At 35.8% G+C, this 137,045-nt stretch overlaps 4 protein-coding genes across 13 annotated transcripts in view; 3 read left to right on the forward strand and 1 right to left on the reverse strand.

Annotated features, from left to right (window-relative positions):
- The window catches only part of LOC106872666 (armadillo repeat-containing protein 3), a 28,327-nt gene extending 14,943 nt beyond the window's left edge, over positions 1 to 13,384 (forward strand). For both annotated transcript variants that reach the window (XM_014919729.3, XM_014919731.3), the window contains exons 14-22: positions 664 to 739; positions 2,269 to 2,405; positions 3,623 to 3,747; positions 4,453 to 4,591; positions 6,698 to 6,769; positions 8,954 to 9,172; positions 10,071 to 10,233; positions 11,272 to 11,382; positions 13,241 to 13,384. In XM_014919729.3, the coding sequence (XP_014775215.1) occupies positions 664 to 739; positions 2,269 to 2,405; positions 3,623 to 3,747; positions 4,453 to 4,591; positions 6,698 to 6,769; positions 8,954 to 9,172; positions 10,071 to 10,233; positions 11,272 to 11,382; positions 13,241 to 13,348 (1,150 nt within the window). In that variant the 3' untranslated portion in view covers positions 13,349 to 13,384. The remainder of the gene's footprint in view (positions 1 to 663; positions 740 to 2,268; positions 2,406 to 3,622; positions 3,748 to 4,452; positions 4,592 to 6,697; positions 6,770 to 8,953; positions 9,173 to 10,070; positions 10,234 to 11,271; positions 11,383 to 13,240) is intronic.
- Positions 13,385 to 24,212: 10,828 nt separating this feature from the next.
- Positions 24,213 to 103,987, forward strand: LOC106872664 (uncharacterized). Of its 8 annotated transcripts, none has more exons than XM_089361781.1 (40): positions 24,213 to 24,350; positions 24,598 to 24,716; positions 29,164 to 29,228; positions 30,303 to 30,451; positions 32,299 to 32,445; positions 33,144 to 33,293; positions 35,402 to 35,548; positions 38,220 to 38,366; positions 40,102 to 40,251; positions 43,158 to 43,235; positions 44,721 to 44,765; positions 47,215 to 47,277; positions 49,193 to 49,258; positions 50,256 to 50,339; positions 53,552 to 53,617; positions 58,305 to 58,370; positions 60,606 to 60,689; positions 62,818 to 62,937; positions 63,611 to 63,676; positions 65,926 to 66,009; positions 68,138 to 68,257; positions 68,931 to 69,014; positions 71,144 to 71,263; positions 71,937 to 72,020; positions 74,149 to 74,268; positions 74,910 to 74,993; positions 77,123 to 77,242; positions 77,936 to 78,019; positions 79,574 to 79,693; positions 80,884 to 81,003; positions 83,007 to 83,033; positions 83,669 to 83,692; positions 85,635 to 85,655; positions 87,005 to 87,022; positions 89,898 to 89,924; positions 90,554 to 90,574; positions 92,478 to 92,495; positions 95,440 to 95,502; positions 99,624 to 99,704; positions 102,078 to 103,987. In XM_089361781.1, exons 2-39 carry the CDS (start codon positions 24,708 to 24,710, stop codon positions 99,689 to 99,691), a joined length of 3,129 nt encoding a protein of 1,042 aa, XP_089217907.1. In that variant the 5' UTR covers positions 24,213 to 24,350; positions 24,598 to 24,707; the 3' UTR covers positions 99,692 to 99,704; positions 102,078 to 103,987. The 8 variants fall into 8 exon arrangements, with proteins under 8 accessions (XP_089217907.1, XP_089217906.1, XP_089217909.1 ...); XM_089361780.1 differs by having other exon boundaries at positions 35,402 to 35,544; positions 38,213 to 38,366; XM_089361783.1 differs by having other exon boundaries at positions 33,144 to 33,285; positions 35,397 to 35,544; positions 38,213 to 38,366.
- Positions 103,988 to 110,475: 6,488 nt separating this feature from the next.
- On the reverse strand, positions 110,476 to 116,793 carry LOC106881064 (small ribosomal subunit protein uS3B). 2 transcript variants are annotated; one of them, XM_089361789.1, is made up of 6 exons: positions 116,366 to 116,793; positions 112,157 to 112,381; positions 111,234 to 111,328; positions 110,949 to 111,136; positions 110,626 to 110,811; positions 110,476 to 110,530 (listed from the first exon to the last, which is right to left on the reverse strand). In XM_089361789.1, exons 2-5 carry the CDS (start codon positions 112,334 to 112,336, stop codon positions 110,627 to 110,629), a joined length of 648 nt encoding a protein of 215 aa, XP_089217915.1. In that variant the 5' UTR covers positions 112,337 to 112,381; positions 116,366 to 116,793; the 3' UTR covers positions 110,476 to 110,530; position 110,626. The 2 variants fall into 2 exon arrangements, with proteins under 2 accessions (XP_089217915.1, XP_089217914.1); XM_089361788.1 differs by lacking the exon at positions 116,366 to 116,793 and adding an exon at positions 115,539 to 115,791.
- On the forward strand, positions 115,862 to 135,230 carry LOC106881063 (cathepsin O). The gene is made up of 9 exons (XM_014931275.3): positions 115,862 to 116,050; positions 121,129 to 121,225; positions 122,960 to 123,080; positions 124,541 to 124,597; positions 125,955 to 126,111; positions 126,743 to 126,858; positions 129,309 to 129,475; positions 131,525 to 131,617; positions 134,571 to 135,230. Exons 1-9 carry the CDS (start codon positions 115,862 to 115,864, stop codon positions 134,612 to 134,614), a joined length of 1,041 nt encoding a protein of 346 aa, XP_014786761.1. The 3' UTR covers positions 134,615 to 135,230.
- The last annotated feature ends 1,815 nt before the right edge of the window (positions 135,231 to 137,045 follow it).

A 137,045-nucleotide genomic window follows, 5' to 3' on the forward strand; every position in this document is an offset into this window, starting at 1 on the left:
GTAAACTAAAAGTAGATATATTGGGGTTGTTGTTTTTTTCTCATTGGAAGATTTTTAAGCCAGTTGTTGGTAGAATATTTTGTTAAGCAAAAATGTTACCCTCTGCTTGCAATGGTTCAAAATCCCATCTCTTTTAGCAGGCATGATTTTTGGGTTAGGATGAAATAGTTTTCCAAGAAGCACAACATGTATCAAAGATGAATACTTGACTGATTTTATGATTTTTAGTGTTATATTACTTATATTATTTTGCAAATAATAAAAACAAAAACAACCTACACATATGGTGTAGTGGTTAAGAGTGTGGGTTACTAACCCCAAGATTCCGAGTTCAATTACAGGCAGTGGCCTGAATAATAATAATAATAATAATAATAATAATAATATTTTAAAAAGGATTGACGTAACTTCGCAAAGGTAAACAGTCAAGACGAAGAGCGCGATTTGATTGTAAGATATTTTATTAATAATAATAATAATAATAATAATAATAATAACAACAACATCGAAAATTACCTTAGGAATGAGAACCCAGGTTTGAAATTTCCTCAGGACAAAGGCTGGAGAGTATATCAGCTGAAACGTAGTGTTAACAACAAACAAGATGAGGACAAATATCCGTCAGATGTAAATAATGAATATTTTTAAATTGAAATATTTCAGAAACAATAAGTCAACTCAGAGCCAGGTGTTGTTGGCACTTGCCAATTATGCAAGCAGTCCTTTATCAAGAGATGAAGTAAGTATAATGATTAGAGAACAATTGTTTTTCTGTTTTTCTATTATTTCTTGTATTTGTAATACTGAAAACATGTTGTGAATATCCTCTGTTTTAGATGTATCACCAAGAGTGATACAAAAGCAGACATAGAGCCTTGCGGAGCTGTCTGACTTGTCTGTTCTTGTCAAACTATCTGACTCATGCCAACATGGAAAAAAAGAATGTTAAATGGTCATGATGATGGTCACATCCACACACACACACACACAAACTTACACACATGCACACACACACATACATTCATATGCATGCACACTCACACATATTAACACATGTATATGTCTGTATGTTTTTGTGTTTGTCCCCCAACTCCACTTGACAACCAGAGTGGGTTTGTTTATGGTCCCCATAACTTGGAAGTTTGGCAAAAGAAACTAATACAATAGGTATCAGACTTAAAATAGGATAAGTACTGGCATCAATTTCTTCAGCTAAACCCTTCAAGGCAGTGCCTCAGCATGGCTACAGTTCAATGAAGGAAACAAGTAAAAAGAAAATAATAATAATAATAAAAAATAATATAGCATCCAAGTTTCAGACACTTATTTAAATATGTCCATGTATAATAATAATCCATTCTACTATAGGCACAAGGCCTGAAATTTTTGGGGAAGGGGCTAAGTCGATTACATCAACCCCAGTGTACTTGTACTTAATTTATCGATCCTGAAAGGACGAAAGGCAAAGTCAACCTCGGCGGAAGGTAGTGATGGATGAAATACCGCTAAGCATTTCATCCAGCGTTCTAATGATTCTGCCAGCTTGCTGCCTTCCATGTATACTCTTTTACTTGTTTCAGTCATTTGACTGCAGCCATGCTGGAGCACTGCCTTTTTAGTCGAGCTAATCGACCCCAGTACTTATTCTTTGTAAGCCTAGTACTTATTTTATCGGTCTCTTTTGCCGAACCGCTAAGTTACGGGGACGTAAACACACCAGCATTGGTTGTCAAGCGATGTTGGTGGGGACAAACACAGACACACACATATATCATCATCATCATCATCATCGTTTAATGTCCGCTTTCCATGCTAGCATGGGTTGGACGATTTGACTGAGGACTGGTGAAACCGGATGGCAACATCAGGCTCCAATCTAATTTGGCAGAGTTTCTACAGCTGGATGCCCTTCCTAACGCCAACCACTCAGAGAGTGTATATATATATATATATATATATATATACACACACATATATACGACGGGCTTCTTTCAGTTTCCGTCTACCAAATCCACTCACAAGGCTTTGGTCGGCTTGAGGCTATAGTAGAAGACACTTGCCCAAGGTGCACACCATGGGACTGAACCCGGAACCATGTGGATCATAAGCATGCTACCTACCACACAGCCACTCCAATAATAAAGTAAATGTGATTTTGAAAAATTACTTTTGCTGTTTGAAATATTTGAAAAGGTCCGGTTCAGTTTTTATTCACGTTTCTCTAATATTTTTTTTTGCTCTCTCACATCTAACATCTCACTGAATCAGTTGAGATATGCAAATGGCATTGAACCAGTGGTAAAACTACTGAAATCAGAAGATAAAGATGTTGTGAAAAATGCAGCATGGGCTATCTACGTAAGTGCTGCAGATGAAGCAACAGCTCATGAGATATGTATTTGTGGGTAAGTAATTCACACATCTTGCACATTTATGAATTTCTTCTACTAAAATACCTTAGCAAGCCCCTGGAAACTTCTCAGGGGTCAAAGTAGTTGGTAGTTAGTATTGTAAGTTTATGATGTACCTCCATGTATTTCATAAAGTCAATGTTATTATCACTGGATATTTAGTGGTACAAACACATCTGGAAACTTATTCAATCTTTTGGAAGCTACAGAAAAGTCTCACATTCACTAATTCAAATAAGACATGTTCTGCTTACATGCAATCTTGTTTTTTTTGCAACTTATTTTTCATTGTCATATATATATATATATATATATATATATATATATATATATATATATATATATATATATATATATATACATAGTAAATGAGTATATGCATATATACGTACAGGTATGTGCATACCGACATCCACATATATATATATAAGATAAAACTTACTTGGAAGAGGATGCGTGGCATTCAATCATATAATGATATAAATAATATATATATATATATATATATATATATATATATATATATATATATATATATGCATATATACATACGTATATGTACATACATCTATACGTATATTCTCCTAACAGCTCTTTAACTGCAAATTGGTCGATTACTTGTCTTTCAAAGAATGATATTAAGAATGTAATTACAAACAGAAGATAGAGAGAAGCTCTATTATTATTTATTTATCTATTTCATAATAGCACTCATTGGCAGGTTTCTACTGGCCCAATTACTAGTTCACTGGACTCCTGATGGCAAGAGTGACCAGGGAGTATCTGTAACTCAATGCAGAATAAATTCTCCAAGAGTCTTCATTTGTAAAGCACTGGGTATAGCATCATAATATCCACACATCATAATCACTCTCCACCATCACATGCCGCCATTTAATTTTTGGTCCCTTGTCCCCTTTGAGAGTAATTTCCATTAGTTAATGACACGTTGTCATTAATTAATAATTCAAATAGATTACAGATTATTTTCAGCTCACCAAATTATGTTAGCCTGTAATTATCTTAATGATAATAGTTTTGCATAATTATAGGTTAGCTTTATTTTAAAGTAAGTGTAGAAAGTTGATTAAAATCTGAAAAAGTTTTATTATCTATTATTTTTTTATAATATTGATAGATATTTCTGAAATATTAAAATTGTCTATATATTCTGTCAAAATAAATGTCTTATGATTTTATTTCTTTCAAAGTGGCCTAAATACACTCCAGGAGATTAATTTGAACCCGACACGTCGGAATCAATTCACCGCAATAGCTCTTGAACGTCTATTTGACAACAATCTTTCTGCAAAGTTCTCGTTTTGTGGCTACCTTGGTGAGAAAACATTTTTTCTTCTGATAACATCCTTCTAGACCAGTAGTCACAGACTCTTACAATTACTGTCCCCTTAGATTTTATCAAATATTTCAAAAGTAAAATTTAAAAGATTTTGGTTTTGTGACCCTTTCAGAAAAATACCATAACTCAAATTGTGTTGTGATTCAAAGTTTGGGAACTGCTGATCTAGAACAACAACAGTGATCTGCTACATATTTCAGTGTTGCAGTTGCTATTTATAGTTCCAAACATTTGCTTTCATTCTATAGTTTTTTGTTTTAGTTTTTGTATGCAAAGAACATATTTAGATGTAAATTCAGCACCTTATTTTTGACAAAATAATTGTATAAATATTCTAGGATAGCTATTTAAATTAAAAGTCTTTGTTTTTCTTTTCATGTTGCACTTTCATTCATACATCACCTTGTTTCTCTGTACAACAGTTTCTGGAATATTGCAATTGTCTTTCTCTATTAAAAAAAGGACAAAGATACATCGCTACACAAATGAAATATATTTTTTATGAAATTATCTACTCAGGGTGAAGAAGATGGCTGCAAATTAGTTAAGAAAATGGTGGTTAATATAATGTAACAAGGCTGTATTGTGTTCATAATCCAGACACTTAATTCACACTGCTAATTCCACTGTCTGGAAACAGTGAAAATATTTTTATTTTACTATTTAAATTTTAATCCACAGCTCCTACAAATATAATTACGGATGGCTTTTTTTATGCTGGTCGTCTGAAACTGGATGCAGAATTCAAATCCTTAGAGGAATTAAGCACTCAAAAGATGAAGGACCGCAAGTCTATCATAGTGATTAATGCGAAATTTGAGTGAGTATAAAAGAAAAAAACTATATTAATCTAACTTGAGCTAGAACAACTAACAATGATATCATTGCATAGACATCATTCTGTACCCATGGATGTTCTTTAGATATTTAGTATTATAATGTAATGTTCCATGTCTGAGATAGTTGGTGTCACTGCCACCATCATCATTACTGCCATGTTGGTGTGTTTCCATCCCCGTAACTTACTGGTTCAGCAAAAGAGTTCAATAGAATAAGTACTAGGCTTACAAAGAATAAGTCCTGGGATCAATTTTTGATTAAAGGTGGTGCTCCAGCATGGTCGCAGTCAAATGACTGAAACAAGTAAAAGAGTAAAAGAATAAAAGAATATATGCATGTGTTAAGTAGAAATCACTGAAGCATGTTTTTTACAATTGGGTTCCCTTCCAGTTACTAACCCTCAACTATTTCCAAGGAAGATAATATTTCCCCATGGTTGGACATGTTTTCAAGAAAGACTGGAAGTGAAGGTCATCATTTGTATGAATGCGATGCTTATTGTTAGCTATCATGTGATGTTGAGACAAGAAGATACAACCTCTCCACCCCACCCACATCTACCTGCTCATCTGTCTACTCATTAGTTCACTCATCTCTGTTCATTCATCTATCCATATATACATCCATATATACATGATTGGCTTATAGTAGAAGATACTTGCCCAAGGTGCCATGCAATGAGGACTGAACCTAGATCCATGTGGTTGGGAAGCAAACTTTTACCACACAGCCATACCTACACCTATATATATATATATATATATAGGCGTTAGGAAGGGCATCTAGCTGTAGAAACTCTGCCAAATCAGATTGGAGCCTGGTGTAGCCACCTGGCTCACCAGTCCCCAGTCAAATCGTCCAACCCATGCTAGCATGGAAAGTGGACATTAAACGATGATGATGATGATGATAATGATGATATATATATATATATATATGTGTGTATGTATATATATATATGTATATATATATATATGTATGTATACGTGTATATATATATGTGTATATATATATATATATATATATGTATTTATGTATGTATGTATGTATGTATATATATATATATATATATATATATATATATATATATATATATATATATAGTTAATTCGAGGAAGTTAAGTCCTCATTAGGGATTATATAATCGAAGGTATTCCACAGGTTCAATCCATATCATATAATGGTAAAGTCATTTGTATATGTTTAGGATTATTGAAATTATTAATATACAGGGAAAAACAAGGAGAAGAAAATCAAGAATAAATGGATGTAATTACTGATTTATTTGCATGTTGTAGAAAGATGATGTTTTTTAAAAAGCATTACAAATAAATTGGAGGTTGAAAGCTCAAAAAAGGTAAGAAAGAACTTAAGAAGAACCTATATATATGTTTCTGTCAAAACCAATAGGCAGATAGGAGTTTCGAAACATGTTGTTTTTCCCTCTCTCTCTATATATATATAGATACACACACATAAATATACACATGTATGATGGCTTTTCTGTTCATTTTCCTCTTGAAATGTATTGGTCAACTCAAAGCTATAATAGAAAACACTTGCCCAAGATGCCAAGCAGTGGGATTCAACCCCAAAACTTCTTAATCCTGTAGTCATTTTTTGTTTCCTTTTTTTTCATGAGTGTGTGTATTGGGAGTTGGCTCTTGAACAAAATAATTGTGAAACCACAGCCAGTCATAAGTTGTTAGTGAGAATAGCTTAGTAGCATGTATCATACTTTCACTAATTGTTTTAGGTGCCTGTGTAATCATGAGAAGACATGGACACTTGGCCTCTTTACTCGTGATCCAGCAGAACATCCAGGATGTGACAGATGGAGAGAGGTAGGGAATGTGCTGGCACTCAGCTAGTACTCATTTACAGTTGAGTAGACTGGAGCTACATAAAACCAAGTACTTTGCTCAAGGACACAATGCATCATCTGGTCCCTGAATTGAACTCACAATGTCATAACCATGAGCCAAACACCCTGATCACTAGGCCACACACCTTCACAGTGTTATTTTTTTTATTGTTATGGCTTGTTTAAAATATTATCATGGATTTTTTGTTTTCCTCTCCACAGAGCTCCAGCAAAAGACGATGAAAAACAAGAAGACCTTAACAGCAGGGTCTTATTTAAATTTAAAAGAGACGGGTAAGTTGATTTTTGCATTATGACTTTTTAATGTGTTTTTCCTGTATTTGTAATAGTAGCAACATTTGGCTGCTTTTTCTTTGAGCAGATTGATTGACCAGGCTGAGGCTTCTTATTTTTTGTTACTGCTTTTGTTGTCATCAATAACAGCAACAACAATAACAATATTTAACATCTACTTTTTCATGCTTGCATGGGTCAGGCAGAATTTGTCGAGGCAGATTTTCTACAGTTAGATGCCTTTCCTATCACCAACCCTCACCTGTTTCCAAGCAAGCTAATATTTCCTCATGACCAGACATATTTTCCACACGACTGGAAATGAACAACATTGGTTGTATGATGGTGAAGCTTGTTTAAAAACCAATGTGTGTGTGTGTGTGTGTGTGTGTGCATGCATAATGGACTTCTTTCAATCTCTGCCTACCAAATTCACTCACAAGGTTTTGGTTGTCTGGGGCTGTAGCAGAAGACTCTCACCCAGTAGCTCAAAGTGCTGTGCAATGAGACTGAATCTGAAACCATATGGTTGGGAAGCAAGTTTCTTAACCACATAGCCATACCTGCATCTGTTTGGTTTAAGACTTTGTTGCTTTCATTCAATGGCTGTGAATACTGGGTGTAGAAGAGGGGCCTCTGGATGAAGATATGCAGTGTGCATGGAGATGCCTTCTCTTCCACCTTTTTTGTCACTCATTATATCCACCCCTGCATACCTCTGATCTCCATCTCTGTTGCTGTGCATCTTCTCTCTCCCTGACACTTCACATCATCTCCCTATTTTTCATCTGTCTGTGGTTTAATTATATTGTAGCTGTCCACCACACTCCTTTTATGCATTGCCAACTATCACCACCTCCTCCCTGACTGACTCTTGCTTCCCTGTTCCTTTCCTCAGACTAAGATTTACCGTTGATTACTCCTCCACCTGTGTTCACCATTCACTGATTTCACCTCTGTCCAGATTGCTAGCTGTCTATCACTCTCCTTTCACACTTTCATGAACCTACCCAACCATCTTTGATTCTCTGTCTCTATTTACTCTTGATCAACCGTCTTGCACTGTGAGGATATGTCCTGACACCTCATCTCTACCATTCTTGCTTCCTTTAATCCTGGGGTGGCAATGTATCTCCCCTACAACGAAATACCTGTTCTTGTGTGTCTATCGTACTTGAGCCTCTCAACACTTGGCACAAAGCCACATTCCCACTCTGTCAAAGGTTCTTGTCTTGCAAGTTGACCAATGATATTACAAATGCTGGTACCATGGAAAAGTACCCAGTATATTCTGTGAAGTGGTTGGTGTTAGGAAGAGCATCCAACTATAGAACTCCTGACAAGGAAAACACTGGAGCTCAATGTAATCCTTTGACTCTTCAAAGTGTGTTTAACCATCCAACCCATGCTAATATGGAATACAGATACCAAATGAATATACTGCTGCTGATGATGATAATGAACTTCATCATTATTGATAATGAACTTCATCATTATTGATAATGAACTTCATCATTATTGATAATGAACTTCATCATTATTGATAATGAACTTCATCATTATTGATAATGAACTTCATCATTATTGATAATGAACTTCATCATTATTGATAATGAACTTCATCATTATTGATAATGAACTTCATCATTATTGATAATGAACTTCATCATTATTGATAATGAACTTCATCATTATTGATAATGAACTTCATCATTATTGATAATGAACTTCATCATTATTGATAATGAACTTCATCATTATTGATAATGAACTTCATCATTATTGATAATGAACTTCATCATTATTGTTTTCGGGTTCACGTTTTCATGCTTGCATAGGTTAGGCAGAATTTCTTGAAGCAGATTTTCTATGATCAGATGCTCTTTCTGGTACCAGTTTCATCTATTTCCAAGCAGGGTATCATTTTCCAGTGGCCAGATATATTTTCCATGGAAGATTGGAAACAAACAACATTACTTATTTGCGAGTATTACATTCTGTGAAGATGAGACAGTAGCACCACCACTTGCATGCGCACTCACACAAACATGATCAAATCTACTCACAAAGCCTTGTATCTTCTGTTTTCCTAGAGTGCCTTTATTTTTGAAATATCTCTCTTCTTATTTAATAATAGACACTGAAATTCTTTTGGCTTTTCTTTCTTTCTTTTTTTGTTTTTAGGCGGTCTCGGAATCCAAAAGAGCGAATTGAGAAGGGCAAGGAAGAGGAAGAATTCACCAGTACTACTGGTGAAGACAAACCTACAGTGACAGTAATAGAATGTGAAGAAAAGAACTTTGTCCTACCAGAAGATCCTGAACTTGGTGGCTACGTGGATGAAATAACTAAAGAACTAACAAACATGAACAATTTTCTTGAGCAAATCATTACATTAGCAAAGTAAGTGATGCAAACAACCTTGAGACTGACTTATTGATACGTTTATATGTATGTAAATTAATACTTATCATTCACACTTTCATTATCATCATTTTAACATCCACTTTTCTATGCTTGCACAGGTCAAAACAATTGCCCCTGAGGTTCTCCAGAATTCACAGGGAGCAAGATCTGGACTGTAGGGAGTGGGTGAGGGACAGTTTTGATGCCCATCTCTGTCAAGTAGGTGGTTACCTGGATGCTTGTCACTGAATACTCTGGAACAAACTTTGCACAAATTTTGTGCATGTTCAAATGTTCAGGAATAATTCTGTGTAAAGTTGTCACATCAGCTCCAAACCTGATGCTTATTGTCTTCATCTAGAAAACTGTGAATTTTCTCAACCAGCTCTGATGTTCTGACTCTCTATTACACCTCTCATTGTCGCTCACCTTCTCTCTACCCTCGTTGAGTTACTTCTGCTCGTAAAAAAGTTAATCTATAAGTAGTCTAGAGCAATTTATAAGTTTATGTAGTGTTTATGCACAGCTTAACATAAAACTTTATTGCATAAAAAGCTTCCAGACATCCTGACTGCATTCTGAAAACTAGTCAGCTGCAACAAGCAGTGTTTAGTAGGGTGTGTTCAAAGTGCTGTTACAGCTGTCCATTTCAATCTGGAATAGCAAAAGTTGTCAGGTCAGCTCATTAGATGTATAGTAATGATATATTGAAATTACAGTAATCTAGGACAGGCATAACTGCTTCTCATACATTTGTATGTAGTTGGGGATGTTAATTGATTGACAAATGAAAAGAGAAAATGACAGGGAAAATGTATAGGGAGATGATTGACATTATTTATTTGAAAGTTAATGTGGTTATGCCTTGCTATCTTTAAATTGAATTATTTTTCAGATTTGTTTCAAACAAGATGGGCGGAGCTGTTTCTAGAGAAGAGTATGGAAACTTCAGCTGGGAACTACCACTTTCTCAGATTCAGCATGAACGTGCTTCAAATATTGTTTCAATCGGCTCAATCAAATATGGTAACCAATTCCACAGAGCTTTGCTATTTAAGGTATTTGATGGCATACAATGAATATAACTATTATTAGAGTTGAAACTGCAGTACCCTTTATAGTTTGCATTGCGGTACAGACATGGCCAAGGTGCAGGCACACACACACATGTATGTATTTGTGTGAGTGTCTCCTTGTCGTGACATTATGTGATGGTTGCAAATGAGTGTTACCATCATACACGCAATGTCCAGTTATCATTTTCAATCTTCCATTAAGTGATGTTGAGCCATAGAGAAAAAAAATGTCTTCCTGTTTTCAAGTTTTGGTTCAAGAGTAATGTGCAAGAAATATTCAAATGTATTTCTTGCATATTTTAAAGTCTGCCTTGGACTTTAAGTCACGTTTTTGGACGAAGACTTATTGGGGCAAGTGAAAGCGAAATCGGGATAGCACCTGTGCCCAGCGTCGCCTTTCTGGCACTTGTGCCCATGACATGTGTAAGGATTTTCGAGCGAGATCGTTGCCAGTACCCCTGGACTGGCTCTTGTGCGGGTGGCACATAAAATACACCATTTTGAGTGTGGCCGTTGCCAGTACCGCCTGACTGGCCTTCGTGCGGGTGACACGTAAAAGCACCCACTACACTCTCTGAGTGGTTGGCGTTAGGAAGGGCATCCAGCTGTAGAAACTCTGCCAAATCAGATTGGAGCCTGGTGTTGCCATCCGGTTTCACCAGTCCTCAGTTAAATCGTCCAACCCATGCCAGCATGGAAAGCGGACGTTAAACGATGATGATGATGATGATGATGATACTGGAAGAACAAGACTTCTCCCATCCTAATTGAGAGACCAGTTCATTGTTGGGTTAAACATTTGGTACCAGTGGTACTTACTTTCAGCTGGGTGAACTGGAATAACATGAGATGAAGTGTCTTACTGAAGGCACAACATATTACCCAGTCCAAGACTTGAACCCGCAACTTAATGATCATGATCCCAACAACCTGGCCACTAGGTCACTCACCTTCATCTCCATATTTCAAGAAAGTGAAAAAAAAAAAATGGTGATAACATATATTTTCTTTTGTGACTAGGTGTTGGCTGACCGTGTTATTATACGTTGTTCTCTCGTGCATGGAGATTTCTTCAAAGCATGGAATATTGTTTTGCTTGGAAATGAAGATTCAGAAACTGTAGGTCAAAAGGTTGGTTGAAAAATATTTTTGTTTTAATTGTCAATTCTGGAGGCATCTTAAATATAGATGTTTTCGATCTAGTTTGGATTCTTTGCCATCAAATTTGAATTCTTCGCAATCAAATTTGATTGCAAAAAATCCAAACTAGATTGAAAACATCTATAATATTTGAGAAAAACTCTGCACTCCACGACACTAGAAATAAAACACTGAAATGAATGAGGGTATACCCGCTTGCTAGAAATAACAGACAAAACTCCCTCAAACCATTACCTTCATATCTTAAAAAAAGAATTAATTGGATAATTTATCCTGAGGTATAATATTGCTAGGAAAAATTATAAGAATGGTCATGGCTGGAAGACTTTTGATCATAAGTTTGTTTAATCAAGGTTGGCCTGGAGTTAAATAATCCTTTCTACTATAGTCATAAGGCCTGAAATCTTTGGAGTAGGGCTAGTCGGTTACATTGCCCCCTGTGCTCAACTGATACTTATTTTATTGATCCAAATGGGATGAAAGGTAAAGCTGAGCTCAGTGAAATTAGAACAAAGAACATAAATCAGAAGAAATGCTGCCATGCATTTTGTCCAGCATGCTAACAATTCTTCTAGTTTACCATCTTGAACTGGAGCGGAATAACAAGCAACACACATTTGTTTCTGTTGCAGTTTAACCCCATGCCAATCCTGACTGATTGGCATGGATTACAGATACTCCAGTTGTGACCATCTGGTCTTTTTTTTAGAGATATAGATTTCATTGTCCAATGATTCTTTTCTGATTTTGAAGATGGTGAGGTGAGATTTGAAGTAGATTTAGTTGCTTTTTTTGACTTTTGGTCAAGTGGCCACTTACAAGTACCATCACTGGAAGATAGTATATTATATTTACTTTGGTGTTGAGTCTGATACCAACCTGCTTAAGATTACTCTTGGTTATATGATACAAGCTTTCTGTTGATCTTGATTGAAAGATTAGCTCAGAATGTAATGTAGTAGAACAAATATTGTTAGACATTTTGTCTGATACTGTAATGATTCTGCCAATGTACTACCATTAAGGTGTTAATGATAACAGAAATATTACACAATATCAGGGAAATGATCATAGTTCAGTTTTATGGAAATTAAATGTAAGAACTTATTGCTCAAATTAGTTGCAACGGAATCAGTAGCATATAATATTTGGGAAAATTTCCTCAGGAATGGTATTACGTGAAGAAAATATAGTCAAGAGCAGGCTAATATGCTAAATGTAGCAAACCAAAAATAATTTTTAATCAACTGAAATTATATTCAAGCCATATACTATTTGTAAGAAATCAAAAGTTGAAATCTAGAATCTATTTTGGAAGGTTCACAAGTGGTAGTAGATAAGTTGACCATAAATATTTAATGAAGATTAATTGGATATATAAGTATAGGGGTAGTGGGAGAGAAAGTGGAAGAGGGGAAGAGAGCAAGAAATGTTAATTGATGTTTTCTTATTATCGACAGCTAATTGCTTTTATTTACTAAAGGCTTAGTAAATAAACTATTACACTTGTTTTCTTCTGTGAAAGAACTTTTTGTCTAAAACATAATTTTTATATTTTTGCTCTCCAATTCTGTGCCCTTTTCCAGTATATTTTTACTGGTTCTTTTCCCCATGAAGTAGTGATAGCAAGTCTGAAAGCTCATGAATCAAATATTACAAGTGTAATAGTTTATTTATTGATCCTTTAGTAAATAGGAAAATAACCATTATTTGACAGATTTGCTAATATATTTTCAATGCTAAACTGAATATAAAAATACTGAGGGCTTTCCATAGAAATCTCCTAAAGATACAGAATGTCTAAAAGCACTGCCAATCTCATTTTCAGGATGATGTAAACTCACCTCTCAAAGCTTACATTGTGGATGTCATTCATGAGCCTGGACGACTTATTTTAGTAGACACTCCAGAGGCCATACGCTATTGTACAATGTAATCATTTTGTTTTGGAAATAAAAAAATTGTAACTAAATATCGTAACTTCATTTACGTTGTTATTTCAATGCATATGATCTTATCTTTTAGTTTTGGTGTTTAAATAAAAGCATTCTTGACAGAAGTAGTGGTGGATGATGATGATGATGACAAGGAGAAACAGCTTGAAGGTTAAAAAAGCAACTAAATACATAAATCATAAATACTGTATATGAAATATATCCTTGGTAAAAACAGCTCAGCAGGTTAATGAAACTATCCCTTTAGGCAGGTCCCTTAACATCTCCACACAACAAAATATCAATGTCCTAAATACTCTAAGTGGTTTACTCATCGCTGCACTGCAGCTGTTTGGACAGAAAAACAAGACTTACAATGCCTGGAGAATTTCATTTGCCCACCAAAGCTGCTGGTGGGGTTCACACAATGGTGCCTTTTGCATAAAATCACTATCTGGTGTGCATATTATGCCATCATGCATCACACAGCCCTCAAGCTTACAAGTCTTCCAAACTGCAACTGATCCTTTTTTTTTTGTTCCATGCCAAAAGAATATCCAATATTGAGGTGTTATCTTTCTCTTCCATACAATAATGGCATTATAAGCTGTACACTCATGGAGAGAGCTTCCACTTTCATTGTCAGATTTGATTCTATTTTCACACCCCAGACTTTGACCAATCACCTCCAAATCTTTCTCCTTCCACCCCAATCAGCTGCCCACCTTAGCCTCTCATTCAATAGGGATATATATACCCTGATATTTGGAAACAGAATTTCGTATGTCCCCTAAAGACAGGCAATCCGGCTATCTTTCGTTTTGATGTGAATAACTAACTGTTAACTGAAGCAGATGGTTTTGTTTACATCTAATCGGCATTTTCTGTGTGCCGACTAAAACCTTGTAGGAGGGAAACAAAGAAAAAAAACCCGTCGTATGTGTGTGTGATTGTCCTTCAACGCTTGACAACCGGCGTTGGTCTGTTTACGTTGTCGCAAATTAGCAGTTCGGCACGAGAGATCAAAAGAATAAGCACCAAGCTTTAAAAAAAGTACTGGGGTAGATTCATTAGACTAAAAATTACTGAAGGTGGTGCACCAGCATAGCGACAATCTATTGATTGAAACAAGTAACAAGATAAAAGATAAAATGTGGGCACTGTCATGGTATTAGCTGTCAGAAGTGAAAGTAGAAAAATCTGACAAGGAACGTTACTGCTGGTTTGAGTTGATTCTTTGGCTACTGACAGCTAATACTATGACTGGCCGGAGCGAGCTATCTGTCTGTCTGTCTCTCTCTATCTATCTATCACTCGAAAATTATTGGAACAAATTTGACACCTATATCCATGAGTTTGAAAACACACAGAGTATAAGGGTACTACTAAAGCAGAGTGGTCCCGAACGCGCAGTCGCGTGTCCGCGCTAGCTAGTCGTGAGTGGTCGATCCTATTATTTTTAAACTTCAAACTTCATTTGTTTTCTATTTTGATAAATTCTCTCTGTTGAAAATCGTACGAAATATATGAGAAAGCAATAAAGCAAACATCAGCACTTCAAGAGTGAAAAAATGTTGGTACTATTCAAGAAGAGTGGTCCCGGTGCGCGCACTCGCGCTAGCTAGTCGATCCTAGCATCAGTTCATGAGGGACATTACAAGTAATTACCTTTTGCGTAACCCCTACCAAATTGGTAGACTTGGGCACATCGTAGAAACAGATGAATCTATGATGTGCAAATACAACGGAGGATGGGATAGAGAGGATAAAAATAGGATTTTACTCTTTAGACCGTTCTTCTGAAACTTCTACCACTTATTAAAGAATTTATCAAACCAGGGACGACTATATATTCTGAGTGTTGGAGTGCGTACAATGGGATTACTGAAATAGATAAGACACCAAAATACACCCTGGAAGAACGTAAAACGACGTTTTAAGAGTAAGATGGGGAAGATTCAACAAAAAAAAAAAAAATTATTTACTGTGTTTTATTTACTTTGTTTACATGTTTTGCGCATTCGCGCTAGATAGTCGTTGTAGGATCGACTAGTCACGACTAGCTAGCGCGCACCGGGAACACTCTTCTTGAAAAGTACCAAAAAGTTGATTTTTTTTTGCTTTTCGCTTTAACTGCTTTCTCTTTTTTGACGCTCATATCTCGAAAATAATACAGGGTGTCCACAAAGTCTGGGTACATGGAGTAAATAAAATCATAACATAAACAATTAAATGTAAGAAATAATTTCTTAAAGTATGTGTTAATACCCATGTACCCAGACTTTGTGGACACCCTGTAGAATACAAAGAAAATAACATCACTGTTCTTACTATGACTGAAAGTAAGCAGTAAAAAATTTGCTTCACTTTCCTTTTCTTTCTGTTGACCAATTTATACTAAGAAATGAAGAAATGCGAAATAAAAGTAAATATGACAACAACGAATCTTGTGAAAATTATCAAGAATCAATTATATATTACACAATATAAATAAATATATATATATATATATATATTTCGTTTTTGGATTTGGTTTGCAAGATTTTTTTATGTGATTTCGTGTGTTGAAGCATATTCTGTTGTGTCTGGGGAGAGTCACGACTATTGAAAAGGTTGCAAGACGCAACGAAAATTTTAGGAAAATAAAAATAATAAGTGGAAATTTTAACGGGTAGTGTGTTAAATTTCAAGGCACGATAAGAAAATGACTCTCCCCAGACACAACGGTATATATATATATATATATATATATATATATATATATATATATATATATATATATATATACACACACACACACAGGGTGTTCAAAAAGTCTCTTCGCGGTGAATTTTTTCCATCCTGCGCGTCTTTTTTACTGCCGTGTGAGCACTTCCTAGGCTGATTTTTGTTTCCTGTGACAATTTGCGTAAGGACTTTGAAGGGCTTGCCAACAGTTTATCAGAAATATTGGAGAGTGTTTCGTTCGAAAGAACAGAAGGCCGACCGCTTCTTGCTGCGTCTACCACTGAGCCCGTGTTTCTAAATTTTCTTATCAAATCCCGCACAGTGTCACGATGTGGAACAACAGTGTTTGGAAAAGTCTCTCTGAACTTCTGTTTCACAGTATCTGTGTATTTGTTTCCAGCTCGAAACACCCATTCAACTAAAAACGTACGTTCTTCTATGGTTAGCATATCGATACGCGATGACTGAGAGACAAAGGCTGACACTCGGCCGCCCACGCAGTAATAACCAACTTGCGCATGCGCAGGATGAAAAATTCACCGTATAGAGACTTTTTGAACACCCTGTGTATGTGTGTATATATATATGTAGTGTCTGTATACACACACACACGTGTCTAAACTAGTATATGTATTAGATTTGTATGAAGTAAGAATCGAAACTGCGTTTGTGTCATGATATCGAAATATTCTTCAATGTGGAGGCGCAGTGGCGCAGTGGTTAGGGCAGCGGACTCGCGGTCATAGGATCGCGGTTTCGATTCCCAGACCGGGCGTTGTGAGTATTTATTGAGCGAAAACACCTAAAGTTCCACGAGGCTCCGGCAGGGGATGGTGGCGAACCCTGCTGTACTCTTTCACTACAACTTTCTCTCACTCTTACTTCCTGTTTCTGTTGTGCCTGTGATTCAAAGGGTCAGCCTTGTCACACTCTGTGTCACACTGAATATCCCCGAGAACTACGTTAAGGGTACATGTGTCTGTGGAGTGCTCATTCACATGCACGTTAATTTCACGAGCAGGCTGTTCCGTTGATTGGATCAACTGGAACCCTCGACATCGTAAGCGACGGAATGCCAACAACAACAATTAGATTTGTATGAAATAAGAATCGAAACTGCGTTTGTGTAATGATATTAAAATATTATTCTTTAATGCAAGGCGGCGATCTCGCAGAATCGTTAGCGCGCTTGACGAAATGCTTGCCGGTGTTTCGCTCGTTGCTCCGTTCTGAGTTCAAATTCCGCTGAGGTCGACTTTGCCTTTTCATCCTTTCGGAGTCGATAGATGTAATCGACTAGTTCTCTCCCCCAAATTCCGAGCCTTGTTCCTATTATTGTTTAATGCGAAACATTGTGAAAAAGAATAATTGTGCTTGAGAAAGCCACAACCATGTAGTTTGGGAAATGAGTGAGTTTGATTTTAAAATACAGATATCTATTACTCGTTCCAGAGATACAATTGACTGAATTTTTATACAATGGATAATTCTTATACAGAAATTTGCTCAAGATGCTACGCTTTAGGATCGAACGCAGGACTTCATCCACCACAACAATATTTACTAAAAGAATATTTACAAAAAGAAATAAAGAAAAATCAAACGGCATTGCAAGGGAAACAGCTCCCTTGAGTCTTCGCTATACTCCGAGAGTTACTTCCCTTAGACCGTCAACTCTTATTTAGCTAACATTATTTTTTTGTTGTTGCTTTCAAAACTTGTCCTCAAGCAGCAACGGTGTTTTGAAAGGTACTACATCCATACACTTTATGGAGTATGCACCCGGCGATGCTTTTTACCTTCTGGAAAAATGAGAAAATGAAACGCCTTATAAAATGTTGGTGTATGCCAGAGAGGTCAATGTTTCCATAAGTGCATCTTTCTTGGAGGAACCCAAGAAAGCTAATCTCAAGTTGTCAAGCAATATAGGGACAACAAATGCACACACATACATGGGCAAATAACACGCGCGTGTGTGTGTGTTTGTGTATGCCATTTCCCTTTGGTAATCCATCGTTTTTGATCTCGGAAAAGTGAAATTATTCGGCAAATTCCGTAAAACATTTTTATTGTTTTACTTCCTTTTTCAGCTCTAACATTTTCTCTCTCTCTCTCTCTCTCTGTCTGTCTCTCTCTCTCTCCCCCCACACACTCAGAAATATACATACATGCACATATATACACAAAAATACTTAAATATAAGCGATTCGTGAAAGCATAAAACATGTATATGTATGTGTGTCACTGATCAAGTCGCTCTTGCAAATGAAAGACAAGGAATGTGTGTGTGTGCGACCGTGTTTTTCACTGTTCAGCTGCAAAATATAAACATTAAAGAAATAAGTTTTATACGGAACTTGCCGAACAAATACACTTTTCCGAGACCTAAAATGATGCATTGCTAGTCTTTTTTTCTTGTTAGGAATTTCAGTGTTTGTATATATAATATAGGAATAATAATGCAGTATATGGGGATCGGACAATAAGTGTAAGCCAGTGTCAATGGTGGTTCCAGTAATTCCAAGCCAGAAATTACAGCCTAGAAGACGAGTCTCATCCTGGAAAATTTGTAAAGCCTGGCGAGGACGTTCTGCAAACTCTGGTAGAACAAAATCCCATCGTAACTGTTGATGAACTTACAGAGAAGCTTGGATTTGGTTATTCAACCACTCATTCAAGTCAGTGCTATAAGAAAAATGAACAACTTTGGTTTCAAGATGAAAAGTGTTCTTCCGAGGATGACAGTTTGAATGGGAAACGATACCCCAACCACCATATTCGCCAGACATTAACCCATTTGCTTCTCATTTATTGTGCAATCATCAAAGTCATTTGGACAGAAAAAATATGAATATGTAGACGAGGTCAGAACAGTACTGGAGGAGTATACATAAATATAAGTGAATTTTGGAAGAGGAGCCTCGCAAGTCTACCAGATGGCTGGAAGAGCGTTGTAGAAAATAGTGTATATTTTAGATTAAAAAGGAACTTTGTTTATCTTAATTTTGAAAAATAAAAGAAATATAAAAAAACCTCATTATTTAGAGAATGATCCAATATTTATTCTTTTATTTGTTTCAGTCATTTGACTGTGGCCATGTTGGAGCACCATCTTTGGTCGAATAAATCAACCCCAGGACTTATTATTTGTAAGCCTAGCACTTATTCTAGTAGTTTCTTTTGCCGAACCGATAAGTTACGGGGACGTAAACACACCAGCATCAGTTCTCAAGCGATGGTGGGGGACAAACACAGACACATAAACATATACGCACACACACACACACACATATATGTATGTCGGGCTTCTTTCAGTTTCCGTCTACCAAATCCACTCGCAAGGCTTTGGTCGGCCCGAGGCTATAGTAGAAGACACTTGCCCAAGGTATCATGCAGTGGGATTGAACCCAGAGCCATGTGGTTGGTAAGCATGCTTCTTACCGCACAGCCACTCCTGCACCTCTTTCTGTCACTCCTGCACCTCTTTCTGTCTCTCCTTAGATATATATTTATAGATTCAAGGTGAATATGGTACTTAAGTTTAGGCACCAGAATTAAGTATGGTATTATCCAAACAATTCCAAAATAAGGTGATTAAAATCAAAATAAGCAATAAGGATATTCAAAGTTAACGCAGTATGCGACTCCATTTATTTAAGCAATGTGAACATTACATTAAATGTAAAATGCAGAGCAATCCTCAGCTGCACAAAAATATAGAAATTTACTGAAATTTCATTTCAACAGGACATATTTTTGTAACTACATTTAAACTCTCTAAGTGGAAAGGATTATTATTAGTGTTATTAAAGCAGTAACCTGTGGGTTTATGTCAACTGCCTGCTGTCACATGTGGGACAGATCCAGCTATCAGTGGCATGATCCTCCTAAGCCAACCACTTTACAGAGTGTAATGGGTGTTTTTAATATGGCACCAGCACTGGTGGGGTCACCAAATAACTTTCAAGACCAAGACCCTTGAGCGGGGAAAGGTTAAAGTATAAAAGAGGAATAAAGGTGTCTTGTTGTGGAGGGCATATACACATGGTAACCCATTTAGGGAAGAAAAGCAAGAAAGGGAAAAAGAGAAAGCCAGATAGGAAGATAGGGAGACATGGCAACCCCTGTTGGGAAAGAAAGGTAAGAAAGAGAGAATGGAGGATAAAGTGAAGTTTATATACCCAACATGTTTGAATAGTTTATATTGGGTTGAATAAAAAGTAAGCAATGTTTTGAACCATGAAGAATTTATACTGGATTTTTGCAGAGAAAATAAATTTTTTAAAGCATTTTTTTTTTTGCTATTGTCTGATAATACAGACATAGACTTACCCAAATGCATCAATAAATTAACATTGATATTTTTTTCACTGTTGTTACAACCATCTGAAATGGAACTATCAAAGTGCAATATTTGAGCAATTTCGCTATTCAACTTCAATAAAGGATGTAAAACAGCTGAAACTGCTCGCAATATCAATGAAACGTTTGGTGAGAAAATGACCAGTGAGTGGTCGGCTCGAAAATGGTTTAAATGATTTTACAGTGGAAACCTGAGCCCTTGAAGATCATGAGCATAGTGGACTCCCATCTGTCATTGATGATGGTCATTTAAAGACCGTCATTGAGAAAGATCCATGTAAAACCACTCGAGAACTGGTAAAAGAACTTCCAGTTAGCCAGAAAACTGCCTGCAATCATTTACTTGTGATCGGAAAATCAAAAAAGCCCGACAAATGGGTACCACACTATTTGCATGAAAATCAGAAAATGTGCAGATATGAAATTTTTCTCATCACTTCTCTGTAATGAGACTGATCCATTTTTCAGCTGTATTGTAACTTGTGAAGAAAAGTGGATTCTGTACAATAATAAAAAATGTTCTTTGCAGTGATTGGACCAAAATGAAGCACTGAAAACCTTCCTTAAACCCGAGCTCTTCAAAAAGATTATGGCAACTGTTTGGTGATTACTGCGGGATTCATTCACTATAACTTCTGAAAACCCAGAAAAACCATTACTGCAGAAACATATTGCCATGAAATTGCCAAAATGAACAAAAAACTGCTACTCCTTCATCCTAGATTAGTCAACAGAAGAGGGCCAGTCATTCTTCATGACAATTCTCAACGCCATGTTCCACTAATGATGCTCTAGAAGTTGAGGGAACTTGGCTACGAAGTTCTTCCCCACCCAGCTTATTTCCCAAACCTTTCTCCTATTGACTACCACTTTTTCAAGCACCTTGATGGCTTCCTGCAAGAGGAGTTCAAAAATCAAACTGATGCTGAAAGTATGTTCAAAGACTTCATCAACTGGAATAAACAAACTTGTAATTCTACAAAAATGTATTGATTGTAATGGTACTTACTTCGATGAATAAAATTTTCACTTTGTTGAAATATATTGTGATGAATTTCATGTTTCAAAACGTTGCTTACTTTTTACTCAGCCTGGTAGTTCACCTTGCATTATATCAGCTAACAATAAGCTAAACTACTTTCAAACTTCAAATTCACTACATGCTTTTTAAATGATTGTTCTATTGTTTCCATATTTTGTAATTTATATGTAAATGGTGCCAAGCCTGATGTGTAGATAAATACTGTTTGCTGTTCTGTGTGATTGAAATCTGTATCGCTGGCTTCATTGTCAGTTCTTCTGAACGAGAACTTCTTGTAAACAGCATTCTTTGTGGAATGTTTCTTGTTTGATATATATATATGTTCAATCTTAGAAACTCTGTGTCCACTATAGAGAAGGCAACATATTGTTGTCCTTGTGTGAATACAGACTTTGATAAATATAAAGGAAGTTTAAAAAATGTTTGTCCTTGTCTTTTATTAATTGCCATTGCCATTGCTAATTTAATAAGAAACTCTTGTCTAATTGATATAAATGGTATCTCTTCTGCTATTGAAGAAAGGGTAACTTTTGATATAAATATAGTTTTCATGTGATGTGGACCTTCAGTTATAATTTTTGCCTTAATGACTTTTTCCTGTCTTGAATGTACCATTACAAATGCCATAAGCTTGGTCAATTGTATTTAAGAGAATAATTACTGCATTAGTCTTTCATTTTAATATGTGTGATGTGAACCCGAAATATTTAGCATATTCAAGTATTTTGTAGTGGATTCTGAAGGGTCATCCTGATGCAAGCATTGATTGTCATTAAAGAGAACCTTTTCATCTGGAAAAAGTATCAATATTTCCTCATTGATCAACATCAGGCGTTCCCCCAAGTGGTCAGTAAGTTCATGCAAAGGTGGTCAGGCATTCCCCCAAATTTTAGTTCAGTGGTCAGTAAGTTCATGCAAAGGTGGTCAGGCATTCCCCCAAATTTTAGTTCAGTGGTCAGTAAGTTCATGCAAAGGTGGTCAGGCATGCCCCCAAATTTTAGTTCAGTGGTCAGTAAGTTCATGCAAAGGTGGTCAGGCATTCCCCCAAATTTTAGTCCAGTGGTCAGTAAGTTCATGCAAAGGTGGTCAGGCATTCCCCCAAATTTTAGTTCAGTGGTCAGTAAGTTCATGCAAAGGTGGTCAGGCATTCCCCCAAATTTTAGTTCAGTGGTCAGTAAGTTCATGCAAAGGTGGTCAGGCATTCCCCAAAATTTTAGTCCAGTGGTCAGTAAGTTCATGCAAAGGTGGTCAGGCATTCCCCCAAATTTTAGTTCAGTGGTCAGTAAGTTCATGCAAAGGTGGTCAGGCATTCCCCCAAATTTTAGTTCAGTGGTCAGTAAGTTCATGCAAAGGTGGTCAGGCATTCCCCACAAATTTCGGTACCAAAAATTGCAAAAAGGAAATCTGTTTTTGGCGCTGAAATGTTTCATTTTTGTGTGGGGAGAGAGAGAGAGAGAGAGAGTGACGAAGTTTACCTAAGCATTGAATGGGTAACAACCTATCATGATTATATATCATCATCATCATCACCATCATCGTTTAACATCTACTTTTCTAATTGGCATGGGTTGGTCGGTTTGACTGAGGATTGGCAAGCCAGGAAAATCTATTCGGAATTATTATACATATAATATCCAGTGATTTTAAGAGGTAGGAAAAAGATAGTTTGTTAATATTTTCCTTTTACTCTATTTCACGTGTTTTCTTAAAGATGAATTTATTGTCTATCTCTCCAGACTTCATTACCACTAACTTCAATAACCTCTTTCAAACTTCTTTGAATTTTCAATCTAATGTAATCCACACTTTCTCGAAAACATATTTCTGCAAAATGTGATCTAAAATTATGAGTAAAGAAAGAAATAGGAAAAAGTATTTGAAAATGGGGGTGGGGGTGAAATTTCCAAGGGTTCCACCTCAGCCCACCCCGTTTTCCAGACCTCAAAGAGCATATTAGGAGGTCACAGGAATTCATTCAACAAAAAAAAAAAAAAATTCCAATGATTCCGGGATGGGGCGTCCCCTTTTTATCTGAACCAAAATAAGGGATTTGTAGCATATTAGAAGGTTAGGGTACTTGATTCCACGCAAAAAATCTGAGTTTTTTCTTTTCTTAGTGAAAATCGTGCGGGTGAAAGGATCAAAATTTACCAAATCGACCTTTTTTTTTTCCAAAGTTTTTCAGTAGATTCCGTTTTTGATGCTGGAAAGGTAAATTTCTGTATTAACAAGCGCACGATTTTCCCTAAGAAAAAAAAAAAAAACTCGGAATTTTTGCATGGAATCAAGTACCCTGACCTCCTAATATGCTGCAAATCCCTTATTGTGTTTCGAAAGGTGGGGGGCGCCCCCATCCCAGAATCACTGGAAATTTTTTTTTCATTGAATGAATTCCTGTGACCTAATATGCTACAAAACCTTTTTGGGGCCCGAAAAGTGGGGTGAGGTGGAAGCCTTGGAAATTTCACCCTCCACCCCCAGCGATCTTTTCACCCCACCTTTTTTCCGAACTAAAATAAGGGATTTGCAGCATATTAGGTCAGAGTACTTGATTCCACTTTAAAAATCCGATTTTTGTTTTCTTAGTGAAAATCGTGCAAAGCTGTGAAGGAAACAGAGACACTGGAAAAACCAGATTTGAGATTTCCCACCAGGTAAAGGAAACGAAATAGGACATAGTTGACGAGATCCTAGTCAAGAGATAGCATGTGGCCTCATTATGCAACGAAGTTACCAACTGCAGTTTTCCAGCTGGATCAGAGTGCTATTTCCAGAGAAGTTAGGTGTGGAACCCAGATGACAGAAAAAAGCCAACAAGGAGATAGGCACGACAGCTGAAACTAGCCCAAAGTGGCTATAGTTGATGGAAGAAGGCAAGTGGAACCCTTCTTTGGTCTTTATATCACCCATACATGATTATATCCATACTATCCTTGTGTGTGTGTGTGTGTGTGTGTGTGTGTGTGCATGAATGCACAAACTGGGAATTTCCAAGTCACACATATATATAGATATGACAGCCAGACGAAAAATGAAATAAAAAATAAATTAAACATGCTTCTTTTATTCAGTTCAATATACATCGTGACATTATCTAAAAGCTTTTGTACTTTGAAATAGTGAAAAAGAAATAACGATAAAAAGGAGGGCAGATAGAAGGAAGTAGTTATCAAGTTTCATTATTTAAACACGGTTTTACTTCAAGAATTCAAATATTCAAGCTACACGCGATGATAAAAGTAAGTAATTTGTAATTTGTCAATCGTTTTATTGCTTTAGTGATTTGAAAAACCTGGTCTTTCTTTTTATTTTGTTTATAAATTATGTAGAAATTGTTCGAATTTTACAACTAGGAAGTGAAGATAAGAAATGACTCTGAATTCATTCAGTGTTCTGGCTTTTATGATTATTTTTCTTTCGTTTATTCTGTCGTGTCTGGAGAGTCAGTTTCTTATTGTGCCTTAAAAGTTAACACACACACCGGTAAAATTTCCACTTATTTTTCTTTTTATTTTCCTAAAATTTTCGTTGAGTCTTGCAACCTTATCAATAGTCTTGACTGTCCCTTACGTTTATGTTATTTATAAACAATTAAGCGGTAACATAGAGGAATTAAGTGGAATGCAGTACAGTATTTGAAATTAGATAGTTTAAAGTGAGATTACATATTTGTTATTAAATGACAAACTATTGAAAAGTTACTTTATCGTCAGTTTGAAAAACTCAAGTTTTACAAGTTAATCGTAATCGAACAGACCAATGATCAAAGCTATTCCACTTGGATCAATATTATTTTCTGTTTCTTTTCTTTTCACCTGACCAGGTGAGGATGTCATCTGAAGAGCATTTGCCGTGACAGTAACTTAGTGTGGTAGTTGTATGGCATTCACTCGCGTAGCTAGGAGTAGGGGCGGCACTTTTAAAGGGGCACCACTTTTGGGTCTGCCGTAGGCAATATGTGTTTCTTGTGGGGTCCGGGGTGACAAACGGAAGGGCCGTCCCGAGCTGCGCACACTCTAGCTACGCTAGTGATGGCATTTCTACATAATCGTGCCTACTCGTTTTCCCCCCTCCTAACATTCAGTAAAATGGATACTTTTTAACGAAATTTTCAGATGCTGTAGATTCCAAGTATATTGGAATTTGTTGGGAAAAATTTCCGAGGGGGCAGCGAGAGGATTTTTGGAAAATTTATACCACCCCACTGTTTTTCCTCATAACTTACAGAGAAATGGATAGGAGTGGGACAAGATCAGGTGTTTTTTTATATTGCATTTTCGACTGAGCAAAAAATTATTTTTTCATATGTTCACTACCTTACAAAAACTACATCAACTAAGTAAATGGCCTTCCCTAAATACATTAAAAGCGTTATAACCTAATCTGATCACTGTTTCAGAAAATTATCGCCGCTCTCTGAGTATATAAAAGAAATTTGGCTGGGGTAAAATTAGCAAGATAAGATAATGAAAATTTGTTGCTTCACTTCTCTAGAAAACAGACTCATACACATTTATATCAATCCCGAGACATCGGAAAGATCAGAAATACCAAAGAAAAAAAATTTGAATATCTAAGTCAAAGGAAAGGGAATCAGAGAAAAATGATAATTGATATGAAATTAACGAAACGCGACTAAATAATAAAAAAAAAACCCAAGAAAATATTCTCTGTAGCTTCTTCACAATCTGTTGGGCTTTCCTCTTCGTGATAGATTTCCACACCATGCAGTTAAAGAGAGGAATTAGCAAATTAGACATTAGTGTGGGTAAACATTGGCCTGAAATCCAACAGAGAATAGAATATCCTTTTCTACTCTAGGCACAAGGCCCCAAATTTTAGGGGAGGGAGCAGTCGATTAGATCGACCTCAGTTCACAACTGGTATTTAATTTATCGACCCTAAAGGATGAAAGGCAAAGTCGACCTCGGCGGAATTTGAACGCAGACAGACGAAATACCACTAAGCATATCGCCCGGCGTGCTAACGTTTCTACCAGCTCGTCGCCTTATCCAGGAATTTTATGAGCAACTGCAATTACCTCGTATCAAAGTTGAGAAAACTTTTCTTGAGAAAAGAGGACCTGTCACCTGACTAAGTTTCAGACTCCCTCAGCATCAACAACAACTATGCCGGTCAATTTTTATTCTTAAATACAATGTAGCAATACAACACGATGATGCAATACTTGTAATGGAATAGTTTAAAACAGGTAGGGAAAAAATAACGAGAAATCAAAAGTTACTTATTTTGCCCCGGTTATTCATTTTACTCCATTTCTTTCAAGGAAATTTTTTTTGAGGAAACGTTTTTCCAAGGGATGAGTTTCGGAAAATTCACATGCCGGCTTTGTTTCCTCATAACTTACTGAAAATCGGGTGTTTTATAGTGAAATTTTCTGAAAATACCTTTCACCTGTTATCAATTACAATTATGTCGGAATTTGTTGTAAAACAATTGGGGAAAGGCGGATATTTCATGCACCTCGACTTTGTTTCATCATACGTGTTTACTTTCCAACCATATGGTTCTTAGTTCAGTCCCACTGCATGATAGTTGAGTAAGTGTCTCATACTGTAGCCACCTCCGCTTTACAACTAGTGTTTGTTTGTTTATGTCCTCGTACTTTAGTGGTTTGGCAAAAGGGAATAATAGAATAAGTGCAAGGCTTTGATAAAATGATGGGGTCGATCTGTTCAACTAAAAGGTGGTGCTTCCGCATAACCACAGTTCAATGATTGGAACAAGTAAAACAAAACTAGCATGTGCGTGTATATGTTTGTGTGTCTGTGTTGGTCCCCCCACCATCGCTTGACAACCGATGCTGGTGTGTTTACGTCCCGGTAACTTAGCGATTCGGCAAAAAAGACCGATAGAATAAGTACTAGGCTTACAAAGAATAAGTCCTGGGGTCGATTTGTTCAACTAAAAGGCGGTGCTCCAGCATGGCCGCAGTCAAATGACTGAAAAGTGAAAGCAAAAAAGAGATGAATTGGTTGGTATGGTTGTTTTTGTTATGTTGTAGGTCTTGGTGTGGAGGCGCAATGGCGCAGTGGTTAGCGCAGCGGTTAGCGCAGCGGACTCGCGGTCATAGGATTGCGGTTTCGATTCCCAGACCGGGCGTTGTGAGTGTTTATTGAGCGAAAACACCTAAAGCTCCACGAGACTCCGGCAGGGGATGGTGGCGAACCCTGCTGCATTCTTTCACCTCAACTTTCTCTCACTCTTACTTCCTGTTTCTGTTGTGCCTGTAATTCAAAGGGGCCAGCTTTGTCACACTGAATATCCCCGAGAACTACGTTAAGGGTACACGTGTCTGTGGAGTGCTCAGCCACTTGTACGTTAATTTCACGAGCAGGCTGTTCCGTTGATCGGATCAACTGGAACCCTCGACGTCGTAAGCGACGGAGTGCCAACAACAAGAATACATCCATATGATTCCTACTATTTCTAGCATGCGAAAAGACTGTGTATAGTATGGGTCACCAAACTACGGTCCGCGACGTCAATTTGTCCGGCCCGCTGTCGTATGCTGAAAAAAATAAACATGTTTCTTATACTTCTTAGATTACGCATGTCTTATGTATACTGAATCAGTCACGTCACGCGCTATGTATTTCACGCACCATAATAATTACCACAGTGCATCACATGTGCCTCGGGCTAGTCATGATATTAGTGATTACAATTAAAATGAGAATATCTGACGCCGAGGCCTAAGACTGCTTTTGTTTTTTCTTCACCCATCGTTATGGCTACTAAGAGGAGGAAAGTTGATGATGAATGTCGCATTTTCAATAAAGAATGGGGAGAAAAGTACTTCGGATCTTTCTGATTTGGCGGACACCATTTTTTATTTAGTTTTAATTTAGTGTGTTTTCTACCGAAACACTTTAAAACTTCGTATACTTGTATATTTTGTCTTATAGAACAGACATTTTTTTTTTTATATTCGAAGTTATTTCATGTTGAAAGTTGTCGTATTTCGGTAATTTCAACCAATCATTGACGCCTATTGAGGTGAAAACAATTACTGCTGTGGATTGTCAACAAGACGTTGTGGCGGTGTAATGGGATCTTTTTCCTTGAATAAAATTAGTGCCGTTGTTTGTCAACAACAACTATCGGCGGTACTGTTATTTATGACATCGTTCGTGCGTTTGTACTGGTTTTAGCTTTAGGGTTTTAGGGTTAGGGTTCGGGTTAGGGATTTAGGGTTAGAGTTAGTGTTATGAGCACTATATGAAAAGGGGATAATTTCAAGAATCAAGAGTTTTTCCAAAGTCAGCATGATAATTGTCCTAACCTGTCTCCAGCATAAGACATTGGAACATAGATATGTATACACAGAAAAGCATAGAATATATTTATGGCCTAAGTACTTTACATAAATTGAATGAAATGATTAAAAAATGGTTTACAAACTATTGTATTCAATATATGAATCTCTTTGCCTTAACCAAATTCACACATTAATTATAAAATATTTTAGCCATAGAAACATTAGCTAGGACTAGTTGCACTTTGTCTATAATAGAGAATAGCCAACTTTATTTCTAATATTGTTTTAACATATCTATCCAATTAAACATAATCCATTTTAAACTGTAAATATTTTAAACTGTAAATATTTTAATCCAAAAGATTATTATTATTATTATTATTGTTGTTGTTGTTGTTTTCCAGCCCAAATTACCCATTACAATTTGGATTTTGCTCTGTAATACTATTATTTCTACTTCTCAAATATGGTGAGTAGTTACTGTTATTATTATTATTATTATTATTACTATTATTATTATTGTTATTATTAAGGCGGCGAGCTGGCAGAATCGTTAGCACGCCGGGCGAAATGCTTAGCGGTATTTCGTCTGCCGTTACGTTCTGAGTTCAAATTCCGCCAAGGTCAACTTTGCCTTTCATCCTTTCGGGGTCGATAAATTAAGTACCAGTTACGCACTGGGTCGATGTAATCGACTTAATCGCTCTGTCTGTCCTTGTTTGTCCCCTCTATGTTTAGCCCCTTGTGGGCAATAAAGAAATAGGTATTCTGTCTGTCACAATAGACAAAATTCTGAGTTCAAATTCTGCCAGGGTTGAGTTTGTCTTTCATCCTTTCAGGGTCAATAAATTAAGTACCAGTGGAGTACTGGGGATCAATGTAATTGACTGTCCCCCTCCCCACAAAATCTAGGCCTTCTGCCTATAGTAGGAATTATTATTATCATTATTATTGAGTGAGAGAGCAGTGCATGCCATCAAAGTGACACTGGAGTAAAATATACGAAGCCCAGTACACCCATCATGACTAACTGTCTGATAAGGGTACACCAGGCATATGCATCACAACCATATTATGTGCACGACATGCTGATCTCATATCTAAAGGCGGTGCTCCAGCATGGCCACAGATGTGTGTGTGTGTGTGTTTCTCTGTGTGTATGGGTGCTTGTGTCTCATTTTCTTAATATTATGTGATAGCTGCATATCAGTGTCACTATCATGGAAGTGATGTCATTAGTCTGTTGTCATCATTGAATAGAAGTCCAGAGAAAGGGAGCCATTTCCTTACATGGGAATAGGTGAAGATTGTTAACAGGCTGTAGAAACTCTGCTTTGACATCCATCTGACTCATGGAAAAGTTATAGTGGCGGCGGCGGTGGTGGTGGTGGTGAATATGACGATGATGATGTAGAAAGCAATGATATTTTTTAAAAGACACTGGTAAAGAAAGAATTTGGTGTAACTGAGTGTAATTGAATACTTCAGGGTATGGTGTCTGCTGCTGCAATTTATGTTAACGGTGGTGTTTTCTTTTTTACAGGACTTACATAGACAAGCTTGGTCATGTTGAATACTGTTGTATTTGCCACAAAGATTTTGAGCAGAATGACATAATACATGAATGTTACTTAAAAAATAAAAAGGATGCTCGTCTGCCATTTTGCAATTGCTATAAAGGCATACATCCAGGTATGTAAAATGTTTGTTTTGCGTTTTAACATCCTGTTACGAAAGGATTCTGACCACCCTCAAGTGACCAAAGGTGGACTGACTCATTATTATAAAATGAAGAACTGTGAGCGTTTGGCAGTTCATGTTGGTAAGCAGTTCACTGTGTGTCTGTTGATATAGAGCGTTGAGTCTTGTGTAAAGCAATAGTTGTGCATCATGTGTACACTTTTCTTCCCTCTTGCTTCGTTATATTATATATCTAATACAAAGATATAAAACATCCTGAGCTGCTCTATCCAACATGATCTTTCTTTCACAAGTGTGTAACTTTTTCATTATTTTGAGTAGGTCTGGTCATCCCATAGATGTTCTCATATTAGCTTGAGTTAGTTGTTGTTCATTAGTCTCAAGTCATATGTGAGACGACTGTTGTTATCGTCAAGCCTAACTCATCGTAAGGTAAATACCACCATGACCGATATCCAAACTATAGTGGAAAAGGCTAGCCACTGGATTTAGTTAAAAAAGAGACGATGAGCGATGGCTAGAGAAATATTGAGCTTTGTTTTTAATAACCAGTTGATCTAGCAAGCGGGGCCTCATATCAGTGAGGGTGGGGGGCGGTGCGCATTGATGCTGTCGAGAGGTAGGCCCTGAAACGACGCGCATTCTCTCCTGATGACCCCATACACTTGCTGGCTTCTGGTATGCGGAGTTCTTGACTGGTAGCACTTGCATGTGCAAGTTGTTTGCAAGACATCTAAGACCTTGTTGTTTGCAAGACATCTAAGACCTTGTTGTTTGCAAGACATCTAAGACCTTGTTGTTTGCAAGACATCTAAGACCTTGTTGTTTGCAAGACATCTAAGACCTTGTTGTTTGCAAGACATCAGTTCTTAAGGCTGTGATCACTGTGTCCAGACTTATTCATTTCAGTAGGTACCTAGAACTACATTATTCAGTTTAATAAAAGTGTTTAGGTGTGATGTGAAGGAAATTTGGCTGTTATTTTTATTTGAACAAGCAACACTTTAGAAGTTCCCTCGTTAAGATATTTACATCCAATGGGCAACTAACTTCTACAACAGAGCATGATGTTTGTTCCCTATCCTATAGAACAGTATCAACACTGATACTTGCCCTCACCCCCACTCATTACAGCTACCACTGTGTGCCTCTGACCTCAAACTTTGTCCCTATATATTACTTTCTCCACCCCACCTCCCACCATACAAATTTATTATACTGCTGCAAAAATTTCTTTTGTAATTGTTTTCCAGATTTAGCTACAAGAACAAGATCACCAGCATAGAGAAATTACTTGGGACATCTGGTCTTAAGTATTTCTAACTAAATTAACACATCTGATGTGCATAGAAAACATATGGTCATAATTTAAAGATGCATTAGGTTTATGATATGCATAATAGAAATTATTTAAAGAAGTAGAGATTAATGTTGAGGAAATTAATGGCAGAATTTTCTGTCTGTCTACTCATCTCTCAGTCTCTCTGTGTCTTTCAGTTTATCTCTTTCTCTCTCAGTCCCTTATTCTCTGTGTGTCTATGTATATATATATACATATATATATATTGACAAAAAAGGTCATCAAAATTTTGGAGAAAAAATCTTTTTATTTATTCATTTTTATTAGTGCTTCACCCCAAAAAACAAAAACAATGTTCTCCTCTTCTAACCCCCCCCCAAGCATCTGTTTTATATTGAATATCTGTACACCACACCTAACACTCTCTCTCTATGTATATGTATATATATATATATATATATATATATATATATATATATATATATATACATACACACACACAAACACACATACATGCACATGTATATTTTTGTTTCAGTGTGTCCAGGAAGTACAACTATTTGCAACAGAGAAGTAACATGTCCTGAAAGACGTGTCTATAAAGAATGTAAAGTGTCTCGTCTGAACAATGATAAATTGGTATGCAATGACAGTCTAGAATGGGAACCAAAGTTTGCATGTCCAGGTAAAAGAGATCTCAACACATAATTATAATTGTTGTTGTTATTAATCTTTGCAATTTATTCTTGTTATTCTTTTTTGTCATTTTATAATATTGGAAATATTACAAAAGGGGAAAACATATAGGGAAGTGATCTGCCTGTTACATTGTACATTGCCATAGGTAGTCTTGAAGTCCATTGTATTCCAGTCTCGGCCAGTGGTTCTCAACCAGAGACCGTATTGTCTTTGGGGGTCCATATCAGATTGTGTAGTAATAAAATCAATTATAATTGTTCAGTAGACAAAATATTTTGATAATTTTTTTTTATACAATTCCTAATAATATTTAATTATAAAAAATATAAGATTTTTTTAAACACTGAATGGCTGATTGTCCAAAATAGGAATTAAAGGGGTCCTTAGACAAACAAACAAAAAGAACACAACTCCAATAATGCACAGAGTCAATGACTATTGAAAAGGTTGCATGACGCAATGAAAATTTTAGTAAAAATAAATTAGTAAATCAAACCAGTGAGTGTGTTATATCAGACACTAAAAGAGAATGACTCTCTTCGGATACAATAAGATATTCATATAAATGTATGTATGTATATAAGTATGTATGAATGAATGCATGCTTGTCTATGAAAGTGTGTGCATATATTTCCTAAATGATGTTGACTATTTAAACTAAATGAATCTTTTCCACCCCTCCAGAGTGTACCAAAACTACTATCTACTGCAATAGAAGTGTAAACTGTAGTGAAACATTCATTGGCAGTGAGTGTATTTTACCATTTAACACCTCACAGAAATTGATATGTGGTGATGATCAACAATGGAAAAGTGACTTTAAATGTCCTCCAGGTAATAATTTTATTGTATAGAATTGGTTTTTTTTTATTTATTTGATTGTTTTAATGGAATATGTCTCTATTGAAAAAATTGATAATTAAGTGAAAATTAAATCTAATTTTTAATTTTTTTATTTTTCCTGGCGCCAACACTTCTTTTTATCAATTTTCCTTTTTCTTTCTTTTCTATCTGCCTTGTCTATTTTATGTGATATATGGATTATATATGTATATAATACAAGTATATATATAGCCTATGTAGGGTGTTTGAGCTAAATTTAGCCATTATTTTGTCTCTTATTTTCTGGAACTGCTCGATGTATTGTTAAACATTCAGTGTCATCGGAGAGCATGTAGGTTAATGTTGTTGCGAATAATTTAGCTGACATGGAGAACTGGGAGTCATCTCTATATTGGTATAGAGTTACTTGTATCATGATGACTTGCAAAGCAAGGATTAGAATCGAAGGGCCCTAGAGTCAACTTAGCTAAAACCAAAGTCTTAATAAGTAGGAAGGTAGACAAATCACAAATCCCTTCAGGTAGATGGCCCTGCTTGATCTGTAGAAAAGGTGTAGTTAGAAACTCCATAACGTGTACCAAGGGTAAGCTATGCACACATAAGAGGTGCAGCAATATCAAAGGAAGGCTAACTGGGAAGATAGTTTTAGTATGTGGCAAATGCTCAGGTGCTATAAACACTGAAAATGTGCAGAGAACAGCTTCTGTCACATTCCAGGGAGAAAAACTACAAGTAGTTGATAGCTTCCATTACCTAGGGGACCAAGTCAGTAATGGGAGTGGGTGCTCTGAAAGTGTAGCTGCTAGAATAAGAATAGCCTGGGCAAAGTTCAGAGAGCTCTTACCTCTGCTGGTGACAAAGGGCCTCTCGCTCAGAGTAAAAGGTAGACTGTATGATGCATATGTATGAACAGCCATGCTACATGGCAGTGAAACATGGGTTGTGACTGCTGAGGACATACGTAAGCTTGCAAGGAATGAAGCCAGTATGCTCTGCCAGATGTATAATGTCAGTGTGCATACACGACAGAGTGTAAGTGCCCTGAGAGAAAAGTTGGATTTAAGAAGCATCAGATGCAGTGTGCAAGAGAGACAGCTGTGCTGGTATGGTCATGTGTTGTGAATGAATGAGGACAGCTGTGTGAAAAAGTGTCACACCTTAGCAGTTGAGGGATCCTGTGGAAGAGGTAGACCCAGGAAGACCTGGGATGAGGTGGTGAAGCGCAACCTTCGAACATTAGGCCTCACCGAGGCAATGACTTGTGACCGAGACCTTTGGAAATATGCTGTGCGTGAGAAGAGCCGGCAAGTCAAGTGAGACCATAATCCAAGGCCTCTGCCAGGGGTGTAGCCAGCCCACTTACGTGTAACATCCCTTCATTGGACACTAAACTCCACTTGCGAAGACCTGTTGAGGCAAGTGAAACCGAAATCGAACTAAATTTGATGACTGGCATCCATGCCAACGTCTCCTTCATTAGACACTAAACTCGGCTTGTGAAGACCTGTTGGGGCAAGTGAAAGCGAAATCATGATGGCACCTGTATCAGTGGAGCGCTAAGAGCACCGTCCAAGCGTGATCGTTGCCAGAGCAGCAGTCTGGCTTCCATGTCAGTGGCATGTAAATAGCACCATTTGAGCGTGATCATTACCAGCGTCGCCTTCCTGAAACTTGTGCCGGTGGCACATGAAAAGACATTAGAGCGAGGTCATTGCCAGTGCCACCGGACTGGCTCCTGTGCAGGAGGCACATAAAATACACCATTTTGAGCATGGCCATTGCAAGTACCGCCTGACTGGCCTTCATGCTGGTGACACGTAAAAGCATCCACTACACTCTTGGAATGAATGGGGTAAGAAAGGGTATCCAGCTGTAGAAACTCTGCCAGATCAGATTGGAGCCTGGTGTAGCCATCTGGTTCGCCAGTCCTCAGTCAAATCATCCAACCCATGCTAGCATGGAAAGCAAATGTTAAACGATGATGATGTATGTATGTATGTATGCATGCATGCATGCACGTATATAAATATGTGTGCATGTATGTATTTCCTAAATGATGTTAACTATTTAAACTAAATGAATCTTTTCCACCCCTCCAGAGTGTACCAAAACTACTATCTACTGCAATAGAAGTATAAACTGTAGTGAAGCATTCATTGGCAGTGAGTGTATTTTACCATTTAACACCTCACAGAAATTGATATGTGGTGATGATCAACAATGGAAAAGTGACTTTAAATGTCCAGGTAATAATTTTATTGTGTAGAATTGTTTTTTATTTATTTGATTGTCTTAATGGAATATATCATTTTTGAAATAATTGATAATTAAGTGAAAATTGACCTGATCAAATCTGGAATTATTTTGAATTTTTCCTGGTGCCAACACATCTTTTCATCAATTCTCTTTTTTCTTTCTTTTCTATCTGCCCTGTCTGTTTTATTTTTTTTGGAGCCTCTTTCTATATTTCTGCTGTGGTATATGGATTATATATATATATATATATAATACAAGTATATATAACCTATGTAGGGTATTTGGGCTAATTTAGCCATTATTTTGTCTCTTATTTTCTGGAACTGCTTGATGTATTGTTGAACAATCAATGTCATTGGAGAGCGTGTAGGTTAATGTCGTAGTTGCGAATAATTTAGCTGACATGGAGAACTGGGAGTCATCTCTATATTGGTATAGAGTTACTTGTATCATGATGACTTGCATTTAGTATCAAAATGCTAACATGCTTTGAGAACACTCAATACTTTGTGAACACTCAATGCTTTGTGAACACTAAAGAAGCTGTAAAATGTGACATGAATAGCTGCAACCAAGACTAGTCTGCTGTTTGCTAGCAGAAAAGTGACACAGCAAGCATTCTGAGTGTATTCAAACACCAAAATTCATCCAACAGCTCAAGGAAGAACAAGGTGCTAGAAGATGCAAGCAAGAGAATCTGGGCTTTGGCAAGAGATTTGGGTGTTGGGGTCACTACTATGAAGCTGGCCCTAAGTGAGGACCTTTTTTACTACTGGAAAAATACAACAAGACACAAAATCTGACAGTCTATGCTAAGCAGAACTGTTTGGCAAAGAACATAGAAGCTGATGGACAGGCTGAGCCACCCTGTTCATCCAGGGATAATCTAGTTCTTTTCAAATGACCTGTGGCAGGACCAGTTGCACAACATCTGCGACAATGGGTGGTTTGCCTACAATCAAAAAACTAAAATTTTAACTTTATCCATGGATGGTATATGGTTTTACTTGAATTTTTTTCATATCACTTTTGCTATTGCTGTGAGTTTAGTGTGTATCTTACTTAATTTTAATGAATAAGATGTTTTGAAATTTCTTAATGGTTTTTAATAGTTTTCAAACCTTTTAACATTTTATTCGATGCCTGACCCTAAAGGATTCATGTTATTCCATTGTTGTTGTACTATTATCATTGTTATTTTATAGGTGACTTAAATAAATCTAATCCTTGTTCCATTATTATTTTGTACTTAGCTCATGTTAGTTAACACAAGTTCCTGATAATTTAAGATAGTGTGATCTAATTAAATTAGTACATAATAATCATGTTCTCTATTAATAGTTTAGTTCACCATTATATTCTATGTTAATTCCAATCATTCATTTTATCAGTTTCTTACACCTTGATGAGTCTATCATTATAAACCATGTAAATTCTATGTATCAATTCTGTACATTAGTTATAAAATAAATTTTATCTCTTATGTGTCCTTTAAATGATATTAGATAAGTTTAATTTTTAAAAAAAATTTAGTCCAATATATATAAAACATTTTTAATTTCACATCTTATCTATGGTTCCTTATATTGGTGTAAATAAGTCTAAATGTACTTTACCATAGCATTTTAAATTAATACCACTTCATGGTTTTTGCATACTGCATTGATTGACTAGTTACATTACTATACACTATTTCTTTTTATTTTTATTTCATTATTGATTTATAATTAGCTTTTGTTTATTCACATATTAATTAAGCAAATATTTGTATCTTAAGTTTTTCAAACTTAGCATATGTAAAACAATACTGATACATTATTCTGATTAATGAAAACTATGAATAAACATTTACTGTATCTGTACACAATATAGCAACTTTATTTTATATACTTTTGACCTAGGTGCCTTATGGTAAAACTTCCCCTGCTCCATTATAAACTGGTCTGCTAGTAGAGAACCCCCCCCCACCTATAGTAGTTTGTCACTAAACCCAAAGAAATTTTATAACCATATCATCCATGTATATTGTTTACCCCTTTCCCTTTCCCCATAAAGAAAATGCTAGTGCCCTCTTAAGCTTTGAATCACTAGGTCTGATAAGATGATCCATAAATCAAAAAAAATAAATAAATAAATAAAAATAAAATCAGTGACAGTAAAAAATCTACTTAGAATTAATTACTAGCCTGTATGGTCTGGCTAAGTCAAAATGTTTTTTTTGTATTCTTCCTTTCTACTTGGAGAGTTTAAATGTAGTTACAAAAATATGTCCTGTTGAAATGAAATTTCAGTAAATTTCTATATCTTTGTGCAGCTGAGGATTGCTCTGCATTTTACATTTAATGTAATGTTCACATTGCTTAAATAAATGGAGTCGCATGAAAACGATCGTACTGCATTAACTTTGGATATCCTTGTTGCTTATTTTACTATATATATATATATATATATATATATATATATATATTCATATGTATAGGCATATGTATGTATGCTTATTTTATACATATATTTATTGATATAAACACATTCATATAAATGTACGTATGTATGCATGCATTTATAAATGTATATATGCATGTATATGAATATGTGTGCATGTATGTATTTCCTAAATGATGTTGACTATTTAAACTAAATGAATCTTTTCCACCCCTCCAGAGTGTACCAAAACTACTATCTACTGCAATAGAAGTGTAAACTGTAGTGAAACATTCATTGGCAGTGAGTGTATTTTACCATTTAACACCTCACAGAAATTGATATGTGGTGATGATCAACAATGGAAAAGTGACTTTAAATGTCCAGGTAATAATTTTATTGTGTAGAATTGTTTTTTATTGATTTGATTGTCTTAATAGAATGTCTTTATTGAAATAATTGATAAATAAGTGAAAATTGATGTAATCAAATCTGAGGTTTTTGAAAAAATTTGCCTGGTGCCAACACATCTTTTTATCAATTCTCTTTTTCATTTCTCATCAATCTGTCTTGTCAATTTTTTTTGGTGCTTCTTTCTCTATGTGTATTTTGGTATATTGTTTATATATTTATAAAGAAAATGTTGATAAAGGACCACCACTTTAGTGAAAGTGTTCATTGAGATGTCCTGTAAGTGAGCTTTTAAGAAGTGTGCGTAATGAAAATATCAGAAGGCATTTTTATATAAAATATTTTAATTTATTAAAAGATAATGAGTGCTGACAAGTAATATGAGTGTAGCCGGCGTATGTGCATGAATCAGAAAAAGGTTTATAACTTACATTGGAAAAATGGATTCAGTTGGAAGTTGTTTTAAGCAAACAAAAATGGTGCTAGTGTAAACAAACATATACTGATCATAATATAGACAGAGTTGTGGGCTGATGTTATTCAGGATTTGGCATGAATGAAATAGGCTGTTCATAATGTGGGTTGAGTTGAGGGCTGATATAATTCAGAGCTAGCAGTGCAAAGTTGGTGACAAGAACAAAGGGGCTGTTCCTATGCTTAGCAGCCAATGTTGCTGGTTTGTTGTCTTTTTGCTAACTGGTCCAAACACCCACTTAACTCTTCTCGGTCAGAGAACTACCTTTGGCATTAATATGTGCTCAGCTCTGATTGGCTGGAGTTGCTATTGCAGAACTATGCAACAATGTGATAACAAAAATAGCTTTTCTGACTTGCAACAGTACCCTTCACTGACACTACAGATTGATACAAGCAACAGTAATGCAGCAAAATAAAAAAATAAAAACAGTGTGAAATGTTCAAACAAGGTAAATGCATCAGGAAAAGAAATATTACAAATACAATAAAAGGCAAATATACAAAAATGAGAAGACGACAGTCATTTAGTGCAAGTTCATATATATATAGTCTTGCAAAGTCTCATGGGCCTATGGACGTGACAGCCTCTACAAGTTGTCATTCCATGTATTGGTGGAGGTGGGGAAGATGTGTGTGGAGTGGTGTGTGTAGAGGGTGTATGAGGTTTCTAGGTATGAGCATCTGTATAGGCTCTTTTAAGTCTATCAACAGAGAAAGTGTCTCTGGAACCACTGCAGTCAATGGTGAAATGTTTGTTAGAATGAGAAAGAACACGATAAGGTCCTGAGTAAGGTTGGATGAGAGGACTTCTCATGGTGTTGTTTCTGATGAAAACGTGGGTCCATGAGGCCATGTCCCTCAGGACTGCAGGTTTCACAGTTTGATGCTTGGTGCTCATTGGCAGCAGGTCTTCAAGGTATGTATGGAGGCGGTTCACATAAAAAGGATCTTGAGTCAATAGATCTACTGGGGCAAGCATCTGCCTTGGTAAAGACAATGGAATGCTGAACAGCAGCTTGGCTGGGGTGTATCCAAGTCCTTCTTTGAACAAAGTTCGAATGCCAAGGATTACTATTGGGAAGTACTCGATCCAGCTATGATTATCAGGATAAGCACAAAAATGTATATATACATTTGTAAGTATGTGTGTATTTGAATGGGTGTGTGTGTATATATGTATTTTCTGATTGAAGGTAGCTATTTATTGTAAATTAATTTTCTTCTACCCCTCCAGAGTGTCCCAACATTACTTCTGTCTGCAATAGAAGAGTAAACTGTAGTGAAACATTCATTGGCACTGAGTGTATTTTACCATTTAACACCTCACAGAAATTGATATGTGGTGATGATCAACAATGGAAAAGTGACTTTAAATGTCTTCCAGGTAATAATTTTATTGTATAGAATTGTTTTTTTTTTATTTATTTGATTGTTTTAATGGAATATGTCTCTATTGAAATAATTGATAATTAAGTGAAAATTGGTGTAATCAAATCCAAAGATATTTTTGAATTTTGCTTCATGCCAACACATCCTTATATCAATTCTTTTTATCCTTTCTCTTCAGTCTGCCTTGTCAGTTTTTTTGGTGCCTCTTTCTCTATGTGTTTTTTGGTATATAGATTATATATGTATACTAGCAGAGATATCCAGCATAGCACAAGATTAAAATGGTATAGTTTGTATACATATATTACAGTTATGTTGAAACAGGTGATACAGGAAAGTGCAGCATTGATGACAAAATATTTGTGGAGTAAATGATGGTCTAACTTAGTGACATGTTATACATCAAGCCCTAACCTATCATGGACAATTGGGAGTTGTAGGGAGGCATGTAATTTTTGAACCTACTACAGAGCTGTCAGTGGATATACATGCCGTGGAGGTGGTCAGTACTGCGTGTCATCGTATAATTGACAGTCAAATGAATGGGAGTGTAATGGAGATATTGTATGTAAATGGGTACATTCTGGAAATGGGCTGCAATAGAAGATAACAACAGGGATGTGAACTGTTGAAATGATGCAGAAGGTGAAGTGTTGACATTGGATTGCTGGTGTGGTTGTAGAATAAGAAACATAAAGTGAGCCTATGCAGTCATATGAGAATATGTAGCAATGAATTACTTGAACAAATAAGGCTTAATGGCTTCCCGCATAGTATGTATATAGTATGTGTGTATTTTTGTATGCAGTGTAAATTGACGAAATATAAGAAAATGAACAAAATAGAAGCACATGTATGAAAATGCTAATTTAACGGTAAATACCACAATAATTATTACAGAGAAACAAAGAATTATATATATATATAGGATAAATTTCATAATGTAAGTGTAAATATGCAATTGTAAATATCTTGCAAACTTGCAACTGCTGTGCTAATTATTAACTGATAATAGAACAGTAAATGTGTATTTTAATATATACCTTGTATATTTTATATGTATATTTTAATATATACCTTGGACCTTGCTACCTCAGTGGTTTTTTTTCAAGAGTCTCACTTCTAGCACTCACATACATACATTCAGGCATGTCAGTCATCACATATGTATATGTATGTGTAGATGTGTGTGTGTGTGTGTGTGTGTGTGTGTGTGTGTGTGTGTGTTTAATAATGCACTTAACGTGGAAACACACAGGCTCACAGCTACTCACACTCGTACACTCACAGACAGATACATACTCATATACAAAATGTGACATTGTGTTATAAAATGTTCCTGATATACACTCAAATACATATACTAAGTTAGTCACACAGGGACATACATTCATGCATGTCAGTTGTTACATATGCATATGTATGTGTACATGTGTGTATGTTTAATAATGTACCTGACATGGAAAGACGTCATATACAAAATGTGATTATTTGCATTATTTACATTGGATGGCTATGTGTCCTAGAAGTAGCTGATAGCTTCCGCTACCTAGGTGACCGAGTTTGTAGTGGGGGAGGGTGTGCTGAAAGTGTAGCTTCTAGAATAAGAATAGCCTGGGCAAAGTTTAGAGAGTTGGACGATTTGACTGAGGACTGGTGAAACCGGATGGCAACACCAGCCTCCAATCTGATTTGGCAGAGTTTCTACAGCTGGATGCCCTTCCTAACACCAACCACTCAGAGAGTGTAGTGGGTGCTTTTATGTGTCACTCGCATGAAGGCCAGTCAGGCGGTACTGGCAACGGCCACGCTCAAAATGGTGTATTTTATGTGCCACCCACACAGGAGCCAGTCCAGGGGCACTGGCAACGATCTCGCTTGAAAATCCTATGAAGGCCAGTCAGGCGGTACTGGCAACGGCCATGCTCAAAATGGTTTATTTTATGTGCCACCCGCACAAGAGCCAGTCCAGGGACACTGAGGCGCAGCGGACTCGCGGTCATAGCATCGCAGTTTCGATTCCCAGACCGGGTGTTGTGAGTGTTTATTGAGCGAAAACACCTAAAGCTCCATGAGGCTCCAGCAGGGGGATGGTGGCGAACCCTGCTGTACTTTTTCACCACAAGTTTCTCTCAGTCTCACTCTTACTTCCTATTTCTGTTGTGCCTGTGGTTCAAAGGGTCAGCCTTGTCACACTGTTTCACGCTGAATATCCCCGAGAACTACGTTAAGGGTACACGTGTCTGTGGAGTACTTAGCCAGTTGAACGTTAATTTCACAAGCAGGCTGTTCCGTTGATCGGATCAACTGGAACCCTCGACGTCGTAAGTGACGGAGTGCCAACAACAACTTTCTTATATAAACACGCGCACATATTGCTATTTTATAACTGCCAGCAATTTCTTCATCACAAATTGCCGTCCTAGCTCCTGCGAAAAGGGATTACTCTGCTATGTATAATCAGGGCAGCGCAAAAAGTTGTTTTGCACAAGCATTTCTATAGCCAATTAGATGGAGGAAATTTACGTACGCTTAATAATGTTACGCAAAACAGCCTTCAGACTTTCCCTATTAATTTCATTGTCTTTTGAATTATGAACATATTTACATCATAAGGGTTTTTTTGTTGTAAGGCTTTCTTTTTTAGTTGATTTTCACCTAGCAAGACTTATCATAGATGGCGTAATAAGTCACAGCCAGACAAGGTCGGGTTATACAGCTAGTATATATATATATATATATGAGGTTGGGATGATAAGTTCATAGGCTGACTATGAAGGAGTGATGCTAGTTCTGTGAAATCTTGCTTGCATTAATTTCAACAACTGGTATTAATATTTTGTATTTAAATGTAGTATTCATGCACAGTTTTCAGAACATTAACTTATTGCTTCATTTTAGTTTCAGATCCTGGAAGTCTTGCAATTTTGGGGTATATCTTCCCTCCTATTATTATTATTATTATTATTATTATTGCAGGTTTGTCAATTTTTTTTTCTAATAATAACCATAAAAATCTTATAAATCCAGTGTCAGACCTTAGAATTTTCTTAACCTCTCATCACTCAGCTTCATTTATTTCCATAGTTTTTACATCTGTAATTCCAAACTCAAGGTTTACTGAAACATTGAACTGACGTCCAATTTGAATTTTACCTTTTTTTTTTGTCATCTATAATCACATTGTACTGATTTTTAGCAAATTGCTGTAATTGCTTTGCACATTTTGAGGCTATTGATTAATTTTATGTATTTATTTATTTTTATTGAACTATAAATGACTGGAAATGTCACATTTTCATGTAATGAATGTAAATTAAAAAGTGGGTAGATAGAAGATAAACAGAAAAGCTTTGGAATATTCATAATGTTTAACATCCATTTAGGATGCTCTATGAAAGTTTGTACATTTTGCTCATCATTAGAAGTTCTATTTAATTCAGTGGTTCTCAAACTTTTTCAGGCTGCGGCCCCCTTTGTTCTAAGGCCACATTCCTAGTGCCCCCCCCCCCCCCCGCTTACCCACCATCACACACATAGACCATTTACTGCAGCAGATTCAAAGCAACAATATTTCACAAATAAATCTTAACCTTATTAATCCTTTATTTTCATTGTTTTTTTTTACATTCATTGCCCCGTTTTGGTTACCCCATTATCCCCTCATTTTTCTTCAATGCTTCCTGGATCTTACCACTGCACCCAGTGGGGTGGTACCACCCACTTTGGGAACCACTGGTTTAATTTTTTGCACACTTGAGATATTCTTCCTACTATTAACCATCCAGTCATGGAAGATGTGTGGAATTGTTTTGGAAGCCAGACAAATCATGACCAACAGTTTGGTCTGTTTAAGATACAACACAATGGCTCTAGCAGTTATGTCTGAACTCATAATCATGTAGCTGGTATTCCAGTAGTTTCACTCACATGACCATTATATTTCTATAAGTTGATATCTAATCACTATTGACTTTTATTTATTTTTCAATGATTATCATGAAGCATAGGTACGGAATTTATATATATATATATTTCTTAAACAAAAATATTATTGATAATGACTTTGAATTTTCAGCTAGCTAAGCCTTTCTCAGTCTGCAATGCCTTGAAGTTCATTTTGGCTTCATATAGTTCATTGTGGCTACAATAGAATTGAACTCAAAATGTAGAAGTTTTAAACTGTATACTGTAAAGCCTTTTGGTTAGGGACATGGTTGCTTTTGTACAACATAAACTTAAGATACCAATCTCATGATGAGAGATGTGAAGTTCAGGTGGCAAAATGTTGTGCTAGATACACTAAATCTTCTAGTCTGACACCCACTTTCTCTTCCATGACTATTGAAATATACCCTTACTACACACACACATGTGTGCACAATTACATACATATATATCTACCTACCTACCTGCCTGCCTGCCTTTATATATCTGTAAAATGTTTTGTTTTGTCTTTTGTAGTTGTAATTTATCCATGCCGTGACAGGATAGAAAACGCATTATCAGGTCAGTATTACTATTTTCTTTATTATGATATTAATTAATCAAGTTCTTAAATCTCATTTATCATCGTTTTCTTGTATTTTGGGGGGGAAATTGAAACATGAAATTTTAAAGAACGAGACCCAGGAAGACATGGGATGAGGTGGTGAAGCATGACCTTCGAATGTTGGGTCTCACAAGGGCAATGACGAAAGACCGAGACCTCTGGAGATATGCTGTGACTGGCAAATAGAGTGAGATCACAGCTGTAGCCTACGCCAGTGTCACATAACCAGTCCACTCAAAAGTACCTTGGATTGTAGGGCAACATGCCGTGCTTGAAGGGACCTGCTGAGTCAAGTACATCATCAACATCAAAATCAAATCAAACCACAATAAGATGGAAATTGTAGTTGTGGCTGATACCAACGCTGTCTGTCTGGCTCCCCAAGCTGGTGATACATAAAAAGCACCATCCAAATGTGGTTGTTGCCAGCTCCCTCTGGCTCCTGTGCCAGTGGCATGTAAAAGCACCATCTAATCGTGGTCGATGCTAACCTCCTCTGGCTCCCGTGCTGGTGGCAGGTAAAAGCACCATCCAAATGTGGTCGATGCCAGCCCTCTCTGGCCCTTGTGCCAGTGGCATGTAAAAAGCACCCACTGCACTCTCGGAGTGGTTGGCGTTATAAAGGTCATCCAGCTGTAGAAACACTGTCAGATCACATTGGAACCTGGTGCAGCCTCCTGGCGTCCCAGACCCCAGTTGAACGAGCATGGAGAACAGACGTTAAACGACGACGACGACGATGATGATGATGATGATGATGGTGGTGGTGGTGATGGTCAGCAAAAAATGATATATAGAATAAGATATATTATTGTTAACCTAACATACATAGGCACAGATGCTAACTGCATGCATAGCTCTATGACTAAGAAGTTTTACATACAGTTGAAAAGCACAGCACTTTGGGGGAAAGTTTTCTTTTATTAGAGCTTCCAGACAATGAAAGTCTTGTGAGTGAATTTGGTGTATGGAAAGAACATACATACACACACGCACGCGCGCACACACACACACACACACACACACACACACACACACACTCTCTCTCTCTACATGCATGAAGTTTTATCAGTGAACAAGTCGTGGTTTCAAAGCGACAAAGATATTTTGACACAAATGAAATTTAAATGTTGAAGCGAAACTAATGGTTTGTGAGTGTTCTTGAATGGCTTACAAATACAGGGGTTGGACAAAATAATGGAAACACCTTAAAATTTCAAACAAATTTATTTCAATAAGGGGTAGGACCACCTTTGGCAGTAATTACAGCTTGAATTCTATGAGGTATTGACTCGTACAAAGTTTGAATTGTTTCCAAAGGAATTTTTGTCCATTCTTCAGCTAAAACAGTCTCCAGTTCTTGTAGTGATGATGGTGGAGGACATTGACTCCTTACTTGTTTTTCTAAAATGCACCATAAATGTTCAATAATATTGAGATCTGGGGACTGTGGTGGCCATATAAGATGTTCAACTTCACTAGAATGTTCCTCATGCCATTCAGTAACAACTTTAAGCTGTGTGAATTGGCTCATTATTATCTAGAAAGATTGTGTTTACCTCTGGGAACAGTTCTGCAACCATAGGATGAATTTGATTAGATAAAATGCTTAAATAGTCTTGACTACTATTTCTGTGGATCTTGCCCTGACCGCAGCATCCAGAACATGAGAAGAATCAAAGGAATCACTAACTGTGACATCCCAGACAAGGCATCTGCCTTTCAATCAGGGACACAAGGAGAGGCCGTTGGGTCTTTTCCCATCATATCTGAAGTACCACAATCTGTTGGCCAACTACATTTTCCATTCTGTGGTGTTTGAGACGTTTGGTGGGGTCAGACCAGTGACTTCCAGATTCCTGTCTTCACTGGCTGCTCGCCTAGCAGAGGTAACTGGCAAAGCTTGTGAGGGTGCTTGGTTGTCCCAGTGCATCAGCCTTGCCATCACCTGCAGCAATGCTGCAAGCATGCTGGTGTACCTCAAAAGCCATCAGGGAGGTTTCCCAATGCCCTCAAATTTTCTACTTGTTCGAGTAATATGATACTATAACAGTTTATTATTGAGTTAGCAAAGCTATTGTTCACAAAGGAGCGAGAAAAACACAAATAGCAAAGAAAATATAAAATAATTTGCACAAAACACACACACATATATATGTACAGACACACACATACACGCATACATATATGATAGCCTTTTTTGGTTTACATCTGCCAAATCCACTCACAAATCTTTCATCGGCCCATGGCTGAACTAGAAGACACTTGCTCATGGTGGCACACAGTGGGATTGAACCCAAAACTAAGTGGTTGGTAAATATATAGTAAAATAACACCCACATTGTATTCTATATTATACTATATATTTCATTGTTTATTGTATTATTGTTTTATATCTTTTCTAAGGTTCAGTATTTTGCTTTGTATCTCGAAGAAACAAAGGACAAGCTCCTAGAGATAATGGACAAGGTGAGAGTGGATGTTTAATTGGATTTATGTGATTTTTGTTCTCTTAACTGTTATATTTTATTTTTTTAATAACAGTTTCAGCCTCTACTTCAGTAGATTTATGATCAAAGATATTCCTGCCAAGCTTACCTTGTCTTTTATTCACATACTATATATCTGAGGCAACATATACTATGTGTTTTGCCACTTTCTGAAGAAAATATGGCATAATCAGAAGCAGATTTGGCTGCTACTTCTTGCAGGTGGAGAAACACTATAGAGGCTAATATATTGTCCTGCATATAGTATGTTTGTGTATGCACACTAAGTGTATGACAGTGTTGTATGAGCTTGCTCTATATTTTGGGCTTAGCTGCTCGAAATCATTCTCACATGGCCTCACTGAGTAGATGACAATGAACCAAAATGTCTAATGATATGAGGTTCTTGAGAAGACTAGCTCACCTCAGTGAAACTGAGTTTTGATAAACCCATAATATCATTATCTACTCATAGATTATATAGCTGGTGTACTGCCTTAACCTTACTTATTATTATAAATCGTGGATAGATAAGTATATATGTATATTTATGTATTTATAATCACTGACTCTCAATAGGGTAGTATATCAATTTAGTAAATTTTTGTTGTCTTTAGCATTCTCTTTATTTATTTATCCCTCACACATTGTCAACTCTACAATAGTATTCATGCATAAATGTCCTTATTTCATAGTATTCATGCATACACCCAAAGAAAATTGATAGACAAAGTTTTGCAATAGAAGTTCTTGTCCCCCATAAATTGAGTTCTAGAGAGAAAATCCAAATTTCATAGTCAAAGTGTGTAAAAAATAGGTGTGAGAACAAATGGGGATAAGAAGATATTTTATATGGTGAAATTATCTGTTATTAGGTTTAATCAAAAAGTGTATGACTTGAAGTCTAGACAATAAGTCTGATGAGTATAAAAGGAAGAAACCTCTAAAAAGGCCAAGGTATCTTAATATCTGATTTATAAGAGTGAGCACAGTTAGAAATTCTTTTGTAGTGATGCACAAAAATGTCAGTTTGCAGGGCAGATAAGTTCATCATCAAAATATAACGCCCCATCCTAAATCTGCTTCATTCTTTGCATTCATTGCCCTTGCATCAAAACCATAGTGATATCCATTTGGCAGCTGATGGTGGGAATATACTTATGTTTTGCTTGATTTTGAATTTCTTATATCTTAGTTTCATCATTTTACGTTGTCCTTCATTCTTGTAAAGTGGAAAGTGTTTGTGGATTCAAAGTTAGATTGGTATTGGTTGGTTTTCCTTCATAGGTAATTTTTTAGGCTTAGATAACGTCTTCATTGAACACTAGACTCGGCTTGCGAAGACCTGTTGTGGCAAGCGAAAGTGAAATCGTGATGGCACCAGTACCAGTACCAGTAAATCATTAAGAGCACCGTCCGAGCGTGACCGTTACCAACGTCGCCTTCCTGGCACTTGAAAAGACATTCGAGCGAGTTCGTTGCCAGTACTGCTGGACTGGCTCCTGTGCAAGTGGCACGTAAAATACACAATTTCAAGCGTGGCCGTTGCCAGTACCGCCTGCCTGGCCTTCGTGCGGGTGACACGTAAAAGCACCCACTACACTCTCGGAGTGGTTGGCATTAGGAAGGGCATCCAGCTGTAGAAACTCTGCCAAATCAGATTGGAGCCTGGAGTAGCTATCTGGTTCACCAGTCCTCAGTCAAATTGTCCAACCCATGCTAGCATGGAAAGCAGATGTTAAACGATGATGATGATGATAATGATGATGATGATATGTGTAGAGGGACTGAACCAGAAGCTATGTGGTTGGTAGTAAAATCATGTCCACATTCTATCTTACATTTTACTGTATATATACTTGTTTATTTTATTACTTTTGTATATTTTTTCTTAGATACTCAGGAAAGAGAACTTCTAACATCTAAAAATCAGGACACACAACCAAATGAAAATATTGAAGGTGAGAGAGAAAATGATAGAAATGATAGCAAAAATCCTGAACATGGGGACTGCATTTATTTTCATTTTTTAATCTCAATGTGTGCCTGTACTTCTTTCTATCTTGTCTTATAATGGGACTGTATATGTTTCATTGTCATATGCTATGTGTTCTGTAAATTTCTGAAGAGAATAGAGTATGATTAGAAGTAGGTTTGACTGCTACTTCAAGTAGGTGGAGAAATTCTAGAGAGGTTCATATATTACCTTGTTTATAACGTGTGTGTGTTTGTGTGTATTTCTAAATAAGGTAATATTTTTGAAGGTGTGCAAAATGGAGAACAAGGCACATATCAACACAATATAAATCAAGAAGGTATGTATTCTTCAAATTTAGGAAGAAAATAATATATGATTGGAGGTAGACTTGGCTTCTATTTTTCACAAGTAGAGAAATCCTAAAAAGATTAATGTATAGACTTGCTTATGAGTGTGTGTGTGTGTGTGTATGTTTGTGTGTGTGTTTGTGTGTGTGTTTGTGTGTGTGTGTGTGTGTGTATTTTTGTGTGCATGTGCATGTGTGTGTGTGCATGTATATATGTGTGTATGTGTGTGTGAGTATAACTGATTTTCTTTTTGAGATGACTACACACTACATGTCTTACTTTGAAGCAATGGAAGTGAGTGAGAATGTTATAACTTAGTGTACATGAATGACAGAGTTGACAGTCAATCTCTGCCAAGCAGCTTCACTCTACATACTTTAGCTCTGCTACGATAACAACAGTCCTGATACTCTTTCATCAGAAATCGTATATACGTATATGATAAGCATTGTTCAGTTTCCATCTTCCAAACGCACTGGCTATGCTTACCCTAGAAGACCCTTCTTACGCTGGCACTCAGAGGGACTGAATCAGAAGCTATGTGGCTGGTAGTAAAATCATGTCCACATACTATCTTACATTTTACTGTATATATACTTGTTTATTTTATTATTTTTGTATATTTTTTCTTAGGACCTGAAGAAGAAACATGTCCAATGCTTGAAGATGTGGAAAATAGAGAACAAAGCACAGAGCAAAAAAATATAAATCAAGAAGGTATGTATTCTTCAAATTCAGGAAGAAAATAATATATGATTAGAGGTAGACTTGGTTTCTATTTTTCACAAGTAGAGAAATCCTAAAAAGATTAATGTATAGACTTGTTTATGAGTGTGTGTGTGTATTTGTGTGTGTATGTAGGTGTTAGAATATTTATAAATAATGTAATAATCTCCCTGTAATAGTTTACAGAATCAATTGGGGAACATAACTTTTGCAAGACAGGAGGAGGTTGAAACTGACATTTCAGAGTTCTTCACTTTGAAATCAAAAGTGTTTTACATTGATGGGAATAAAAAGCTTGTAAATAGATGGAAGGAAGTGATAGATAGTCAGGGAAAGTACATTAATGATTAAATTTCAATTAAATATAACAATCGATCACTTGTTTTCTTTATTCAAAATTCAGGCAGAACTTATGGGATGACTCGATAGATTAATCCTCTGAAATTTTCCACCTTTAATTTCCTCTCATTTTGCATGTATCCATATACACTCATTTTGTGTTTGATGTATTTAATACGTTTAATATATTTGATGTGTCTAATTTGCTTATCTCCGTAACTGTTACTATACCAGTTCAAGCTGATCCATCTTATAGCCTTTCTTTACGTTGACGATTAATCCCGTGCAAAGACATCGGTGTCTAAGTTTGAATATATATATATATATATATATATATATATATATATATATATATATATATATATATATATATATATATATATATATATATATATATATATCCATATATACATATATATATATACATATACACACTCATGCATATATATGCAGGTATGTATGTATATATATGCATATATGTATGTATATGTATAAAAATATACATATGATGAGTGTTGTTATAGCATGAGTTCCTCTGTAAGTTGGAACATCACGGGGACTGATTGGGTATCTATGTAATAATAGAATATATCATAGTATAATATGCATATTGTATCTTAGATTTTAGTACATATGTTGCTGTTCAGTTCCTTATTTTTGTATATTTCTTGCTATATATTTTGGACTTAGCTGCTCGAAATCATTCTCTCAGGGCCTCACTGAGTAGATGACAATGAACCAAGATGTCTAATGATATGAGGTTCTTGAGAAGACTAGCTCACCTCAGTGAAACTGAGTTTTGATAAACCCATAATATCATTATCTACTCATAGATGATGATTGGTGTCTAACTCTGAGAGGGTCTGTGGATTACAAAAGTGATCATGTGAACCAGCCCAACTTGCTGTGTATTTATTTGGGAGTTTTCAGAATCAATCAGCAGATTACTTTTCACAGAATTCTGAGGAATCATGTTGAATATGTGTTATAAAAGAAGCCATACATAGCTCATGAAAATTAATCAATAATTGTTAGAATGGTTTCAACATTATACAAAATTGATTATACTGAATAATGGTGAAACTATTGTAAATGACATATTAAAATGATTTCCTTACTCGATTCATCAATATTTGTCATTATATATAATATGTGTGTTTGTGTATGTATCTTTTCTATTGCTTATTTCAGTCATTTGACTGTAGCCATGCTGGAGCACCCCAACCGCACCCCCTTGAAGAGATTTAGTCGAATGAATAAACCCTAATATATTTTTTTAAAGCCTGGTACTTATTCTTTCTTTCTTTGTTGCCAAACTGCAAAGTTATGGAGATGTACTCACCAACACCAGTTGTCAAGTGGTGGTGATGGTGGGGACAAACACAAACACACATACACACACATAGGCTTGACAACTAATGTTCGTGTGCTTATGTCCCTGTAACTTAGTGGTTCGGCAAAAGAAACCAATAGAATAAGTACTAGGCTTACAAAGAATAAGTCTTGGAGTGGGGAGGGACGATTTGTTTGACTAAAGGTGGTGCTCCAGCATGGCTACAGACAAATGACTGAAACAAGTAAAAGAATATATATATATGTGTGATTTTATTAACTCTGATGAGAGAAATATAGAGTATTGCTATGGTTGGAGTTAGCTCGCCTATAGCAACTATATCTTTTCGAAACAGCCGTTAGACTTTATACATAAACTTTATACATGTTCCTGACTCTTTATGAATCATTTTACATCTGCTTTATCTTCCTCCTCATTCCGACTTCGCAAGTACATTTAAGGACTTACACTTTTTATCTATTTATATTGATGAATTTTTATGTGTTTTATAAATTTTTATATGTGTATAAATTTTCGTGTATATGTATGTATTTATAGATTCTTAGAAATTTTTATGTCATATAGATGAATGCAACTATGTATGTAATTTGTATACCATGGAGAAATTCGTTAATATGGAATGAATGAATATATACATCGGCCTTTGAATTTGTCTTCTCCTCTCCTTAATTCATCATCATCATCATCATCATCATCGTTTAACGTCCGCTTTCCATGCTAGCATGGGTTGGACGATTTGACTGAGGACTGGTGAAACCGGATGGCAACACCAGGCTCCAATCTAATTTGGCAGAGTTTCTACAGCTGGATGCCCTTCCTAACGCCAACCACTCAGAGAGTGTAGTGGGTGCTTTTACGTGTCACCCGCACGAAAACGGCCACTCTCGAAATAGTGTCTTTTATGTGCCACCCGCACAAGAGCCAGTCCAGGGGCACTGGCAACGATCTCGCTCGAAAACCCTACAAAGGCCAGTCAGGCGGTACTGGCAACGGTCATGCTCATGATGGTACATCTTATGTGCCACCTGCACAAGAGCCAGTCCAGGGGCACTGGCAACGATGTCACTTGGCTTGCCGGGTCTTCTCACGCACAGCACATTTCCAAAGGTCTTGGTCAGTAGTCATCGCCTCGGTGAGGCCCAATGTTCGAAGGTCTTGCCTCACCACCTCAGCCCAGGTCTTCCTGGGCCTACCTCTTCCACGGGTTCCCTCAACTGTTAGGGTGTGGCACTTTTTCACGCAGCTATCCTCATTCATTCTCACCACATGTCCAAACCAGCGCAATCGTCTCTCTTGCACACCACAACTGATGCTTCTTATGTTCAGCTTTTCTCTCAAGATACTTACACTCTGACGGGTATGCACATTATATATATATATATATATATATATATATATATATATATATATATATGTATGTGGCTGGTAGTAAAATCATATCCATATTCTATCTTACATTTTCCTGTATATATACTTGTTTATTTTATTATTTTTGTATATTTTTTCTTAGAACATAGGAAAGAAACACTTCTAATGCTTGCAAATCGGAAAACACGACAAAATAGAAATATTGAAGGTAAGAGAGAAAATGATAGAAATGATGGCAAAAATCCTGAACATGGGGACTGCATTTATTTTCATTTTTTAATCTCAATGTGTGCCTGTACTTCTTTCTATCTTCTCTTATAATGGGACTGTATATGTTTCATTGTCATATGCTATGTGTTCTGTAAATTTCTGAAGAGAATAGAGTATGATTAGAAGTAGGTTTGACTGCTACTTCAAGTAGGTTGAGAAATTCTAGAGAGGTTCATATATTACCTTGTTTATAACGTGTGTGTGTGTGTGTATTTCTAAGTAAGATAATATTTTTGAAGGTGTGCAAAATGGAGAACAAGGCACATATCAACACAATATAAATCAAGAAGGTATGTATTCTTCAAATTTAGGAAGAAAATAATATATGATTAGAGGTAGACTTGTCTTCTATTTTTCACAAGTAGAGAAATCCTAAAAAGATTAATGTATAGACTTGCTTATGAGTGTGTGTGTGTGTGTATGTTTGTGTGTGTGTTTGTGTGTGTGTGTGTGTGTGTGTATTTTTGTGTGTATGTGCGTGTGTGTGTGTGTGCGTGTATATATGTGTGTATGTGTGTGTGAGTATAACTGATTTTCTTTTTGAGATGACTACACACTACATGTCTTACTTTGAAGCAATGGAAGTGGGTGAGAATGTTATAACTTAGTGTACATGAATGACAGAGTTGACAGTCAATCTCTGCCAAGCAGCTTCACTCTACATGCTTTAGCTCTGCTACGATAACAACAGTCCTGATACTCTTTCATCAGAAATCGTATATACGTATATGATAAGCATTGTTCAGTTTCCATCTTCCAAACGCACGGACTATACTTACTCTAGAAGACCCTTCCTACGCTGGCACTCAGAGGGACTGAACCAGAAGCTATGTGGCTGGTAGTAAAATCATGTCCACATTCTATCTTACATTTTACTGTATATATACTTGTTTATTTAGATGATTAGAGGTAGACTTGGCTTCTATTTTTCACAAGTAGAGAAATCCTAAAAAGATTAATGTATAGACTTGCTTATGAGTGTGTGTGTGTGTGTGTGCGCGTGTTTGTGTGTGTATTTGTGTGTGTATGTAGGTGTTAGAATATTTATAAATAATGTAATAATCTCCCTGTAATAGTTTACAGAATCAATTGGGGAACATAACTTTTGCAAGCCAGGAGGAGGTTGAAACTGACATTTCAGAGTTCTTCGATTTGAAAGCAAAAGAGTTTTACATTGATGGGAATAAAAAGCTTGTAAATAGATGGAAGGAAGTGATAGATAGTCAGGGAAAGTACATTGATGATTAAATTTCAATTAGATATAACATTCGATCACTTGTTTTTCTTTATTCAAAATTCGGACAGAACTTATGGGATGACTCGATAGATTAATCCTCTGAAATTTTCCACCTTTTACTTCCTCTCATTTTGCATGTATCCATATACACTCATTTTGTGTTTGATGTATTTAATACGTTTAATATATTTGATGTGTCTAATTTGCTTATCTCCATAACTGTTACTATACCAGTTCAAGCTGATCCATCTTATAGCCTTTCTTTACGTTGAGGATTAATCCCGTGAAACAACATCGGTGTCTAAGTTTGTATATATATATATATATATATATATATATATATATATATATATATATATATATATATATATATATATATATATAAAGAGAATGAATGGGAGAAAGAGAGCCTGCCTTATGTCGACCCAATAGAGGGACCAGCTATCCGAGTTGATAGTACCAGGGTAGATAAAGCAATTAAGAGTATGAAGACCGGGAAAGCCCCCGGCCCATCAGGAATCACTGCAGAGATGCTCAAAATATCTGGCAGTGTTGGCTATAGCCTAGTCACCCGTATTACGAACCAGGTGATACACGAAGGAGTCATACCCTATGACTGGTGTAGCAGCATCATAGTCAACTGCTACAAAGGTAAAGGGGACGCTTTAGATACAAATAATTACAGAGGCATCAAGCTGTTAGATCAGGTTATGAAAGTTACAGAGAGGGTCATAGCCCAACTAATTAGGGAGCGAATCAATTTAGATGAGATGCAGTTTGGGTTCGTGCCAGGTAAAAGCACTACTGATGCCTTATTTCTAGTGAGACAGTTGCAAGAGAAATACCTAGCCAAGGATAAACCTCTGTACCTGGCTTTCGTTGACATGGAGAAAGCCTTTGACAGGGTCCCCCGATCCCTTATCTGGTGGTCAATGAGGAAACTTGGGATAGAAGAATGGCTAGTGAGAGCTGTGCGAGCCATGTACAGAGATGCGGCCAGTAAGGTGAGGGTTGGAAATGAGTACAGCAATGAATTCCGGGTAGAGGTAGGGGTCCACCAAGGTTCCGTCCTCAGCCCCCTATTATTTACCATAGTCCTCCAGGCAATCACAGAGGAGTTCAAGACAGGTTGCCCCTGGGAGCTCCTCTATGCTGATGACCTTGCCCTAATTGCGGAGTCACTATCAGAACTAGAGGAGAAGTTTCAGGTGTGGAAGCAAGGTCTAGAATTGAAGGGCCTTAGAGTCAACCTAGCTAAAACCAAAATCCTAATAAGTAGGAAGGTAGATAAAACACAAACCCCTTCAGGTAGATGGCCCTGCTCAGTATGTAGAAAAGGAGTAGGTAGTAACTCTATAAGATGTACCCGGTGCAAGCTATGGACACATAAGAGGTGCAGCAACATCAAAGGCAGGTTAACTAGCAAGTTAGTTTTTGTTTGTGGCAGATGTTCAGGTGCAATAAAGACTGCAAACAAACAGGAAACAACTTCTATCTCATTCCAGGGTGAAAAACTAGAGGTAGTCGATAGCTTCCGCTATCTGGGCGACCAAGTTAGTAGTGGGGGTGGGTGCGCTGAAAGTGTAGCTGCTAGAATAAGAATAGCCTGGGCAAAGTTTAGAGAGCTCTTACCCCTGCTGGCGACAAAGGGACTCTCACTCAGAGTAAAAGGCAGACTGTATGACGCATGCGTACGAACAACCATGCTACATGGCAGTGAAACATGGGCTGTAACTGCTGAGGACATACGTAAGCTCGCAAGGAATGAAGCCAGTATGCTCCGTTGGATGTGTAATGTCAATGTGAATACCCGTCAGAGTGTAAGTATCTTGAGAGAAAAGCTGAACATTAGAAGCATCAGTTGTGGCGTGCAAGAGAGACGATTGCGCTGGTATGGACATGTGGTGAGAATGGAGGAGGATAGCTGCGTGAAAAAGTGCCACACCCTAACAGTTGAGGGAACCCGTGGAAGAGGTAGGCCCAGGAAGACCTGGGCTGAGGTGGTGAGGCAAGACCTTCGTACATTGGGCCTCACCGAGGCGATGACTACGGACCGAGACCTTTGGAAATGGGCTGTGCGTGAGAAGACCCGGCAAGCCAAGTAAGATCGTTGCCAGTGCCCCTGGACTGGTTCTTGTGCGGGTGGCACATGAGATGCACCATTTTGAGCGTGGCCGTTGCCAGTACCGCCTGACTGGCTCCTGTAGGATTTTCGAGCGAGATCGTTGCCAGTGCCCCTGGACTGGCTTGTGCGGGTGGCACATAAAAGACACCATTTCGAGCGTGGCCGTTTTCGTGCAGGTGACACGTAAAAGCACCCACTACACTCTCTGAGTGGTTGGCGTTAGGAAGGGCATCCAGCTGTAGAAACTCTGCCAAATCAGACTGGAGCCTGGTGTTGCCATCCGGTTTCACCAGTCCTCAGTCAAATCGTCCAACCCATGCTAGCATGGAAAGCGGACGTTAAACGATGATGATGATATATACACACACACGCATATATATGCAAGTATGTATGTATATATATGCATATATGTATGTATATGTATAAAAATATACACATACTGAATGTCGTTATAGCAGGAGATCCTCTGTAAGCTGGAACATCGTGGGGACTGATTGGGTATCTATGTAATAATAGAATATATCATAGTATAATATGCATATTGTATCTTAGATTTTAGTACAGATGTTGCTGTTTAGTTCCTTATTTTTGTGTATTTCATTTAAAATACTGTTGAAAATCTCGAAGGTGCAGGAAATGGAGGATAAGGCACACAGACAGGAAATATAAATCAACAAGTTATGTATTTTTCAAATTTAGGAAGAAAAGAATATGTGATGAGATATATACTTGGCTTCTATTTTTGGGATTTAGAAAAATCCTATAGAGATTAAGGTATTGACTTGCTTGTAAGTGTGAGAGTGTGCAGGTGTGTGTGTGTGTGTGTGTGTGTGTGTGTATTTGTGTGTGTATGTGTGTGTGAGTATAACTGATTTTCTTTTTGAGATGACTACACACTACATGTCTTACTTTGAAGCAATGGAAGTGAGTGAGAATGTTATAACTTAGTGTACATGAATGACAGAGTTGACAGTCAATCTCTGCCAAGCAGCTTCACTCTACATGCTTTAGCTCTGCTACGATAACAACAGTCCTGATACTCTTTCATCAGAAATCGTATATACGTATATGATAAGCATTGTTCAGTTTCCATCTTCCAAACGCACTGACTATGCTTACCCTAGAAGACCCTTCCTAAGCTGGCACTCAGAGGGACTGAACCAGAAGCTATGTGGTTGGTAGTAAAATCATGTCCACATTCTATCTTACATTTTACTGTATATATACTTGTTTATTTTATTACTTTTGTATATTTTTTCTTAGATACTCAGGAAAGAGAAACTCTAATACCTAAAAATCAGGGCACACAACCAAATGGAGGTATTGAAGGTGAGAGAGAAAATGATAGAAATGATGGCAAAAATACAGAACATAGGGACTGCATTTATTTTCATTTTTTAATATCAATATGTGACTGTACTTGTTTCTATCTTGTCTTATAATGAGACTGTATATCTTTCATGTCATATGCTATGTGTTCTGTAAATTTCTGCAGAGAATAGAGTATGATTAGAAGTAGGTTTGACTGCTACTTCAAGAAGGTGGAGAAATTCTAGAGAGGTTCATATATTGCCTTGTTTATAATGTTTGTGTGTGTGTTTCTAAATAAGGTAATATTTTTGAAGGTGTGAAAATGGAGAACAAGGCACACATCAACACAATACAAATCAAGAAGGTATGTATTCTCCAAATTTAGGAAGAAAATAATGTATGATTGGAGGTAGACATGGCTTCTATTTTTCACAAGTAGAGAAATCCTAAAAAGATTAATGTATAGACTTGCATATGAGTGTGTGTGTGTGTTTGTATGTGTGTGTGTATTTGTGTGTGTATGAAGGTGTTAGAATATTTATAAATAATGTAATAATCTCCCTGTAATAATTTACAGAATCAATTGGGAAACATAAATTTTGCAAGCCAGGAGGAGGTTGAAACTGACATTTCAGAGTTCTTCGATTTGAAAGCAAAAGAGTTTTACATTGATGGGAATAAAAAGCTTGTAAATAGATGGAAGGAAGTGATAGATAGTCAGGGAAAGTACATTGATGATTAAATTTCAATTAGATATAACATTCGATCACTTGTTTTTCTTTATTCAAAATTCGGACAGAACTTATGGGATGACTCGATTGATTAATCCTCTGAAATTTTCCACCTTTTACTTCCTCTCATTTTGCATGTATCCATATACACTCATTTTATGTTTGATGTATTTAATACGTTTAATATATTTGATGTGTATAATTTGCTTATCTCCATAACTGTTACTATACCAGTTCAAGCTGATCCATCTTATAGCCTTTTTTAGCCACGTTGATGATTAATCCTGTGCAAAGACATTAGAGTCTGAGTTTGGATCTATTGAGCATTACTGTCTTGTGTACAGAGAATATCTCAAACTCGTCTGTGAACTGTATATATATATATATATATATATATATATATATATATATATATATATATATATATATATATGTATGTATATATATATGTATACATGTATGCTTGTATGTATCAATGTATATATCCATATATACATATATGTATATAAATATATATATATATATATAAATATATATATATATATATATATATATATATATATATATATATATATATATACACACACACACACACACACACACACACACACACACACACACACACGCGCATATATATGCAGGTATATATGTATATATATGTATTAAAATATACATATGATGAGTGTTGTTATAGCAGGAGATCCTCTGTAAGCTGGAACATCGTGGGGACTGATTGGGTATCTATGTAATAATAGAATATATCATAGTATAATATCCATATTGTATCTTAGATTTTAGTACATATGTTGCTGTTTAGTTCCTTATTTTTGTGTATTTCATTTAAAATACTGTTGAAAATCTCGAAGGTGCAGGAAATGGAGGATAAGGCACACAGACAGGAAATATAAATCAACAAGTTATGTATTTTTCAAATTTAGGAAGAAAAGAATATGTGATGAGATATATACTTGGCTTCTATTTTTGGGATTTAGAAAAATCCTATGGAGATTAAGGTATTGACTTGCTTGTAAGTGTGAGAGTGTGCAGGTGTGTGTGTGTGTGTGTGTGTGTGTGTGTGTGTGTGTGTGTGTGTGTGTATTTGTGTGTGTATGTGTGTGTGAGTATAACTGATTTTCTTTTTGAGATGACTACACACTACATGTCTTACTTTGAAGCAATGGAAGTGAGTGAGAATGTTATAACTTAGTGTACATGAATGACAGAGTTGACAGTCAATCTCTGCCAAGCAGCTTCACTCTACATACTTTAGCTCTGCTACGATAACAACAGTCCTGATACTCTTTCATCAGAAATTGTAAATACGTATATGATAAGCATTGTTCAGTTTCCATCTTCCAAACGCACTGACTATGCTTACCCTAGAAGACCCTTCCTAAGCTGGCACTCAGAGGGACTGAACCAGAAGCTATGTGGTTGGTAGTAAAATCATGTCCACATACTATCTTACATTTTACTGTATATATACTTGTTTATTTTATTATTTTTGTATATTTTTTCTTAGGACCTGAGGAAGAAACATGTCCAATGCTTGAAGATGTGGAAAATAGAGAACAAAGCACAGAGCAAAAAAATATAAATCAAGAAGGTATGTATTCTTCAAATTCAGGAAGAAAATAATATATGATTAGAGGTAGACTTGGTTTCTATTTTTCACAAGTAGAGAAATCCTAAAAAGATTAATGTATAGACTTGTTTATGAGTGTGTGTGTGTGTGTATTTGTGTGTGTATGTAGGTGTTAGAATATTTATAAATAATGGAATAATCTCCCTGTAATAGTTTACAGAATCAATTGGGGAACATAACTTTTGCAAGACAGGAGGAGGTTGAAACTGACATTTCAGAGTTCTTCACTTTGAAATCAAAAGTGTTTTACATTGATGGGAATAAAAAGCTTGTAAATAGATGGAAGGAAGTGATAGATAGTCAGGGAAAGTACATTAATGATTAAATTTCAATTAAATATAACATTCGATCACTTGTTTTCTTTATTCAAACTTCAGGCAGAACTTATGGGATGACTTGATAGATTAATCCAAATTTCATAGTCAAAGTGTGTAAAAAATAGGTGTGAGAACAAATGGGGATAAGAAGATAATTTATATGGTGAAATTATCTGTTATTAGGTTTAATCAAAAAGTGTATGACTTGAAGTTTAGACAATAAGTCTGATGAGTATAAAAGGAAGAAACCTCTAAAAAGGCCAAGGTATCTTAATATCTGATTTATAAGAGTGAGCACAGTTAGAAATTCTTTTGTAGTGTTGCACAAAAATGTCAGTTTGCATGCAGATAAGTTCATCATCAAAATATAACGCCCCATCCTAAATCTGCTTCATTCTTTGCATTCATTGCCCTTATTGATCTGTATGTTTCTTTCTTGGGGTTAATTGTTCTAGAAGCAACTTGAGTAATATGTAGAAGTTTTAACCTTTGTGTTTTTTGGAGGCAGAGTTTGTGGGCTGTGTTTATAAATATTTCTTCAATTTTGTTTCAAACATGGGTATTTTATATATTATCTTAGGTTTATTGATATGTGTGAAAGTGGGTCATCATAAAAAGTGTCTATATACTCATGTATAAAAGTGGGAACAAAAGTTAATTTAAAAAATCGATTTTAAAATTTTAAACAATATAAAAAGGAGAATTTAAAAAAAAAGAGGGTCTTCCAAGTTGCTTGCATACAGATATATATTTATATGTGTGTATGTCAGTTTTTGAACTTATAAAAGAAAATCTTTTGTTAGGAATTTGGTTGGAGATAGGGAAAATTTCAGATAATTTCTACAGCACCTGTTTAGTGTAAAGGTGTAAAAATGTTTTTTTATGTATATTACCAGGATAATTTATGGTGTAGGTGGAAGGAGAGGGATTGGTGAGATATTTACATGGTTAGCCATTAGAAAATATTATTGGTTTAAAATGGTTTAATGTCTTTTCAATTTTGGACTTGCATAAAGACATCAGTTCAGAGTTTCAGTTCAGAATTTGGTTCCTGAATCTGAGAATGCTGTGGGAATCATTAGTACAAAGTTGGCAGGATTGTTGGTACCTTGATATGGTTGGGCATATGAGATTATGCTAAATGGAGTATTTTTGATTTTAATGTTCATATATGTTTGGGTAATGTATCATTTTTCTTTTTGGCTTTCAAAAAGTGTGCATGTGTTGGTTATATTGTATGTTGAACTGGTTTGTTGTAGAGCCTATATATGTAGATTTAGTATTTGGTGTCATGTTCTTAGTTACTTGTGCACAGTATACGATATTTCTTGAGCAACAGTTTCTTTCTTGAGGTCAGGATAAAAGTGTTCTACAATTGCAATTGTTATGTGTTTGATTTAGGTTTTCACTTTTAGACAGTTTTTGTTAGTTGTAATTGGCTACAGATTTTTCGAAACATTTCTTTATCACAACTCACTCTACAACCTAATTACCACTCCACTCAGTCCCACATACTGAAGGAAGAGTTTAACTCAACAAGGACTATATGAAGCCAAGATGAACTTAAAATGAGTGTAAGAAAGAAAACAAAAGTGTATGAGGAATCATTATATATTTGCGAATTCACTCACAATTCTTATGGTACATATCACTTATTAAGTTGGCATATTCTGAGACTGAATGGGCAAAACTAGAGTAAAACAACACTTTCATGACTTTGAGCATTACACTGTATATTCATAATGGTTATTATGTTATTGATATTTCTTCAGAAACAACTGGGGTAATAGGACAAGCTTCAGCAAAAGAACGAGAACGCAAACAGGAAGAAAATGGAAATGAACAAGTCAAGAAAGGAAATGATGGAACTGTTAAGAAGAAGAATCAAGAAGGTGAGGGTGAATGTTCAACTGAATTGATGTGCTTTTACTTTTCAGTTGTTATTTACATTATATCATGCCTATTTCAGCTACTCATTCCATACATTTGTGCTGAGAATATCCTGGGCCTGATTACCTTGTATTTTATAGGGACACTGTAAGATTTAGTCAATGTATACCATGTGCCCTCTCACTTTCTGAAGAAAATAATGTATGCTTAAGAGGCAGATTTGGCTACTATTTTTTTCAGAATACATGGCCTTGTTTATAATGTGATTGTGTGTGTGTGTGTGTGTGTGTGTGTGTGCACACTACACACTACATGTCTTACTTTGAAGCAATGGAAGTGAGTGAGAATGTTATAACTTAGTGTACATGAATGACAGAGTTGACAGTCAATCTCTGCCAAGCAGCTTCACTCTATATACTTTAGCTCTGCTACGATAACAACAGTCCTGATACTCTTTCATCAGAAATCGTATATACGTATATGATAAGCATTGTTCAGTTTCCATCTTCCAAACGCACTGACTATGCTTACCCTAGAAGACCCTTCCTAAGCTGGCACTCAGAGGGACTGAACCAGAAGCTATGTGGTTGGTAGTAAAATCATGTCCACATTCTATCTTACATTTTACTGTATATATACTTGTTTATTTTATTACTTTTGTATATTTTTTCTTAGATACTCAGGAAAGAGAAACTCTAATACCTAAAAATCAGGGCACACAACCAAATGGAGGTATTGAAGGTGAGAGAGAAAATGATAGAAATGATGGCAAAAATACAGAACATAGGGACTGCATTTATTTTCATTTTTTACTATCAATATGTGACTGTACTTGTTTCTATCTTGTCTTATAATGAGACTGTATATCTTTCATGTCATATGCTATGTGTTCTGTAAATTTCTGCAGAGAATAGAGTATGATTAGAAGTAGGTTTGACTGCTACTTCAAGAAGGTGGAGAAATTCTAGAGAGGTTCATATATTGCCTTGTTTATAATGTTTGTGTGTGTGTTTCTAAATAAGGTAATATTTTTGAAGGTGTGAAAATGGAGAACAAGGCACACATCAACACAATACAAATCAAGAAGGTATGTATTCTCCAAATTTAGGAAGAAAATAATGTATGATTGGAGGTAGACATGGCTTCTATTTTTCACAAGTAGAGAAATCCTAAAAAGATTAATGTATAGACTTGCATATGAGTGTGTGTGTGTTTGTATGTGTGTGTGTATTTGTGTGTGTATGAAGGTGTTAGAATATTTATAAATAATGTAATAATCTCCCTGTAATAATTTACAGAATCAATTGGGAAACATAAATTTTGCAAGCCAGGAGGAGGTTGAAACTGACATTTCAGAGTTCTTCGATTTGAAAGCAAAAGAGTTTTACATTGATGGGAATAAAAAGCTTGTAAATAGATGGAAGGAAGTGATAGATAGTCAGGGAAAGTACATTGATGATTAAATTTCAATTAGATATAACATTCGATCACTTGTTTTTCTTTATTCAAAATTCGGACAGAACTTATGGGATGACTCGATTGATTAATCCTCTGAAATTTTCCACCTTTTACTTCCTCTCATTTTGCATGTATCCATATACACTCATTTTATGTTTGATGTATTTAATACGTTTAATATATTTGATGTGTATAATTTGCTTATCTCCATAACTGTTACTATACCAGTTCAAGCTGATCCATCTTATAGCCTTTTTTAGCCACGTTGATGATTAATCCTGTGCAAAGACATTAGAGTCTGAGTTTGGATCTCTTGAGCATTACTGTCTTGTGTACAGAGAATATCTCAAACTCGTCTGTGAACTGTATATATATATATATATATATATATATATATATATATATATATATATATATATATATATATATATATGTATGTATATATATATGTATACATGTATGCTTGTATGTATCAATGTATATATCCATATATACATATATGTATATAAATATATATATATATATATAAATATATATATATATATATATATATATATATATATATATATATATATATATATATATATATATACACACACACACACACACACACACACACACACACACACACACACACGCGCATATATATGCAGGTATATATGTATATATATGTATTAAAATATACATATGATGAGTGTTGTTATAGCAGGAGATCCTCTGTAAGCTGGAACATCGTGGGGACTGATTGGGTATCTATGTAATAATAGAATATATCATAGTATAATATCCATATTGTATCTTAGATTTTAGTACATATGTTGCTGTTTAGTTCCTTATTTTTGTGTATTTCATTTAAAATACTGTTGAAAATCTCGAAGGTGCAGGAAATGGAGGATAAGGCACACAGACAGGAAATATAAATCAACAAGTTATGTATTTTTCAAATTTAGGAAGAAAAGAATATGTGATGAGATATATACTTGGCTTCTATTTTTGGGATTTAGAAAAATCCTATGGAGATTAAGGTATTGACTTGCTTGTAAGTGTGAGAGTGTGCAGGTGTGTGTGTGTGTGTGTGTGTGTGTGTGTGTGTGTGTGTGTGTGTGTATTTGTGTGTGTATGTGTGTGTGAGTATAACTGATTTTCTTTTTGAGATGACTACACACTACATGTCTTACTTTGAAGCAATGGAAGTGAGTGAGAATGTTATAACTTAGTGTACATGAATGACAGAGTTGACAGTCAATCTCTGCCAAGCAGCTTCACTCTACATACTTTAGCTCTGCTACGATAACAACAGTCCTGATACTCTTTCATCAGAAATTGTAAATACGTATATGATAAGCATTGTTCAGTTTCCATCTTCCAAACGCACTGACTATGCTTACCCTAGAAGACCCTTCCTAAGCTGGCACTCAGAGGGACTGAACCAGAAGCTATGTGGTTGGTAGTAAAATCATGTCCACATACTATCTTACATTTTACTGTATATATACTTGTTTATTTTATTATTTTTGTATATTTTTTCTTAGGACCTGAGGAAGAAACATGTCCAATGCTTGAAGATGTGGAAAATAGAGAACAAAGCACAGAGCAAAAAAATATAAATCAAGAAGGTATGTATTCTTCAAATTCAGGAAGAAAATAATATATGATTAGAGGTAGACTTGGTTTCTATTTTTCACAAGTAGAGAAATCCTAAAAAGATTAATGTATAGACTTGTTTATGAGTGTGTGTGTGTGTGTATTTGTGTGTGTATGTAGGTGTTAGAATATTTATAAATAATGGAATAATCTCCCTGTAATAGTTTACAGAATCAATTGGGGAACATAACTTTTGCAAGACAGGAGGAGGTTGAAACTGACATTTCAGAGTTCTTCACTTTGAAATCAAAAGTGTTTTACATTGATGGGAATAAAAAGCTTGTAAATAGATGGAAGGAAGTGATAGATAGTCAGGGAAAGTACATTAATGATTAAATTTCAATTAAATATAACATTCGATCACTTGTTTTCTTTATTCAAACTTCAGGCAGAACTTATGGGATGACTTGATAGATTAATCCAAATTTCATAGTCAAAGTGTGTAAAAAATAGGTGTGAGAACAAATGGGGATAAGAAGATAATTTATATGGTGAAATTATCTGTTATTAGGTTTAATCAAAAAGTGTATGACTTGAAGTTTAGACAATAAGTCTGATGAGTATAAAAGGAAGAAACCTCTAAAAAGGCCAAGGTATCTTAATATCTGATTTATAAGAGTGAGCACAGTTAGAAATTCTTTTGTAGTGTTGCACAAAAATGTCAGTTTGCATGCAGATAAGTTCATCATCAAAATATAACGCCCCATCCTAAATCTGCTTCATTCTTTGCATTCATTGCCCTTATTGATCTGTATGTTTCTTTCTTGGGGTTAATTGTTCTAGAAGCAACTTGAGTAATATGTAGAAGTTTTAACCTTTGTGTTTTTTGGAGGCAGAGTTTGTGGGCTGTGTTTATAAATATTTCTTCAATTTTGTTTCAAACATGGGTATTTTATATATTATCTTAGGTTTATTGATATGTGTGAAAGTGGGTCATCATAAAAAGTGTCTATATACTCATGTATAAAAGTGGGAACAAAAGTTAATTTAAAAAATCGATTTTAAAATTTTAAACAATATAAAAAGGAGAATTTAAAAAAAAAGAGGGTCTTCCAAGTTGCTTGCATACAGATATATATTTATATGTGTGTATGTCAGTTTTTGAACTTATAAAAGAAAATCTTTTGTTAGGAATTTGGTTGGAGATAGGGAAAATTTCAGATAATTTCTACAGCACCTGTTTAGTGTAAAGGTGTAAAAATGTTTTTTTATGTATATTACCAGGATAATTTATGGTGTAGGTGGAAGGAGAGGGATTGGTGAGATATTTACATGGTTAGCCATTAGAAAATATTATTGGTTTAAAATGGTTTAATGTCTTTTCAATTTTGGACTTGCATAAAGACATCAGTTCAGAGTTTCAGTTCAGAATTTGGTTCCTGAATCTGAGAATGCTGTGGGAATCATTAGTACAAAGTTGGCAGGATTGTTGGTACCTTGATATGGTTGGGCATATGAGATTATGCTAAATGGAGTATTTTTGATTTTAATGTTCATATATGTTTGGGTAATGTATCATTTTTCTTTTTGGCTTTCAAAAAGTGTGCATGTGTTGGTTATATTGTATGTTGAACTGGTTTGTTGTAGAGCCTATATATGTAGATTTAGTATTTGGTGTCATGTTCTTAGTTACTTGTGCACAGTATACGATATTTCTTGAGCAACAGTTTCTTTCTTGAGGTCAGGATAAAAGTGTTCTACAATTGCAATTGTTATGTGTTTGATTTAGGTTTTCACTTTTAGACAGTTTTTGTTAGTTGTAATTGGCTACAGATTTTTCGAAACATTTCTTTATCACAACTCACTCTACAACCTAATTACCACTCCACTCAGTCCCACATACTGAAGGAAGAGTTTAACTCAACAAGGACTATATGAAGCCAAGATGAACTTAAAATGAGTGTAAGAAAGAAAACAAAAGTGTATGAGGAATCATTATATATTTGCGAATTCACTCACAATTCTTATGGTACATATCACTTATTAAGTTGGCATATTCTGAGACTGAATGGGCAAAACTAGAGTAAAACAACACTTTCATGACTTTGAGCATTACACTGTATATTCATAATGGTTATTATGTTATTGATATTTCTTCAGAAACAACTGGGGTAATAGGACAAGCTTCAGCAAAAGAACGAGAACGCAAACAGGAAGAAAATGGAAATGAACAAGGCAAGAAAGGAAATGATGGAACTGTTAAGAAGAAGAATCAAGAAGGTGAGGGTGAATGTTCAACTGAATTGATGTGCTTTTACTTTTCAGTTGTTATTTACATTATATCATGCCTATTTCAGCTACTCATTCCATACATTTGTGCTGAGAATATCCTGGGCCTGATTACCTTGTATTTTATAGGGACACTGTAAGATTTAGTCAATGTATACCATGTGCCCTCTCACTTTCTGAAGAAAATAATGTATGCTTAAGAGGCAGATTTGGCTACTATTTTTTTCAGAATACATGGCCTTGTTTATAATGTGATTGTGTGTGTGTGTGTGTGTGTGTGTGTGTGCACACTACACACTACATGTCTTACTTTGAAGCAATGGAAGTGAGTGAGAATGTTATAACTTAGTGTACATGAATGACAGAGTTGACAGTCAATCTCTGCCAAGCAGCTTCACTCTATATACTTTAGCTCTGCTACGATAACAACAGTCCTGATACTCTTTCATCAGAAATTGTAAATACGTATATGATAAGCATTGTTCAGTTTCCATCTTCCAAACGCACTGACTATGCTTACCCTAGAAGACCCTTCCTAAGCTGGCACTCAGAGGGACTGAACCAGAAGCTATGTGGTTGGTAGTAAAATCATGTCCACATACTATCTTACATTTTACTGTATATATACTTGTTTATTTTATTATTTTTGTATATTTTTTCTTAGGACCTGAGGAAGAAACATGTCCAATGCTTGAAGATGTGGAAAATAGAGAACAAAGCACAGAGCAAAAAAATATAAATCAAGAAGGTATGTATTCTTCAAATTCAGGAAGAAAATAATATATGATTAGAGGTAGACTTGGTTTCTATTTTTCACAAGTAGAGAAATCCTAAAAAGATTAATGTATAGACTTGTTTATGAGTGTGTGTGTGTGTGTATTTGTGTGTGTATGTAGGTGTTAGAATATTTATAAATAATGGAATAATCTCCCTGTAATAGTTTACAGAATCAATTGGGGAACATAACTTTTGCAAGACAGGAGGAGGTTGAAACTGACATTTCAGAGTTCTTCACTATGAAATCAAAAGTGTTTTACATTGATGGGAATAAAAAGCTTGTAAATAGATGGAAGGAAGTGATAGATAGTCAGGGAAAGTACATTAATGATTAAATTTCAATTAAATATAACATTCGATCACTTGTTTTCTTTATTCAAAATTCAGGCAGAACTTATGGGATGACTTGATAGATTAATCCAAATTTCATAGTCAAAGTGTGTAAAAAATAGGTGTGAGAACAAATGGGGATAAGAAGATATTTTATATGGTGAAATTATCTGTTATTAGGTTTAATCAAAAAGTGTATGACTTGAAGTTTAGACAATAAGTCTGATGAGTATAAAAGGAAGAAACCTCTAAAAAGGCCAAGGTATCTTAACATCTGATTTATAAGAGTAAGCACAGTTAGAAATTCTTTTGTAGTGTTGCACAAAAATGTCAGTTTGCATGCAGATAAGTTCATCATCAAAATATAACGCCCCATCCTAAATCTGATTCATTCTTTGCATTCATTGCCCTTATTGATCTGTATGTTTCTTTCTTGGGGTTAATTGTTCTAGAAGCAACTTGAGTAATATGTAGAAGTTTTAACCTTTGTGTTTTTTGGAGGCAGAGTTTGTGGGCTGTGTTTATAAATATTTCTTCAATTTTGTTTCAAACATGGGTATTTTATATATTATCTTAGGTTTATTGATATGTGTGAAAGTGGGTCATCATAAAAAGTGTCTATATACTCATGTATAAAAGTGGGAACAAAATTTAATTTAAAAAATCGATTTTAAAATTTTAAACAATATAAAAAGGAGAATTTAAAAAAAAAAGAGGGTCTTCCAAGTTGCTTGCATACAGATATATATTTATATGTGTGTATGTCAGTTTTTGAACTTATAAAAGAAAATCTTTTGTTAGGAATTTGGTTGGAGATAGGGAAAATTTCAGATAATTTCTACAGCACCTGTTTAGTGTAAAGGTGTAAAAATGTTTTTTTATGTATATTACCAGGATAATTTATGGTGTAGGTGGAAGGAGAGGGATTGGTGAGATATTTACATGGTTAGCCATTAGAAAATATTATTGGTTTAAAATGGTTTAATGTCTTTTCAATTTTGGACTTGCATAAAGACATCAGTTCAGAGTTTCAGTTCAGAATTTGGTTCCTGAATCTGAGAATGCTGTGGGAATCATTAGTACAAAGTTGGCAGGATTGTTGGTACCTTGATATGGTTGGGCATATGAGATTATGCTAAATGGAGTATTTTTGATTTTAATGTTCATATATGTTTGGGTAATGTATCATTTTTCTTTTTGGCTTTCAAAAAGTGTGCATGTGTTGGTTATATTGTATGTTGAACTGGTTTGTTGTAGAGCCTATATATGTAGATTTAGTATTTGGTGTCATGTTCTTAGTTACTTGTGCACAGTATACGATATTTCTTGAGCAACAGTTTCTTTCTTGAGGTCAGGATAAAAGTGTTCTACAATTGCAATTGTTATGTGTTTGATTTAGGTTTTCACTTTTAGACAGTTTTTGTTAGTTGTAATTGGCTACAGATTTTTCGAAACATTTCTTTATCACAACTCACTCTACAACCTAATTACCACTCCACTCAGTCCCACATACTGAAGGAAGAGTTTAACTCAACAAGGACTATATGAAGCCAAGATGAACTTAAAATGAGTGTAAGAAAGAAAACAAAAGTGTATGAGGAATCATTATATATTTGCGAATTCACTCACAATTCTTATGGTACATATCACTTATTAAGTTGGCATATTCTGAGACTGAATGGGCAAAACTAGAGTAAAACAACACTTTCATGACTTTGAGCATTACACTGTATATTCATAATGGTTATTATGTTATTGATATTTCTTCAGAAACAACTGGGGTAATAGGACAAGCTTCAGCAAAAGAACGAGAACGCAAACAGGAAGAAAATGGAAATGAACAAGGCAAGAAAGGAAATGATGGAACTGTTAAGAAGAAGAATCAAGAAGGTGAGGGTGAATGTTCAACTGAATTGATGTGCTTTTACTTTTCAGTTGTTATTTACATTATATCATGCCTATTTCAGCTACTCATTCCATACATTTGTGCTGAGAATATCCTGGGCCTGATTACCTTGTATTTTATAGGGACACTGTAAGATTTAGTCAATGTATACCATGTGCCCTCTCACTTTCTGAAGAAAATAATGTATGCTTAAGAGGCAGATTTGGCTACTATTTTTTTCAGAATACATGGCCTTGTTTATAATGTGATTGTGTGTGTGTGTGTGTGTGTGTGTGTGTGCACACTACACACTACATGTCTTACTTTGAAGCAATGGAAGTGAGTGAGAATGTTATAACTTAGTGTACATGAATGACAGAGTTGACAGTCAATCTCTGCCAAGCAGCTTCACTCTATATACTTTAGCTCTGCTACGATAACAACAGTCCTGATACTCTTTCATCAGAAATTGTAAATACGTATATGATAAGCATTGTTCAGTTTCCATCTTCCAAACGCACTGACTATGCTTACCCTAGAAGACCCTTCCTAAGCTGGCACTCAGAGGGACTGAACCAGAAGCTATGTGGTTGGTAGTAAAATCATGTCCACATACTATCTTACATTTTACTGTATATATACTTGTTTATTTTATTATTTTTGTATATTTTTTCTTAGGACCTGAGGAAGAAACATGTCCAATGCTTGAAGATGTGGAAAATAGAGAACAAAGCACAGAGCAAAAAAATATAAATCAAGAAGGTATGTATTCTTCAAATTCAGGAAGAAAATAATATATGATTAGAGGTAGACTTGGTTTCTATTTTTCACAAGTAGAGAAATCCTAAAAAGATTAATGTATAGACTTGTTTATGAGTGTGTGTGTGTGTGTATTTGTGTGTGTATGTAGGTGTTAGAATATTTATAAATAATGGAATAATCTCCCTGTAATAGTTTACAGAATCAATTGGGGAACATAACTTTTGCAAGACAGGAGGAGGTTGAAACTGACATTTCAGAGTTCTTCACTTTGAAATCAAAAGTGTTTTACATTGATGGGAATAAAAAGCTTGTAAATAGATGGAAGGAAGTGATAGATAGTCAGGGAAAGTACATTAATGATTAAATTTCAATTAAATATAACATTCGATCACTTGTTTTCTTTATTCAAAATTCAGGCAGAACTTATGGGATGACTTGATAGATTAATCCAAATTTCATAGTCAAAGTGTGTAAAAAATAGGTGTGAGAACAAATGGGGATAAGAAGATATTTTATATGGTGAAATTATCTGTTATTAGGTTTAATCAAAAAGTGTATGACTTGAAGTTTAGACAATAAGTCTGATGAGTATAAAAGGAAGAAACCTCTAAAAAGGCCAAGGTATCTTAACATCTGATTTATAAGAGTAAGCACAGTTAGAAATTCTTTTGTAGTGTTGCACAAAAATGTCAGTTTGCATGCAGATAAGTTCATCATCAAAATATAACGCCCCATCCTAAATCTGATTCATTCTTTGCATTCATTGCCCTTATTGATCTGTATGTTTCTTTCTTGGGGTTAATTGTTCTAGAAGCAATTTGAGTAATATGTAGAAGTTTTAACCTTTGTGTTTTTTGGAGGCAGAGTTTGTGGGCTGTGTTTATAAATATTTCTTCAATTTTGTTTCAAACATGGGTATTTTATATATTATCTTAGGTTTATTGATATGTGTGAAAGTGGGTCATCATAAAAAGTGTCTATATACTCATGTATAAAAGTGGGAACAAAATTTAATTTAAAAAATCGATTTTAAAATTTTAAACAATATAAAAAGGAGAATTAAAAAAAAAAGAGGGTCTTCCAAGTTGCTTGCATACAGATATATATTTATATGTGTGTATGTCAGTTTTTGAACTTATAAAAGAAAATCTTTTGTTAGGAATTTGGTTGGAGATAGGGAAAATTTCAGATAATTTCTACAGCACCTGTTTAGTGTAAAAGTGTAAAAATGTTTTTTTATGTATATTACCAGGATAATTTATGGTGTAGGTGGAAGGAGAGGGATTGGTGAGATATTTACATGGTTAGCCATTAGAAAATATTATTGGTTTAAAATGGTTTAATGTCTTTTCAATTTTGGACTTGCATAAAGACATCAGTTTAGAGTTTCAGTTCAGAATTTGGTTCCTGAATCTGAGAATGCTGTGGGAATCATTAGTACAAAGTTGGCAGGATTGTTGGTACCTTGATATGGTTGGGCATATGAGATTATGCTAAATGGAGTATTTTTGATTTTAATGTTCATATATGTTTGGGTAATGTATCATTTTTCTTTTTGGCTTTCAAAAAGTGTGCATGTGTTGGTTATATTGTATGTTGAACTGGTTTGTTGTAGAGCCTATATATGTAGATTTAGTATTTGGTGTCATGTTCTTAGTTACTTGTGCACAGTATACGATATTTCTTGAGCAACAGTTTCTTTCTTGAGGTCAGGATAAAAGTGTTCTACAATTGCAATTGTTATGTGTTTGATTTAGGTTTTCACTTTTAGACAGTTTTTGTTAGTTGTAATTGGCTACAGATTTTTCGAAACATTTCTTTATCACAACTCACTCTACAACCTAATTACCACTCCACTCAGTCCCACATACTGAAGGAAGAGTTTAACTCAACAAGGACTATATGAAGCCAAGATGAACTTAAAATGAGTGTAAGAAAGAAAACAAAAGTGTATGAGGAATCATTATATATTTGCGAATTCACTCACAATTCTTATGGTACATATCACTTATTAAGTTGGCATATTCTGAGACTGAATGGGCAAAACTAGAGTAAAACAACACTTTCATGACTTTGAGCATTACACTGTATATTCATAATGGTTATTATGTTATTGATATTTCTTCAGAAACAACTGGGGTAATAGGACAAGCTTCAGCAAAAGAACGAGAACGCAAACAGGAAGAAAATGGAAATGAACAAGGCAAGAAAGGAAATGATGGAACTGTTAAGAAGAAGAATCAAGAAGGTGAGGGTGAATGTTCAACTGAATTGATGTGCTTTTACTTTTCAGTTGTTATTTACATTATATCATGCCTATTTCAGCTACTCATTCCATACATTTGTGCTGAGAATATCCTGGGCCTGATTACCTTGTATTTTATAGGGACACTGTAAGATTTAGTCAATGTATACCATGTGCCCTCTCACTTTCTGAAGAAAATAATGTATGCTTAAGAGGCAGATTTGGCTACTATTTTTTTCAGAATACATGGCCTTGTTTATAATGTGATTGTGTGTGTGTGTGTGTGTGTGTGTGTGTGCACACTACACACTACATGTCTTACTTTGAAGCAATGGAAGTGAGTGAGAATGTTATAACTTAGTGTACATGAATGACAGAGTTGACAGTCAATCTCTGCCAAGCAGCTTCACTCTATATACTTTAGCTCTGCTACGATAACAACAGTCCTGATACTCTTTCATCAGAAATTGTAAATACGTATATGATAAGCATTGTTCAGTTTCCATCTTCCAAACGCACTGACTATGCTTACCCTAGAAGACCCTTCCTAAGCTGGCACTCAGTAAAATCATGTCCACATACTATCTTACATTTTACTGTATATATACTTGTTTATTTTATTATTTTTGTATATTTTTTCTTAGGACCTGAGGAAGAAACATGTCCAATGCTTGAAGATGTGGAAAATAGAGAACAAAGCACAGAGCAAAAAAATATAAATCAAGAAGGTATGTATTCTTCAAATTCAGGAAGAAAATAATATATGATTAGAGGTAGACTTGGTTTCTATTTTTCACAAGTAGAGAAATCCTAAAAAGATTAATGTATAGACTTGTTTATGAGTGTGTGTGTGTGTGTATTTGTGTGTGTATGTAGGTGTTAGAATATTTATAAATAATGGAATAATCTCCCTGTAATAGTTTACAGAATCAATTGGGGAACATAACTTTTGCAAGACAGGAGGAGGTTGAAACTGACATTTCAGAGTTCTTCACTTTGAAATCAAAAGTGTTTTACATTGATGGGAATAAAAAGCTTGTAAATAGATGGAAGGAAGTGATAGATAGTCAGGGAAAGTACATTAATGATTAAATTTCAATTAAATATAACATTCGATCACTTGTTTTCTTTATTCAAAATTCAGGCAGAACTTATGGGATGACTTGATAGATTAATCCAAATTTCATAGTCAAAGTGTGTAAAAAATAGGTGTGAGAACAAATGGGGATAAGAAGATATTTTATATGGTGAAATTATCTGTTATTAGGTTTAATCAAAAAGTGTATGACTTGAAGTTTAGACAATAAGTCTGATGAGTATAAAAGGAAGAAACCTCTAAAAAGGCCAAGGTATCTTAACATCTGATTTATAAGAGTAAGCACAGTTAGAAATTCTTTTGTAGTGTTGCACAAAAATGTCAGTTTGCATGCAGATAAGTTCATCATCAAAATATAACGCCCCATCCTAAATCTGCTTCATTCTTTGCATTCATTGCCCTTATTGATCTGTATGTTTCTTTCTTGGGGTTAATTGTTCTAGAAGCAACTTGAGTAATATGTAGAAGTTTTAACCTTTGTGTTTTTTGGAGGCAGAGTTTGTGGGCTGTGTTTATAAATATTTCTTCAATTTTGTTTCAAACATGGGTATTTTATATATTATCTTAGGTTTATTGATATGTGTGAAAGTGGGTCATCATAAAAAAGTGTCTATATACTCATGTATAAAAGTGGGAACAAAATTTAATTTAAAAAATCGATTTTAAAATTTTAAACAATATAAAAAGGAGAATTTAAAAAAAAAGAGGGTCTTCCAAGTTGCTTGCATACAGATATATATTTATATGTGTGTATGTCAGTTTTTGAACTTATAAAAGAAAATCTTTTGTTAGGAATTTGGTTGGAGATAGGGAAAATTTCAGATAATTTCTACAGCACCTGTTTAGTGTAAAAGTGTAAAAATGTTTTTTTATGTATATTACCAGGATAATTTATGGTGTAGGTGGAAGGAGAGGGATTGGTGAGATATTTACATGGTTAGCCATTAGAAAATATTATTGGTTTAAAATGGTTTAATGTCTTTTCAATTTTGGACTTGCATAAAGACATCAGTTCAGAGTTTCAGTTCAGAATTTGGTTCCTGAATCTGAGAATGCTGTGGGAATCATTAGTACAAAGTTGGCAGGATTGTTGGTACCTTGATATGGTTGGGCATATGAGATTATGCTAAATGGAGTATTTTTGATTTTAATGTTCATATATGTTTGAGTAATGTATCATTTTTCTTTTTGGCTTTCAAAAAGTGTGCATGTGTTGGTTATATTGTATGTTGAACTGGTTTGTTGTAGAGCCTATATATGTAGATTTAGTATTTGGTGTCATGTTCTTAGTTACTTGTGCACAGTATACGATATTTCTTGAGCAACAGTTTCTTTCTTGAGGTCAGGATAAAAGTGTTCTACAATTGCAATTGTTATGTGTTTGATTTAGGTTTTCACTTTTAGACAGTTTTTGTTAGTTGTAATTGGCTACAGATTTTTCGAAACATTTCTTTATCACAACTCACTCTACAACCTAATTACCACTCCACTCAGTCCCACATACTGAAGGAAGAGTTTAACTCAACAAGGACTATATGAAGCCAAGATGAACTTAAAATGAGTGTAAGAAAGAAAACAAAAGTGTATGAGGAATCATTATATATTTGCGAATTCACTCACAATTCTTATGGTACATATCACTTATTAAGTTGGCATATTCTGAGACTGAATGGGCAAAACTAGAGTAAAACAACACTTTCATGACTTTGAGCATTACACTGTATATTCATAATGGTTATTATGTTATTGATATTTCTTCAGAAACAACTGGGGTAATAGGACAAGCTTCAGCAAAAGAACGAGAATGCAAACAGGAAGAAAATGGAAATGAACAAGGCAAGAAAGGAAATGATGGAACTGTTAAGAAGAAGAATCAAGAAGGTGAGGGTGAATGTTCAACTGAATTGATGTGCTTTTACTTTTCAGTTGTTATTTACATTATATCATGCCTATTTCAGCTACTCATTCCATACATTTGTGCTGAGAATATCCTGGGCCTGATTACCTTGTATTTTATAGGGACACTGTAAGATTTAGTCAATGTATACCATGTGCCCTCTCACTTTCTGAAGAAAATAATGTATGCTTAAGAGGCAGATTTGGCTACTATTTTTTTCAGAATACATGGCCTTGTTTATAATGTGATTGTGTGTGTGTGTGTGTGTGTGTGTGTGTGTGTGTGTGTGTGTGTGTGTGCACACTACACACTACATGTCTTACTTTGAAGCAATGGAAGTGAGTGAGAATGTTATAACTTAGTGTACATGAATGACAGAGTTGACAGTCAATCTCTGCCAAGCAGCTTCACTCTATATACTTTAGCTCTGCTACGATAACAACAGTCCTGATACTCTTTCATCAGAAATTGTAAATACGTATATGATAAGCATTGTTCAGTTTCCATCTTCCAAACGCACTGACTATGCTTACCCTAGAAGACCCTTCCTAAGCTGGCACTCAGAGGGACTGAACCAGAAGCTATGTGGTTGGTAGTAAAATCATGTCCACATACTATCTTACATTTTACTGTATATATACTTGTTTATTTTATTATTTTTGTATATTTTTTCTTAGGACCTGAGGAAGAAACATGTCCAATGCTTGAAGATGTGGAAAATAGAGAACAAAGCACAGAGCAAAAAAATATAAATCAAGAAGGTATGTATTCTTCAAATTCAGGAAGAAAATAATATATGATTAGAGGTAGACTTGGTTTCTATTTTTCACAAGTAGAGAAATCCTAAAAAGATTAATGTATAGACTTGTTTATGAGTGTGTGTGTGTGTGTGTATTTGTGTGTGTATGTAGGTGTTAGAATATTTATAAATAATGTAATAATCTCCCTGTAATAGTTTACAGAATCAATTGGTGAACATAACTTTTGCAAGACAGGAGGAGGTTGAAACTGACATTTCAGAGTTCTTCACTTTGAAATCAAAAGTGTTTTACATTGATGGGAATAAAAAGCTTGTAAATAGATGGAAGGAAGTGATAGATAGTCAGGGAAAGTACATTAATGATTAAATTTCAATTAAATATAACATTCGATCACTTGTTTTCTTTATTCAAAATTCAGGCAGAACTTATGGGATGACTTGATAGATTAATCCAAATTTCATAGTCAAAGTGTGTAAAAAATAGGTGTGAGAACAAATGGGGATAAGAAGATAATTTATATGGTGAAATTATCTGTTATTAGGTTTAATCAAAAAGTGTATGACTTGAAGTTTAGACAATAAGTCTGATGAGTATAAAAGGAAGAAACCTCTAAAAAGGCCAAGGTATCTTAACATCTGATTTATAAGAGTAAGCACAGTTAGAAATTCTTTTGTAGTGTTGCACAAAAATGTCAGTTTGCATGCAGATAAGTTCATCATCAAAATATAACGCCCCATCCTAAATCTGCTTCATTCTTTGCATTCATTGCCCTTATTGATCTGTATGTTTCTTTCTTGGGGTTAATTGTTCTAGAAGCAACTTGAGTAATATGTAGAAGTTTTAACCTTTGTGTTTTTTGGAGGCAGAGTTTGTGGGCTGTGTTTATAAATATTTCTTCAATTTTGTTTCAAACATGGGTATTTTATATATTATCTTAGGTTTATTGATATGTGTGAAAGTGGGTCATCATAAAAAGTGTCTATATACTCATGTATAAAAGTGGGAACAAAATTTAATTTAAAAAATCGATTTAAAAATTTTAAACAATATAAAAAGGAGAATTTAAAAAAAAGAGGGTCTTCCAAGTTACTTGTGCACAGTATACGATATTTCTTGAGCAACAGTTTCTTTCTTGAGGTCAGGATAAAAGTGTTCTACAATTGCAATTGTTATGTGTTTGATTTAGGTTTTCACTTTTAGACAGTTTTTGTTAGTTGTAATTGGCTACAGATTTTTCGAAACACTTCTTTATCACAACTCACTCTACAACCTAATTACCACTCCACTCAGTCCCACATACTGAAGGAAGAGTTTAACTCAACAAGGACTATATGAAGCCAAGATGAACTTAAAATGAGTGTAAGAAAGAAAACAAAAGTGTATGAGGAATCATTATATATTTGCGAATTCACTCACAATTCTTATGGTACATATCACTTATTAAGTTGGCATATTCTGAGACTGAATGGGCAAAACTAGAGTAAAACAATACTTTCATGACTTTGAGCATTACACTGTATATTCATAATGGTTATTATGTTAATATTTCTTCAGAAACAACTGGGGTAATAGGACAAGCTTCAGCAAAAGAACAAGAATGCAAACAGGAAGAAAATGGAAATGAACAAGGCAAGAAAGGAAATGATGGAGCTGATAAGAAGAAGAATCAAGAAGGTGAGGGTGAATGTTCAACTGAATTGATGTGCTTTCACTTTTCAGTTGTTATTTACATTATATCATGCCTATTTCAGCTACTCATTCCATACATTTGTGCTGAGAATATCCTGGGCCTGATTACCTTGTATTTTATAGGGACACTGTAAGATTTAGTCAATGTATACCATGTGCCCTCTCACTTTCTGAAGAAAATAATGTATGCTTAGAGGCAGATTTGGCTACTATTTGTTTCAGAATAAATGGCCTTGTTTATAATGTGATTGTGTGTGTGTGTGTGTGTGTGTGTGTGTGTGTGTGCATGTGTGTGTGTGTGTTTGTGTGTGTGTGTGTGTGTGTGTGTGTGTGTGTGTGCATGTGTGTGTGTGTGTGTAGAAAAGAATAAGCTAAGTATATTTCTAGATGAGACAATACTTTTCATGGCCAGACATGTTCTTACAGAACATTAGACATGAATTTCATTGCTTTTATGAGGGTATTATCCCCTTGCAACCCTCAAGTGAATTCAATACAAAGTTTCAGAAAAGCAGTCACACTTACACACCTACACTTGTACACACAATTCTGTGTATATATGTACATATTTCAATATATTTGTACATATATTTACTTTGTAATATAGATACACATAGCTTTCACTATAACCTTTAGTATTTCATTCAGCTGTAAAGCCTGACCTGTTCTCAATCTCTTTGCTGAAAACGGAGCATACCATTTTAACAATTTCTCTCAGGACTGGCACATTTGGGTTTTACATTGATGGAACACCAATGCGAAGTATGGGATATTTTCCAAAATTTATCATCATCACCATCCTTCCTCACAGATGTGCTTTTGGGGAGATTGTTTCTACTGTTTACATGTTTTCCAGTCATTAAGAAACAGTTTTCTTGCATGCTTGTAACTGTTTACTGAACTCACAATTATTTTTACGAGTTATTTTCAATGTTACAATTTGTTCATGATTTTGTTAGAGCCTCCATGTTAAAATAAGTGTAAGAAAGAAAACAAAAGTGTATGAGGAATCATTATATATTTGCGAATTCACTCACAATTCTTATGGTACATATCACTTATTAAGTTGGCATATTCTGAGACTGAATGGGTAAAACTAGAGTAAAACAACACTTTCATGACTTTGAGCATTATACTGTATATTCCTAATGGTTATTATGTTAATATTTCTTCAGAAACAACTGGGGTAATAGGACAAGCTTCAGCAAAAGAACGAGAATGCAAACAGGAAGAAAATGGAAATGAACAAGGCAAGAAAGGAAATGATGGAGCTGATAAGAAGAAGAATCAAGAAGGTGAGGGTGAATGTTCAACTGAATTGATGTACTTTTATTTTTCAGTTGTTATTTACATTATATCATGCCTATTTCAGCTACTCATTCCATACATTTGTGATGACAATATCCTAGGCCTGATTACCGTGTATTTTATAGGGACACTGTAAGATTTAGTCAATGTATACCATGTGCCCTCTCACTTTCTGAAGAAAATAATATATGTTTAGAGGCAGATTTGTCTATTTTTGTCAGAATACATGGCCTTGTTTATAATGTTGTTTGGTTATTGTTAAGCCTTTTTGCTATAGTTGTATTACTTTTGCCTCCTTTGTGTGGGGGTTATGAATGTATTTCGGTGTATAGCCTTTATCTAATGTATAAACCTGAATTTATTTAGTTTGAAATAAAAAGATGACACAGTAAGCTTTTATAATGATGTATAATTTTCATATTTTATCACATTTATTTATAGTTAGTGAATGTTGTAACCGGTTGCCTTAATTTCAGGACACCCTATGTAGTAGCACAATATTATATAAAGTAAGATTAAGAAAAATAAAAAATGAAAATGTGGTAATAGAGTGAAGTGAATGAAAAGTAAGGAATGAGTAAATAATTTCATTAAAATAAATTATGCATTCTTTCTTGTAAAGTTCTTGAATGTAAATCTTAATATATACTTACATTAATAGAAAGTTAGTCTGTTACAATTATTCCACAGACAGAACTTCAAGAAGATGCAGTTTGCAAAATATCTTGCTACCAAGGTTGGGCTTTGACCAGAGCCGACCATTTGGGAATTGAGCGAGTGAAAATGTTCAGCTAAGAAGATATAGGATTTCAGACTATCATTACAAGGAGCATGTCTATGGGTTGAGATTTTGAGCTTCACAGGATTAGTAATCATTCTGATGTAAGGTCTAGTGATAGAAGCAGAATGTACCAAACACTCATACAGCACATTAGTTTGGTCACAATTTCCATTCAAGGGATAGAATTTCCCAGGTTTGATATTATACTTGTGTTTAGGAGGACAGGTAATTGACAGTAATTATCTGTAGTACCTGACAGGGGTGTGATGAGAGGTTTGGCTCTAGTATCTGACTCATTTATGGGGGTTGTGGTAGTATCAGAGTCAGCGGCAGTGGGAAATACCCTTGACTGCCCACTGGAAGACTCAATCTTAGCTTCTATTTCTATGAGACTCAAAGTACTATGCCTTGAAGCTTGGGGCTTAATTTTCTCACATTTGCAAACAGAGTTCGTGGTGGTGGTTGTGGTGGGGAGTAGTGTTACGAGTTATTTAGCTTGTACTTATTAAATGCAACTACAACAAGTTTCCAAATTCAGGGTCACAGAATAATATGATTTAATGGTTTTCTATCAAAGATTATGTAATATCTATGTTGAAGGGAGAAGTTTCTCTCTGATAGGTTATTAAAGGTCCTTGTAATAGGATCTTTTGTGTTATAAGCAAAGGGACAGTTACACCAACATATTTGATGCTTCCTAGATTTGCTGGTGTTTTTATTCCTATGACATCCCACTCCCCTGGGGTTTAATATATTGTTGGACGCTCAGCATTCTGGGGGTCACCACTATCTCCTTGTTTACCTTTTTGTATCATTTGATCTTAGATTATAGTTTCTATTGCCTGTATGGGTTGCTAATTATTTCCAGACTTATGAGATTTAGAAGATGTATCAAATGTAGTTAGTCCTTGGGAGGTTGTCTTACAGATGCACATATATGCATACATATAGACATACATATACATATGTGTATATATGTGTGTATACATATATGTACATATTTATGATAAGTACATATACATAGATTCATACACATTTGTACATGTGTATACATACATTTACATGCACATTGACAATTTCATATGTTTTTGCACATACCAAAATCCATATATGTATATATATGTATTCATTCTTATCACTCATCCATTCATTAGAACTGATTACATGATTATATTTTCATTTCCTAATATTTTTTTTTTGGTTTTGCAGATAATGGGAAATTCTATCCTTCATCTGGTATGAATTTATTTTAGTATTATTATCCCTTTACCATGTTCTCTTTGTTATTTTGTTGCAAGTCTGCCCTAATCAAATAGATTTATGGTTAAAAGCCCTCCATTCATGACAATCCTGTCATATGTTAAAAGACACAATTTATGTAGGTATCAAATTTATGCATACATAGTTTCATACGCATATCTTGTCGTCATCATCATCATCATCATCATTATTTAACGTCCACTTTCCATGCTGGCATGGGTTGGATGGTTTGAGTGAGGATGAGCAAGCCAGGAGGCTGCACCAGGCTCCAATCTGATCTGGCAGGATATCTACAGCTGGATGCCCTTCCTAATGCCAACCACTCCGAGAGTGTTGTGGGTGCTTTTTACATTCCACAAGGATGGGGGCCAGTCATGTGGCACTGGCAACAAACATACTTGAAGAGTGATTTTTACATGGCAGCAGCAGAGGTGTCAGTCAGGTGGCACTGGCATCGACCACACTCGAATGATGCTTTTCATGTGCCAGTCAAGTTGTACTGGTATACTTTTATACACACACACACACACACACACACACTTTAATATGCTGTTGCATAGATTATATTTTCATTTCCTAATTGTTTTTTTTCTTTTGTTTTGGTTTTTCAGATGATCCTGTGAAGAAGATAAAAAGTATGAGTGTTTCTTTTGTTATTATAACCCTTTCTCATGTTCTCTTTGTTGTTGTTTGGCTGTGAGTAAGTTCTAATGACATAGATTTATGGTCAAAGACACAGAATCCTTTGCAATTCTCTCTTTTGTCTTCACACATTATTTTGGAATTGAATGCTTTGTCTCTTTTTTTAGATGGTGGTGTCTCTTTATAGGAATAGCAAAATGAGAAACTGTGTAAAGGCTTGTTTAGCGACACATATCGAGAATCTATGATATATTCCAGCTTTTATTGTGACAGCAATGGTTTAAAGATTAAATTTTGGCTTTCTTTTATTAAATTTACCCGAGCTTCAGTATGACCCATGCTAGCACAGAAGGCGGACTTTAATAACAATGATGATGATGATGTTTAATCATCTTAGACATTGGATACCCTGGGCTACATTGCTCAATGTGTCTTCTCTCTTTTAAGAATGTCGGAGAGGATTAAGGTTAAAACCTCTACAATTTACATGACAACCCAACGAGTTTTAGAATATATTTAGTTTCCATTTAGTCTGAAGGAATGAACTGTGTTTCACCTAATATTTATGTAGGAGGGAACAGGGCAGGATTTTTGTGGTTGACTGACCAGCTAAAAATGGCAGTGAAATCTATTGGTCATCACATTCAGTTGTCTTGGAAAACGAAAGGCTGATTGGATAATGTAGATCTGATGTTTTCAAAGACAAGACCTTTAATCATAGGTCTACTCAACCAGGGCCGATGTGGAATTTAACATTAAACACATTCGTCTACTTCAAATGTAAATGATATTTAAGTTTTCATTTCAAATATTGTTTGAAATACGTTTTAATTACTTCTCTGAATATTCTGAAGTTACTATCTTTCATTACATATCCACCTTATTTTATTGTGATAGTATGTGTCTTTCTTTTTTATTTACAAGTGCTCCACCTTCCCCTTGTAAGTTACAGACTGTCTCTCTGTATTATACTCAGCTTTAGATTTGGATTACAACCTTTCAACACAGATCACATTATTTTGGTCAGTATCACATTATTCAAATGTGGATCACATTTTTCAGGTGTGGACCACATTCTTCAGGTGTGGAACACATTCTTCTGACATGATGGATCACATTCTTCCAATCTGGATTGCAGCCTTCAGATGTGAATCACAAGCTTCATGTGTAGATCATATTTGATGCATGTGCATCAGTCCTTAGACGTGGGTCATAGTCTTTACATTCTCAATTCCCGTTCTCTATGCAATTTGTTTATTATTTTTTTTGTAATTTCCTGCATTCACACAATTTTTTAGTGCAATTTGCTTGTATACGTAACACTGTGTAACAATTCTTTTTTGTCTTTGGTCAGTAAGTGTTATTTCTCATTTGCTTCTGTCTAGAAAGCAAAGGAAATGACCACTATTCCCGTCAAACTTTGCTTTTGTGACTTTGACATCAATGTTTTGAGACTGACCTTTATCCAGTTATATTTCAGACAGATACAGGGGTGAGTTACTAGAGCAGAGATATTGTTATAGAAAATATTCTTTTCCATACCAAATATTTGCTTGTTAGTTGCTTGACCTTAGCCACTTGAGCATGTTCCATAATGGCTTCCAATATGTGTATCTCTGATCATGAGCAGGAATAGTGGGGGAGCATCAGAGCCATGAATTGAGTGTGGGTTTCGGAGGTTTGAATAAAAGTAACAAAAGCAAAGTTTGAAGTAAATATTAGCCATCTTTCATAATTTCTAGTAGCAAGCAAATAAGAAATAACAGTCACTACTGAAGGACAAAAATTGTCTAATAAATGTAACTGCATGCCCATTTCCCTGTGTTTGTGTGTGTGTGTGTGTGTAAGAGAGAGAAATAGAGAGAGAGAGAGAGAGAGACTGCTATCAATTTATCAATTGAAAGTCTAATTAATTTTTTTGTTTTTATTTTTTAGTTACACCCGATGATACCTTGCGTAAGTTTCGATATACTCCTTTAAGTGTTTATGCATGTTATGTGTTTTGAGGGAGTACATTGTGATTGTGTGTGTATTTGTATTGCCTGTGTTATATGTTTGTTGTGTTTGTATATTGTGAGAATATTTATTTGTGTTGTTTGTTGTTAGTGTCTGTGATGTTAATATTTTTACATCATTTATGAGTATGTATCCATTACCAACTCTCACTAACATTCACACACACACACACACACACACACACACACACACACACACAGGCACATGCATTTATTCATGAACTTGCATAGATGTGTGCATGCATGCTCATTTGCATGCTCCAGTATGTTGCTAATGTATAATTGGGTGTTCTAACACCCAAGGGCACAAAAATGAGGGGAGACCTTTCAGTGGCTGTCACAGCCACCCAAACAATAACTGGCTGTGGATCACATTCTTCTGGTGTAGACCACATTCTTCAGATGTGGATCACATTTTTCAGGTGTAGACCACATTCTTCAGGTGTGGAACACATTCTTCTGACATGATGGATCACTGTCTTCAGATGTGGATCACATTCTTCCAATCTGGATTGCAGCCTTTAGATGTGAATCACAAGCTTCATGTGTAGATCATATTTGATGCATGTGCACCAGTCCTTAGACGTGGGTCATAGTCTTTACATTCTCAATTCCCCCTGTTCTCTATGCAATTTGTTTATTATTTTCTTTTTATTTCCTGCATTCACACAATTTTTTTAGTGCAATTTGCTTGTATACGTAACACTGTGTAACAATTCTTTTTTGTCTTTGGTCAGTAAGTGTTATTTCTCATTTGCTTCTGTCTAGAAAGCAAAGGAAATGACCACTATTCCCTTCAAACTTTGCTTTTGTGACTTTGACATCAATGTTTTGAAACTGACCTTTATCCAGTTATATTTCAGACAGATACAGGGGTGAGTTACTAGAGCAGAGATATTGTTATAGAAAATATTCTTTTCTATACCAAATATTTGCTTGTTAGTTGCTTGACCTTAGCCACTTGAGCATGTTCCATAATGGCTTCCAATATGTGTATCTCTGATCATGAGCAGGAATAGTGGGGGAGCATCAGAGCCATTGGTTGCGTGTGGGTTTCGGAGGTTTGAATAAAAGTAACAAAAGCAAAATTTGAAGTAAATATTAGCCATCTTTCATAATTTCTAGTAGCAAGCAAATAAGAAATAACAGTCACTACTGTAGGACAAAAATTGTCTAATAAATGTAACTGCATGCCCATTTCCCTGTGTTTGTGTGTGTGTGTGCGTGTGTGTGTGTGTGTGACTGTTATCAATTGAAAGTCTAATTTATTTTTTTGTTTTTATTTTTTAGCTAAAACCAAGGTCTTGTGTAAGTTTCGATATATTCCTTTAAGTATTATGCATGTTGTGTATTGTGACTGGGTACATTGTGATTGTGTGTGTATTTGTATTGCCAGTGTTATATGTTTGTTGTGTTTGTATATTGTGAGAATATTTATTTGTGTTGTTTGTTGTTAGTGTCTGTGATGTTAATATTTTCTCTTTTATGAGTATGTATCCATTATCAACTAACATTCACACACACATACACAAACACACACACATGCATTTATTCATGAACTTGCATAGATGTGTGCATGCATGCTCATTTGCAAGCACCAATATGTGCAAGCTGATACAAATATTAAATACTTTTGCATGCCTATATAGATACTCTTGCCAACTTTCAGAAGCCTTCTTTTAATACGCATACGTATGCACACCTGTGTGGCATCCCTGCACACACATACAAACTGATGCACAAAATAGGGATTCAAATGTTTTTCATGTATGTGCTCTCAGTGTACATGCATATGTACATGTAATGCTTGCATGTACATGCACACTTGTATGTTTTTATATTCATTCTTATTTTCAATCATAAGTTGATGAAGAAATGCAAGATAATTTATGTAATTTACAATGAAAACTAAACAAAGGCACTATGTAAGTTGCAATAAGAAACAAGGAATGAATTTGAACAAGTTGAGATGTGGTAAAGTAGATGAAATAAACTGGTGTTAATTTGGAAATAAATGGTGATAGTGAAAAATGATAAATAGTAAAAGAAAATAAATTGGTTGTAGAAAAATTATATTCATCATCATCATCATCATCGTTTAACGTCCGCTTTCCATGCTAGCATGGGTTGGACGATTTGACTGAGGACTGGTGAAACCGGATGGCAACACCAGGCTCCAGTCTGATTTGGCAGAGTTTCTACAGCTGGATGCCCTTCCTAACGCCAACCACTCAGAGAGTGTAGTGGGTGCTTTTACGTGTCACCCGCACAAAAACGGCCAGGCTCGAAATGGTGTCTTTTATGTGCCACCCGCACAAGCCAGTCCAGGGGCACTGGCAACGATCTCGCTCGAAAATCCTACAGGAGCCAGTCAGGCGGTACTGGCAACGGCCACGCTCAAAATGGTGCATCTCATGTGCCACCCGCACAAGAACCAGTCCAGGGGCACTGGCAACGATCTTACTTGGCTTGCCGGGTCTTCTCACGCACAGCACATTTCCAAAGGTCTCGGTCAGTAGTCATCGCCTCGGTGAGGCCCAATGTACGAAGGTCTTGCCTCACCACCTCAGCCCAGGTCTTCCTGGGCCTACCTCTTCCACGGGTTCCCTCAACTGTTAGGGTGTGGCACTTTTTCACGCAGCTATCCTCATCCATTCTCACCACATGTCCATACCAGCGCAATCATCTCTCTTGCACGCCACAACTGATGCTTCTAATGTTCAGCTTTTCTCTCAAGATACTTACACTCTGACGGGTATTCACATTGACATATATTGTAGTACAAAAAAAAAAAATTAATAATCACTTGGATTATTGGATGTTACTTGTTACTTGGATGAATGTGGGAAGTAGTTGTAAGTGGTAGGTTTAGTTGGTGGATAAAGATGGAGGAATGATTAATGATACATGAGTTTGGAAGTTGGTATGAGGGTGTAGATAATGATTGATAGTACAGAAGAGAAGGAAGAGCAGCATAATGGCAATATTACAGCAGACAAAAGGAAAATCTGAGAAAGAGATGACATGCGGGTGTATAGGTTGCATAAGAGGTAAAGGCAGGCAGAGTGCATGGCAAAAAAAGAAATATAAGGTGTCACACAGTGAGACTGAACCCAGACAATGTGGTTTGGTCACGATTTCCATTCAAGGGATAGAATTTCCCAGGTTTGATATTATACTTGTGTTTAGGAGGACAGGTAGTCGACAGTAATTATCTGTAGTATCTGACAGGGGTGTGATGAGAGGTTTGGCTCTAGTATCTGACTCATTTATGGGGGTTGTGGTAGTATCAGAGTCAGCGGCAGTGGGAAATACCCTTGACTGCCCACTGGAAGACTCAATCTTAGCTTCTATTTCTATGAGACTCAAAGTACTATACCTTGAAGTTTGGGGCTTAATTTTCTCTCATTTGCAAACAGAGTTCGTGGTGGTGGTTGTGGTGGGGAGTAGTGTTATGTGCTATTTAGCTTGTACTTATTAAATGCAACTACAACAAGTTTCCAAATTCAGGGTCACAGAATAATATGATTTAATGGTTTTCTATCAAAGATTATGTAATATCTATGTTGAAGGGAGAAGTTTCTCTCTGATAGGTTATTAAAGGTCCTTGTAATAGGATCTTTTGTGTTATAAGCAAAGGGACAGTTACACCAACATATTTGATGCTTCCTAGATTTGCTGGTGTTTTTATTCCTATGACATCCTACTCCCCTAGGGTTTAATATGTTGTTGGACGCTCAGCATTCTGGGGGTCACCACTACCTCCTTGTTTACCTTTTTGTATCATTTGATCTTAGATTATAGTTTCTATTGCCTGTATGGGTTGCTAATTATTTCCAGACTTATGAGATTTAGAAGATGTATCAAATGTAGTTAGTCCTTGGGAGGTTGTCTTACAGATGCACATATATGCATACATATAGACATACATATACATATGTGTATATATGTGTATATACATATATGTACATATTTATGATAGGTACACATACATAGATTCATACACATTTGTACACATGTGTATACATACATTTACATGCATACTGACACTTTCATATGCTTTTCCACATACCAAAATCCATATATGTATATATATGTATTCATTCTTATCACTCATCCATTCATTAGAACTGATTACATGATTATATTTTCATTTCCTAATATTTTTTTTTTCTTTTTGCAGATGGAGAGCAACGCCCTCCTTCATCTGGTATGAATTTATTTTAGTATTATCATCCCTTTACCATGTTCTCTTTGTTATTTTGTTGCAAGTCTGCCCTAATCAAATAGATTTATGGTTAAAAGTACTCCATTCATGACAATCCTGTTGTATGTTTAAAGACACAATTTATGTAGGAATCAAATTTATGCATTCATAGATTCATACACATATCTCGTCATCATCATCATCATCATCATTTGACGTCCACTTTCCATGCTGGCATGGGTTGGATGGTTTGACTGAGGACTGATAAACCAGGAGGCTGCACCAGGTTCCAATCTGATCTGGCAAGGTTTTTACATTCCACCAGCATGGGAACCAGTCAGGCAGTACCGGCATCGACCATGCTCATATGGTGCTTTTTATGTGTCAGCACCACAGGAGCCAGTCCAGTGACACTGGCATCGACAACACTCGAATGATGCTTTTCATGTGCCAGTCAAGTTGTACTGGTATACTTTTATACACACACACACACACACACACACACACACACACACACACACACACACACACACACACACACACACACACACACACACACACTTTAATATGCTGTTGCACAGATTATATTTTCATTTCCTAATTAATTTTTTTCTTTTGTTTTGGTTTTTCAGCTGATGGGAGCAACATAGAAGGTATGAGTGTTTCTTTTGTTATTATAACCCTTTCTCATGTTCTCTTTGTTGTTGTTTGGCTGTGAGTAAGTTCTAATGACATAGATTTATGGTCAAAGACACAGAATCCTTTGCAATTCTCTCTTTTGTCTTCACACATTATTTTGGAATTGAATGCTTTGTCTCTTTTTTTAGATGGTGGTGTCTCTTTATAGGAATAGCAAAATGAGAAACTGTGTAAAGGCTTGTTTAGCAACACATATTGAGAATCTATGATATATTCCAGCTTTCATTGTGACAGCAATGGTTTAAAGATTAAATTTTGGCTTTCTTTTATTAAATTTACCCGAGCTTCAGTATGACCCATGCTAGCACAGAAGGCGGACTTTAATAACAATGATGATGATGATGTTTAATCATCTTAGACATTGGATACCCTGGGCTACATTGCTCAATGTGTCTTCTCTCTTTTAAGAATGTCGGAGAGGATTAAGGTTAAAACCTCTACAATTTACATGACAACCCAACGAGTTTTAGAATATATTTAGTTTCCGTTTAGTCTGAAGGAATGAACTGTGTTTCACCTAATATTTATGTAGGAGGGAACAGGGCAGGATTTTCATGGTTGACTGACCAGCTAAAAATGGCAGTGAAATCTATTGGTCATCACATTCAGTTGTCTTGGAAAACGAAAGGCTGATTGGATAATGTAGATCTGATGTTTCAAAGACAAGACCTTTAATCATAGGTCTACTCAACCAGGGCCAATGTGGAATTTAACATTAAACACATTCGTCTACTTCAAATGTAAATGATATTTAAGTTTTCATTTCAAATATTGTTTGAAATACGTTTTAATTACTTCTCTGAATATTCTGAAGTTACTATCTTTCATTACATATCCACCTTATTTTATTGTGATAGTATGTGTCTTTCTTTTTTATTTACAAGTGCTCCACCTTCCCCTTGTAAGTTACAGACTGTCTCTCTGTATTATACTCAGCTTTAGATTTGGATTACAACCTTTCAACACAGATCACATTATTTTGGTCAGTATCACATTATTCAAATGTGGATCACATTTTTCAGGTGTGGACCACATTCTTCAGGTGTGGAACACATTCTTCTGACATGATGGATCACATTCTTCCAATCTGGATTGCAGCCTTCAGATGTGAATCACAAGCTTCATGTGTAGATCATATTTGATGCATGTGCATCAGTCCTTAGACGTGGGTCATAGTCTTTACATTCTCAATTCCCCCTGTTCTCTATGCAATTTGTTTATTATTTTCTTTTTATTTCCTGCATTCACACAATTTTTTTAGTGCAATTTGCTTGTATACGTAACACCGTGTAAGAATTCTTTTTTGTCTTTGGTCAGTAAGTGTTATTTCTCATTTGCTTCTGTCTAGAAAGCAAAGGAAATGACTACTATTCCCTTCAAACTTTGCTTTTGTGACTTTGACATCAATGTTTTGAGACTGACCTTTATCCAGTTATATTTCAGACAGATACAGGGGTGAGTTACTAGAGCAGAGATATTGTTATAGAAAATATTCTTTTCCTTACCAAATATTTGCTTGTTAGTTGCTTGACCTTAGCCACTTGAGCATGTTCCATAATGGCTTCCAATATGTGTATCTCTGATCATGAGCAGGAATAGTGGGGGAGCATCAGAGCCATGAGTTGAGTGTGGGTTTCAGAGGTTTGAATAAAAGAAACAAAAGCAAAGTTTGAAGTAAATATTAGCCATTTTTCATAATTTTTAGGGGTAAGCAAATAAGAAATAACAGTTGTTACCCAAGGACAAAAATTGTCTAACAAAATGTAATTGCATGCTCATTTTTGAGTGTGTGTGTGTGTGTGTGTGTGTGTGATATCAGTTGAAAATGTAATTAATTTTTTTGTTTTTATTTTTTAGCTGCAGTTGGTGTATTATGTAAGTTTCAATTTATTGCATATTATGCATGTTATGTGTTGTGCTTGTGTACATTGTTATTGTGTGTGTGTATTTGTGTTGACAGCATTATATGTTTGTTGTAAGTATATGTGATGTTAATATTTGTATATCTTGCATGAGTATGTATTCATTATCAACTCTCCCTATCACACACACACACACACACACACACACACACACATACACACATGCATCTATTTATGACTCTACATAGATGTGTGCATGTGTGCTCATTTGCAAGCACCAATATGTGTAAGTTCATATAAATATGAAATACTTTTGTATGCTTATATGGATACTCTTGTCTCTATCCAGAACCCTGAGTTTCATAAACATACATACACACACCTGTATGGTATTTCTGCACATGCATACATACATACATACATACATACATACATACTGACACACAAAATAGAGACTCAAATGTTTACATGTATGTGCTCTCAGTGCACATGCAGGTGTACATATAATGCTTGCATGTACATGCATGTGTAACTTTTCATATTCACTCATATTTTCATAAACCTCTTGACTCATTAGCTGATGTGGAAAGATGAGATAAATCATGTAATTTATTTTTAGAACTAGATGAATGGATTAGGTAAGTTGTAATAAAGCAAGGAATGAATCTGAATAAGATGAGATGAGATAAAGTAGGTAAGATAAACTGGTATTAATTTTCAAAAATGGTGAGAATGAAAAAAGATAGTAAAAACAAATAAATTGTTCCACAGGCATATGGCATAGTGGTTAAGAATGCGGGCTACTAACCCCAAGTTTCTGAGTTTGATTCCAGGCAGTGACCTGAATAATAATAATGATAATAATAATAATAATAATAATAATAATAATAATAACAACATAAAAAAATGCCTTAGGAATGAGAACCCAGGTTCGAAATTTCCCCAAGACACCTGATGAAGGCTGGAGGGTATATCGGCCGAAACATAGTGTTAACAACAAACAAGATGAGGACAAATTAAGAAAAATATAAAATAAAAATCAGATAATAAAATGAAGTCAATGAAAAGTAAATTACGAGTAAATAATTTCATTAAAATAAAATAAAAACAACACTTATTAGGGTTATCCATTCTTTCTTAAAGTTCTTGAATGTAAATCTTAATATATACTTATATTAATAAACAGTTTGTCTGTTACAATTATTCCATAAACAGAACTTCAAGAAGATGCAGTTTGCAAAATATCTTGCTACCAAGGTTGGGCTTTGACCAGAGCCGACCATTTGGGAATTGAGTGAGTGAAAATGTTCAGCTAAGAAGATATAGGATTTCAGACTATCATTAAAAGGAGCATGTCTATGGGTTGAGATTTTGAGCTTCACAGGATTAGTAATCATTCTGATGTAAGGTCTAGTGATAGAAGCAGAATGTACCAAACACTCATACAGCACATTAGTTTGGTCACAATTTCCATTCAAGGAATAGAATTTCCCAGGTTTGAAAGTATGTATTTAGGTAGATGGGTAGTTGATAGTAAAATAGGGAGCCCATTATCTGTAGTACCTGGATGAGGTGTAATGAGACATTCAGCACTAGTATTTTGCTCAATTATGTTTGTTATGGTAATATCAGACAGAGTCAGCAATAGTAGGAAATACCCTCAACTGCCCACTTGAAGGCTCAGTCTTAGCTTCTACTTCTATGCAACACAGAGTAACATACCTGGAGGTTTGAGGTTTAATTCTCTCACATTAGTTAACAGTATTGTGAGAATTTAGTATTATGATTTATTTGGCTTGTGCTTAGAGGCAACTCAACTATGACAGCTCTCCAAATTCAGGGTCACAGAATAATATATTTTAATGGTTTTCTATTAAAGTTTCTGTGGTATTAATGTTGAAGAGGGAAATTTCTCTCTGATAGGTTATACAAGGCCTGTATTTTTCTTTTTTTACATCTGTTGATAAAAGAAAGCTTGACTTGCATGAATATTTTTTATTATTATAATCCTTTCTAACATTCTCTTTATTGGCTGTGAGTCAGCCCTAATCAAGTAGATTGATAGTGAAAAGTATTCAAACCTTTGCAATCCTAGCTTTTATTTTCAGATATTATTTAGGAGGTGAATGCATCATACTCTTTTTTTTTTATATGATGGTGTATCATTATAGGGTGATATGGTTACTATTTCTAGCAAGTTGAGTAACTGTGTAAATTCTCCTTCAGTGACACATATCCAGAATTTACGTTATACTCCAGTTTCATTTTGATAGTAATGATTTAAATGTTAAATTTTGACTTTCTTTTATTAAATTTACATGAAACCATGAAAACTAGATTTCCAAATTTATATAGATATATGTAATCATCTTAAGCATTGGATACCATGGACTACATTGTTCAATGTGTCTTCTCTCTTTTAAGATTGTAGGACAGGATTAAGGTTAAAACCTCTACAGTTTACATGACAACCCAACAAGTTTTCAGATATATTAAGTTTTCATTTAGTCTGAAGGAATGAACTATGTTTTACCTATTTATCTCAGAGGGAACAAGGCAGACTTTTCATGGTTGTCTGATCCACTAAAACTAGCTACAAAATCTATTGGACATTATATTCCATTGTCTTAGAATAAGAAGACTAATTGGATCAGATATTCTTAAAGAGATCATAAGTTTGCTCAACCAGTTTCTATCTATCAAATCCACTCACAAGGCTTTGGAGAGCCCAAGGCTGACTGAAAACATTTGCCCAAGGTGCCATGCAGTGTCACTGAACCTGGAACCATGTCTTTGGGAAGCAATGCTTACCACAATAGCTACACCTGTGCCTATATTTATATTTATAAATAGTTCCATATATATATATATATATATATACATACACATACACACATATACATGCACATGCACACACACAAACTAAATTTACACAGACTTATGTATTTATGTTGTAGTGCCAATAGAAATTCAAAGTGATGATGATAAATCTACACAAGATACTCAAGAAGTCTATGGCAGTAAGTATGAATCACTTTTAATGTCTCTCTTTAACCTATAAGTGAATGTACTGGAAGAATCACTACAGTATTTGACAGATAGCTTGTAGATTAACAGGTCAGGTGGGTAGCTGTACTTATATGAATGTAAACTTGCGTTCAAATACTTATAGTGTATATATATATATATATATATATATATATATATATATTAGAAAAAATAATAAGGTACTCAGATATCTGGATGGTTGTACATTTACAGATTTTTATTAATATGTCACATGTTTTTATAAATCATTAGCGCTTGCATCTATTCTAGTAGACTGGAGAGTCTACTAGAATAGATGCAAGCGCTAATGATTTATAAAAACATGTGACATATTAATAAAAATCTGTAAATGTACAACCATCCAGATATCTGAGTATCTTATTATTTTTTCTAATATATAATTCCTGTACATCACCTCCAAACATTCTAATATATATATATATATATATATATATATATATATAGGGAGAATTCACAAAAAAACAAAAGACGAAGACAGGTGGTGTAAAAGACAAACAGATGTATTAGAATAATGCTTGGGAATTGAAAAAGTTTTTAACGTTTTGAGCCTACGCTCTTCCACAGAAAGGAACACAAAAAGAAACAAGGAGAGAAAAAAATGTGTGTAGTGGCTAGCGATCTATCATGTATACACACACACACACACACACACACATTATAAATGAAAGACTCCAATGTCTAGTATTCCAAGTTGCTTGCTTTCAGTCAAGCCTGTTTCTGTTTTCTTTTGAATATTCACTGTCTGAATATTTTTTCAAGTATGAAATGAAAGTTTGAAAGACATTCTTACCATTATGCTCTTTTGTTTAGAAACCATTTGAAAAATATATGTGAAATGGTTGCTTCAAGCTCACACTCTTGATTTATTTTCCGGTTCTCTTGGTAATGTTATTATAAAAATGTCATAGATTCTACACAGTAGGAATCATGAAATTGTGCTGCTGCTTAAGCAATGTTCCAAAATAATCAATTTAAGTAATACATTTCATTAATGTCTTTAAAACCAATGTGTATGTATGTGGATGTTGATTTTGCATTGTCCTGTGCAGACACATGTATGGAGAGATATGTACACTCATAGACACACATTTATACACAGAATTATATATACAAGTATACGTATACACACATGCATGAATACATATACTCACATATAGACATGCAAACACACACACACACATTTAAACTTATATGAATAAAGTCTATCACTTAAACATTTCAAAAACTAAAAGATACTTAGCCACATGCATACAAAACATAACGAATGCATTTGTCTTGTTCAAATTATTGGTGCCATGTGTCAAAATTCTCAGCTATTTGATCAAACAAAAGTCACACAGCATCTTTGATTTGACACTTCCTTTTCTGTAAAGTTGTGCACTATCTATAAAAGACCAGGAAATTTTGAATTTGTGAGGACTTGTCTCATGCATGAACCATATAAACTCTAACAAAGTTGTAGCACATTTCCTGTGGGTTTCATTGATCCACTATACATTTCAGGTTGATCACTGCTGTTTGATTCAACCTTTGCATTATTCTATTGACTTTGCCAGACAATTAACATATGAAGTGATTAAATGATTATATTTTCATTTTCTAAATGTTTCTTTTTTTATGTTTACAGATGTTGATGAACAGGATTCAGTTGATATGAATGTTTTTTTTATTATAATCTAATGTCCTCTTTGTTGTTCTTCATTCTGTGAGCCAGCGCTACTCAAGTAGATTGATGGTGAAAGACATTCATCCCTATGCAATCTTATGTTTTATTTTGTGATATTATATTTAAATCTAATGCATCAATTTTTTTATATGGTAGTGTATCATTATGTAGCAATTTGGTTACTGTTTCTAGCAAGTTGAATGACTGTAAAGACACCTTCAGTGACATATCCAGAATTTATGTTATACTCCAGAATTTACAATATATACTCCAGAATTTACGTTATACTCTAGAATTTACATTATACTAGAATTTACGTTATACTCCAGTTTCATTTTGATAGTAATGATTTAATGATTAAATTTTGGCTTTCTTTTATTAAATTTACATGAACTTCAGTATGAAAACTAGATTTTCAAATTTATATAGATATATGTAATCATCTTAAGCATTGGATACCATGGACTACATTATTCAATGTGTCTTCTCTCTTTTAAGATTGTAGGACAGGATTAAGGTTAAAACCTCTGCAATTTACATGTCAACCCAACAAGTTTTCAGATATATTTAGTTTTCATTTAGTCTGAAGGAATGAACTATGTTTTACCTATTTATCTCGGAGGGAACAAGGCAGACTTTTCATGGTTGTCTGATCCACTAAAACTAGCTACAAAATCTGTTGGATGTCAATCAAATCCAGTCACAAGGCTTTAGTCAGCCCAAGGCTATAGCAGAAGACATTTGCTCAAGGTGCCATGCAGGAAATCCTCGGAGTTTTCCAAGAAGTCGATCTTAAATCCTCGGAACTTTCCAGGAAATCCTCAGAATTTCCCAGGAAGTAGATCTTATATCCTCGGAACTTTCCAGGAAATCCTCAGAATTTTCCAGGAAGTTGATCTTATATCCTCGGAACTTTCTAGGAAAGATTCGCTCATTAGTTGCTTGATCTTAATCCCTTGAGTATGTCCTTTAGTGGCTGAAAAGATGTGCATCTCTGATCATGAGCAGTAGTGAAGGAGCATCAGAGCAATGTGTTGAGAGGGGTTTCAATAACTGTAACAAAAACAAAGTTTGAATGAAATGTTAGCCATTTTACATACTTTCTAGTGGTAAGCAAATAGGAAATACCAGTTGCTACCCAAGGACAAAAATGGTCTCACACAGTGTAATTGCATGCCTATATCCCTGTGTGCATGTGTGTGTGTCTGTTTGTTTGTTTTATCAATTGAAAATGTAATTAATTTTTTATCTACAGCAAGAGCATTACATAAGTTTTAATTTATTCAATTGAGTGTTTATGCATGTTGTGTTGCGACTATGCACATTGCGATTGTGTGCGTATTTGTGTTGTCGTTATTATTTGTCTGTTGTGTTTGTGCATTGTAAAGGATATGTATTTGTGTTGTTTGCTGTGAGTTGTATGTTAATATTTGTATATTTAGCATGAGTATGCATCCATTATCAACTCTCCCTATCACTCATGCACACACACACTCACTCACACACACATGCATTTATTCATGATCCTGCATAGATGTATTTATGCATGCACATTAGCACATTGCAAGCATCAATAAGTGCAAGCCCATACAAATATGAAACATGTTTGTATGCCTATATGGATACGCTTGTCTACTTTCAGAAGCTTACCTTTCATACACATACATATGCGCACATGTGCGGCATTCCTGCACACACATGCATACTGACACACAAAATAGAGACTCAAATGTTTCTATGTATGTGCTCTCAGTGCATGTACTCATATTTTCATATGGATGCACACACGACAAATTCTAGTTCAATCACAAGTTGATGAAATGCAAGATGATTAATGTGACTTACATTGAAAACTAAACAAATGTACTCTGTAAGTTGCAATAAAGCAAGGAATGAATTTGAACAAGATGAGATGAGACAAAGTAGGTAAAATAAACTGGTGTTAATTTTCAAAAAATGGTGATATGGAAAAATAACAGATGGTAAAATAAATATAACCTTCCGTAATTTGCTTATGGTCAGCCACTGCATAGTGCTAATCAGTCACCATGTGGTGACTGAAATATGAGAGAAACAATCACTTTTTTCAGTTCACAGCACCACTCTGCCTCGTGTCTGTGACCGAAGAGGAGATAACTACTCCAAAATGCTTGCATCTCACAGTCCAGACAGGTGGCTCTGTGAACTGATATTGGTGTATTAACACCATTCTGTCTACAGCAAGAAACTTTCCCTATGACAAAACACAGTGAATAGCTTATTTACGAGTCCAAATATGCATATTTGAACTGATAATAACATTACATTTTTACATTATACACACACACACACAAATACATACATACACAGACACACACATATATATAATAATAATAAATTCATATATCCTTATATATATCTTAACAGAAACTAAAGAAACAGAAACAGATTCTGAGGCTAAATCCCCAAATAATGACGCTACACACAACCGTTAACAATTACTTAACTGTAAGTATGAATCCATTTTAATGTTTTCTCTATATTCAAAATGAGTTTGGAAAAGGAAATTTGGGCGTTTTCAAATAGGGCATGGAAAATGGACTCAAATGAAAGAAAAAAAAAATGAAAGTGTGTGTATATACATATATATAATTTACCTTAAAAACATATTTATATATATACTAAATAATTTCAGCTTAAAACATATATACTAGTGACCAACGAGGAAGAACTTAATGTACGACAACAGAAATTGAGTAGGGACTCCTTCATGCACTACGACAGAAATTATGAAAAAAAACCTTTTTCTTTCGCTCCATCTTTTTCTCTTTCTCCTTTTTTTTTTATAAAGACTCAACATGACTGAACTTTCAATCATGTATGTTTGTTTTATCTTCAGTAGAAATTCAAACTTATATTACTGTCTATGTCTGTGAAACTCATCCAAAATTCTATGAGCATTTGAACACTTGAACATTTAAAAATATTTCTTCAAGTTTTCCCTTGTAAATTTGAACCGTCTTAAACCCCTAATTTATTTATTTTCATCATTGATAAACAAAAGATTGCTGAAACCGGTTTGGTATTTGAATAAATTACGAAATATAAAAACAAGTACACGTTTTTAGATTAAAGAGTATTTTCAAACTACAAAACACACACACACACACACATATATATATATATATATATATATATACACACACATGTCATATAGACATATAAGAAATTGAGTGGGACTGGAAATACCATCTGTCTCCTGTTCCTTCTTGCACTTTTGCTGTTTGTCACACTCTCTTTCTTTCCCTTGCTCTTCTCTCTGGTTGGGTAGCCATGTATCTCCCCTACAGCAGCACACCTGTTTCTGCCCTCATTCTTGATCACACTCTCTCTCTCCTTCTCTTGCTTTTCTCTCTGCCTGGGTAACCAAGTATCTCCTTTACACCAGTACACCTGTTTCTGTCCTCTTTCTTGTACCACTTGCTCACTCTTTCTTCCTCTTCCTCTCTCTCTTCTTCTCCCTCTCCCTCTCTTTCTCTCTGGCTGGGTAACCATGTACCTTTTCTATAGCAAAACACCTATTTCTACCTCTGTTTCTCTGTCACACTTTAACCTTTCATCATCCAACTCAAGATCCCCTCCCCTCTCAAAATTCCTTGTCTTGCAAGTTACTCGTTGACCCTGCTGGTGTTGGTGCTGGTGCTGCCATGTAAATCTCTTCCAGTCCAAACTGCAAAATGGTTGGCATTTGGAAGGTCAAAACTGACCTCACCTGTGCTGGTGCCATGTAAAAGGTACCCAGTCCACTCTGTGGAGTGATTGGTGTTAGGAAGGTCATTCAACCATAAAAATCCTATCAAAACAGACACAGTAACCTGGGGTAGTCTTCTACCTGGCCAGCTCCTGTCAAACTGGCCTACTCATGCATGCATGGAAGATCGATGTTAAACAACAACGATGATGATGATGATAAAGCTGATGATATATATATATATATAAATGCATATATATATATATATATATATATATATATATATATATAATTATAGGGGGTGAAGGCGCATGGCTCAGTGGTTAGAGTGTCGAGCTTACGATTGTGAGGTTGTGAGTTTGAATCCCAGACCGGGCTGCGTGTTGTGTTCTTGAGCAAGACACTTATAAATAATTAATTTCATTAAATTAAATAAAAACTATGTTTATTAGAATTATCTATTCTCTCTCATAAAGAGGTTCGTCTTCTTGGCTGTAGTTTCTGGCTCTGAATTTCTGGAACCACTGTTGACACTGGCTTACGCTTATTGTCTGATGCCCATATACTGCATTAATATTCCTCACACTTTCCATTGTGTTGTTGCCTTTATTGAACTCATAAAGCAAACTATGCCGAATATGCTCCTTTGTCACTTCCATTATAGCTTTGAAAAAATAACTGTTAAAATCGAACTGCACTCTTCAAAACTTGCACTAAGAATAAATACTTGGTTAGATTACTACCTGCTTTTAAAGCAAGTTGACGCAGGTAGTTTATCTTTTAGTTCATGCAGTTGATAAAACCGCATTATTTATGGGATGATCCAATACTTGTCAAGCAGATTTCATAACATCAAAAATTTAGAGGAAGTGATATAATTAATGTAATTTAGAAGGAATTCTCTGATCTTTTGTCAACATCTAAACAGAAAACAAATGTTGACACTAAAATATTCCCTCAAAAACTAATTTCATCTCCAAATCCAAATTTTATGTTTTATCTTTTTCTTGTTTCAACCACTGAATTATGGCCATACTAGAACATTGCTTTGAGGATGATTTTTTTTTTGTTTTGTTTTGTTTTATTATCATGAATATATATCAAATGAATTTTTTCATTTTCTTTTACAGACTAGAAAATAATTCTTCAAAGATTGATGTGTTCAGACAAATGTCTACTTCATTTAGTTCCTGCATTACATGCTGATCTTCAATCACTTAAAAACTGTTTGGTTGTAAACAGTCTTTCTACTGTGTTAAACTTTATTAAGGGTGTAGATACAGTGATACCTCACAGTACAAGTTTAATTCATTCCATGACTGAGCTTGTGTTATGATTTACTCATTTTACTAATCAATTTTCTCCATTGAAATTTATTAAAATATATTTAATCCATTCCAGCTTAAAAAAAAAAAAAAACACCCAAATCATTTTTGTGGGTTTTGAAACAGAAAAGGAGCAGTTACAAGGCAATTATAAGAATATAATAAAAAGAAATATGTCAACTGGTTTTATTAATTTAATTACCTTAAAGATGGGACAATTTTTGTGTGAGAAAGATGATGGAGTAGGGAGGAGGTGGATTATTATCTGGAAGGAAAACCTCCTGCCATTACGACTTCCAGAAGAACAGTTTCCAGCGTTTTCTCTCTCACTTCACATTCAGTTAGGCTTTTTGGACACACTTTCTTCACTTTTCACACTTGCAGGTCGTTTCACTAGAAACATATCAAGAAAAGCCTGCTTTTTCCTGATTTTCAAAATGTTACAAAAATGTACCAGAGCAGCGTCATTATATGAAGTAGCTGCATGACTTGTAGATACTTTTTCAGGATAATATTTTTCTACAAATTCAGAAACATACTGCCACTTTGCCAACACTGCCCTTATGTCACTCGTAGAGATAACCTTCTCTGCTACACTGAATTCCTCTGGGAACAAAATCTCTTCCACTGCATCCAAATGCTGCTGTTCCTGAAGCTGCAGGAGTTCATCTGTCATCAACTCCTTTGAATGTTCCTCAACAAGATCGTTAATGTCCCCATTGTCAACCTCTAGGCCCATGAACTTACTGCGAGGTTCTACTGTAATGAATAAAGATACCAAAAAGTAACTAGTGGTATATTCAGCCGCCAAATTTTGACGTTATATAGATACTAACAATGATTATTGGACTTTTTGATATTTTACTAACTTTCCGTTCTCTTTAGAAAACAGTCTTATTAATTTCTATTAATTTTATCCTTATTTTTAAGATTTTAAAAAATTGACTGTGTTTCTGAAATATTGTGGTGGAATTATTTTTAACTTGGATCTCTTTTAACCTGAGGAGCTTGCTTAATATCAACATTAATTTAAAGATTCATTTTAACATATAAATATAAACAAATTGTGGAGGCGCAATGGCCCAGTTGTTAGGGCAGCGGACTTGTGGTCATAGGATCGCGGTTTCGATTCCCAGACCGGGCGTTGTGAGTGTTTATTGAGTGAAAACACCTAAAGCTCCACGAGGCTCCGGCAGGGGATGGTGGTGAACCCTGCTGTACTCTTCCACCACAACTTTCTCTCACTCTTTCTTCCTGTTTCTGTTGTGCCTGTATTTCAAAGGGGCCAGACTTGTCACACTCTGTGTCACGCTGAATATCCCCGAGAACTACATTAAGGGTACACATGTCTGTGGAGTGCTCAGCCACTTGCACGTTAATTTCACGAGCAGGCTGTTCCGTTGATCGGATCAACTGAAACCCTCGTCGTCATAAGCGACAGAGTGCCAACATAAACAAATTACAGAATATCATTACGACTGGCAAACTGTGATGTTTAAACTACATGTGGATTGGTCAAAACTGTATTCCGTAAATTCGGCTTGCTGGAGCATTCTAAGAAGTACAACAGTTGTCAAGAACTCAACTGTTAGTTAAGTACATTTGAAATCTGAAGATTACTACCAAAACATATGAAAGTGCTAATTGAACTTTATGAACATTACAAAATATTTTTTTACTGTTAAAATACTATAATAAAAAATGTGAAAACCAGACCATGTTTTAACTTTATTCAACTGATATATTATTCTATCCACATTCACACAAATTCGAAATTTATATATATATATAAAGGTATTTGGATTCTGTCATGGAGGAAGCCGATGTTCAGTTTATGTGTTTGCTGACTATACTGTTTTGGTGTCTCTCTTGTTTATAATCAGGTGTAGAATTGGTTGAATGCGGTGTAGAACATTAAGTTGACAAAACTTTTAGGATGCGTTAGAAGTTATTTATTAAAATGGTAACATTTGCTATATCTGGTGACCCCGAGCAAGAGAATTGCATCCTTCACAAATATTTAATATCTGGTGACCCTTGACTTCAACCAAATAACTTTATATATATATATATCCCATGAGGGATTGGTGTAGCAGCATTATAATCAACTGCTACAAAAGCAAAGGTGATGTCTTAGACAGAAATAATTGCAGAGGCATCAAATTGCTAGACTAGGAAATGAAAGTTACAGAAAAAGTCATTAATTAGGAAGAAAGCTAACCTAGGTGAAATGCAGTTTGAATTTGTGCTAGGTAGAAGCACCGTTGATACCAAGTATCAGGCAGAGTAAAAAATAAGCAATGTTTTGAAACATGAAATTCATCATGATATATTTCAACAATGCAGAAATTTTATTCATCAAAGTAAGTACCATTATAATCTACACATTTTTACCAACGAGTTACAAGTTTGTTTATTCCAGTAACAAAAATCTGCAGTTCTGGAGCTGATAAACTCTTTGAACGCACTTTCAGCATCAGTTTGATTTTTTAACTCCTCTCGCAGGAAATCATCAAGGTGCTTGAAAAAGTGGTAGTCGGTAGGAGAAAGGTCTGGGGGAATAAGCTGGGTGGGGAAGAACTTCGTAGCCAAGTTCCCTCAACTTCTGGGGTGTCATTTGTGAAACATGTGGTCAAGCATTGTCATGAAGAATGATTGGCCCTCTTTGGTTGACCAGTGTGGGACGGAGGAGCAGCAGTTTTTCATTCATTTTGACACTGTCATGCCAATTTATTTCTGCAGTAATGGTTTTTCCAGGTTTTAAGAAGTTATAGTGGATGAGTCCAGCAGTTCACCACCAAACAATCACCATAACCTTCTTTTTGAAGAGCTCAGGTTTAGGGAAAGTTTTCGGTGCTTCACCTTGGTCCAACAAGTGTGAAGAACGTTTTTTTATTATTATACAGAAGCCAACTTTCATTGCAAGTTACAATATGGTCAAGAAATGGATTGGTCTGGTTACGGAAAAGAAGTGATGAGTAAATTTCATAATGATAAACTACCTGCATCAACAACGCAGCGAAAAGTGCGAGGAATGTTAATGCAGTATATGGGGATCGGAGAATAAGCGCAAGCCAGTGTCAACCGGGGTTCCAGAAATTCCGAGCCTCGTCCTGGAAGATCTGTAGAGCTCAACGAGAATGTCCTGTAAACCCTGGTGTCCAGGGTTTGCAGGACGAACAAAATCCCATCGTAACCGTTGAGGAACTAGCTAAGAAGCTTGAATTTAATCATTCAACCATTCATTGACACCTGCGTGCCATCGGAAAAGTCAGCAAATTGACTCAATGGGTTCCTCATAAACGTTCCGAGTCTAATCGTGCGCAGAGAGTGAATGTATGCTTTTGACACTGGAGAATGTATTCCAGATGAGCAACTCTCGAACGGGGAATGAGTTGTCCAGTGCCAAACATCACCGCAAGCAATGCCAACTCTCTGTCGAGAGGGCAAAATTGGCAGCCTCGAAGTTCGATTTAATAACATCGTTGAATGCTGCGTAGTGAAGAAAACGTCCTATACAGTAATGAAAGAGAATGAACGCAGTCTGGACATGTCGACAGTAGTTCTACAGTGCAATTTTTGTAGTTCATAAGCATAGCAAGTAAGACATAGAAGAACTTTGATAAGTGTGTATTCATCGTTGTGAAGGATGCCGGTTGATGGAGGGATGCCCTTGTTTGATTATGAGACAGTTCGGAAATAAAAACGAGGTTAGTCAAAGAGTTACTAGATCGTTGTAATCATGCTGACAGCGAAACCATAGCAAACGCACACAGTCAGCGCACACTCATATTCACATTCCACACTAGGCTCGGGAATATTACAGAGAACTTCGTAGACGTGTGCACTGTGGAAAACCACAGAGGAAAGATAGCCCGGCAATGCCGACTTCCAGCCCATATCGTTGAAAATGATGTTGCAGATGAATTCCACTAACAAGCAAATGGAAACGTCGAGTTGGTGGAGATGTCGAATTAAAGATAGTGAGCTGCACCCTGAAAAGAGAGTTTTGAAAGAGTGAAGCAGTTCTACCACAGAAAGCAAGCTCGATGATAATCAACCAAGCACGAATTCTGGGTAATCTTTGTCATGTTCTCACGCTTGGTTTGCAGACATTGGTGGACAACTTTCTAGTGAATCAAGGAGCCGAAAATATAGGCATTGTCCCGCAGGTAGACCAGAATAAATTTAACGTTGCGTACGGTGTCATATAATTGGCTTATTATTTCTGATTTGAACGCAAGTCCAAGAAGCGACACTGGTGAAATAGCGTCGTTTCATTTTTTCTATTTTACAAGAAGGCAAAAAGCATCGCCAGGTAAATACTCAATAAGGTGTATGGATGTAGAACCAGTCACACTGCTATTGACAAAAATATTAGCTAAATAATTCTAAGGGAAATAACTTTAGGAGCTTAGTGAAAATTCATGGGAGTTCTTTCCCTTTGAACGTCGTTTTTTTTTTTTCTATTTAACATTATAATAAATATTGTTGAAATGACTATAAGCTGATAATGATTAAAGCTGAGTGATTAAGACGTTCTTTTTGTAATCATGAAGTACGGCATTCAATCCCAAAGCGTAGCATCTTGTTCAAATGTCTGTAGAAGATTTATCCATTGTACGATAATTTGGCAGACAACATTTGTTTTCTAATGAAACACTTTCAAACTCGGGATACTGGTAGAATGGTGTCCGCCAAATCAGAAAGATCCGATAATTTAGTATTAAAGTTTAGTCGATCCGGAATGTGTATGGTGAAAGCAAAAAAGAAATCTGTAATTTAATCAAACTCGCTCATTTCCCAAATTACATGGTTGTGGCTTTCTCAAGCACAATTATTCTTTTTCACAATGTTTTGTATTAAACAACAATATTCTGATATCATTACACAGATGCAGTTTCGATTCTTATTCTACACACACACGATTGTTTTGGTATTCCCGGTTTACATCTGAAAATAGTAAACTGGCAAAGATTTGTTTTAAGTCGGTAATAATGTGTGTAAATAATAGAATTATGTGATTGTATAGAAATGAAAGCATAACATTCAAATAGATATTTCCTTGTCCTGACTCTTCTGGATAGCATAATGTCTTTTTTTTTGGTCAAATGTTACATTTCATATAAAGTAAATTACGTTTTTTTTTTGTTGCTGTTGTTTTTTTTACCTTGTAGGAGAACGACTGTGCGAACCAAAGGAGATGGCGACGAACGGGAAGAAGCTCCTTTTAACGTGTCACAAGGTCGACTCAAAACATGTAATATAACATAAGCAGGCTCGCCTGTGAGATGCGAGCAAGTGCCAGCAAGGGAGAGAGATGAAAGACAACCGTTAGATATATATAAAGAGTAAGTTTTATTAGGGTAGTCAACATATAGTATTTCATCATACTGTAGCGTGCGCCTTAAGTTATATATACATAAATACGAACGAAGTAGATAACAGTTAGCCTTCAGCCACACCTTTGGACCCTGTTATGTCCACTACTCTGATTGGTTGGCATTGGTGCAATTTATCTCCTGCTCTGTTGTGCACCAAAGTGCAACCCAACCAATCGCAGCCTTCTGATAAGGTCACGCGAGACAGTCTTTTCTAAACTTCCGGTGAGCCGACTGCATCGTATAAAATGCTAGCTTCACACTGTTTCCAGGTCTTCTGAGCTCTAGCCACTGACCATACAGCCAGTTCAAGCGACGACACAACAGCAATCTCTTTCTTCGTCGCCGACATCCTCTTAACGTCAATATCGTGTCTCTACGTACACACCAACCAGCAACGCTCGCACAGGTTCTATCTCCACACTGTTTGTGAATTACTTCACCATTGTTAACAGCAAATACAACCTACAAGAACTTCTGTAACAACTGACTCTGCATCGTAGCCACAGCTTCTTATACGACAGTACCTCAACTGGCTCTGCATTGCAGTCATAACTTCTTGATACAGCATTTCAACTATCGTGTACCTTGACTACGAACTGGTATTTATCATTCTTGTGTCTGAACATTCTTCTAACATCATATTATAGACTCTTTCTATGCCCTGTACTTATCACACACGCATACATCTATGTTTGTACACACACACTTTGTATACATGACAGTCTGTCTATTATGTTTATATGACGCACACAGTCACACATGTTAACCTATAAATAAAATCTTCTCTTAAACCTTCTACCCCGGTTGTGTCTCTCTTTTCCTTCTGGCACTTATACTCATTTAATCCTTCCTCATATTTTATTTGTATCGATTGTGTGATGTACTAGAGGAGCCATTCTCATCACCTCTCCTTCCGCGGTCCAGATGGAGTATATGTAATCTGAACTTTTCCCCCCTTTTTTTAATTTTTTTTTTTTTTACGGAATCCCATGTTTTAGGCTATGGAGATTCCGATTCTAAAAAAATTTTTCCAAAATCTCAAATTCAAAATTTCGCCCCCCCCCCCACATTTCCTCATTTAAAAATATTTTCCGGAATTTTTTTTCCTTTTTTTTTAGAAATGTGTAAAAAAATACGGAGATTATGATTCTAAAAAAAACTGTTTGAAAAATTCCCCCCCCCCCCCCCCCAGCCAGGCAATTTACATGCTAGAAATAACAGCCAAATCTTACAAAGGGCAAAGACCTTTATGGAAAAGTCAAAGTTGTCCTTACAGAAAATATTTCACATTGTCTTCCATTTCGTGTTCAAGGCGCCGATATCTACTGTGGCTTTATACACTGGAGTAGATAATAAAACTGCAACCCAGTGGTATGAGTTTTGTCGAGAAGTGTGCTCGGGGAAGATGTTTCGAGACAAAGCTCTGCTTGGTGGTCCAGGTCATGAGGTGGAAATAGATGAGAGCTTGCTCTTTAAAAGGAAGAGCCACGTAGGGAGAATAGGCCATCAAACGTGGGTTGTCGGGTGCTATGACACCACAGTGAAAGAAGGGGTCTTTCAACCTTTTTTAAACCTAATTTTTGACGCATAAAGGGTTCCTTATACATGTTAAAATATGGTAATTAGTTTCTGGGTTTGAAGAGGAAGTTTAACAGTTAGTTGTTACAGAAGCTCATCAGACAATATGATTCATATCTAATATATTCCACTTCCTATAATCAAATTAACCGCTTGATTTTCCATCCTGGTTTAAATTTCCTAATCACCAGGAAATCGACACTTTATTAGCAGACATGTCAAAACAAAAAATTTCTATGAATTCATCATCACCATCTACAACCTGTATATATCATATCAAATATTTCAATCATATTATTGATATCAAAAGAAAATAATGGAGACTAATTAAAAGGTGTTGATGTGACATGTTTGAAAAAGGTTTTACATCTCTTCAGGTAGACATAATGTAGAAATGTGTTATATAGGCACAGGCATAGCTGGATGGCAAGTAGTTTGCTTCCCAACCACATGGTTTCAGATTCAGTCCCACTGTGTGGCACATTGGGCAAGTGCCTCCTACAACAGCCTTGCAAATTGATTTGGTAGACAGAAACTGAAAGAAACCAGTCAACCAAAGCCTTGAGAGTGGATTTGGTAGAAAGAAGCCTGAAGTATACATATGTGTATGTATACAAGTGTGAATGAGTGTGCGTGTATGCTTCTTGGCATCAATGGAAGGCACATGGCTTAGTGGTTAGGGGTATGTAGCTCATGATTTTAAGGTTGTCAGTTTGATACCTGGTGATGTGTTGTGTCCTTGAGCAAGACACTTCATTCCACACTACTCCAATCCACTCAACTGGCAAAAATGAGTAGGACCTGTAATTCAAAGGGACTAGCCTTGTCACTTTCTGTGTCAAACTGAATCACCCTGGGAACTACATTAAGGGCACATGTCTGGGGAAGGGTCAGTTACTTGTAGGTTAACTCTATGAGCAGGCTGTTCTGTTGACTGAATCAACTGGAACCCTGGTTGTCTTAATCGATGGAGTGCCAGTCTTGGCATCATGTGATAGTTGGAGATGAGTGTCACTGTAATTCATTTCCAAAACGTCTGGCCATGAGGAAATACTACCTTGCTTGCAAAACAGGTGAAGGTTGATGACAGGAAGGGCGTCCAGCTGTAGAAAATCTGCCTTGATAAACCCATGTAAGCATTGAGAAAGAGGATGTTAAAACAATGATGATGATAACATGGTAATATCAAGCAAATAACATGTTATAATGACTAATTAGCAATTAATAAACTACAGAAGACATTTTAAACTCTTCCAAATCGTTTATTTATCCATAAAATCAGCTTTTGGAGCCCACCTGGAAGAGACAAGAAATACACATCAGTCACAATATTGTAATCAATGTCAGAAAATACAAATGATATAAAACTAAAGAAAGAAATCAAGACTGACTTTATGATGAAACTGGGGGAGCTTCTGCAGGTGGTTTAACTCCTTTATGTTCACTGTATGGGGTCTGTACTATTACTTCTTCTTTTGGTTCAACAATACTAACATGATCTGGTAGAGGACGTTTAGGTCCTATCTTGCCATTGGGATCAAATGGTAACATAATCTTCACTTTAATTCCCAACACACCTGGTAGCAACGGGAGAAGAAAATATATTAGAATACAGTGTTTATTTATACAATGGTAGAGAGGAGAAAGATTTAAATCCCCAACTTTCTGGGCAGAATAAGAAGAGAAACAAATTGTTTGAAAAGGATCCACTGACCTTGCCGAAGTAACACATGTCTGACTGCTGTATCGATATAGTCATTTACTGGGTCACCACTGTGGATCATCAAACCATCAACAAATTTCATAGATTTGGCTCTCTGACCCCGCAATTTACCAGACACGACAATCTCACAGCCTTTAGCTCCAGACTCCATGATAAAACGAAGGACACCATAGCAAGCTCTGTAAAGACACAACATTAAACATGAGAGTCAACATCATAACACCACCACCACAATGAAGTATATTTAGACAGAATATAAACACCACTTCTACTCACCTTCTTACTGGTAGCTGACCAATTAATTTGTATCGTAATGATTCACATTGAGCTATGGCACACAAACCACGGGTGGCCACTTTTTCAGCATACAGCTGCAACAAAAAATAAACTTGAGGTTAGCTTTATTACTACTACTATTTCCACAGCTCATGTTAGTAAAAGACTACAACTGCACTCAGATGAAGAAATGTGAACATATTTGATACATTAAGGGAAATATTGTCCAAAATATTTCACTCATATGTCTATGAAATGATGGTAAAATATCTTGCTTTAAGGTAAGGCAGCAATATCATCTGGAAAAAACCAAACCGCTGTGGCCCATTGAACATGGAAATTGAAGTTGACATCTGACAGACTAACCTTTCACAGTATTACAAGCTAATTAATGCATAGTAGTCAAAAAGACTATACAAACGAATGTTTCTTCATCAAAAGTCCTCAAGATGTGGCTATTCCATACAAATTTAGCTGGCAAATTGACACAGTTAAGATGAAACAAAACCCATTTCTAAATGCATGCAGTTTAACCTATGGAGGCTAATCTTGAATACACACATATCCAACACCCCAGATACTTGACAAACTACACTATCAAGGCATGTATTTAACGAATCAGAGTAAATTAAATCTATTTACTTCTTGTTAGACACCACAACTGAACATAACAAGGATAATTCTAACCCTGACTATATAGTTCTATACCTCTTTGTCAATTGAATATGAAAGTTCAACATTCAGATCATCATCATCTCATACAGATTGGTCTGCTTACACCCACACCTCATTATCGTTTAATTTATCATAGAAGAAAGCCACAATATTTACAAGACTATCACGAATAGACAAAACCCACATCCTTTCACAATAAATTACTGATGTCCACGTTCAATGATAAAAACAAAAACAGAAAAACTTACCTCAACTGAACCTTCTGGGAAACGAAACCGTTTCTGTACAACAGATGTCAATTCTCTGATCCGTCGTCCTTTCTCTCCAAGAACATTCTGGGTTCTGGTGGCCAAAATAATGATCTCGGTTCTGGTGGGAGTTACACGGACTTCAACACCACTGTAGCCATCTTCTGACAATTCCTTCATGAGGAAATTGTTCAGTTCGGCACGGAACACACCATCAGCCACAAACTGAAAATCAAAAAAACAAAATGTGAATTAGTGACAAATACTACATATAACACCCCATTATTAATAAATTACACATCATACTTTCACAAACACAAGTCTTATACACAAAGACAAAGGATTTAGACAGAGAAACCATATTGTTTTGAGTGTATGTAGAGACAAAGAGCACAAATTATTGTAAAATTGTAGATCAGGAGTCATACTGCTAAGCAACACTAAAACCTAAAAAAATATAAAAAATATCAAGTGATATATATATAGATATGTAAGGAGAATGAGGAGAGAGAATTTGAACATTCAAACTTTGTTTATTCATAATAATAGTCCGACACGTGTTCCAATCACACCAACTGCATATTCACATGCACCGATTTATGCACTATTAGTATGATCTCTTCAGGGTAGAGAAATTCGGCATCTGCCTGCATATTATATCCCTCTTCCTACTTACATATATACAGGGTGGGACAGAGAGGACGGATGTTTTTGAAATGGCTATTACTCAGCCCCAGGGAGAGGGACATATGTCCGACAGGTACCATTCGGTCCATGGTGTCTTAACATTTCCAGGTTTTCTGACATACCTTGGCCCGCTCGGTCCTGATTTGTCCATGCTTGTGAAGCCTCCTCAAGGCACATGTGTATGCACATAAGCCCCATACACTGGATGATTTGAAGGAAGCTATTCACATGGAAGTTGCCCAAATCGACAGAGCAATGCTGGAGAGAGTGGAGACCAACTTCCAAGAACGCCTTCAGAAATGCACCAATGAAAACGGACACCACATGATGGATGTTGTTTTCCACTCTTGATTTTGACAAACGCTAATTCAATACAAACACATTGATGTCAATAGAATTTGTTTGTAGCTAAAATTGATGAGTTTGTGAATTTTTCAAAAACATCCATCCTCTCTGTATATACATATATGTGTGTGTGTGTGTGTGTGTGGAGGCACATGGCTTAGTGGTTAGGGTGTTGAACACATGATTGTAAGATTGTAGTTTCGATTCCCTAACTGGGTGATGCATTGTGTTCTTGAGCAAAATACCTCATTTCACATTGCTTCAGTCCACTCAGCTTGCAAAAATGAATAATTTTGTGACAGACTGGTGTCCCATCCAGGAGGGAATATATATATATATATATATATACACAACAGAACCCATGAAACTGGCCTTATGAGCCTGTGGGTTAGGAAAAACCTTTGATATTTTTTTTTAATGTATATGCAAGTGTGTGTCAGATCTGTCTCATAAAGCTGGTAAATGAATGTACTGTAAGCCCACTTTTTTCCCCACAAAGTTTACCCCTCGTCTTCTAGCATAAAGTTGGCTTTGCAAACTGACATTGCAACCTCAACAGTGTTGGTGGCACAAAAAAAAAAAACACCAAGTTTATACTGTAAAACGGTTGGCTCTAGAAAGGGCAACCAGCTGTAGAAACCATGCTAAAGCAAGCAATGGAGCATAATGCAGTCCTTGGGCCCATCAGATCCTGTCAAACCTTCCAACCTATGCTGACTTTCTTACAATAATGAGAACCAAATAAATGTGTCATCTTTATTTGTATATTTAAAATCTTGGCGGAGATTTGCAGTAGCCATCCCAACTTCATGGGGTAGGAAAAGGGCACTAACCATACTTCATTGGGGTATGTTGCCTCATCAACAGGTATTCACGCTAACCATGTTGAATGTTTTGGAGGAATTACAAACGGAGCTTTCAGAGGTGTTGGGAAAAGATACAAAGTGTAAAACCATTGCAAACGAATGAATTTAACGTATTTGTCAACTGTTTACATGGGATGAAGTATTTGAAGAACGACCTCAAGAAGCAGAACTTCTCAGACGAGATGTCGAAGGACCGAGATACCTGGTGCCTTGCTGTACTCAAGAAGACCCTCTCTCAGCAGCAGAAGTGTTAAAACCGGCCCCTCTGGTGACGGTACCACGTAAAAAGTACCCGTCACTCTGTAAAGTGGTTGGCGTTAGGAAGAGCATCCAGCCGTAGGAGCCAAGTCAAATCAGACTGGAGTCTGGAGCAGCTTCCCAACTCTGGTCAAGCTGTCCAACCCATGCCATCAAGGACAAGGGACGTTAAATGACGATACTGATACTACACTACACAAGAAACGACATGCTGTTTGATACTTTTTCTAGAAATTACAAAAAGAAAAGGTGAGCGCGAAATGTCAATTGTCTCGCTACAAGGTCGCACTACCTGGAATAAAAAAAGCGGTACATTTTTACTAACTCCCTATCAAGCAGCACTTCTGTCTTGAAAAGAACAGGTTGGACACTGCAATTCTAGCTCTATAAAAAGTCAGGTCAGTCACGATTGGGACGCCTTTGATTATAGCTCTGATTGATCAGGAATGAACTGGGGCCAAAAACCATCACGTATAGAATGGTACACTTCCATTTTCAAATTGTGGCTTCTTCATAGTGTGAGAAATATTAAAACATTTCAGTTTCACTGCAGTCTAGAGGGAACTAATTATAAAAACATGTTGATATGGGCCGTCAATAATCTACTATAGCCTCGGGCCGACCAAAGCCTTGTGAGTGGATTTGGTAGACGGAAACCGAAAGAAGCCTGTCGTATATATGTATATATATATGTATGTATGTGTGCTTGTGTCTGTGTTTGTCCAACCAACATCGCTTGACAACCGATGCTAGTGTGTTTACGTCCCCGTATCTTAGCGGTTCGGCAAAAAGAGACCGATAGAATAAGTACTAAGCTTACAAAGAATAAGTCCTGGGGTCGATTTTCTCGACTAAAGGCGGTGCTCCAGCATGGCCACAGTCAAATGACTGAAACAAGTAAAAGAGAATCGGCGACTCAAAAACATTAATAGTGCAAGTATTTAAACAAAAGTAGTTTCATAATTAGAATAGATTAGTTTGAGTAATATTGGAGTTAATTGAAGGTAAATGGTAAAAAAAAAAGATATTTCAAAGAGGAAAGTTGGAGAAATATTTCATTGCCATGTGAAATTATAGATTAACAATCGCGAGGAAATCTGTAAACATCGCAACAACGATAGGATGAAAGGAATATTAAAATTATCAGCCATAATCTACGATCTCTCAAACATAAAATAAAATAACTTTGATAAAAATAAAACATGTTTAATTATAAATCCACATACTTTTCTCTTTTTAGATATCTGTTTTACGTTCATCTCCGCTACGTAAAGTTTAAGAGAAACCACCGCATTCAGTTAGTGCGAGACAAAATATTATTCTGGTTACTAATCACATTATTAATTCTTTTAAAAATTGTTTAATCTTAATTATAAATTTAGAAAATTTATTATGCATTTACAAAGAAAAATCAAATATTTTTATAATTAAAAAAAAATTGCCCGGTAAGATTGTAATGTAGTTCCGGTTGATGTCAAAGGTCATAGGTTAAATATTGTTTGAATGACATGTAGCGAGATATTTTCATTTCAACATTTGAGAAATAGAAATGTCGTCTCTTATCCCACCGACAATTTTATCGTTTTTATTGTGTGTTGCGGCAATTTACTGTACTGCCAAGAATGTCTTACCATCAGAAGAGGATTATTATTTTCTATTTAAAACATTTGTCAAGAAATACAACAGATCTTATATAAACGACACAGCGGAGTTCAATCATCGGTTTATTATATTCAAGGTAAGAAAGCTGGTGTGAGAAATGAAATTACTTCCTACTAGTTATTCGATTGAGAATAGTTCAATGAGTGTCTGCTGAAAATCTCACTGATGAGAATAATTGGATGGTGCAGTAATAAGGTATTTTCCGGAATTTTTTCTTTTTTTTTTTTAGAAATGCGTAAAAAAATACGGAGATTATGATTCTGAAAAAAAATTGTTTGAAAAATTTCAAGTCCCCCCCCCCCAAGCAGGCTATTTACATGCTAGAAATAACAGCCAAATCTCACAAAACTGCGATAACATAAAGCAAGAAATGTGTAATCAATCTACTCACCTTTCTGCAGAGATTTCTTTCAGAGTAATTTCTCGCAGTAATATGAAATTAGAGGGGTTTTTTTTCTTCTTTTTTTAATTTCAGAAATATATGAGTTTTGTTGAGAAGTGTGTTCAGGGAAGCCGTTGGTCCCGAATTAAAAGACGGCTGAAGTATGTGACTGGATCATTGGGCGACATGAAATGGTCCCGCGTCGATGAGTCAATGTATAGAGAAATGAATGGATTTACTGCGAAGAAAAACTGAGAATTTCTATACATTTCTCGAACACATTGCGGAAGTTTATCCTCCCTAAACTCCATCAAGCACGGCTTCCCCGAACACACTTCTCGACAAAACTCATATATTTCTGAAATTAAAAAAAGAAAAAACAAAAAACCCTCTAATTTCATATTACTGCGGGAAATTACTCTGAAAGAAATCTCTGCAGAAAGGTGAGTAGATTTATGTTATCGCAGTTTTGTGAGATTTGGCTGTTATTTCTAGCATGTAAATAGCCTGCTTGGGGGTGGGGGAATTGAAATTTTTCAAACAATTTATTTTCAGAATCATAATCTCCGTGTTTTTTTACGCATTTCTAAAAAAAAAAAAAAATTCCGGAAAATATTTTCAAATAAGGAGAGGGGGGGTGTCGAAATTTTGAATTTGAGATTTTTGAAAATTTTTTTTCAGAATCGGAATCTCCATAGCCTAAAACGTGGGATTCCGTAAAAAAAAAAAAATAAGGGGGGACAGGTTCAGATTACATATAGTCCATCTGGACCTGTCGTGTTGGTGGCACGTAAAAAGCACCCACTACACTCTTGGAGTGGTTGGCATTAGGAAGGGCATCCAGCTGTAGAAACTCTGCCAGATCAGATTGGAGTCTGGTGTAGCCATCTGGTTCGCCAGTCCCCAGTCAAATCGTCCAACCCATGCTAGCATGGAAAGCGAATGTTAAATGATGATGCTATTTTGTCTTAAAGAAAATGTGAATTCTGGCGTTTCAATCAGGTTTCTTCCTCAGAAAAGTCCCATCGGAATGTTAGAATCTGTCCATCACAGCTGTCAAATGACTCCAGTTCTGCAAGCTTTAACTAATTTTTGCTGATTCAGGCCACTACTAGCTTGTTTGAATTCCAGCTTTTCTCTCTTCTCTTTGCAGTTCATGTTGAAGGCACTATTCTATCTAGGTTGAGTCAGTGTTGTTGTTGAAAGTTTGTTTTGACATGATTGTTACAGCAAAAGCCTTTGTTTTGATTAATTTTTCAATCTAAAGTTATATTATATACCTCGATTCTCTTTTACTGAAACTATTTTATAAACTCGCTTAAAACACATACACATACTGCAAAATTTAACACACCTGATAAATATTTTAGTGATAAAAAAAATCATGAATTTGAGATATAGAAGTCATTGTACAATTGGTAATCTTGTAATAATTTCCTTATCAACAAATAATTTTTTAAAATGCATTGTCTATATCTTAGGTGGTTTAGTATTTGAACAAATATTAAAATCTCTGTTCTGTTTGTATTAGTGTGTCCCATCCACTTGTCACACCAAACTGTAATTCTCCTATGTCACCCAAGTAGCAAGGCATACACTTGTTGCTCCACACTACCATTCCGATATCATACAGTAGAGTACCGTTCTTGTATCACTCTATACTACTCACTATTCTCATATCATACAATAGATAGACTATCATTCTCATGTGCTTCACCTGAGTACTATGTCACATAATAAAGTACCATTCTTATGTGTCACCCCACACTGATCATCAAGTCACACAACAGATTGCTGTCCTTGTGTCATTCAAAGCTATCGTTCTCATGTGACATAATGAAGTATCATTCTTGTGTTACTCCAAACTACTGTTCTCTCTTGTCACTCAATAGTTAGAGTACCATTCTGACGTGTTTCTGCACACTTCATCCCTGAAGACTTGATATTCCCATCAGTGTCTAGCCATATACTTCTTAGTTGAAGAAAACTGATCTAAATAAAAACCTTTCCCAGTTATCTTATCTCTTCAATTTGCTGCTGTGCAGGTGGTGTGTAAAAAGCACCATTTGCTCATGGCTGATGTCAGTACTGCCTGACTGGCCCTCATGCTGGTAGCACGTAAAAGCACCCACTACACTCTAGGAGTGGTTGGCATTAGGAAGGGTATCCAGCTGTAGAAACTCTGCCAGATCAGATTGGAGACTGGTGCAGCCTTCTGGCTTGCTGGCCCTCAGTCAAACTGTCCAACCCATGCCAGCATGAAAAGTGGACGTTAAAAGATGATGATGATGATAATGATGTATAATGCTTAAAAAGCCCAGAAGTATATCAGAAGCAGATGAAAGTGTCCAGTAGTGGTGATGGAGTGATTATAAATGGATGAATATCGTATTTACAGTATAAGAATTCTAAGTGATCACAAAAGTTGCTTTAAGGGGGTGCATACTTAGAACACAAAGTGGCCCTATTGCTCATTATGTTATGGGGATGTAAACAAACCAGTACTGGTTGTCAAGGAGTAATGGTGGGACAGACAAATCCAGAAGTCTACATCAAGAATCTCATATGAATGAAGGTCTTGATTTGTATATTTGGTACTTCAGTGAGCCATCATGTTAAGCCTGAAGTAGATCTTAACACATAAAGTGCAACAGGCCACGGTCATGGCCCAAATAGATGTATTTAATTTATGGGCGTTTGTTGGGGTCTAATGTCACTCAAATGCTCCTATACCCCCCAGAATGCAAGAGGACTAATAGTTCAACTAGTGACTTTTCAGATTATATAAAACTTGCCACCATTCTATACTAAGAAGATATTTTAACTATTTTTTGTTTTTTATGTGTGGTAGTCTCATTTTCATAAAATATGCTCAGCAGTCCATGCTATGTTAAGTGCAAACCCTAGCGTTTTATGGGTTAATAATAACACTACATTAGTCCATGTTCCATATCAGCCTGAAAAATGAATGTAAAAACATTATGGTGATGATGATGATGATGATAAACCTTGGTGTAAATGAGGTCATGTTTCTGAAAAGGTAATATTTTGTTGAAGGGTTGTCATATGATTAATATTAACAAAACTTTTTAAAATCCTCTTGTTCAGCTGTCTGTTGTTAATGAGAGCAGCTGATCTCTTTTCAAGTTGGTGAAGTGGACAAAAACAGAAGGCAGACTTGTTAAACAAAATAGCAGGGAATCTATCTAATATTAAACTATTGTTGAGTTGTTGTCGTTATTGAAGGAAATTTTTGACATTGCAAGTCCATTGAATAAACTGATAAGAGATTTGAGAAATGATGTATGTACAACATGAGGCGCACACATGGCTGTGTGGTAAAAAGCTTGCTTCCTAACCATATGGCTCTTGGTTCAGTGCCACTGTGTTCCACCTTGGGTAATGTGTCTTCTACTATACCCTCAGGCTGACCAAGGCCTTGTGAGTGGATTTGGTAGATGGAAACTGAAAGCAGCCCATCACATATGTGTATGTGTGTGTGTGTGTGTGTGTCTATTTCTCCCCGCTGTTGCTTGGCGACCAATGGGCATGCTGACGATTCTGCCAGCTCACCACCTTCACATATGTATATGTTGCCTGAGGGGTACATCACACATAAAAGCTACAAAGAAAATTTTGCCTCTAATCTCAAATGGTAGCTAATTAAATCTGGCTGAAACAGGTATAGTACTGATTAGCAAGAGAATTATAAGTAAGATTAGTAAAATCATTAGAAAGATAACCAGACCAAAACAATGGAAGAAGAGCAGAAAAGCAGTGCAGTAATTTGCTGGTTTAAAAATATTTATTTCTTTATTACCCACAGGGGTCTAAACATAGAGAGGACAAACAAGGAGAGACGAAGGGATTAAGTCGATTACGTCAACCCCACTGTGTAACCGGTACTTATTTAATCAACCCCGAAAGGATGAAAAGCATAGTCGACCTTGGTGGAATTTTGAGCTCAGAATGTAAAACCAGTTCAAAACCATTGATTTTTATCCTTTGATCTGTTAAAACCCTTGGTTTTGTCTGAAGATTCTGTAACATAAAAGTCTTAGACATAACCATTATAATATCTGCAAGAAAGATTCTGCTCTTAAATAAAGATTCTACTTAGGTCAAAAGATCAGATTCCCATAATTTCGTTCAGTATTTGTATGAGGTCATTTGATAGATAGTGAAGTTGTTAAAATAAAATACCAGTTACATACTGGGGTTGATGTTATCAACTTATCCCTATCTTCCCCTCAAAATTGCTATCCTTGTGCCAAATATTCTTTTCTACTCTAGGCACGAAGCCCGAAATTTTGGGTGGTGGCAGTTGATTAAATCGACCCCAGTACGCAACTGGTACTTAATTTATCGACCCTGAAAGGATGAAAGGCAAAGTCGACCTCGGCTGAATTTGAACTCAGAATGTAAAGACAGACGAAGTAACGGGGACAAAAAATTCTTTTCTACTCTCGGCACAAGGCCTGAAATTTTGGGGGAGGGGGCCAGTTGATTAGATCTACCCCAGTATGCAACTGGTACTTAGTTTATTGACCTCGAAAGGATGAAAGGCACAGTTGACCTCTGGCAGAATTTGAACTCAGAACTTAAAAACAGATAAAATACTGCTCAGCATTTTTCCTGGCATGCTAACGTCTCTATTACCCTGGCCTTGTGGCAAATATTAAAACCAGTATTGTATACATTGTTACTAATATCCATTTGATGTATTTTTTCTTTTTTTTTCTTTTTTCTTTTTGCTTCTGCTGCCATTGTAGCAAAATGTGAAAAAAGTGTCAAATATGGAAGTCTTTTCTGATGGTGCACAGTTTGGAATCACAAAATTTTCAGATCTTACAGAAAAAGAATTTACAGGTAAGTCTCTAAATTAGAATTTTATAATATCGTGTGACTAATTTGGTTGAGTGGAGAAACTGTTGGTGCAATGTGAAAAGTGTTTTTACCATTACTGATTTTGTATACTGGTCACTAAAACATAAAGAAGTGCTGATCACAGAAAATGGATGGAAGTTGTGGATACATGTACGTTCAGAATACATGTACATTCAGGATACATGTCTGTGGTGTATCAGGACAACTACCCACTGAAGACAATTACCCACTGAGGACAATTACCCACTAAGGACAATTATCCTGCCCATTGGACAATTACCCCCGACGACAACTGCCCCCTAGGACAATTACCCCCCCCCCCCCACCTTAGTTGATTATCCCTCTCTCCAATATATTAAGAAGTTTTAAATCATCATCTGTTGTCCTCAGGGGTAATTGTCCTGGGAGTAGGGGGTTATCCATGAGGGGTGGGGTAAATGTCCTAGACTCATCTGTGGAGTGCTCAGCCACTTGCACTATTAATTCTGTGAGTGGGCTGTTCCATTGATCAGATCAACAGGAACCCTTGTCGTCATAACTGATGGAGTAGTTGCTGTTGTGGCTTCATCATCATCATCATCATCGTTTAACGTCTGTTTTCCATGCTGGCATGGGTTGGACGGTTCGACTGGGGTTTGGGAAGCCAGGAGGCTGCACCAGGCCCCAATCTGATCTTGCAGTGTTTCTACAGTTGGATGCCCTTCCTAACACCAACCACTCCAGGAGTGTAGTGGGTGCTTTTTACAAGCCACTGGCACAGAGGCTAGAGGAGTTGGCATCGACCACGACCGGATGGTGCTTTTTATGTGCCACCAGCATGGAAGCCAGTCAAGGCGGCACTGGCCTCGGCCATGTTTGGATGGTGCTTTTTACGTGCTACTGGCGCAGGGGTCATGACTACAATTTTCATTTGATTTGATTTTGATATTGATGTTGATGTACTTGACTCAATAGGTCTCCTCAAGCACAGCATGTTGCCCTACGATCCAAGGTACATTTGAGTGGGCTGGTTATGTGACACTGGTGTAGGTTACAGCTGTGAACTCACTTTATTTGCCAGGTCTTGTTGTCAATAAATAAATGCTATAGGTTCCACCCAGTGCACTGGTTTCCCCATGGGCTTATAATACTCCTAAGGCAGTTCTTTTTTTAAAAGCAATATCTTTGTGGCTATAACATCTGGTTTTCCAAGCCAAAAGATACGAGATGGTCCTTTAACCCTCCAGCATTCAGATTATCCTGTCAAAATGCAATGCTTATTGGTTCACATTGTTTTGAACTTGCATTTTCTTGTAGCTCCAAGATTTTGATGATGATGTTAGTGTTTATTTTTAGAATGACATTGTAAAGTAGGTGTGAGAAGCTGAATATGACTAGTTTGAACATAGAAAATGTAAAATATTTGGGCCTGATATGGTCAGTTTAAATGTATAAAGGTTAAAATATATTGTTATATTTTGGGATGGTCATTTATTTATTTTTTTCTTGCCAAAAAACACATGCACTGTATATTCATTCTTCATTTCAGATTCATTATTGTTCTTATTTTATGTCTTTGTCCGAAAATCTTTTGTCACACCCCCTGTGACCTCTTCAGCAACTCTCCATCCCATGGTGTCTCCTCCCATTCTGTTTAGTTTGTTTCACATTAGGAGTCTTACAAAAACAAGTGTTATTCTAAATAATGAAATAACATTTGTTTCTCTCTAAACACAGAACTATACTTGAAAGGATTGAAAGGCAAGCATCCCCTTCTCAAGTCAAGCCAACAACCTCCAAATTCCACCACACCAATGCAGAATATCCGTAAATTGAAAATCCCACTTGCTATGGACTGGTAAGATCATTTCTCTCTTCCAATACTGTATGACTATATTGTGATGTAAATCTCTCTAATGCATATTGTATATCTGTATATCTATATATTGTATATCTCTATGTTGTACATTGTATATCTGTATGTTGTATATTGGATATCTGTATATCTGTATGTTGCATATTGTATATCTGTATGTTGTATATTGTATATATTGTATATTTGTATGTTGCATATTATGTATCTGTATATAGTTATTGTATGTCTGTATGTTGTATATTTGTATGTTGTATATTTGTATGTTGTATATTGTATATTGCATATCTGTATGTTGTATATTGTGTATCTGTATGTTGTATACTGTATATCTGTATGTTGTATACTGTATATCTGTATGTTGTATACTGTATATCTGTGTGTTGTATATTGTATATCTGTATGTTGTATATTGTATATCTGTATATTGTATATCTGAATGTTGTATATCTGTATGTTGTATATTGTATATCTGTATGTTGTCTATTGTATATTTGTGTGTTGTCTATTGTATATCTGTGTGTTGTCTATTGTATATCTGTGTGTTGTCTATTGTATATCTGTATGTTGTCTATTGTATATCTGTATGTTGTCTATTGTATATCTGTATGTTGTCTATTGTATATCTGTATGTTGTCTATTGTATATCTGTATGTTGTCTATTGTATATCTGTATGTTGTCTATTGTATATCTGTATGTTGTCTATTGTATATCTGTATGTTGTCTATTGTATATCTGTATGTTATCTATTGTATATCTGTATGTTGTCTATTGTATATCTGTATGTTGTCTATTGTATATCTGTATGTTGTATATTGTATATCTGTATATTGTATCAGATCATCCCATAAGTTCAGTCTGATTTTACCTTTTTTAAAATTGAATGAAATTTAATAGTATTTTAGAATGTCTAATGGAATTCAAAAAATTATTTTTATGCATTTGTGTACATTTAAACTAATTTAAATATTATTTTACAGAATAATAGAATTAAAATTTCTTTGATTAAAACCCTTTCTAACCTGGAAGTATTCAAAGAGCATTTAAGGCACATAATGCTTTATGAGTACAAAAATGGAAACTCTGCAGCCGAAGCGACTCGAAACATACACTCAGTTTATGTGAAAGAATGCTTAAATGAAAGAACTTGCAGCAGATGGTTTGCAAAATTCAAAAGTGGAGATTTCAGCCTTGAAGATGAAGATTGAATAGGATGTCCAGTTGAGTTTGATGATAAGCTCCTTGAGGCATTACTTGAAGAAAATCCTGCATTATCAGTTGAAAAATTGGCAATAAAGCTTAGTTCAAACCATATAGCTGTTCATCATCATCTTCAACAACTGGAAAATTTCCTAAACTTGGAAAATGGGTGCCTCGTTAATTGTTGTATATGGTATATACAATTATTGCATATGGTATATGATTTATCCTTTTCTCATTCCAGGAGGAAATCCAAAGCCGTCACAAAAGTGAAGAATCAGGGATCATGTGGAGCTTGTTGGTAAAGAAATGCTCAAGTGATTATTGTCTTTGCTGTTGTTTGTACCACCGCCACCACCACTGTCACTATCATCACCATCATAAGAGTTCAACAGCACTTTTCTCACAGAAAAACAATAGTGACAGCAAGTTACATTTAGCATATGGCTCTACCAAGTTGAATTATGTTTTTGCCACTTGACCCCTGCTAACCTTTTGTTTTCGATAGAGAGTGAAATTAACAAAACAATAGACCTTCCAAAATACCCATTGTTTGGATAACAGTATGTCTCTCTTTCTCGTTATCTTGTGATAGTTATACATACAGAAGATTCCCAAGCAAAAATTAGTGAATAGAGACCAGCTGGAGATGGCCACAAGCAGACAGCCATTTGAGACAAATGGCCAGAGGGAGAAAGAAACTTACAATCAGCTACTATGAGACACAACATCCCTTGACTCTCTAACTTTCACTAGCTCACCTTCTTTTCTCTACAACATCACTCTGTCTCTATCTTTCTTACTGTTAGAATTACAGATGTGTACACACTTATATAAGAAGAAATTAACTTCCTTAACCTGGCATGCTTTTCCACTTATATTATTACACACACCTTGCCTGTTGAGGCATGGCATAATATTAAGCAACAGTAAATAAATAAATTTGAAGTCAACATCAACTTTGATCACTGTTCTTCTTTCATCTTGCACATCTGCAACAGCAACACCCATTACAATCGCTAACTACCAACACTCAACATATACCATCACAACTACCGTTACAACTGGTGACCACTGACATCACCTAACATACTTGCTGGTTCTGGTCAAACCGTCCAACCCATGCCAGCATGGAAAACTGATGTTAAATGAAGATTAATGATGATGATGATTGTTTTGATTAAATCATGCATTATCTTGTACCTTTGAGATTTCAATGGCATGTTTGTTTATTTTTACAATGACATTGTAGGGTAGGTGTGAACGGCCAGATCTGGCCAGTTTGAACATAAAACAGGTAGACTATTTGAGCTGGTTTTACACTTTACCATTTAAACTGGCTGTATCCGGCCAAAATATCCTGTTCTGTATCCATACTGGCCATATCTGCCCCCCCTCCCACCCGACAATATTATTCTAAAAACTAACAGTTGTCTCATAAAAATCAGAAGTCTGTAAGACAGCGCATGACTAATTCTAAAAATGTGAATAAATATGCATTACATTTGACAGAATAATATGAATATTAACGGTTAAAACCTGAAGAGTTAAAGTGGAGTTTTCTGCTTTTTCTCTTTTGAACCATTTTTTGTTTAGATTTTTGTATTTATGTTGATGTTAATTGTTCTGAGATTCTTGTAATGTTTCCATTGATGCAGGGCATTCAGCTGTGTTGAGACAATGGAGAGTATGTGTGCCATTATGAAGAATATATCTGCCCCTGAATTATCCGTACAGGAAGTGATTGACTGTACTGGTGAGAGTCTGGGATGCCGTGGTGGAGATACGTGTTCTACATTACAATGGCTACAAAAGGTTACCCTTTTATTTTTATCTGACTTATTTGCACACCATTTTTGTTGTTGTCATCATCATCATCATCATTTAACGTCTGCTTTCCATGCTTGCATGGGTTGGATGATTTGACTGAGGACTGGCGAACCAGATGGCTACACCAGGTTCCAATCTGATCTGGCAGAGTTTCTACAGCTGGATGCCCTTCCTAATGCCAACCACTCCGAGAGTGTAGTGGGTGCTTTTACGTTCCACCGGCACAAAGGCCAGTCAGGCTGTACTGGCAATGGCCACGCTCAAAATGGTGTATTTTATGTGCCACCTGCACAGGAGCCAGTCTGGTGGCACTGGCAACGACCTCGCTCGAATTTCTTTTCACGTGCCACTGGTAACGATTATGCTCAAATGGTGCTATTTATGTGCCACTGATCACAAAAAACACAAATTTCACCACTTGCAAAGTAAACACAACGGTGTTATTTGGCACATTGCCTCATGAAAGTCTCTGCCAGCTTTCACTGTACACCCAACCATGTACTGCCATCTGTTGGCATGCTACAGAACTAGTTTGGGAACATTTTGATACAGTTTCTTATTTTTCTTACATTTTCAAAATATTTTGTATAACATTTTTATATCTATTTCTTTGTAGAATAACCAGACAGTGGTCTATGAATCTGCTTATCCTCTCAAAGATATCGATGAATCATGTCGTCCTATTAAAAAAGATGCCCCAGGTGCTCAAGTGATAGAATCTACATGTGACAAGTAAGCATTGGTAGAATTGGTAGAAGTAAAGTTCTGTGAAGGAACAGGGTCCAGTGGTTTGGGTGTTGCCCTCACTATCGTAGGGTCATAGTTTTGATTCCCGGATCAAGTGTTCTTGAGCAAAACACTTCATTTTACGTTGCTTCAGTCTGCTCAGCTGTAAATGAATTCCAACATCAGCTGGGGTAATTGACTCAGCGACAGACTGTTCAGCAGGGGCTTTTGTAACCCCAGTAACTTAAATGCTATGGAAACCAGATCAAGCTTCAACTTTATGGGCTCTGGGGTTCATGAAAAAAAAAAATTAAAGAATGAATGTTGAGAAATAAAGTATTGGACTATCTGGTCATAAGTCGAGAGTTCAAACCTGATGCAGGTGTCTTTGTGTTTCTTCACCATATTATCAGGAATAGCTGCTAAATCATTTGGTAATGTTCCTTACCCTATCTGAAAGAAGGTTTCTCTCTTTTTTTCATAATGTGAAACTTAGCAATGGCACTTAAAAATCACCTCATAATCTCAAAAACATTTATGAATTACACAATCACAGTAGATATATTTATATAAATTATCATCTTATCAGTAAAATTAAGCACTTGAAACCACTCTCTTATCAGTATATATTTACATACTTGAACATGTTTTATCGATGTATTTACACAATTTAATCTCTGTTAGTTATTTCTAGCATATATTTTTCAACATTTATCTCACCATAACCTTGAAAAGATGAATGCCATTTACTAGAATATTTAATATATAATAACTGAAACATTGATATTTTATCCATCCATCTTGTCTGCTCATTATTCCTGAAAGGGTCATGGAAGTAGAGTTCTCAGGCTCCTCTTCCATAGGGTCCTATCAAAAACAACCATCATTGCACTTTCCAGCTGGACTCCCAGGCATAACCACCTAGGACTATGGATATTATCGAACCATCTCATTCTGGGTCTCCTGGTGGTTGATCCAGCTTGAAGAATCTATCATGGGATTCTTTCCTGTGACATTCTAATCCCATGTCCATGGAACCAGAGCTGTGACCTCTCAATGCACAGCTGTAGTGGCTCCACCTGGAGAGACTCCCTGGTCTCTGAGTTCCGCACCCTGTTGAGCGACGTCACCCAGGGGATCGTTTGGCAGAACCCATGTCGTCAGCTTATATTCACAACTGTACTCTTTCAGTCATTATCCAACATTCATGACCACAGGTGAGGATAGGCATAGAAGGTGAATTGAAGTTAAAGAGTTTTATTCCAGATGGAAATATTGAAGTTTACACAAACTAAGAATCAATAGAATTTTCATCATTATTTTATCAACATAAATTAATAATTAGGGTTTCAGTTAATCTGTTTGCCTTAACAAAACACTATCGATAGAATTTCCATTATCATTTCATCAACTCAAACTGAAAGGTCAGTCAAATTTCCATTACTGTTTTTTTATCTTTATTCATCATCATCATCATTTAACATCCATTTTTCCATTCTTGCATGGATCAGTCTGAATTTATTGAGGTAGATTTTCTATGACTGGATGCCCTTATTGTTATCAACTCTCACCTGTTTCCAGGTAATGTAATATTTCTCAGTATCTAGATATGTTTTCTGCGAAAGATTGGAAATGAACAATACCACCTTTATGACTGTGATGCTTGTTTATAACACAATGTCAAAACAAAGGTGTGTGCATACGCACACACACATGCACATGCGCACATACCCCCCCCCCCCACACACACACATGCACACCAGCTCTGTTTGCAAGGCTTTGGTTGGCTGGTGTTATAGTAGAGTTACACTTGCCCAATGTACTGCACAGTGAGATTGAACCCAAGACCCATCGGTAGGAAGCAAGCTGCCCAACCATATGACCTTGGGCTTATTCTTTTACATTTCTACTTGAGCATTACTATAATAACTAGGATGGATTATCTCGGTATCTCAGTTTATATGCCTTATTGTGACAGACATCCAGAACTTTGTCCCTGCTTGCCTTCTTTGATTAAGTCAGGTAAAAAAATAAAAAAAACAAAAGGAAAAACAAGGCAAGCTCTAAAACGTTGAGTTCTACCAGACCACAGTGTATCCATCCATCTATCCATCCTCTTCTCTGCCCAATACTCCTGGGAGGATCTTGTGGGTAGAATCTTCAGCCACCCACTTGTTTGCTTTCTTTTTCAATTAACACTATGTCTGGCTTCCTATTCTCCATCTCATCGTCACACTGAATCATAAAATCCCACAGGATCTTTGCATTATCATTTTCGATGATTATTATTATTATTATTATGACTATAAGCATGAAAACCAAGTAATGAAATGGAAGATAGCAAGTCTGGGTTTTTGTTTTACCACACTAATAAAAGCAAACACAGGAGGATCTGTCTTTATTCTTTAGAGATCTGCTAAGTTGTTTCTGAATGTTATTTGGCTTTCTTTTTTCAGCTTTGTTGGAAAAGAAGACAAAATGTTGCTCCATCTTGCCCAAAATGGTCCATTGGTTGCTGCAGTGGACGCCTCAACTTGGTCCAACTACCAGAAAGGAATCATTAGATACCACTGTGAGGCTACTAACAATCATGCTGTCCAGATTGTTGGATATAACATATCAGGTGACTATATTCTTCTATACACGCTTCTTTTCTCTCTTTCTCTCTTCCTACCCCATCTCTTTGTTGCTTCTTGCTTCATCTTTCAGTGGATATATAGATGTCAGTTAGGTGGTGTGGCTGGTGCTAAATCCATTGGGGTATTTTGTGTGTAATAGCAATTTCAGGGTCTATTAGGCAAGGGAGATGACTCTAAGGATCATTATTATTATTGTTGCGTGAGAGAGCAACGCATGCTATCAAAGTGACACTGGGGTACAAATATACAAAACCCAGTATACCCATCATGACTACCCATAAGGGTATACCAGGTACATGTATCACAATCATATGTACATGACATGGTGATCTCATATCAAGAAAAACAGCGCATGACCTTGCAAGTGGGGCCCAGTTAGAATTTTCTTCAGATCAGGTAGTCCATCCCACTCAAAAGGTCCCCGAATAAGAGGCAGGGGTGATAATACTAAGGGTTATTTTTTTTTAAAAAGTAATGGAGCAGTAAAATATGAGGTCTGGATTGTAACTCAAAATGTTCTAAGAACGGAAGAAAACTTGAAGCTTCTTGCTGATGCATATTAGAATTTCTCATATTTTTTCACTTATCCTTAGAGTTTCTAATTAATGTTGAAACTTGCATTTGTTCCTCAAGTTCAGAATGTATCTTAATAAATGACGTCTGAGTTCCTGAAATTGTATATATGCTGGTTATGTCACAATTTAAACTAGTTGGCCATTAAGCCAATAATCTAATTATTTATACGTTTATTGTTAACACCTTATCACTATAGATAGTAAGACTTGTTATAGGCGTCTACTGACTAATGGGCATGGGATCAGACTTATATAATTTTGTGATGGGATGCTAGGCACGAAAGATTGAATCTTTTTGCAGTAATGATTGAAAATTCAGCGAATTTACATATGGTAAACTAACTGATTTTAATTGTACTTTTTATCAAAGATTCAGTAAAATTTGTGATTATTTGGAAATATGTGATACTAGGTTTAAAAAATTCCTGGCAATGCTTATTCTTATTTCTATGTTAAAAGAAGTATTATATCATAGTGCTCATATTTTTCTACTTGATTATTTTCAAAAACCAAAAAAGAAAAAAAAAATACTTAAGAAGACACAATAACCCTTGCATCATAAACCATAAGACTGCTATTAGTAATATTTATACGCTAACAACTTTATGATTATGTACAGTGTACAGGATACATTTATTGAGGCCCTCACCACAAGAGAAGTTATCATGTCTGAAGCAGAACCAAAGAGTTCTATACGTTCTATGTTGCCTCTGTTCATGTATTTACACCAGAGTTTTGTCTCATGACCAGACAAAAGTGTGAGGGAGGGAAGCTTCTTAATGGATGAGAACCAATAATTAGTTGTACAGTTCTATATTTAAGAGATGAGGAATTATTTACATTTGATATTTGTCCTCATCTTGTTTGTTGTTAACACAACGTTTCGGCTGATATACCCTCCAGCCTTCATCAGGTGTCTTGGGGAAATTTCGAACCTCGGTTCTCATATGGTGTAGTGGTTAAGAGCGTGGGCTACTAACCCCAAGATTCCAAGTTCCATTCTAAGCTGTGACCTGAATAATAATAATGATGATGATGATGATGATGATGACGACGGTGGCGACGACGACGAGAAATACCTTAGGAATGAGAACTCAGGTTCGAAATTTCCCCAAGACACCTGATGAAGGCTGGAGGGTATATCAGCCGAAACGCTGTGTTAACAACAAAGATGAGGACAAATATCCGTCAGATGTAAATAATGTAAATAATGATTGGTTGGTAGAAGAGATAGAATAAAGGAAGCAGGAAAGAGAGAGGGAGAGGTAAGAGAGTGAGGGAGAAACTGTTACACAAGTTATAATTAAGAGATTGAATAAGCAGTATGAGCAGCTTGATGGGGAGAGAGAGGGTGACAGAAGAGATGATCGAATGTGCTAGAATTAAAGCCTGACTGACTGCCATACTCTTAATTATATTCTATTGACAATAATGTTTTCTGTTAATTATGAATTACAGGTGAAGTACCATATTACATTGTGAGAAACTCTTGGGGTAATGACTTTGGTATTGCTGGTTACCTTCACATTGCTGTTGGAAGCAACCTTTGTGGTAAGAATTTTTGAGTTTTAACATTGATGTGTTCTACATGGAATCTGATGTATGACATTTATGTAGAGTGGAATAAACTAACTTGGGTTTAGCCATCTGTGTATCATACAGACAAGATTGTGCCGTTTTCATTTGAGATAAAATCATTTACAGATGTGCTGTATTAAAGATACAATGTATATCAGAGGGAATTGAAACATCATCCTGGCAGTGGCTTCTGAAAGCACCAGATGCATTTCAACCTTCTTAGGCTTTATGAATCATGTGTATTTGCAACCATATGCTTAGTTAATATCTATCACCTCCGATCCATTGGAAACAGTAAATAATACTCGCATTTTTTAGTATTGAACTGCATATTATTTTGCTCTGCCCACTTGTATATTGCGTATATATATATATATGTAATATATATATATTTATTTGTGTGTGTGTGTATATATATATATATATAATGTATGCACGTAAAAAACACCATTTTGAGTGAGGCCATTGCCAGTACCGTCTGACTGGTCCTCGTGCCGGTGGCACGTAAAAGCACCCACTACACTCTCAGAGTGGTTGGTGTTAGGAAGGGCATCCAGTTGTAGAAACTCTGCCAGATCAGATTGGAGCCTGGTGCAGCCATCTGGTTCGCCGATCCTCAGTCAAATCGTCCAACCCATGTTAGCATGGAAGGCGGACGTTAAACGATGATGATATATAATGTATATATATGTATATAATGAAAGGCAAAGTCGATCTCGGCAGCATTTAAACTCAGAATATAAATGCTGCTATGCAGTATGCCCAGCATGCTAACAATTCCATCAGCTTTCTACCACAACACCTATCAAATAATGATGTAACATGCTGCAGTGTGAACCCAACAACCGTGAAATGTTAATGCAATGTAAAACTACGCACATCTAACAATTGATGTGTCTACACCACAATTATGTCCACAGATGGCCTTGCTCAGTATGTAGAAAAGGAGTAGGTAGTAACTCTATAAGATGTACCCGGTGCAAGCTATGGACACATAAGAGGTGCAGCAACATCAAAGGCAGGTTAACTAGCAAGTTAGTTTTTGTTTGTGGCAGACGTTCAGGTGCAATAAAGACTGTAAACAAACAGGAAACAACTTCTATCTCATTCCAGGGTGAAAAACTAGAGGTAGTCGATAGCTTCCGCTATCTGGGCGACCAAGTTAGTAGTGGGAGTGGGTGCGCTGAAAGTGTAGCTGCTAGAATAAGAATAGCCTGGGCAAAGTTTAGAGAGCTCTTACCCCTGCTGGCGACAAAGGGACTCTCATTCAGAGTAAAAGGCAGACTGTATGACGCATGCGTACGAACAGCCATGCTACATGGCAGTGAAACATGGGCTGTAACTGCTGAGGACATACGTAAGCTCGCAAGGAATGAAGCCAGTATGCTCCGTTGGATGTGTAATGTCAATGTGAATACCCGTCAGAGTGTAAGTATCTTGAGAGAAAAGCTGAACATTAGAAGCATCAGTTGTGGTGTGCAAGAGAGACGATTGCGCTGGTATGGACATGTGGTGAGAATGGATGAGGATAGCTGCGTGAAAAAGTGCCACACCCTAACAGTTGAGGGAACCCGTGGAAGAGGTAGGCCCAGGAAGACCTGGGCTGAGGTGGTGAGGCAAGACCTTCGTACATTGGGCCTCACCGAGGCGATGACTACTGACCGAGACCTTTGGAAATGTGCTGTGCGTGAGAAGACCCGGCAAGCCAAGTAAGATCGTTGCCAGTGCCCCTGGACTGGTTCTTGTGCGGGTGGCACATGAGATGCACCATTTTGAGCGTGGCCGTTGCCAGTACCGCCTGACTGGCTCCCGTAGGATTTTCGAGCGAGATCGTTGCCAGTGCCCCTGGACTGGCTTGTGCGGGTGGCACATAAAAGACACCATTTCGAGCGTGGCCGTTTTCGTGCGGGTGACACGTAAAAGCACCCACTACACTCTCTGAGTGGTTGGCGTTAGGAAGGGCATCCAGCTGTAGAAACTCTGCCAAATCAGATTGGAGCCTGGTGTAGCCATCTGGTTCACCAGTCCTCAGTCAAATCGTCCAATCCATGCTAGCATGGAAAGCGGACGTTAAACGATGATGATGATGACGATGATGATGATGTCTAATAGCTGTGTTTATCGTGAGTTCCATGAAATTGTCATAGTTTTTGTGCCTGTGCTACTTTGAAGTTAGAGCATGTTGTTGTTGTGTTGATAAGAGTAATGTAATTGTAGTGCATTATTTACAGGAACAAGTAGTATAAGGCAGCGATCTGGCAGAATTATTAGCACATTGGACCAAATGCTGAGCGATATTTCTTCTGGTCCTTTATTAAGTTCAAATTCCACTGAGGTTGACTTTGCCTTTCATCCTTTTGCGATCATCATCATCATTACCATTTAACATCCATTTCCTATGCTGGCATGGGTTGGACAGTTTGACAGGAGCTGGCTAGCCAGAAGACTTCATCAGCTTTCAGTGTCTGGTTTTGGCATGGTTCTTATGGCTGGAAGCCCTTCCTGACACCAGACACCCTGGAATGTGGACTGAATGCTTTTTACATGCCACCAGCACTGGCAAGGTCTGTTTTGGCATGGCTTTTATGGCTGGAAGCCTTTTCTAATGCTAACCACCAGTTGAGCGTGGTGGGTTGGTGTAATCAATTAATCCCTTCTCCTAATATTGTTGGCCTTGTACCGAAATCTGAAACCATTATTTATATGAATGTAATGACATTATGTTGATTATTTGAAGTGATGTGGATGTTGCTGCAAGTGTCACTGACCACTTTTTGAAGCAATGCCTTTGCTGTCATGTTTGCCATATTGTTTCTTCGGTCAGGTAGCTTGGGGGGTTTCTTCTTGATAATTTGATCATTTATACTTTTCTTCCCGTAAAAATATATTTTGTTATTACAGATTGTAATTTCCTCTTTTTACGCAGGTTTGGCCCAAGAAATATCAACGCTACAGATCAAAATTGTATGAACCAAAGACAGGAGACTTGTTCCAGGACTAAAGCATATCAGTTACTGTAGTTTGACCAATATTTGGTTCTCACGAAACATAATTTTATATCATAATGATTTAAAAGTATTATCATTATTATTAGTATCATTAATAATAATAATAATAATAATAATAATAATAATGTTAATATAATAATGATTAAACTTTTTTAATATAAACTTAAAATATAAAACGAATAAAAAAAAATCTACTTTTGTAGCTTTGTTAGAAAATCAGACTCCATTTTCTCACAACATATCATTATGAAAACATGAACAGTATGATAGCAATAAAAATATTAAAAAAGAAAAAGATCAGCGACAATATTATAAAAGAAATAACAAATAAATTTTGGTATTAAATGAAGTTACTCAACAGAATGGCAATTATAGCTTTCTTTTGATGCCATGATGCCATGCACCGATATTTTTATGACCAATTTCATGTCTCTTTGCAGTAAAAAATGGCTGTTTTTGTAAATTTCCAATCTTTTTTTTTTTTTGAGTCAGTTTCTCAGAATATTTAATTTTATATAATTATTTAAAAAAATCTCATCAAAGATCAAGTCTTTCTTAAATAAATATTTTAAAATGTGTGTGATGTTTTTGTGTTTTTGTTTTTTGGAGAACATTTTTAGAATTGTTAGAAACAAAGTATAGCTTAACAGAAATTTAGTAACAAAAAGGTTAAGACAATAAGATGTGATTTGAGGAAGAATGCCTACTACTTTTAGCAGGTCAAGTGACTGTTAGAGACTTTCTTGTTAGCTTCTTCATTTACTCAACACCTGTTAATATGGCTTTGATAAGACTGATACCTCTCCACACATCATAATTCAGTGTCATGTCATCTGTGAATTCCAATGTTCTCCAATCTGACTTCGTTCCTTCTGTTTCTCATGTTTGGTCTGTTAATACTTTATCAGTGTTTCTCCAATCATTGTCCTTTTGCTCCAAGACTTGTCATTCCTATATTGACTTGCTTGGTGATTCTTTACCTGTTATATCAGTGGTTCTCAACCACTTTTTACCTATGGACCCCTTTTGATTACTATTTTACTGTGGTGGACCCCCATAGCCATTGGTGTTTAAAAACTAGTTATATACATACTTCTTTTGAAATTCCTCTTATTGTACACATGTTCACTTGTGTAGGTTTGCAACAACACTCTCTGACAGAACATGTTTCAGTGGCCAGAAACATGCTGAACTATGTAAAGCATTAGAGAAAGAAACTGGCACTGGCCACATTTGGATGGTGCTTTTTACATGCCACTGGCATGAGAACCAGTCAAGCGGACCTGGAATCTGCCACGTTTAGATGGTGCTTTTTATGTGCCACCAGCATGAGAACCAGTCAGACAAAATACCACTAAGCATTTCACCCTGTGTGCTAACATTTCTGCCAGCTCACTGCCTTTGCACATATGCATATTGTGATAGTGACGAAGTTGATAAAAATATTATAGAACAAAACCTTTGGCATTCAAAGACTTACTTTTGATTTTTTAGGTCCTGATTTAAAATGTGTCTGAATTAAATTTACCTTTCATTCTTTAAGTGCTGATAAAATTGGAATCAACCCTTATATTCACATCACATTCTACAAATAATTTAGTGTCTAATTAAGAAGTTAATTATTTAGGGTTCATATAGTTTATAATTAATATTATAATAAATCCTATGATATCATTATTTCCTCTGCCTAAGCGAAGGCGGAGGTGTTGTTTTTAAATATTACCTTGTTTGGAAGTAGGTGAGGGTTGGCGATAGGAAAGGCATCCGGCAGTAGAAAATTCCACCTCAATGAATCCCATCGAACCAATGCAAGCATAGAAAACAAACATTAAGATGACAATGACGACGACGATGTAATGATGATGATGATGATGAGGAGAAGGAGGAGGATGTGAAAGTAGATATCCTTGCATGTATAACAGTATTCTGTATCCCATAATATCATTGGATATATATATATATGTATATATATATATATATATATATATAAATGTATGTATATATATATATATATAAATGTATGTATATATATATATATATATATATAAATGTATATATATATATATATATATATATAAATGTATATATATATATATATATATATATATATATATATATATATATATATATATATATATATATATATATATATATATATATATATATATATATATATATATATATATATATATATATATATATATATATATATATATATATATATATATATATATATATATATATATATATATATATATATATATATATATATATATATATATATATATATATATATTATATATATATATATATATATATATATATATATATATATATATATATATATATATATATATATATATATATATATATATATATATATATATATATAT

This window comes from Octopus bimaculoides, chromosome 13 (genome assembly GCF_046866305.1).
Source record: "Octopus bimaculoides isolate indiv1 chromosome 13, ASM4686630v1, whole genome shotgun sequence".
NCBI classification, from domain to species: Eukaryota; Metazoa; Mollusca; class Cephalopoda; order Octopoda; family Octopodidae; genus Octopus; species Octopus bimaculoides.

What these genes read in the sequence shown, in the direction of transcription:
- LOC106881063 (XM_014931275.3), top strand. Translation starts at nt 115,862, where the DNA reads ATGTCGTCTCTTATCCCACCGACAATTTTATCGTTTTTATTGTGTGTT. An exon ending in TACAGAAAAAGAATTTACAG is followed by an intron (nt 121,226 to 122,959) that starts GTAAGTCTCTAA and finishes CTCTAAACACAG; the next exon opens with AACTATACTTGAAAGGATTG. An exon ending in ATCCCACTTGCTATGGACTG is followed by an intron (nt 123,081 to 124,540) that starts GTAAGATCATTT and finishes TTCTCATTCCAG; the next exon opens with GAGGAAATCCAAAGCCGTCA.
- LOC106881064 (XM_089361788.1), bottom strand. Translation starts at nt 115,571, where the DNA reads ATGAACGTAAAACAGATATCTAAAAAGAGAAAA. An exon ending in TCCCAGAAGGTTCAGTTGAG is followed by an intron (nt 111,329 to 112,156) that starts GTAAGTTTTTCT and finishes TTTTTGTTGCAG; the next exon opens with CTGTATGCTGAAAAAGTGGC. An exon ending in GGTCAGCTACCAGTAAGAAG is followed by an intron (nt 111,137 to 111,233) that starts GTGAGTAGAAGT and finishes GTGTCTTTACAG; the next exon opens with AGCTTGCTATGGTGTCCTTC.
- LOC106872664 (XM_089361780.1), top strand. An exon ending in CTATAAAGGCATACATCCAG is followed by an intron (nt 30,452 to 32,298) that starts GTATGTAAAATG and finishes TTTTTGTTTCAG; the next exon opens with TGTGTCCAGGAAGTACAACT. An exon ending in AAAAAATATAAATCAAGAAG is followed by an intron (nt 74,994 to 77,122) that starts GTATGTATTCTT and finishes ATATTTCTTCAG; the next exon opens with AAACAACTGGGGTAATAGGA.